We start from the raw sequence: 144,179 nt of genomic DNA, 5'->3' as shown, positions 1-144,179 counted from the left end.
GACTGAACCACAGCAACGCGTGGCGGTGTACAGTTAGTTAGAAAATAAATTTATATTAAAATAATTTAAAAAAATACCTACTTAGTACAGATATTATATAAAACCGACCAACAATTATACACATATTGCCTCAGTTATATATAACATAAAATTTTAAAATGGGGTCCTCAGCACGGGTCATTGCCAAATCATATTTTTTTAAATGATTCTAATGAATTGATAAAAATATTTAAAGTAACTTTTAGTTAATTTATCTTAAGATTGAACAGTTTTTTTCGCTTTGATTCTATCGGAAAGGACATTGTAAATATGTGTACCCTTATGGCCTATGCCACTTTTAAGCCATTTCAAGCAAGTTTTCAATTTTGTTCTGGTGATCTTGGGTTTATACTTTTTTTTTTTTTTATAGTGAATACCTCACAAGAGTCCCAACTGCTCCCGTCTGGAGCCAGTGAGACTATGGCATCCCCAATTGGGGGATGTTGTGAGGCTGAAGGTAAGTGGGGAAGGGAAAGAGGAAGGTGGGGAAGTACCTGGCTATTCAGATCTAGTCACTAAACACGGCTAAAGCCATTTGGAGCAACGTTTCAATTCTGAGTGGTGGTCTTACACCAGGGCGATACTGGTAGTATCTTCCACTCTGGAACGTGCCGCAAATATACTATATATTATTTTAATTAATTAATTGTGAAATAACACAAATTAATCAAATAAAATTTATTTGCGCACGCCGGGTTCGAACCCGCGACCTTCGGAATGGCAGTCCAATGCGTTACAACTGGACTATGCCGGCCGTCATACTGACTTTATCTAGCACTCAAGAACGTGCCGTAAGTAATAATAATAATATTTGGATGATTTTGTGCAAAATCACCTCAAAGGCCCTGTACAAATATATAATACATGTATACAATAATTATTACTAACTATAATATGGAGGTAATATACAATACAATACTTGTCTTGTAGGTCATTTGAGATTAACACTTAAGAGGAAGCTTCAAACCAAAAATGTACATATTCTTGGTATACCTTATATTGTAGGCAATAAGCATTAAAATCGCTTGACAAACGGAGTCTAGAAACGTTCGATTTCAAGCAAAAAACTGTTTTTTATTTATTTTCTAAATAATTTTATGAGAAAGCAAAAAAATTAATCAAGTGAAACTGTCACAGATAATATTAGCTATAATAATGTATTTTTTTTAAATTGTTTCCTTTATGCTTTCATACATTTCTATTGAAAAAATATTTTTTTTTGGTAGTTTACATTTATATTTTTTTATTAAGTAATCTATTTTTTTATTTGTATTCTACTCAAGCGAAGCGATAGAAAAATCTTCAATTTATCTAAAGCATAGTTTTTGGTATTCATAATGTACACCAATTCGTTATAAAGATTAATCAAAATAGTGATTTGGCATCAAGCTTCGCCTTGAGACGAGACAACACCCTAAAATAAACCCAGAATCTTAACGACATAAGAGAAGCGGCCGTGCACTAAAATATGTGTATTGGACAGACCTGCGGCTGAATTTGCCGTATCAAATCTTTAAAATAAAGTGGGAATGTTAACGACATAAGTATACTCGTGAACAAACAATATTCGACGCGCACACTCGGCGTAATGGACATACCTACGGTCGACTTTGCCCTGGCAGGCCTATAAAATCGACCTTTCCTTGGGGTTTATTTCAATTATTTCTGATGAACGCATTACTAAAATCTCAAATGTTTCTAGAGGAATACCTTGGGAATTTACGGATTCATCGTCTAGAAAAAGAAAATCTCGTGCTTACCGGTAATTTTATGGTTGAAAAACGTTTTATAAAATTTTAAGCCGTTTTAAATAATAATACCAAATACAAATAACTTGAATCCGTATGTATCCCTCTAGAAACATTTGAGATTTTAGTCATACGCTTGTCAAAAATAATTAAAATGTGAGCGTCGAGCTAACCCTCGTTATTAGAGTAATTTCATTTCTTTGTATAGTGTGATAATGTAATAATTTGATTCAACGAAGGTTCGTAATCTATGGTTATATCGAAATTAGATCGCACTGCTGCTGGATCTACATTCAGTTTGTACGTTAGTATTTAGTCCTTTCTCTAAAGCCCTTTCATTGGCTTCTTTACCGAGAGCAACAACAGGTATTTTGCAATAATGCTTATTCCATTCTCTCAGCATCTCGCCTCCATTAGTTTCCGATATCTTTTATACTATCTTTTAGTACTGACCGCCTTTGCAATGAAGTAATATAATATCTTATCATCGTATTTTAGAAAGTTCATTATTCTTAAATAATGTCTCAATAAGATATTATTTGAAACTCTTACTAAATACCATCCGTACTTGCTGTAAAATTCATGGCAATACTGCAATACCACAAATCACTTCCAATAAGATTAAAAAATTTAGGGATTGTATTAAGGAATGCAGCAACTCAAACATGGTAAAACGATGAGTAACTCATTTTACACTGACTGTGGTGTACCACAAGGTAGCACGTTAGGACTTCTTATATTTATGATTTATATTAATGACTAGCTGTACCTCGCCACTCTTTGCTGTGGCTTAGTTTGTCTGTGCAGATAAATAAAAACGATAGAGGGTGATGCTTTTACGTCCAAGAGATGGCGCTGTGTTTCCAAAAAAAAAACATGTTTGTCCAACATTAGGCTTTAAAAAAACATATTCTACTTGTTACAGGTGACATCTACATAATATAGATATACAAAAACACACACGTATTAGAATGCAACGTTGTGTCAAAATTTCAAAGCAATCGGTGTAGAACTTTCGGAGATTTAAGATTTTCAACAAATGTTCAAACGAGACAATTGTTCAATTATTACTGCGTGTGACAGTTGTTTCGCATTTTAAAGGCTTTATCCAACTGTAATGAAGCCACTAAAAGACAATAATATATCTATATTATTTATATATGCTTATAATGAAGCTTTACACAGATTGCTTTAATGTTTATTGCACGTATTAAGTTCCGTAAATTGATGGGAATTATTGATGGTTATTAATAAATTACCCTTGGGGTTTCCGTACGTAAATGTACATTATTCTTTGTTTGAATTTGTTGGTAGTTAAAGTGGGACATTTGGTGTTAAGAAATTAATGATTTGGAAGAAACAGAGATTTTTCCCTGCATAATCATTAAACTAACTATTATCTACGAAGTCCTCGGCATTGCCTCTCCTCTAAGCAGAGTTTTTCAAATATTGTTAGGTTATTCTAATGCCGGCTAGTGTCTGTTTTCTGTAAAAATAAAAATAAATGTTGTATCACTCAAGGCCCAAGGGCTCAAGGAGACGAGGAAGGGGAAAGATATGAAGTTCAGGGATGTTTCAGAGTGCTAGATACTCTCAGTATCACCCTGGTGAAGCACAACTATTCTAGAGCCACATATGTGTGTATATGATTTGAGATTTTCACGACCAAAAGTTCTATCGTGATTAATTTTTGGGTAAACTGATCAATCACCCCTAATTACGGAGGCATTTAAAATCCACAAAAACCGAATAAATATTAACAGAAACGACTAGCTTCATAGTTCTTTGTATCCGGTATTAGACGGCTACACCAAAACTAAACCCAAAAAACCATATTAAGAGGATTAAGCTTAAGACACATTACACCATACAACGCTTATTTGGGAGTGGCCTACGCAGATTATATATTGAAGTGTCACACTATAATCTTCTTCAAGATTGTGGGTCATATCAATTGGGGAATTGCCGCGGAATATCATTTCTTTGTTTGGGATCTGTCACCTTGACAGATGACAGCCGCGCGATTTTGGCGCTCCGTAAATTGATCTGACCCGGATATTATTGAGAAGCGGAAATACACACAAATTTTCCGATTTTCTGACATAAACTTTAAGAAATATAACGGTCAATGTGCCAGAGGCCTGAAGGATTAAATTCAGCAAATTTTAAATGATTCACCACTTCGAATATAAGAATCTAGAAAATTAAAACAAAAAACATCCGCCCTGCTGATTGAATCTACTTTAAGGCTGTCGGAAACGTTAGCTAAAGTAGGAGGAAGCCAATATGGGGTAATAATAACCCAAGCATTAATCACGATATTGCTTAGTGATATATATAAATATCACTAAGCAATATCGTATGTATATATAAATATATACATCTGACGGACATGCTTTTAAGAGTTTATTACGTGTTAAATTCAATTATAATTCTTATCTTCGATCTAAATACGTCCAAACGTAACAATTATAAGTATTATGTATAAATAACACTAAAAAACATGTAGTTATTTTGACAAAAAATATAACAAAACAGGTGACGAAATGAACATAATGAAATAACTTTTCATAATCCTACGAATTACAAGAACTAGAATGGTGCTGATTGATTTTAAGCGAGTAAAAATGGGCTCAATAATTTTGATGTGATTTGACCACAGACAATCAAATTAATAGACTAGCCAATCAGGGAGATCCGTGACCGTGTAACTTTCGGTGATTGCCAATAAATGAATCTCACTGTATACCGGCAACTTGCTTATGAATTACTAGTCCTTTGTATAATGGCGCGCAATTTAGGAGGCGTGTATAGGTACCGCCGCCCAAGGAACCATTTATTGAATAACCAACACCCCTGCCATAAGTCACCCCAACTGGTTGACTACATTTGGTGACTTAGCAGGGGTGCCCAAACGCAGATGCGTTTGCCCACCTAAAGCGTGTCGGGTCGAACCGGAAGAGACTGGTTGTTGAAGACCTTTTGTCTTCTCCAGCCGGTCTCTCTCGACCCATCGTATACACCACCGGGAGGGATGGATTCATACGTCCTTCACTCCTGATTCCTACCCACCCCTCATACACCAGAACTTCCGCTCTTTCCTTAAAAGACCCTCCACACAGCATCCCCAGTATGACATGGGGCCTGAAGGAAAAATAATAATTTTAGGGCGTCCTGTGTGGAGCTAATGTAAAAATACGCTGGCTGCGGTAACTTAACTTAACTTAACCACGTGTCCCAAATTGGGTAAACAAAAGTTCAGGTTTATTTCCAAAATTTAATATTTTGTATCACTATTTAGCTAAACATTTTTACAAATGTGTTATAATTTACCCATCTCATCCAGATCTTTCGCAAAAAAGTACCACGATGATCAGCGATGCAAACTTTCCCTTACCTTTTTTACGCATGGTCAGGTTATTTCAATGTGCGCTCTTCGGTGGTCAATAAACGACTGATATCATAGTTTATTCAAAGCATACTCGAACCTTCCTGGTGCCAAAAATATGGTCACGTGGTTTGCCTCCAGCTCGTCGAAATGATACTCAGATTTCATATTAGAGCAGGTCTATTATTTTGAATGTCTATTTAAAGTGTTAAGTTATAAGACGCACAATAAAAGATGACCAGAACAACTCTTACTTAGGAATGTTTGTATTGGTACGTGTACGTAAATACTTTTAAGAGCAATGTCCTTGTGAAAAGTCACTGAGAAACATTCGTCTTTAAATTTTCAGCTTTGTTAATTATTATTCTAACCACATTATTAATTCAGTATGCTTACAAAATTTTCAATAATTGTGATGTATGGTAATTAGGTTGGGTAGTTAATCGATAGATGGCGGTAGACATAAAGCCTACGCCAAGATATAGCAGATACTAGCGATAGATATTATCGGGGAGGCAAGGCATTGCAACGAATCCGGCTGATTCAAATCCCGGCGTGCGCAAGTAAATTTTATTTGATTTTTTCATTTTCAAATAATACAATTGCATATATGCGGCACGTTCCAGAGTGATGCATACTTTCAGTATCGCACTGGTTAAAGACAACAATTCACAATCTTTGCTTGAAATGACTTTAGCTGTTTGGTGACCAGATCTGAACAAACAGGTTCTTCCCCACTTATCATATACCCACTACCCTTTGCCTCGCAACATACTCTAATTGAGGATTTCATAGATATCGCATTTGTATTAGAGTTAAATTAACACACTCACAATATACCCCAATTTTAAAATGCCATAGTCTCACTGGCTCCAGACTGTTAGGAAAAGTACTCACATAAAAAAAAACAATTAATTTTCAATGTCCACTCTATGTCCGCTCTAATGCATTTTGTATCGATGGATTTCACGTAACAAGAATATGTACAGCAATCCTCAACCATTATAGCATGATTTTTTGCAGCTTTTAAAGTGTTCAAAAGAAAGTTTTAAAACGAAACTGTAATAAATTATTTAACTGGATCAAATTGAATGCCTAAAGATACATTGCCAAATTAATGTTTTCATATCTGTATCAGTCGAGGAGTACATTAATGAAAAGGATACAGGAAAACTGTAACCAAAAAAAAAAAATTATGAAATTAGAAGATTAATTAACTTAGCCTTAATACCTACATTAAGGTAAAAAAAATCAGCTCCATAGTATTTAAAAAATATATAATTTTAAATTAATCCTATTATTACAATTGTAATTTAACTTCAAATGAAACTTTAGTCATAATTAACTTGATTGATTTCATGAACTTTAATTTAACTGTAATAACTTTTTTATATTTGTTTACATATATATTTATTTTAACTTAATTTAACTTTAATTTTACTTCAGTTTAGCTATATTGTATCTTTAATTTAACATTGGCATAACTTCAATGCAACAATAGCATAAGTTTAATTTAACTTCTATTTAACTTTAATTTACTTTAATTTAACAGTAATTTAACTGTTATTTAACAAGGGTATAAAAAAGTTTTAATGTTAATTAAAGGGTAGTGAAATCAACTATTTAAGATATTTCTTTCAATGGACCATTCCTCTTATCGTGCTATGCCGTGCTAGATCATCTGTTCTGCCATGTGATATCTTGAACAAATAAGATGTAAAAGTTCACAACAAATAAAATTAACTTCCACGTTTGCATTACTTCTTTAATCCTCGCAAATTTTTGACAACTTTCTTATGCAACTTTATCCGTAGGCAGTGGAATTATCGTACATTATTACATTTGTTTGGCTGCGGACATCGGTCAGCGATACGGGAAGTGGTCGCTAACTCCTCCATCAGGATATTGTACGTAATATTTTTAATGTGTGGCGTAACTAATCGGTAGGCAATCGCCAAATAGTCACCGATCCGTCTTGATCAGCAACGGATATAATGATTATTGAGTAGACTAGATCAAAAAGTACCAAATAGCGATGAGTCGTAAATATAGTCTGCTTTGAAGTTTGAAGTATAGACCACGCACATCGGATCATTGTCCGATGTGAGATATCACGGGCATCAGTCGGTAGCAAGCGCTAGCCGGACACAGGTCACCGGCGCACAGTGGGCTGAAAATCGCCTTTCATAGACATAGAGACTGGAATTTTCAAGGGTATTTTTTTTGGCTAGAAATGGATTCTGCTGATTATTACTATGCTATAAATTTGGCTTGCAGTATAAATAAAATATTTTAAACTAGACAAAGCATACTCATATGTAAAGCATTTAAGCATTAAAATGAATCATCAACATAAAAAAGTTTTTTTTTTCAACTTTGAGGATTTAAAAAAAAAGCGCAAGTTGCGCCACAATACGAAGTATGTCAAAAAAATACAAATAAATAGTAGTATATCTGTGTGTAAGGATACAATGGCCAACCTTATGATTCCAGAGATAGCCTCATTTTTAATGTCAGTGCCATACAAATTTTTCATAAAAAATGATAACTCCTTCATTTGTACACGCAATTGCTTCATACGAAATTTTATAGCATAATGATCAGCAGAATCCATTTCTAGCCAAAAAAAAGACCCTTGAAAATTCAAGTCTCTATGTCTATGATAGGCTATTTTCAGCCCACTGTGCGTCGCGTCGTTCAATTGAATCGACTCTTAGAACCGTCGGAAAATCATGAGCTGGGACCGTGTCTCTGGCTCTTAATAAAATGAGCCTAACTAGCATGTCACTGATTATAAATGTTAGTTGTAGGTCACTAGCCATTTTTAAATCTTAGTTGTAAGTCACTAGCCATTTTTTAATCTTAATTGTGAGTATTATTTGTAAGTCACTAGCTTTTAATCTTAGTTGTAAGCCACTAGTATATATTTTTTTTCTATTTTTTTCGGGTTAAGTCCCCCATAGGAAAAACTAAACCCTTCCAAACACTTTTCCACAAATGATCATCTAGTCAATCAACATTATGCAAGTGCATTATATTAGCAAAATAAATACAAAACAATACAAAAACAACACGTCAACCCACCAGAGATCAAATAAGTAAAGTAAAAGTAAACTAGTAAACACTGCCGATTACATATGGAGTTCCACAAGGAAGCATACTAGGGCCCGTTCTTTTTACTATTTACATAAAAAAACTTTGCAGCATGAAAATAGACGGTGAAATAGTTATCTATGCTGATGACACAGTTTTACTTTTCAAATCTAAGGATTGGAATAATGTATATAACATAGCGAATTTGGGAATCTCGCAAGTGAAAACATGGCTAGACTCAAACATACTTACACTTAACATATCAAAGACAAAATTCACAACATACAGTATAAATAGCACGGGACAGCCAAAAAACATCACAAACACCATAAAAATACACGAATGTTTAAACACCAATATCTGCGATTGCCCTCCTCTAGAAAAAACAGAACAAATAAAGTATCTAGGAATCGTAATTGACCATAACCTTAGATGGATACCTCACATCAAACAAATCACAAATAAACTTCTCAAAACAATACACATTTTCCTAAACATAAGAAACATATATAAAATAAAACAATTGAAAACAATATATTTTGCACTTTGCCAATCAATAATAGAATATGGAATTATTGCTTGGGGAGGAGCAACAAAATCGGCTATCAATTACATAGAAACCGCACAGAAAACGATCTTAAAGGTAATACTAAAAAAACATAGACTGACTGATACAGACCAAATATTTGATAAAAAAAAATTTCAACATACACAAAATAACACTAACAGACCAGTTAGACAAGCGTACAAAGAAAACATAAAAACTCCGACAGTAAATTCAAGTTTTGGACAAAGACACTACCAATACCACGCTATAAAAGCTTTCAACGCTGTAAAACTTGAAATTAAAATTGAGGAAAATAAAAATAAATTCACACACAAAATTACAAAATGGATTAAAAAACAAAAAAGACAATATACCTACACGTAACACACAAAACCAATATAAACACACATCACTCACAAACACACAAGATTATTTTCAATGTATTATTTTTTAATTTTAAATATATTATTTAATTTTTAATTTTAAATGTATTATGTAGATTATATTTTTATATTATAAAATGAAGGCCTCAGCACGGGCAAGCCACCCAGTGAGGCCAACATTACTGGAAAACTTAAAATGTAAAAAATATTGTACCAAATAAATAAATGGGAAAATAATTCACCGACTCCAGATATTTTCATATCAGAGGGTTCGGCTCGGTAGAACTCCTAACATGGCCTATAAATCCTACTGATCCCTCAGCACAAATATTTCAAAAATCTTTCGTTATCCTACATGTATTCAAAATGACCGACTTTTGCATCTTTATAAATAATTTTTTTGATAGATCTAATACGCCTAAATTTTGAATGAGAGAGCTAGGTATAATGCCAGTAGCCGAAATAACGAATGGTAATATTTTTATAGTCTGAGAATGTCAAATTCTTTTTATCTCATTTAATAATAAATTTAGGTATAATTATTATTATGATTGAAATAGGGTAAATGTTTACATCAAGTTGTTAAGCGCCCTTGAGGTGAGATTCTCACAAAAACGGTGATATAGAAATTATCCAATCATTATTTTTATTATTAATACTTAATTATAAGCCATAAATATTTAAGGTATCATTTTATAAATTCAAATGAAGAATTATACAATTCATCCAGAGATGTGCAAAATGGGTACCCAAAACCATTTGAAATGCAAAATGGAAATGGGTCAAAACTTTTCCATTTGAAAATGCAAAATGCGAAATGGTTTTTAGAAAAGCATTTCAAATGCAAAATGCAAAATACCTATTTTCAAAATGCATTGAAAATGCAAAATGGTTTCTCAGGTCAAACAATCAAAATAATTATAGAATTTTTAAACAATTTTGTCATTTAATAATGGACATCAATGTAAAACAAACATATTACATGATGGTAAATCCAAAAACATTTTGTTTCATGTGACTACAGATTATGAATCCACAAAAAAATTTTCGCGGGACTAATGTTGCCAACGTAAAAACATAGAAACTGCTATCTAACATTTAATATTACAGCGTCATGGCCCCATGTTCAGTATTTGAATCAGTATTTTTTGTAATCAATTGCCAGGGCTCCTACCAGGGAGCAACTTGACAAATGTAAATTATCTCTCATAGCGAGGTTGAGGACCGACTGATATTTGGAGCTTATGAAAAAAAGATGAGTGGAGATAGTAGGAAGAATGTTGCAAAAAGCATTTAAAATGGAAAATGCATTGAGAAAAGCATTTAAAATGCAAAATGGAAAATACCCATTTTGCATTTCCATTTGAAATGGATTTATTTGAAATAAAGCACATCTCTGAATTCATCCAAAGAAATGTCACCATCTCAGTGAAGATTTTTTTTAACCTTCCTCAGGCAGGTACCCTAAGGCCCATTGTCCACGTAACCGCACAATGAAATCTGTGTCCACGAAGCGGCAACGTCACGTCAGCCGCTCGTCATGCGTTCGTAATGCGGTGCGCGCGGCAACCTGTCACTACTCGACCGACCGCATTGCAGTATTTTATCTTTGTATCAGTGGTCCAACAGTAGAGACTAAATTTTGGTACGTATGTTTAGTCATTCGGTAAAATGATTGAAATACAGAATCATCTTCTGATAACTCTCTGGCAGCAACAAACAATCTACAATTTATATGTATTTCGATGTATGGATGAATCCAGTACTTACTTCGTCTTCTAATAAAATTGTATGCTATAATCACTTCATCGTCATTACTTGACATTTTCACAACAAAAGACGTGCTTTCTCGACGCTAGTTGAAATAAAACTGAGACGTTTTGTAACGTGACTGACTATTGCATGAAGCAGCGTGGACATAACAAATTTGCAAAATACGCCTATCTTCATTTGTAGGTTACATGCATCCTACAAAAGACGATTGTGTGGACAATGGGCCTTATATTGATTATTCTGATTTGACAGCTCGTAGTGGGAATCGCGATCATATGAACTCTGGCGCGATAAAAATCTAGTATACAAAAAGGCCACCATCTCGAGCCGAAACCGGAACGTAACAAACAATATACATGTCTGAGGATTGAATCTTCCTTTCCAGGGAAGTGAGGTAAACTTTTAAAATGTCTTTTAAATCTTTTGACTGACGATTGAACCTTCGTCCCCGTGGACTAGAGTCAACCGTGCTTAATGGATTCAACTTACTGAGCCAAATCCCAATTGGATAGGACTGAATTTTATTTAATACTAACTGTAGGTACATTATTATTTATATATATACTAACTACTCTAATGTCATGCAATTTTAAAGAAATGTGTGTATGCGTGATTGCCACCAAAATTACATAGAATGCATTGTCATCGACAACGAGTCTATCTGACGAGTTTCAGGTCGATCGGATGTCAGAAAGTGAGTTAATTTCCACTTTCAGGTTTCTACTTCATTTAATACTTTCAATTTATTAACATATTTAAAAATAAAATACACTTGCTGCCTTTTAAATTGAATCGCTTCAATTTTAGATTTTATATAGAGCAGTTCATAATCATTTGATTGACTTCAAGTTTTCATTCAGACGGGATTTACACACATCTGCATATTAATAAACGAGTTTTTTATATGTTTTCGTAATGTTTATTATCTATTGGTCATGCGTAACGGTTAGGTTAAGTTAAAAAAACAAGTCAAGTCGCAAAGATTAATGTTGAACACATGTAAATTTGTTATTTTGATTTTTTTTAGCAAATCATCTATCAACTCTCTCGGCATCGGATACTAAATAGTAGAACAAAAATAAGTTACATCATACGTGTCAAATTTACTAGCTTGATGAATTAAAATTCTGACGTCCTCCGTGGTCGAGGAGTAAAGCTCTCGACTAACACAATCCGAAGGTAGCGGGTTCAAATCCCGGTGTGCGCAGGTTTTTTTTTTTATTTTTATTAAAGGTTTACAAGACAAGTTTTTATGCAAAGAATAACAAATTATTATAAGCAATACATATTAGCCTGCCACACAAATGTAAATTGAAAATATATAAAAAAATCCGCCGACGGGAATTGAACCCGCATCTTCTGATTGCCGATCAGGTGCGAGGAACCACTGAATCAACTAACCTCTTCAATAAATACTTGTATTTCATTTAACAATTATTGATTTTTTTTTCACCTGAAAACAAACAAACTTTATTTTTGAAGGAAACGTATTGTTTAATATTTAATTTCTCACTAGATGGCGTCGAGATATATTATATCTTCATTCAATGGTGAAATATTTTGACTTGTCAAATATTATTATTTGTTATTAAAGACAAACACGGGTTTTCAACTTCGGCACCGGTGCATAGTCGGGAAACAAAATAATATATGATTTCTTTTCCAAAAGTATCATAAAATCGTTGACAGCCCTGTTTTACTAAAGCCAAATTGCGATACTTGCCCAGCTATTCCAAGTAGAATTAATTTTGAAGGCAACAATAAACTCACTACTAATTACTCTATTATAATATTTTGCTAGATTATACATGTGAAAAGGTCACTTTTCTTATACATATTAACATTCTGTTCAAATAAAATGTTCTCTGTTATTATAACATTCTAGGCCTTAATAGAATTTACTTTATATTAATTACTATTCATTATCATAAACACCTCATACCTCGATTTATGTCAGGTTTTATACAAACCTAGTATTCATTCAACTATTACTACACTAGTAGATATTTCTTTTAATTATGTATTGTTTAACTGCATTTCTATTAACAACTGTATACCTGAGTAGTCACCGAACCTCGGTAGTGTGCAGTTGTGTTTACCAGTGCTCTGTGTTTGACGGCTTACTGACGGCGGCGCGGCGTACAGATAAGATTTATTTATTTTTACCTTTTCGTATTCATTATTTTTGTTTCTATTATTGGTTTGCGACGCAGTTGCGTGTATTATTTCTTAAATAGTATTTATTGTTTTTTTTTTTTTAATTTGTTGAAATGGAGGAGGATGAAAATCGACCTCCTGACCCTGAGTCCATTTCTAATATTGCAAACGTCTACGATTCTGATGATTCCCAAGCTTCTGTAACCATTCCTTCCCGAAAACGACGACCTCCGCTTTGCCTTAATGTACCTCCTAAAATTAAATCTCTTTCACAAACAAACGAATCCCCAATCTCTCATGGAAGTTATAATGATACCATTCCTATAGAAGCAAAAGCCATTGAGCTTATATATTCTATTTCATCTTCAGCTCCATTTATTGTTAATGTCCAAAGGACTGAACAGGGGAAAATAATTCATCCCCTGGATTTCGGTAAATTTATTTTTAGCTCAAAACTCAATAACCTCGGTATTATAGATGGATCAATAAAACCGGAAAGTCGATACAAACTATCCATAGAATTTAAATCCGCCACATTAGCTAATGATTTTGTTAAAAAAATAGGTTCTCTTTCAAATAATAAATTTAAATCTTTCATACCTACTTTCAATTTAACCAGAATGGGCAGAGTAAGAGGTATCCCAACCGATCTATCAGAAACAGAAATAGTAGACGCTCTTAATGACTCTCAATTAACTCCAAAAGTTTTAAAAGCACGTCGTTTGAATTTCAAGGATACTTCCACCGGCACCACTATATGGAAACCTTCCCAATCCGTTGTTATCACTTTTGAAAGTCAAACATTACCATCCCGTGTATTTATTTATTATAACGCTCTTCCCGTTGAAGTATACAGATTCCCGACGATCCAATGTTTCAACTGTTGCCGTTTTGGCCATTCAAAACCTATTTGTCGTTCTCCTCCTCGTTGCTTCCATTGCGGAGAAGATCATCCCTTCGAACAGTGTCAAAATACAACGAATAACCCTATTTGTATTAATTGTAAGGGCAACCATACTGCTGTTAGTGTGGCCTGTCCAGAGTTATCTAGACAGAGAAATATCAAATAGTCAATGGCTGCAGACAACATTTCCTACTTTCAGGCTTCTAAATTATTCTCTCCTACGAAAAAATCTTTTGCAGAGATAACGTCTAACGCTTCTATCTTTCATTTTTCTTCCCCTAAATCCCCTCTATCATCTTCCCACAAAGAAACAATTTTCAAACCAATAAAATCTAATCCAAAATTTATTCCTTCTTTCGATAAAAAACAACATAATGATCTTTTACTTTACCCGAATGGGAATAATAAATCCCAGGCTCCCAATGGGACTGCCTTAAAAAACTGTTCCACTTCCGATATCTTACCTAAAGTCATGATTGAAAATTCTTCTTTTATTCAAACTTTAATTACCCTATTAATTACGATCCTTTCAAATAACAATAAAGTACCGTCTAACGCTGCCGATTATATGAAATCTTTACTCTCTAGCCTTCCCGATGTATCCGCAACTGAGCAAAATACTTCAATGGAATAGTAGAAGTCTATTCGCCAGCAAAATTGATCTTGTACAGTTACTTGATGAACATAATATTTCAGTTGCTGCCATCTCCGAAACGTGGTTAAAACCCTCATACCAATTTAAGATTCCTGGATATCATTGTCTAAGACATGATAGACTGGATGGCAAAGGTGGCACTGCTCTTATTATACATAATTCTATCCCTTTTAAACAAATTATTTTCAACACTCTCCCCGGTAATTTTCAGATAGTAGCAGCTGTTGTATCTTATATTACATTACTATCAATATATATCCCTCCCTCTACAATTTTTGTTGAAAACGAATGGTCAACATTTATATCCCAGATTCGTCCCCCGTATATGATACTTGGGGACTTCAATGCTCATTCTCCTTCTTGGGGCAGTGAGTTAACAAACCGTTCTGGCCATAATCTATTAGAATTTATGGATACCTATAACTTATGTATTCTAAATGATGGATCTCCAACTCGTTTCACTGCCCCTCAACATCGGAAAAGTGCAGTCGATTTATCTCTTTGCTCATCTTCGGTGATTCCCATATGTTCTTGGAACATTCTTAAAGATCCACTTTCCAGTGACCATTTTCCTATAATAATTACCTTCCACCATCTATCTTCCACGCATTCCTTTTCGATAAACAATAGTTTTAAATTTAAAACGAAAGACGCGAATTGGAGAAATTTTTCTTCAGAATTAGACTCCATTGTTCAAGAATCTAAGTCTTCCCTTGTCAACACTAGTTTACAATGTGAATTATTTCCTAACATGATAATAAAAACTGCAGAAAAAACACTTAAAAAACGTAATGTAAACATTAAGATAAAACATTCCACCCCATGGTGGGATGAAGAATGCACTAGTGTCGTTAAATCCAGAAGAGAAGCAATTTCCATTTTCCGTAAATGTATGTCTTTCGAAAATTACCTTTCTGTGAAACGCGCCCAGGCAGAAGCGAAACGCGTTTTGAAAAACAAAAAGCGGTCTGGATGGCGAAAATTCTGTGAACGCTTGTCTCCTGAATCTCCCCAGTCATCCGTATGGTCCAACTTAAAAAAATTCGGTTCATCATATACTCCCCAGCGTTCCAAACATATTCCAGAAGAAATTATTATAGGTTTTGCTGATAAGATAGCTCCTCCGTCAGTTGCCAGATGTGAGGAAATGCCTTCCTTTATTTCTTATCCATCTCACTCTAGCTGGCTGGACTATTCTTTCTCAGTAAGTGAATTAAATCGAGTAATCAATTCCCTTCCAGACTGTTCTCCTGGCCCTGATGGAATCTTATATAGTTTCATTAAAGCATTCTCAGATATGTCGGTAGAATATTTTCTATCCCTAATTAATTACATGTTCGAAACAGGATTTATACCGGAAGTCTGGAAAGTTCAAAAAATCCTTCCGATTTTAAAACCAGGCAAAAATCCATCTGAAATCTCATCCTATCGTCCTATTACTCTTTCGTCATGTTTAATGAAAGTAGCAGAACACTTGATAAAGAACAGATTGGAATGGTTTGTTGAAAATAACAGAATTATCTCTCCTAATCAATATGGCTTCCGGAAAAAGAAATCAACCATGGATAATTTAAGTATGTTAACAACAGACATCCGTATATCTCAGTCCCTTAATTCTTGCACTCTGGCCACATTTCTTGATCTTTCGTCAGCTTACGACAATGTATTAATTAACATTCTGAAAAAAAAAGTAATTAAAATAAAAATTCCTTTAAAACTAGTTCAATTTATTATTAATTTACTAACAGACAGATCCATTATTATCCACTTTTCCTCAAAAACGATAAAACGCAAACTATGGAAGGGGTTACCTCAGGGGTCCGTAATCAGTCCATTATTATTTAATATATATATAAGTGATTTAGACAATGTAATTCCTTCATCTATCAAGCGACTTTATTTTGCTGATGATTTCCTTATATATTTATCACACAAAAATCTATCGCGCGCTGCGAAGGAATTGAATTTGGCTTTACATAATATTAAAGTTTGGTTGTTGACTAATGGGATGAATTTAGCTACGTCTAAAACCAAAGTAGTGGCTTTTACGCGCAAAAGAAAAATACCCCCCTTTTCTGTCTGCTTTGATAATGTCCCTCTTCAAATCGTTAAGCAAATTAAATTTCTTGGACTACTTTTGGATCATAAACTTTCCTGGCTCCCGCATATTCAGAACATTTCGGCTAAGTGTGAAAAGGGGCTAAATATTATGCGAGCTGTTTCCAGAGTGTGGTGGGGATCTCATCCTACTACTCTTAATTTAATGTATGGTGCTCTAGTGCGAAGCCATTTGGATTATGGAACATTTATTTTCGATCCTCTTCCTAAATATTTGGACAAAAAACTTGAAAGAATTCAGTCGAAAGCGCTCAGAATAATTATTGGAGCGATTAAATCTTCTCCAATTAATTCTCTCCAGGTAGAATGTGTTGATCCCCCCTTAATTCTGATGAGACAATTCCTGGCTGATAAATATATTTTTAAATCTTTTTCTGTATCGCGTCACCCTATAGAACAAAGCCTTGATTATTTGTTCAATAACTTAAATAACGAAAAAAGATCGACAGATGAAAATCGACTTCCTCTCCTTCTAAAGAGTTTTCTTTCATTCAAATCTCTGTCCTCTTCCCTCCAAAATCTACAAAAAGATCCTATCCTTCCTATTTTCACTATCCCATTTGATTCTATCAATTATATCCCCAACGTTATAACTTCAGACTTCCGAACTGATATTTTAACCTCATCTAATCAAAATGTTGAGGAAAAATTTAAAAACATTACATCTTCTAAGTTTCCAGAATTTTCACTCATTTACACAGATGGTTCTAAGTTTGATAACAAAGATTGTGGAGCTGCGGTACACATTCCCGAATTCGATTTAGATTTGTCTTATAAATTGCCTAAAGAAATTTCTATATTTACTGCAGAATGCTTCGCAATTGAACAAGCTTTGAGTCAAATCCAGCTTTTCAATATTCGACGAGCATTGTGATGAAAGGCTTAAATCACAGTGGAAAACAGACAAACCATAGCTTCCACTTCGCGGTTTAAAAATATACAAATTATTTATGAAAACCGTCATTCTAGCGACATCTGTTGATTTACAAATTGATTCAGTTTGTTTGCAGTAGGCATCTGTAAGAGTTGGAATTATATCGAGGTTCTAGGACGAAAGCAGAGAGGTCGTAAAATCGTCTAGGACGACTAGGATTCCCCTTGTCTAGGCCTAAAAATAAACATTGAATTTTGTCAACCAATAGATCTAAACAAAAAGCTATAAAATTTTGAGTAACCAATCAGTGAACGGAAAGGCGTGTGTCTACGGAAGACAAAGAAATGAACTTTGGACCCGGCGATAAAAAAGATAAGTAATGGCTTCTTCATTCCCACAAAAATTAGAGGCGAACGCATGATAGTGTAAACAATCGACGTTCAAGGGAAAAAATCCTGGGAATGTTTACAATAACTGAGACATTTATGAGATAGCGAACCATTGAAATCGAAGGCTTTGGGACCTTTACATGTTGTAAAGCATGTAATGGACCTGTTTGGGGTAAAAGAACGTAAAGAATTTTTTTATATAAATTAAAATACGTTCAGAGAATAGGGAGAAACGAACAGACTATGGACATCTTCGGGACATCCTAGAAGCTTTACTATAGAAACCTACGTCGGTAATAGGTGTTAACCACGTAATAATTGAAAAGGGGCGCGTTGGGTTTCAACGAATCAGACCATTCCCAAAATCAATTAAATAATTTTTCGCCAATCACGGAGACTAAGGGCGGTCTAAAGACACGAAACACTCTAGGTTGATTTACTGTTGAGCTAACCTTGGGATCCGGTCTCACGATGCGTGTAAAGGCACTTGGAATTCGACGATAAATTTGCATTCTAAGGCAGAAACGAAGCGATACCCAACCATCGATAACGAAAAAGGGGGGTGACGGTTTGGTGGGAGAAGAGGGGGTTTTTAGAACGTTTTGGTCCAGAAGACATATTACGAGTTGATCCTCGTAGAGAGAATTGTTTACGTTCGCTGAACTTCTGAGTGCTCTTTCAAGTGGCCACAGTGAACACAAATTTTAACTTAAGATAGGACGTTTGGCCGAAATTGCCTAATTATATTAACACGGGGGAGATGCAAGTTGGGTAATTAAGAAAAGACATAAAAGTTAATGGGTCACGAAGTCTTTGATTAACGATCAAAATTTTACGACCTTTTTTGCGCGTAAACAAAGTTACGAGGATAATATATTGAAATTCCTAGATGAAGCGAGAAAAGAGTATATGGGTTGGGCTAAAACAAGACGCAAAAAACTGTAAAAACAGGGATGTACTGGGCGTAGATCACCGAAAAGAAAGGACCAGGAATCGAAAAGAAACCCGAAAGGTAGTTTAGCTCATGATGGAAGAGGTTTCAACGACTCGGGTAGTGGACAGCGATGGGTTACGAAAGATTACCAGAAGATATGCGGCGGATATCACGAAAAGAGTCAAAACAGGTAGGCGAAATTACGAAAACGTGTCGAATCAAATTTTGGAACGAATGCCTACGTATGTCATCACCGAGAGGAAGGTATATGTGTCCTGGGATCACCCACGGATCGTGTAGACACCAATCAAATGCTAGACGGCAGCACACAAGGAAGGATACTGTATTGCGCAAGCGCTGGACATAATAGGTGAAAAGCTTCCGTTAGTTGGGATAATTTATAGATTATATTATCCATATCAATAGCGAATTTCTCGGAAAGATTTCAAAAACAACGATATAGAAATGAGCTACACCTAGTCTAAAGGCCGGAAATCAACCAATATTACGGACACAACACGTGTACGAGGAAAAATAATCTAATAATTTTACGCAATAATCTACATCGCCGTATATCATTTACGGGGGGGCGCTCGGAGGTCAGGACACCGAGTGCGGGCCTGCACCCGCCTCGACAGGTTGTTAGGTGTCTACCTCAAATGGGAAGGCGGGAACCAAAAACCCTGAAACGGGATTATGCAATTCTAAACTTAACAGGAAGTGAAACCTCGAATTCATAAAGGCGAAAGTCGCACAAATTTTAAGTCGATTTATTCGAAAAAACATTATTAAATAGCGTTGTTTGGAGGAAATCGGGGCTTTTTTCGTTTTAACTTGGTTGGAGTCGGTCTTCGAGAACTTTAAGTCGCGACAGTTTTGTGTGCTATCTTTAAACTAAACTGATAGAGTTTTAAATATAGTGAAGTTGTGGTTTTAATATTAATTGAAATAATTGAAGTGTTTTAAAATTTAATTAGATTCAACCAAAAAAAAGGGTAAACTCATAATTAGACGATACTAAATTCACGGGTTGGAGTCTCTTGGTTTAGACTAATAATGAAACGATGAAACTCGACTGCAGTAATGTTTAATAATAACGCGTGTGCCATTAGAGGAGGAAAAAATAGAGAACCATAATAATTATCAAATGACCAGACGAAAACGGCTAAGTCAGAGTTCCAAATTTATTGTGAAATTGAAGAGACAGTGTTTTCCTTGCGAGCAAGGGAAGGATTTTAACGGTTTACACGATATAAGAATTTAGTGAAAAAATCGAAGTGAACGTGGCAAATAATATATGAAAGGTTCTAGGGAGGGGGAGGGGGTCGGTGACCCTCCATAGGAGATCAGCGCTGCACAAATTATCGATAGTTTGCAATAAAACACGGCTGAAGTTACTCCCGTGTTTTACACGCTCATACTCAAAGGGGTAACGAAAGACTAGCTAATAACCTTCGAGAGTTGCTTACGGGAAATAAAAACAGGGTAGATCTCGGCAAATACTTACTTAGATACTCTGGGATAGTCGATAGGGAGGGACATCTAGACTAGGTACAGTGGAGGCCAACAAATACCTATGCATGTCAACTATCAATTTACAGTTAGAAAAGGAAGAGACCTCCTATTGAAAGAAAAAACGCTTAAACATTCTGAAATCTAGTATCCGGTAATTTATGTGCTATCCACGGGGCGGCGTATGGAAGTAGGGATTTTAGCTAGAAAAATTAGATTCAATATGGTTATAGTTTCTACTGGCGAGTAGACGGGTGACATAGAAAATCGGTTTCGAATTTAATACGAACCCTTAATAGTTTAGGGGCTTTTACCCATTCCTACCTCATGAGTTCCTGGACGTGGATTAATGTACATGTCGTCGATATCCCGACTGGACTGGTAATATAACGACTTTGGGTAAGTGATCTTGCATGAATATATATTTCCAGAACGTTAAAATTGCGACAAAGATGGGGCTGCAACCAGCAGCTCGGACAGAGCTGCGATACTGATAAAATAGTATCACATTTAGAACTGTCTGCTTGCTTCTAACAGCTGTGTTTAGCACGAGGCCAATGACCTACTTATTTGTAAGCAGTTAGTGGCGACACACGACCCAAAAGGAAGCAAAGGGACCCCCATAAATCACTTGACGTCCGTGTCTGACGACAAAAGTCGTACACTCTACCGAGTTGGCAGCCGCGCAGAGGCACCTCAAATCAACATGGAAGCGACTAGCTGCAACCAACTCATGCTCAAAACAAATAAAAAATAAAATTAATAATATTTGTATAACCTTATATGTTCACTAACAAATTCCTAAATACCTTTGGCCTCGGCTTAGAACTCACCGTTGGAGTATGTTGTCCGTAAGCTGTCTTGGGAAAGCACACAACTTCCTCGGCTCAGAAGATTTTCTACTTTCCTCATCACGCGATTTCGGGGCGTCAACGTTGTATGGAGAATCACGAAGAGTTCGAAAGGTCATCCCTTTTCGCGGAGCCGGGTCGGGTGAGAGGACACGAGAGGCAGTATGAAAATTAATGTCGAGTTGGAATGTTTGGGCCTTGGTTCGCTGCGAAGGCGTTTAATTGAACGGGCTCCAAGTCTTTCAAAATCGCGTGGAAGGGACGTCGGCGTGATGAACGAGGGTTCAAAATCGGAGGACGAACACATACTAAAGCGGGGTTTACCCGGAGGTTGATGCAACTCGACTGGAAATCCCTCGAGATCCTTTGCAGCAGCCTTCGTGAGGTGGATAGTAGGTCTGGCGGCTAGTGGACGTTGAAAGCCCCACCAGAACAAACCTACTTGAAACATGCACGCGTTTAGCATCATGACAAGGGACGCAATGAAATCCCCCTTTTACAGTCAGTAACGTAGTCCGTCGGAGGAAGCGGGGCGGGGTGATTTGGGATATTCCAACAGGTGCATTACCTCTCCCTCTGACGTGAGCGGTCCGGAGGTGTCAAGGCGACTATAAGAAGAAGTTAGACCAGACCTCGGGGAAAGCCAGACACGTATTGGTTCTTGGGGTTGTGCATTTGGAAGAATAGCGACCATTTCATTTGGGGCAGTGAGGTGCCGACCCAGTTTGCAAAAAAAACCCTTTTCTCGTCATTCAATCCGTTCCCATCTCCTTTTCTCTCTCGTTTCCACTTCCATTCGCAACACCCAAAGTTTACTAACCACAGCTAAATCCACCTATCTAGTTTCAGTACACCATTACAGAGGTCGACGAGGGAGTCCCAGTACTTATGCGGAAACAACACCCCATTCAACGAAGGGTTTAACAGCACGTACACAAAGGGGGGGGGGGGTACGGTCCTATGTCACAATCTAGAATTTATAAACACGGGGACATTAGGTAAGGGCGGGGATACAAGGAAATTGTAGAGATACGATAGAAACTACTAGGTCAATTAGCAATAGGGTCCAGTATTCGAAAGTTAGGTGAGACACGTACTCGTTTCTTGTAGTGCTCGCTGAGGGTCGATGGACGTTTTCCCCACACTTTGGCTAAAAAGAACCGGGAGTTACCATGGAAAGGAGACATTAAATACCTACCACCCCATAACGGTGGGCTTCGAATTAACAAATCACACAACGTGAAGTTAAGGGATTTATTGTAGATCAACCCCAAAGCGAAGGCCTTATTTTACTGTGTGCAATATCACAGGGGCGGGGGATATTCAGAGTTAGCTAGACTCAGCACGATATCATTTTGCAAAAGCGAACTGAACGCTGGGGAGAAAGAGGTATAAAAACCTCATTCAAGCGAGTTAGGACAATTAGGAGGTCGAGTCAACACAAGCACACACACGAAAATGTAATGGAAAAAATTATAAACGTGATAGTATAAGAGAGGGCGGAAAAACTTAGGGAAATTACTGGCAGAATTTTCAACTGTAGTGCAATTATTTATGATAGAAGGAGGGTGTCAATATCAATGAAAATCATACTAAAGAGAGGTGAGAGTGTTGGAAACAATGGAAACTACTCGTTATCAATTTAAGATGAAGCGGACATATAAGGAAAACGATTAGGAATGAAAATCTCGCATTAAAATAGACATTTTAGAAACAGTGCAGCAACTGGACGAAATGAAAATTCAGAGATATTGAGCTGCTACAAAGGTCCTAAGAACATGATAATTGAGTACCATAGGAAGGCAGTAAAACTAAACATATAGCGATAGATTAAATTCAGGAAACGTAGGCATTTTACATGATTATCAGGGTAGATAGATATTAGAGTTACACAAGACTGCAGAAGAAGTGACATGAGATAAAAGGTTGACAGTCTCATGTGTATTTTAGAGGATAAACAATCGAAATTCGAACATGATTTTTGTTTACGTTAAAGTGATAATCCATTAGAAAAGCGATTAAGTTTAACGTAGGGCTTATGATATGTTTATATAAAGCAAAAGATATTAAAATTAATAGGTTTGAAATTAAATGAAATTTACGAGTGTAGTACCAAAAGTTGAAACGTAAACAGATGTCAATGCGTATGTTTTATGTGATATTTTGTATGACAAAGATAGAGAATGGGGCGGAGATCGAGTAAGATAATAAAAGTGACGGATATCCCAGAGTCAAATTAGGTTTATCTCCCATAGAAGTGTGGAAAATTATATATTAATTAATAATAAATGAAGTATGAAATTTTCCTGGAGAGAACACACTTTGGAAAAAGTGGAGAAAAGATAAAGGAAAGGGTAGAGAACGGGTATAAGGAATGATCCAAGTGGAAAAAAGCGATACAATTCTAAGTTATCCGTAAAATTAATAAATACGGCTTGGAATATAATTAGTTATGGAGTTATGAGAAGTGACATAAGAATAAAGAAGAAATTTGTGTAGAAAAACGTCTGAATAAAGAAAATTCAAGAAGAAAAAGGGAAAACTCAAGTCTGCGACATAAATAGAGAAAGTACTGGTGAAAATGGAAAAGCTCACATAGGTGACAATAAAATTAAGTAGAATTTAGACAAATTGAAATTCAAAACTGCATAGTAAAGATTTCGACATGGATTTAAGCATTTTTCGCACGAGATGCATAAAATTGAGATCTATATATATGTTACTGAGGACGGACCTATCGCAAATTGAGAAAAAAAAGGAACACAAAATCATGATATTTTAACTACATTTTGTATGAACCATGGAACAAAGGAAGCTGGGGCAAAGAACGCAGGCTTACCCGATTCGGACCCTATCGAGTTAGAGTCGTAAGATAAAAACTAACCGCCGCCCAGAGCCGGACAACAGAAGATCGTATGTAGGCACAATTGAAATTAGGGGCAGGTGTGTTCGGATTTACGAGTTGATAAAAGATAGAATTGATTATCAAAGGAAATTCAGATACGTCTTTTGGAACCTGAGAGGGGTATAAAATACGGTGCACACCAGTTTTGGGACAGTCAGTCGAGGTTTTTTGAAGAGGTGAATACGCCGCAGTACTACGTTTCTTGGTAAACATTAACAGTGAAAAATCTCTAAGTGTTAAAATTTAAATAAGTCCCTGGACTTAGAGAATTTCGGGAAAAGTGCAAGTACTAAAATCAGTGAAATTTTAATAAGTCAGTTTAATTTAATCAAACAGTGTTAATAAATAGATATAGTTTAAACTCAGTGCTTAAAAGTGTAAAGTGAAAAGTGCAACAAAGTTATTAGTGAATTATTTAAATTCTAAAATAATTATTTCATTCAAAGATTCTATTGAGAGTTTTATCGTTAATCTAGAGTGAATGTGTTCGCGAATTAATATTTAAAAATAGATTATAATTTAACATCAATTTTGTTTAAAAATATTAATAGTAAATACTTAATTCTTAGTTTAAAAGAAACACAAAAACAAAAAGGAAAGAATAATAAACGCTCAAACCTTTGTTCTAAAAGTAACAGTTCAAAAAAAAATTAATTGTGGATAGGTTAAAATATTGGTGAAACCAGTGCAATTTAGAAGAAAGTTTTAACAGATATTTAATTTATTCAGAATCGAAATAATTAAAAGTTTGCGCAATTCGGAATGAATTTTCTTATAAATTTATATAAAAAAAATTAAAAAGGAGTGAAAATAACAAAAATAGTTCGACCTAAATAATTTATAGTTTTCCGGCACATCTATATCACAAATATTAAATATCAGCTAATTTATATGAATCAAGCAAGAAATAAAATATTTAATAGGAATAAATAGTCGAAAAGATTTATTTTGAAATTAGTTGAAAAATACAGTTAATTAGGTAGGATTTCTTCGACAAGATTTGTTGTGTACATCCCAACCGGAAAAATCTTGAAGGGGGTGAGTTTTCCTTTTATAAATAATTTTCAGGCCCAAGGAGTGAGGAGGTACAGCTGATTATGGTATATCAATTAAATTATTAAAACAACAAAACAAAGAACTACACATTAATATATGTATATTATGTATTTATCTATAAAATTATAAAATAATTTATTGTATATAAAGAATATATATATGAGTAATGTATTTATATATATGTATTTTATTTATTAATCGAAGCATCGAAATGGTAGCGATCTTAAATACCTACCTGAAGACATATCTATTTTATTGAAAAAGAAAATATGTATTTATTAATATTCAAGACTATGTAGAATCATCTATTTTATATTTATTTATTAATATATGTACTCTTATTTAACATATTTTGACAATCGAGATATGTGTGCTTATATATATATATATATATTTATTCTTCACTTAACCTCTGGTAAATTTACTAAATTCGGAAAATGAAATAAATAGTTTAACTTCAAAAAGGAATTAAAAATATTTTAATTAACTATGCACAATAAAAGGTAACATAACTGATTTACGAGGAGAAGTAGAGATATTCCTTAAATAAACAATCTCACATCTGGGTTAGTGTGTCAAAGAAGGTGTTTATATTATTCGATTTGTTTATAAATATAGCGTACACTGGAGAATTGGGTCAGTTACATGGTTTGAGATCGACCTTGGCCGCAACTAGATAATTACCAGGATGTCATTGTACAATGTGCAGCGATTTTGCGTATTCACAAATACCTATCATTCACAAACGACAGTTGGAAATCACGGGTTAGCAAGATTTATATCGCATAATTACATGAAACATTTAAATACCATTGATTAGATAGTCGCATAGATTTTTATTAGTTACCTGAAACAGCTGGAAGCTGCGTGCTTACAAATACTTATCATTCACAATCGACAATTGAAAAATCACGGGTTAGTAAGATTTATATCGAATAATTATACGAAACATTTGAATATTATTGATTGGGTGCTCATACAGACCCCCATCAGTTGCCTGAGACAGTTGAGAGTCGTGTACCCTCTTATGTGGCAATCAATTATATGAAACAGTTGAAAAATCACGGGATAGGATGAACTAAATCTAATGTTGAATCCTGGGGAAAGAAAATAACAGTTCATCAAATAGGAGGCAGTGGTCGCTCCTATAACAAGACCATTAACCAAACAAAATAGAGATGACGATTCTCTTAAATAAAAACGTCAAAACCAAACAAAAAGCCTGGAGTTCGATAGCTCTCCAAAACAAACTATCAATAAGATCTTATTTTACTAGTATTTATTAGTATCACCTTATTATTATGTATTTATTCGGTTACCAAACCTAGAGCTTCGCAGAGTTCTTGGCACGAGATCCGAGCTTGGGATGCGAGGCAAGTAGCCTTGTATTGCAAGTTATAAGCCTTTCCCAAAACGTATGTATACATATATTTATTCGTATGTACTGTTTACTGGAGAATGCGGACCTGCATACAGCTTGCATTTTAGGTCTTCTGGACCACTCTCGCATTTTCTCTTAAACGTGGAATGAGGATTCACGACCCGTAAGTCCACACCAACCGTGAGTATATGATTGTATATAGGACAAAACCGGTTCGCCCTAAGTAAATTGTAGTCCAAGGAGGGGTCGGAATTTGGGGGTTTCGGGACTCGAGGGAAGACTTGAAGGCAGTGCATGATGACGATGGAAGGTTCTTTGGGACGCGGTAACTTAGGTACCAATCAATGAACCGTGTCAAAAGATTGTGCGAATTTCTCGTTGACTCTCGATCATCTCGTTTATTTGCAGGAGGATAGGAGCCAAATTATGCCAGCAAATGGGCTATTCCGAGTTCGTCAAATATGCAATTAACTAATTACATTAACCTACTAAATCAATCTTTACATGTACCTAATAGTAGCAGAATCAAAAAGGAGTGGCGCCAAACAGACACAAGAGTTTACCAAAATCAAATTTACTAACAATTAACCATTTGAGTTATATTAAATTACCTGTCCAAATAAACATGTATAATATCTTTTATCAGCGTTTAACTACGATTTTGTTAGGGCGCAGGGAATCAGAATAGTTACAATAGGAAAGCTAGCTCATTCAGAGAAATCATTTAAGTCTAGGTTTGCAATGGAAAGACCAATTCAATTTTGAAACTCAACGCCTTGATCAGAACTAAGAGGGTTACCACAAAATGAAAGTAATTAAAATCCTTTATCATAAATCAAAAAATTACACAACGTTTAATGGAATTTAATTACAATATAAATACGAAAATATTTGCGTTCAAGTTCGTAAATAACGTATTAATTAGTTAAGTACATATGTCTATACAGATGTATAGTACAAGAGAGCTTTAAGTAGCTTTCTGTAGATATTAAAGAAATTAAGGGTCCAATTTTCATGGAGGCTTATGTGTTGTAGGGGAGAAATTTTCCATCCCTGCGAACACATATGCAAAGCCTTAAAAAAAAAAATTAAATATCGGTCATAGCCAAGAGAGAAGAAAATTTTATATTGTTTTAAACAAATAAAAGAATGGCGAAAAGATTGAGAATATTACAGCCTTACTGTGCACTGACTCACTAAGCGCAGTGTTGAAAATTTCCTCAAATATCCATAAACCAGAAGACTATATTATTTATAATATCAGAAACACCCTTAAATCTTTAAATGAATTAAATTTCGAGACAATATTGGTTTGGGTCCCTGGCCATTTGGGAATTGAGGGTAACGAGAAAGCCGATTCTCTAGCTAAACTTGGAACAATTTCTGGCTCTAATCCTTTAGATTTTAGAATTCCTATCTCTGACGTCATTCCAATTCTCAAATCCAACATGATTCGCTCCTGGGAAGAAAATTGGACTTATACGAAAACCTGAACTGGTGCTTTTTATGCTGGAATACAAAATCATATACCAAGTAAACCTTGGTTCCACGGCAAGAAAAAATCCAAAAGATTTATTTCCTGTATCTCGAGAATGAGAATTGGTCATTGCTCCATTGCATCCCATTTGTTTAAAATCCGGGTCCTAGATAGTCCACTCTGCCAGTGCGGCATGGAAAATGAGACTCTTGATCATGTTTTCTTTAATTGTAAAAATCATTCATCTTTCAAAGGCGTTTATCGTTTACTTATAAAAATCACCCACCAATCTCCCCTTAGAATTCCTTATTTACTTTCTCTCAACAATTCTCGCATTTTCTCAGTTCTATACAAGTTCATAGACTTGAATGACTTCAATATTTGAGATTTCCTATTCCCGTATAGATTTCCCATAAAATTATAACCATCTCCCCTAACTTTAACGGCACATAGCACTCTTTTTAGGGTGAATTGCCTAATACAAAAAAAAAACTGTATACCTTGCAACAATATTTTTGTGTACACATTACTTGTTCTGTAATCACTCTACTGTATCACTCTATTGTAAAAGCCATTTTATGGCGTTTAAATAAATAAAATAAAAAAATAATTACAGCTATTCATATAAAAAAATTGGAATGAAATATCACTCTTTATTTGATTATCGTCATGGTTCAATCATTGACTAAATACAAAATCAATGGTTGCAATTTGCAATGCTCGAAGAAACTCGAAGCGAATGGTTGCTGACTACACAGTCAACCGCGCAACTTCATAATTGATAGAATTTACTATGAAAGAGTCACCTACTTGTGCCTGTGATTATATTATTTAATTTGAATTTAAATTTAATTCTGATGGTTAAGTCAATTACTTAGTGAAATACAACCTCATATTTAAATTATTTATGTAATCTCTTCTGTCCATTGTCAATCTGTAAGATACGCAGAGATGTGCAAAATGGGTACCCAAAACCATTTGAAATGCAAAATGGAAATGGGTCAAAACTTTTCCATTTGAAAATGCAAAATGCGAAATGGTTTTTAGAAAAGCATTTCAAATGCAAAATGCAAAATACCTATTTTCAAAATGCATTGAAAATGCAAAATGGTTTTTTCAAGTCAAACAATTAAAATAATTTTAGAATTTTTAAACAGTTTTGTCATATAATAATGGACATCAATGTAGAACAAACATATTACATGATGGTAAATCAAAAAATGCCACGACTACGGATTATGAACCACAAAAAATTTGCGCGGGATAAATGTTGCCAACGTAAAAACATAGAAACAGCTATCTAACATTTAATATTACGGCGTCATGGCCCCATGTTCAGTATTTGAATCGGTATTTTTTGTAATGGTATCACTCAATTGCCAGGGCTTCTACCAGGGAGCAACTTGACAAATGTAAATTATCTCTCATAGCGAGGTTGAGGACCGACTGAGATTTGGGGCTTATGAAAAAAAGATGAGTGGAAATAGTACGAAGAATGTTGCAAAAAAACATTTAAAATGGAAAATGCATTGAGAAAAGCATTTAAAATTCAAAATGCAAAATGGTTTTTAGAAAAGCATTTAAAATGCAAAATGGAAAATACCCATTTTGCATTTTGCATTTCCATTTGAAATGGATTTATTTGAAATAAAGTACATCTCTGAAGATACGGAAGTCAAATATAATCTCATATTTAAATGTCTCCTGTCCATTGTCAATATGTATGATACGGAAGTCAAATACAATCTCATATTTAAATCTCTCCTGTCCATTGTCAATCTGTGGGATACGGAAGTCAAATACAATCTCATATTTAAATCTATCCTGTTCATTGTCAATCTGTATGATAAGGAAGGCAAATACAACCACATATTTAAATTATTTATGTAATTTCTCCTCTCAATTGTCAATCTGTAAGATACGGAAGGCAAATAAAACCTCATATTTGAATTATTTATGTAATTTCTCCTCTAAATTGTCAATCTGTATGATACGGAAGTCAAATACAATCTCATATTTAAATCTCTCCTGTCCATTATCAATCTGTATGATACGGAAGTCAAATACAATCTCATATTTAAATCTCTCCTGTCCATTGTCAATCTCTATGATACGAAAGTCAAATACAATCTCATATTTAAATCTCTTCTGTCCATTGTCAATCTGTATGATACGAAAGTCAAATACAATCTCATATTTAAATCTCTCCTGTCCATTGTCAATATGTATGATACGGAAGTCAAATATAATCTCATATTTTAAACTCTCCTGTCCATTGTCAATCTGTATGATACGAAAGTCAAATATAATCTCATATTTAAATCTATCCTGTCCATTATCAATCTTTTCCTAAAAGTCTTACCTTAGAAGAAAAAAGACGGACGTCAGTGTTACACCGACATACGTATGTCATTTTTCGTCTCCTAGCCATCATTCTTCGTTGATAGTGCATATATTTCATCATTAATTTCGTGAAAACGCCATTTAAATAGTGAAAATTGCATCCCCCAGTCGTGTAGTGAAAATATAACATTAATGGTGATTGTATAAGGTGTACACCTATAAACTGTAGTTATGTGTAATGTTCAAGAAACATCATCCCCAGGTAAAGACTTTCTTTCCTCTCTCTACGAATTTCTTGTGATAGTAACTTCTTTTTTCATTCATATACAGTCCATTTTAAATGCTATTCGGGCATCAAACAATTGTGTTTGCGGGATTCCATTTTGTTCCTTAGCCCACTGTGCTACAGACGTCACCTCTGATCTTATGTAAGACTTCTTGGGTGTGGCAAATTGTACATTCTCCCTTCACTTAACAAATACCATTCGTGCGGAAGAAACTTTTTAAAAGCTCGGTACCTGCTGTGAGATCTATTATCAAAGGTAATATAAATTTAGCTTTTTTATATAAATTTTATTCAATAAGCGTACCAAAGTCCTGCTTTGACTCAACCGTTTGGCATTTCGTCTGTTCCGGTCAAAGATGGTGGCCCTGTTGGATACTGCCTTTTTATCTCATCAGAGTTCGCATTTTATTTTGGAAGACGGGTTTGCGTACGGCCGACCCGGGAACCATTTAATGTATAGCCAAAAACCTATGCCATAGATTACCCCAAGTCCTTTGCTACGTTTGGTGACTTAGCAGTGGTTCGCGGGTTCTTGGAGTGAGGTTTTTTTGGGTATTGCCGGAGGTGCGTTTGCCCACCTGCTGGATGGTGGGTCGGATTAGGAGACTGGTTTATGGAGACTTCATGACCTCTCCATCCGGACTCTCTTGACTCATCGCCTTGCACGGCAGTAGAAGGGATACGTTCCTCACTCCTGGACACATTGACTCCCAGATTCTTACCGACGCCTCATACCTTTTTCCTTCCAAGAACTTCATCTCCTTCTTTTCCATGTTTTCAGGCACATATATAAGCCATAGCATTCCAATGCTATCAATAGAGTTAAGCATTATATAAAAAAATATATATATTTAATAAAATACGGTGTGGAAACGCTCACTAACAGCAATTTAAAAAAAAGAATTAATTTTAAAAAAGTATATATGTAATTTCTCCTGTTCATTGTCAATCTGAAAGATATGGAAGTCAAATACAACCTCATATTTAAAATTATGTATGTAATTTCTCCTAACAATTGTCAATCTGCAAGATACGGAAGTCAAATACAACCTCATATTTAAATTATTTATGTAATTCGTCCTGTCCATCGTCAACCTGCAAGATACGGAAGTCAAATACAATCTCATTTAAATTATGTAATTTCTCCGGTCCATTGTCAATCTTTAAGATACGGAAGGCAAATACAACCACATATTTAAATTATTTATGTGATTTCTCCTTTCAATTGTCAATCTGTAAGATACGGAAGGCAAATACAACCTCATATTTAAATTATTTATGTAATTTCTCCTCTCAATTGTCAATCTGTGAGATACGGAAGGCAAATACAACCTCGTATTTAAATTATTTATGTAATTTCTCCTCTCAATTGTCAATCTGTAAGATACGGAAGGCAAATACAACCACATATTTAAATCTACTAGAAATTGTTCTAAAATCGGTGTTACCCGGTGTTGCCAGAGTGATAAAAAAATTGTTCCATTTTATTAAATTTTTAGATTTTGCTAACAAACAATCCTTATGCTGCGTATAAACAGGCGAAAACATGCGCGAACCGAACCACGAATTCAGGGAAGGAACGAAGCAACCGAACACAACGAGAAACGCGCTTGCTGCGTCCCTTTCCTATTATTGACTCTATATATTATTGGCTATTTAATAATATAAATCTTCCATTGAATCAATTACGAAATATAAATAACCTGAATTTTATCGCTATTATGGAGGGCTGTTAATAAATGTTAATTTCAATCACTTTCTCCTCTCTGCCTACATCTAACAAGACGAGCTTCATTAGTTTCGTCCAGAAGTGAAGCGTGCGACGAAAGAGCTAGAATGGTATGAACAAATATCAAGCAATAGTTGAACACAAATAGAAACGTCCGAATATATGTTCGCTCCATAAATTTTAAACTTAACATCCCTTTTATTTCAAATATTAAATATAATAGAGGTAAAACGAACGATTAAACCTTTTTATTAAAATTAAACTAAAATAATGTACTACGGAATTGTATATCTTAAAAAGGCCTACAGAAAAGTCCGCCACGCTATATGTCTATCTCCTAAAGCTGCGTTTACACCAAAGTCTTCCACTAAGTTTTCCACAAGTTGCGGCAATTTGTTGCTTTTTCTACAAAATACAGCAACTTTTTCTGTCTTCCACTTGTGGAGAGACAAATCTTCCACTAAATTTTGGTTTCCCGCGGAGTGTCGGTAAAGATCAAAGAAAGTTGACAACTAAAAGTGGAAGATTTGTCGCTGAGCGCTTTGCGCTAGCAACTTGTGGGAAACTAGTGGAGAACTGTTCCCCCTCCACGCAAACTTACAAACTTCAATAACAAACAGTGAAATGATTGATTTTGAGATTTTAAACAAATTACCGAGACTTGTGTACGAATCACCAGTAGCCAAAAAACGTAATGTAACTACTAGCTTTTCTTGGACAGGTAATGCTTTCATGTAGTTTGTGTCACGTTTCTTGATTTTATGTCCGATCATTGAAATCAAATACTCAAAGTCACTACTGGTCATTCTTAGAAAGTTTTTGACACTTCCGTTGCACCTCAGCTCACCACTCAACGGATCGACGTCATCTCCTCGGAGATAATGCCTAATTCTTGACACTACTGCCTTTCGCGCCAATTCTTTGGCAACAAGTTTTCCATTTGTTGTTCTAAATTTGAGAAGAGCAACTTTTAGTTGAAAACAATGTTTTGTCAACTTTTAGTTGTCAACTTTGGTATAAACGCGGCTTAAGGATAACCCCAGCAACTCCGGTTACACGTCAGCTAGTTCTAAAATAATATCGCTATGCGCGTCTGTCTGTTTGTCCGCTTAGTTATTCTAAACTACGCAACGGATTTTGATAGGGTTTTCACTATCATTTAGAGAATTTCTTCCGGAATGTTTATATATATATATACATGTAATACATGCATATTATATTTATAGAATGAAGAAAATAGTCTCCGAGTAATGCCATATACATGTCAACTTCTGGCAGTTCTGTGAACAACTAGTTTATTTTATTTATTTGCTAGTGCGAATGTGTGTTGTTGGTTATGTGTACTGTTTGGACGTTATTATTGAAACTGTTGCAGGTTATTACGTAAATGATACCAAAATTACTTGCTCCAACTTTATTGCTCTAATTCGTCTTTAATTATTATAATTATTATTGTATCCGGTCCAAGTAATTACACGACTTACATTTATATAAAAGAAATGATTTAATGGTATAAGGCCATTGATGTATTATACAGGGTTTTCGAATAAGAGGTGTTATTTTGAATAGCCCGCTATTTCGGTAGATTTTACTTTTGAAGCTATCATTTTTAGACATTTGACAAGTAGAAACTACGCCATTAATAAAAATGGAACGATACACGCTTCAACAACGCATTGAAATTATTAAAATTCACTTGAGTGAATCAAATGCAAATCATCTTGAGTGATGAGGCCCATTTCCACCTCGGTGGCTTCGTCAACAAGCAAAATTGTCGCATCTGGGGCTCAGAAAACCCAAGAGTTATTGTTGAAACTCTCTATCCTCAACGTGTGACTGTTTGGTGCAGTTTATGGTCCGGCGGAGTCATTGGACCTTACTTTTTCGAAAATGAGGCTGGAGCAACAGTTACGGTGAATGGATTGCGCTATCGAGAGATGATTAATGATTTTTTATGGCTGGAATTGGATGGTATTGATCTAGACAACGTTTATTTTCAACAAGACGGCGCTACGTGCCACACAAGCAACGAAACCATTGATCTTTTACGATTGAATATCAAAATAACACCTCTTATTGGAAAACCCCACATTAGTCAATGTACACGGCTAATTATGACGTAGCGGTGGCCCTTCAAAGAGGCTATGAAATTTTTTAAACGTTTTTTTTAACATCGCACAATTAGAGACCCAGCCATCTAGAACCAGTGTATGGCACCCCCAATCGGGGTTTGTTGTTAGGCTGAAGGTAATGGAAGGAGTAAGTAACTGGCTATTCAGATCTGGTCATCAAACACGGCCAAAACCATTTAGTTGTTCCAACAACTAAATATTCATCCTATACTTTGCAGAAAAGTCAATAGATGTCGCACATGAAAATTATAATAGGATATATTTATCAAAGACACTATCTACACTGCATCATACATGAAAATAACAGACAGTAAAAACGGTGAGAAAATTAAGATAATTTTGAAAGTTCTTATTCGAAGTATGATACAGACAGGAAATAGGGTCCCATTAGCTTACTTGGTAGAGCCTGTGCCCCGGCAAGGCGAAGGTCCTGGGTTCAGGTCCTAGATGCGACCGTATCTTTTTCTGATTTTTTGTTTAAAATTTACGTTAATTCGTTCAAAAATCGCTAAGATTGTCATCAAAACGGAATAAAATTTACTTGCGCAAGACATAATTTAAACCCGCGACCTCCGGATTTGCAGCCAAGGATCATAATTACTCAACCACGGAGGGCGTCGGACACTGTTAGTTAACCTACAATGTCTTTCTGTATGAATGTCTTGTAGTTATGTTGCGTTGTTGTTTGGCAGAAGTGTGGCACAACACAGTGATACTAAACCAGCGTTTTTGTTTTTGTTTTTTACATTAACCTCACACTAATAATTCCTTTCAGGGCCTTATTCTTCTTCTTCTTTAGGGATGCTGCACGGGGGGTCTTTTTAAGAAGAGGAAGTTCTGGGAAGGAAAAATTATGAGGAGTATGTATTAATCTAGGGATTTGTGTATCCAGAAGTGACGTTTAAATATATCCGTCCCGCTGCAACACCAGTTGTAGAGGTCAAAGGGTGGAGAAGCAGTAGCCTTAAAATTAGTTTGAAATCAAATTTGAAAATTAAAATTAAAAATAGTGGACAGGATAGACCTCTCTGGGAATTCTCGCATAGATTTTGCTCTGCAGGTGAAGTGATAATTAAATACAGTCATCTATGCATTAAGCAGCTGGATTCATCCGAATTATATTGTTTGACAAAAGAGGGCACCACTATTCCTGTTTGGTCGATTTAAGACTAAAAGATTAAATATTTTTGTCACAATAATGTGACAGTACTTTAGAATTACAATGTGTTGATTCTTTATTATTCTAAATTCTACTCTCTTAAGAGCTGGTCGTGACAGATTATATGTCCATGGTGCGAATGCAAGTGAATTTGGAGATTGAGGAATCGCTGCCAAACTCAATGCGAGTGATATATTCGGTGAGTCTTCTGTTTTTATGTATTTGGTGGCTGGATTATAATTTGTTACGTGGCCTGCTGAGTGATTTTTTGTAATCAACCCATTTTTTTATAGGGAATTAATTATTCCCTGATGGTCTGTGTGGCTTACAAGCCAGAGCATCACCAAAGGGTCTCCCCAAACAAGCCTCTCACGATCTGCCACGCAACGCGGGTTGTGGGCAGGGGCATCCTGAACACATCTTCCCTGAGGAACCCAGGCACCCCTGCTAAATCATAAAACGTAGCCAACCGCTCTAGGTGACCTATAGCAGAGGTGTTGGTTATCAAATAAATTATTCCCGCAGAGGCGGTGCCTAAACCCGCCTCCCGAATACATCCTTACTACTACAGGGTTTTCCAATAAGAGGTGTTATTTTGAATAGCCCGCTATTTCGGTAGATGTTACTTTTGAAGCTGTCATTTTTTGACATTTGACAAGTAGAAACTACGCCATTAATAAAAATGGAACGATACACGCTTTAACAACGCATTGAAATTATTAAAATTCACTTGAGTGAATCAAATGCAAATCATCTTGAGTGATGAGGCCCATTTGCACCTCAGTGGCCTCGTCAACAAGCAAAATTGTCCCATCTGGGGCTCAGAAAACCCAAGAGTTATTGTTAAAAAGCCTTTTTATCCTCAACGTGTGACTGTTTGGTGCAGTTTATGGTCCGGCGGAGTCATTGGACATTACGTTTTCGAAAATGATGCTGGAGCAACAGTTACGGTGAATGGATTGCGCTATCGAGAAATGATTAATGATTGTTTATTTCCGGAATTGGATGGTATTGATCTGGACAACGTTTACTTTCAACAAGACGGCGCTACGTGCCACACAAGCAACGAAACCATTGATCTTTTACGATTGAATATCAAAATAACACCTCTTATTGGAAAACCCTGTACTATATACTCTCAGTGTCGCCCTGGTGGAATAAAACAATTAAGTATTTATACGTTGCTTGAAATGGCTTTTGATTTGAATATACACGTATTTCCCAGCCTTCACATTTCCCATATCCTTCCCCCAATGCCTTTAGCCTCGTAAATTATCCCAATTAATGGGGTTGCCAAAGTCCCACTTGCTCCTGAGTTGGGATTCCATAGAAATCCACCAATATCACAAAATTAGAATTGGGTGCATGTGTTAATTACTTCCGACTGTGATGTCCTCGCTAAACGTCACTGAAAACAACATTCGTGTTACTTATAGTTATTAGAAAGGTTACGCTAGGTTAAGTCAGGTTACATTAGGTTACGTTGAGGTTGAAGTGAATTTCACAGCTTCGATGACCCCCCCCCGGTCAATAGAAGATTTTCTTGACTTGTTCGTGGAAAGGTTGAGATCCCCTGCCGTGATGGATGGAAGGTAAAATAAGTAAGTTTGTAAGGTAGTTGACTTTCGGACCAATCCAGATTCCATGTCCGGTTTTATCGACCGCTTTCTTTCTGCCCCGCGGCGCGGTCCCAACCTATGAATGACTGCCCGGGGTCGAAATATTTTACCTGGTGACTGAGAACTAATCAATTAACCATCACGCAGTTTATCCGCAGGGTTAGACAGATAGGATACACAACTATACATTTATATCCGTACACTACAACCTAAACTATTCGAACCTAACCTAACCTAACCTACCCTAACCAAACCTAACCTAACCTAACCCTAACCTAGCCTTACCAACTAAGCATCATGCCGTTTCCCAGCAGGGTTAGGTTAAGAAATTATATATAATATTAATTTGCAAAAGAATGGGTAAATTTACCTTTTTTTTGTTACCTACACTACTTAGAGGAAAATTATACCCCAGGGAGATTAAATAATCTATGACGACGCTGCCTTAGATGGTCGCCAGGATAAACTGCCTCGAAACACGCACGGGTTTGTTAAGATAATTTTCTTTCTAAACTCGTGTTCAATTAAAAGCGCGCGTCCCCCAATCGTGTACGGGTTGATAATTACCATGCGCATTGATTGAGCGCTTGAGCGCCAAAATCCGTGTTTTTTAAGGTAATTTTGTTTGTGATTTTGAAGTGTATTTTTATTGTGATATGTGAAATAAATAAAACTACATTCAAATACGTATACATTGTGTAAGGTAATCAACATAATTAGGTACAAATTAAAATACAATAATGCATTGAAATAAAATGATTTTTTTTTCAGGAGGTTCATTATAATGAATATTTGTTTTTTTTACGGAAAAAATGTCCAGTTTTATTTGTATATTCCATTAACAACACGGTATTAGAAAGAGTAACAGAAAGTCCCGAGTCATAATTCAGAGCCACTATATTGCCTACACACTCTATAACTCTCTTCCATGTATTAAAACAGCAATAATTATACAAAATTTCAAATAAGAGATTGAATGAATATTTTTAAAAACATAAAAACTAAAATACGTAATTCGTGTCGTGTTTTACTTTGTTTTGTTTCTCTCGCACTCTCTCTTTTTTTATCCCCTGTATTTGTAATCGAGCATAATCTATTTTTACCAACGTATTTGTTGGTAAGTAACTTATTTTAAATTCCTACATTTGCTCTGTGCTTATGTGTATATCCCTGTCTGTTTCCTTTTTGTTTCTTCCTGTTTGTTCTACTTAACCGCGTTTTTCTATTTGTGTACTGTTTCGTATGTGAAACTAAAAATTATGATATCATAATGCCAATGTAAAATTGTACCTATTAACTCCCACCTATGTATTTTAAGTTCCTCTCGTCCTACAATGAGTTTTTTAACTCATCTGGAATGCTCTATCAAGAAATAAAAATATTAAAAAAAAAACAAAAAATTAGAGATCGTGGTATCATTTTAGATACAAAAAACTAAACTTTGCTAGTCACATCCACCAAAAAAAATTCCCCGATGACGTAGAATGTTGTAATTTGCCGCAACTTTTAAGGCGAAGCTTAATGCCAAATCATTATTTTGATTAATCTTTATAACGAATTGGTGTACATTATGAATACCAAAAAATATGCTTTAGATAAATTGAAGATTTTCCTATCATTTTGCTTGAGTAGAATACAAATAAAAAATAAATTACTCAATAAAAAATATAAATGTAAGCAACTAAAAAATATATTTTATCAACAGAAATGTATGAACGCGTAAAGGAACAATTTTTTTTAAATACAGTACTATAGCTAAGATTATCCGTGACAGTTTCACTTGATCAACTTTTTTGCTTTCTTACAAAATTATTTAGAAAATAAATAAAAACCAGTTTTTTGCTTGAAATCGAACGTTTCTAGACTCCGTTTGTCGAGCGATTTTAATGCCTATTACCTACAATCTTTGATTATATAAATGTCCCTACAATATAAGGTATACCAAGAATATACGCATTTTTGGCTTGTAGCTTCCTCTTAAAATGCTGAAGAATAATGTATCCATATATGTCAGTGCTCCGCAACCGGTGTGCCGTGGCACACTGGTGTGCCGTGAGCCGGACACAGGTGTGCCGCGGTGAAATTCAATGAATTTGACATTTTACAATATATCATTAAGTATTTAATACACAATGACAAAATATTTTTCATAATATTGTCTATTTTTCATTGTCTGCCGATACTGTTAAAAGACCTATTCACAATATATTAGAAACACTGATTAGAAAACTGTTATTGGCTGAAAAATTTGCGCTTCAGGTCAACGAAACAAAGCACAAATATTAAAAATAAAGCACAGTTGATAGCTACTGTACGTTTCGTTGACGAGGACTTTATTAAAGAACATTATTTATTTTGTAAGGAGGTTCCACAGCGAACTACCGGTGAAGAATTTTTTCCGTAGTAACCGATGATTTCTTCAAAATATATCATATTAAATGGAGCGATTGCATTGCTGTTTGCACGGATGGCGCTGCGGCAATGACGGGTTGTAAAAAGGGTTTGGTCTCTTGTGTAAAATTAAAAAAAATCCAACGTTACAATTTACACACTGCTGCATACATAGAGAAGTATTGATGGTCAAAAATTTACCGGAGGAACTTTTGAACACGATGAATGAATGCATTAAAATCGCAAACATAATTAAATAAAGAGCCCTAAACTCGCGAATCTTAATATTGAATATTCGAAATCCTTTTGCAACCAATGCAATAAATTCTACGGAAGCACTGCCTTTGCAAATTCAAGAGGAATTTACAGATTTAAATAATGACATGACATTAAAATTTCACTTCTCCGAAGATCCATTAGATGTTTTCTGGATTTACGTTAAAAAAGAATATCCTCGCATTTCCATCAAAGCATTCTTAATACTACTTTCATTTTCAACGACATATTTATCTGAGCAAAGTTTTTCAACGCTTGTATTAATTAAAAATGATAAGCGGTCATGCTTAAAAGGTCTTGACCAAGAACTTCGGGTTGCGCTGTCAAAAATCGAGCCGAATATAAAACTTTTGTGTTCATTGAAACAAGCGCAGGTTAATTTAACACTTAATCGCTCATTAATTAATTATTATTTTATAATAATTATTAAGATTTCGTAAAAATAAATATGTTTTAGTTATATGTATGTATGTATACTTTTCAAATAAAAAACAAGAAATTATTGTAAAATTTGTGTACCAATTTAATACCTATATATTTTCGGAAAAATTCGGTGTGTCGTAGGTGAGAAAAGGTTGCGGAGCACTGATATATGTCACTGTAACTCGCACATACTTATCAACTGTTTACCATATTTTTACATTTGCTTACCTAGTAATACATAATCATTTTGATGCTATAGGTATATAATTTCAATAACTTTTGATACATATATAATTTTTTTCTTTTCTCCTTTAAATTCTTTACTTTTTACTATGTCTTATATTCTATACTATTTTTAAATATTCTATTATATTGGAATATTTTGATATATTCTTTCAAATTATTTTTATATTTTTCATATAGTATCTTAAGCTATATACTCTTTATTTTCTTTTAAATTGTATACTTTTTATCCTTATTTTAATTTCATATTTGATTTTTTTTTTGTACTATATATTTAATTAACCACCACAACACGGGCATGTGCCTAGTTTGGTGGTTTTAACACTCCTAAAAACTGTAAAAACCATAGACATATGAATATTATTAGACCTGCCCTAAGTGATAAAAGCGTATTATTCCCCACTCCCCATACCGGTTCCATTGGAGCCGGCTGGGCTCGCGTATATCCTCCCGTGAATCTAGAAAATGTGACGTCATCATTCTTGTGCGAACTAGCATCGAGCTATGGTCGAGCTTCATCGGTTCATTTTACGAAATAACTCGGCATAATGGTGGCTTGTGCTATGAAAACTTGTAAAAATAGATGTGAAAAAAAGAATAAACCCAATTGTCGTATTACATTCTATATGTAAGCATTATTTTACTTTATTTTAAGCTTATTCACATCGTATAATATGGATCAGTTTTAGAAACATATACTATCACATCGAGATACATCTGGACGCGAAACACAAAGCCGTTTGCATAAGATTCAGGGATGTGCCTTCGCCTTTTGCACTTTGATAAAATACATAATCGTATCATTTAGAACGTCTATTTTTTCATCTGTTATTTCTTGCTGGAACTTCGTCGTATTAATAAAGGATAATAAACCAATCATTTTTAAATTTATTCCACTTTAATGGCGTTATTACTAAACGAGTTTTGAATTTTACACAACACTGTTTTAAACAACACTAAGGACGGGTTGTTTCGGAGAATTTGAACAATTCATCAAATTTCAACGTTCATTTTCAAGTTCTGCGAAAGATTTTTTCAAGTTCTGTTTTTATTTCAGTTTTGTCAAGCAACTACTTTGACGGCCGGCATAGTCCAGTGGTAACGCATTGGACTGCCATTCCGAAGGTCGCGGGTTCGAACCCGGCGTGCGCAAATAAATTTTATTTGATTAATTTGTGTTATTTCACAATTAATTAATTAAAATTAATATATAGTATATTTGCGGCACGTTCCAGAGTGGAAGATACTACCAGTATCGCCCTGGTGTAAGACCACCATTCAGAATTGAAACGTTGCTCCAAATGGCTTTAGCCGTGTTTAGTGACTAGATCTGAATAGCCAGGTACTTCCCCACCTTCCTCTTTCCCTTCCCCACTTACCTTCAGCCTCACAACATCCCCCAATTGGGGATGCCATAGTCTCACTGGCTCCAGACGGGAGCAGTTGGGACTCTTGTGAGGTATTCACTATAAAAAAAAAATAAAAAAAACTAGCCTATAATGATATCATAACAGAACTTGAATAGGACTTTCACAGAACCCATAAATGAACGTTGAAATTTGATGAATTGTTCAAATTCTCCGAAACAACCCGTCCTTAGTGTAGGATAAATGGTTGGTTATCAATTGTGAAAAATTGGTATGTTTGGAAGTAAAATGTAGATTCAGTGAGCATGTTTGAAATGAAAAATATATGTGTCATTTAGCTGTCCGGTGATATTTTTTATCTATTAAAATTAAAAATATTATATTTTTCTATCGCACGTCGCCACCGATCATATATTATTATCTTTGGATCATACTATCACACTTCGCAACGGACCAAGGTACGCGCGTTGTTTCGTATGTACGGTACTGCTGGAACGGAAGGAGTGCATATCACGTAATGTGCTAGGTTATACCGAGTGGCGCACGGTGGGCTGAAAATCACCTTTCATAGACATAGAGACTTGAATTTTCAAGGGTATATTTTTTGGCTAGAATTGGATTCTGCTGATCATTACTGTGCTATAAAATTTCGTATGAAGCAATTGCGTGTACAAATGAAGGAGTTTTTTAGACTGTTTTGGTTTATAGTGTCAATAAAATATTGTAAACTAGACAAAGCATACTCATGTGTAAAGCATTAAAATGAATCATCAACATAAAAAAAGTTTTTTTTCAACTTTGAGGATTTAAAACAAAAAAATCGCAAGTTGCGCCACAATACGAAGTAGGTATGTCAAAAAAATACAAATAAATATTAGTATATAATAAAAACACATAAATTTGTTTTTGACCACTATACTTTTATTTTCACTCTACCGGTTTCGGAAGATCCCTTCCTTCGTCAGGAGAATATTTAAAACTGATCTACTACACAAAATATTGACATATAAATACAAAAATGTTAAGTGTTTGAGGGAGGGGTGGACAAAGTGGCAGGGGTAATTACGGGAATTCCAGGAAGAACAGAGCGGTTAACTGGAAATATGTCTAGAATAGGACTATAAGACAGATTAATTTGGTTATTTATTATACTGGAGTTATTATTGAGGGATTTTCTGATTTCAAGTGCTTCTAAATTATCTAATTTTTTGCCTTTATAGCATAGTAATAGCAGAATCCATTTCTAGCCAAAAAAAAGACCCTTGAAAATTCAAGTCTCTATGTCTATGAAAGGCGATTTTCAGCCCACTGTGTGGCGATGTGTGATAGAAAAACATGTTTTTTGTTTTTAATTGAAAAAGTGTCATCGGACGGCAAAATGATGTCCAAATTTTTACTCCAAATACTCGATAGGAATCGCTGGTAAAAGCTGTGTGTATATAATTTCATTTGTTTTTTTAGTTGTTTTCCTTTTCTATTATCTTCTTAAAGGTGAAATGTTATATATTTTCTTAAAGATTTCCCAAAAAAGAGAACTTGAAGACAATGTGGCGGCTTTCATGAGGTAAAAGTGAGCAGACAAGTGTTCGTAACCTTCGTATCTGCTCAGAACATTTCAAAGAGACAGATTTTATAATAAACAAACATGGCACACGTGTGCTACGTGTAGGTGCGATCCCATCGGTCTCTTTGTCACCTGTTACAGAAAGAATTATCGTTAGTATATAAATTCATTAATGATATATTATCTTCCACTTTAGAACGTGCCGCAAACATCCTTTAAATTATGTTTAATTAGTAAATTGTGAAATAACTGAAATTAAGCAAATTTTATTTGCACGCTGGGTTTCGAACCCGAAACCTCCCGCTTGCTAGTTGAGACCGTTACCCCTCGACTACGGAGACCTTCGTATCTGTGATTTTTCGGCGTGTAATTATTCTCAAGGTCACGGGCGTCATCACAGTCAACAGATTAATACCTTCTTTCTATGTTGGTTCATCTTTTAAATATATTTTTATTCAGCTGTTATTATTTATCTAGCATCGATAATATAACTCCTGTACATGTTGTTTTCTCTTAAACTGTGCTGTTATTTTTGTACATTATTTAAACCCCTGTATGTTGTTTATTGAATGCTGTTCTCACAAATATACTTTAATTCTTAACCCTTTTGTCTTAATAATAATTTCGACGGTTCCAGTGACAACAGGAAAATCGACAGTTTCTAGTGATCCATAGAGTGGTTTATTTATGGATCCATCCCTACAAAATGCCTACAAACGTCAATAGATAACAGCGTGGCGTGACTGTTCATAAACTAATATTTTATAACAGCGTGATTGGATGGTGATTGGTTTATTTATGATAACAGCAGATAGTTGATTTATGATAACAGCAGAGATGGAGAGATTAAGTAACTGGGTTAGTCATTTTGTCAAAAGTTTCCGAAAGTTAGCAGGACTGAAAACTTTAATACGATCATATTATTATTTGGTAAGACATTATTATTTAATTAACAGGTATTTATTATTTTAAAATAGAAATATGTTGTTATCTGCCGGATATTGGAACAGAAAAGAGTTGTTCGCAAAATAATTGATTAATCTTGTTGAATTCCGCTGCATGCCGTACGCAAACAAATTATTTATATTTTAAATGCATATTTACAGAATAAAAAATTCCAATAACAAAGATACATTATACAAATACACAATCATAATCGCCTAATTAGCGATTTAAATTTGTTAATACTCAGGTGGAAAATGTCGGTGACAGACGCTAGTGAGTTTAGAAGGACTATCATTCTTCCAAAGACATTGCTAATGGTAAGACATCTCGGAAGAATGAATGGTTTGTGTCAAGTTGTGTGAAGTTATCAGGGACGTAAAATAAAATTTTATTCAAAATTTCTGGATTGTTATTAGAGGTGAGGCGTATTTATCGTACCCAGTAAAAGTACCGGGTATTTCCATGCGATACTTTGTACTTGTGACAGATCTCCAAAATACCTGGTTCCAAAATACTCATGAGTATTTTATACCGGGACTAAATATTTTTAATAGGTACTTTTACCTGGTATTTTTGATAGGTATTTTTGATGAGTATTTTTAGTAGGTATTTTTTATGGGTATTTTTAGTAGGCATTTTTGGTAGGTATTTTTTATGGGTCTTTTTCACGCGTATTTTTGATGGGTATTTTTAGTAGGTATTTTTGATAAGCATTCTCAAAGCCCTGCTGCATATCGTTTCAATATGAATGTGAAATGTTAAGTGTGGGTCAAAGGTTATTCCCAGATCTTTCGATTCAGAAATATGTTTAAGGCGATGCACTAGGAATCAAAATCTCCTACTTACGAACCCATTTTCGGTTATGATTTTATTGCATAATGTGGCAAATTAAGTTATTTATAAAATTATCTGAAAAAAAAATAATATTTATGCCTGAACATCCACAAAATAAAATAAAAGGCACTTTTTGGCCATGTTTTTTTCAAAACAGGCAGATGCTACGCGTGAATTTAAACCTTATCGCTATCTACGTAAGGGCTGTTATTGATAGCGGCTCGATTTAAAATACTACACGACGTAGTGCATCGCCTTAAGATAACATTGGGACAACATATAGTTGAAATAAATCACAATGTTTGCTCTAGTATAGGTAGCACATTATGGCGCATTTTTTAAAGTTAAAACCTAATTTATTAATTTGACTCCATACCACGATAGCATTTATGTTTCTCAGCATAAACAGCAATTGGTTTCTGTATTACTACTACAGATGGTAATAGATGCAGTTCCATTTTTTTTCTCATAGTTAGGTTAGGTTAGGTTGGGAAATACACTCAAATGATTAAAATAACCCAAACTGAACCCTAAAAACCTATTTTGTGCTCGTTTACTTAAACCTCCGACCTAAACAGTTATCTCTATTCGATATTTAAGTTGAAATCAAGTGCAATCATGCAAGATCAAAGGCTCTTGCATGCAGCGAAATTCGACAAGTTTACCAATAATTGTAATAGATTTGACGTTGTCGTGGGTGTAGTTGCAATTTTTTGCAGTTTCTCAATTAATCTGTTGGGGTAAATAGCTACAGATTATGGAAATCACTCTTCGTTCCAACTTAATTACTACAAGAAACAACTATTTTCACCGGCGGAGATAGGAAAACATCCGTTAAAGTTCAATTTTATTCAATCAACGTTCAAAATTTTCCTTGTCAGACAAACTTGTGCCAACATTTCGGATGTTTTTGTATGGAGTGACGTTTGCGAAAGGTTTCGTTTCAATCAAAATACCCACAAATAATTTAAATAACCCAAACTAAGGACCTAATAACCTATTTTACGAATGTTCCCTGATGTGAATAATTTTTTCTAGTTGTACCTAGTAATTAAGTTAAAACGAAATGTAATTTCCACAATCTATGCATATTCAACCGTTCTCCTTACACTCCTTTGTTCATTCGCTCTACATGCCCAAACCATCTAACGACCCTTTCTTAATGTTACCTGTTACCCTTGGTGACCGGATAACTCGTCAAAATGACAATTCAACACACATATAAAAAATGTTATAAAGTTATGAAAAGTGATGAAACAAAAACTAGGTTAAATTGTTACATAGGTAACTATTTAACCTAGTTTTTTTGTTTCATCACTTTTAATGACTTTATATCACCTTTTAAAGGTGTTTTGAATTGTCATTTTGAGGAGTTATCATGGAACCATTACCCTTATGCATTGTTTCAAAACCTCCACATTTCTCGCACAATCATAGGTACATGGTTTTATCACAAATACACCTCAAGGATCTCATTTCTGCAGCATTTAGTCTATTTACTTTCATCCTTCCCTTGCCAGTTCCATGCCTCACTGCCATACATCAGGGTAAGTACCAGCACTCCATTGTTGACTGCTAGCTTCGCTTCTTTAGGGCCCGTTCCCACTTCCGTTTTCAAATCGGAGGCGGGTCCCGTTTTAAAAACGGATGCCCTAGTGGCTGTAGTGGATGTATGGAGCTGTTCACACTTGTCCGACACGATTTGAAAACGGATCCGACATTTTTTGTCGGATGGCTCGCCTACGCAGCGCGTCCGTTTTCAAATCGTGTCGGCACACGCTCGCTCATAGTGTTGTATGGAGCTGTTCACACTTGTCGTCCAGTCGTTCCGGCAGAGTCCCCGCCAAACCCCGACCCCTCCCCGCCCGCTCCCTGTCGCAAGGAAGCAGGCACGCAGCGTGCTTGTATTTGGTTATTTTGTTAAGTAAATAAATCAAAACTACAATAATGGATAAGGAAATAAATCCCGAAAATTTAATACCACTGGTCGAAGAAAGAGTATGGTAATATTTTATCTTTAACTAAATAAAAACAAAACACTTGGTGTATACAACTTTTGTACATGAAAATTTTTATTTTTATTTTTTTAAGTTTACTTTTTTTAAATTTTAAAGCTTTAATGAGATGCACGGAAGAGCGTATTAGTTAAATAAACACATAATAAAAAATATTTGAGTGTTTATTGTTTTCTTACTTTAAAATATCGATAGCCTTTCTTCAGGACAAATGCACTTTCTCAATTTTGTATTTTGATATGTTAAGCTCTCTGAAACCCATTCCAGTAGATGGATAAAGGAAGTGATAGACATTCTCTTAAGCCATTAAGCGCCCTTGAGGTGATTTTTCATGGTGAAAACGGCGCTATATAAATAATCCAATCATTATTATTCTAAAATAATTAAAGAACTTTAGTTCATCACTTCTCAACTCACCAATTAACACTTGGAAAATTCCTACAGAAAATCATTCGGCTATGATTGGGTGTACCCAAAATTTTCTTTTCACTTTTTTCCTTCTATTTAATAAGTACCACATGACAACAACAGCTTCATCGTCGTCCATTGCGCACCATTACTGAATAATGAGCAAATAACATGTTTTTGTTGAATCGACAATTATTTTTTTTCGTAGAGTATGGTCTGTTTTTAAAACGGATCCGTTTTTAAAACGGTAGTGTGAACAGGGCCATTGGCCGTCCGTTTTTAAAACGGGACCCGCCTCCGATTTGAAAACGGAAGTGGGAACGGGCCCTTAGACAACCTATTGTTAGTGCCGACCATGTTTTCTTTCCATCTCTCGTCAAGATACTTCCCAAATACACAAACTCATCCACCTGCTTCAAGTAATCATCATTCACAACTATATTGCACACTGTTTCCGTACTCTCTTTCAAACACCATAACATTAGACTTATTACATTCATCATTAATTCATTTTTCATATATTCTTGGTTCATCCTAGACACGAGAGACAGTTGTTGTAGATCTGCCATACTGTTAGAAATCAGCATACAACAGACACCATACCTTCAAATTACTCATTTTCGCACCCGATCCACTTCTGTCATTCCAAGTTATGTTGTCCATCATAAGTTTTGTTAACTTTCAGCAATCCTATATTGGATCTGTGAATGTTGATCAGAGATGGATGCATCAGAGCTAAGAGCTGTGGACAAAAAGGTTGGCGCACTACCTGGAGGGGGGATTGGACCACCTCTTGAAGAAACCTTGAAGCAGCTCACCTTGGCTTGCAAGGGCAAGCAGACTGAGGTAGTAGCTGGAGGGGGGATTGAATCACCTCTTGAAGAAACCTTAAAGCAGATCACCTTGGCTTGCAGAGACATGCAGATTGAGGTGATAAAATCTCTGGCCAATATTCAATCTGAGATTGTGGGGACCATGAGGGAGTGGAGTTACACGGATGAAGACGGACACAATGCGGTGTACTATGCAATCCGCTCTGATAATGTGGAACTCCTCGAGACGCTCATAACATTCCTCACACTCCTCATCAGCTCAGAGTTCCCTGATTTATTGGATCAGCTCCTCTCCGTGTCCCTAGACGAATTGCTACTGAAAAATGTCCCCATAAAGGAAGATATGCTACTGTTCGTCCAATATAAAGTAATTAAATTGCGTTTCTACTCTAGAGACAGTGAACTCTCTACTACTCCGGGTGAAGATCTCATCCAACCAAGGATTCAATTACTTAAAGAATATATTTCAACTCTTACGGAAGAATATTCCAATAAGAATGTAGACGGTAGGTTTATTTGCATTGCCAAGTCCATTGCGCAGTACATGCACGTTTTAAAACAACAATTAAAGTCTACATATTCTGCAGTGCCTTGGGAGGAAATTGAGTTTTGTTTGGTGTGTTTCATATCTGCTCACACAGAGATAAAAGAAATTAACTCGTTTTATTTGACTGTAGTGAGAAAGGGTCCATTGCTAGAAAGATTGAATGTCTTTTCTCAGGCTTTGGAGGAAATCAACAGCCCAACAATCCAACAACTGAAAACAGGCAAACAACCAAGAGCCCAACAACCTAGCCGTGAAGAGGTTGCTGCAGGCATCGTCAGCAAATACTCCCAATTCCAAGGTTTGTACACTGATTACAAGGCTGTACGAGATATCTATTCTCTGGATATCATGCAGACCTCCATTAATGCGGCCTTGCCGGTAGACCCTGCATCAAGAGAAGGGCAGCTGACCATCAAGAGGACTCTGCAGGTGCTGGGAGAGCACCTAAAGAACAGCCGAGACAGTCCCAATCTGTCCACAGCCATAAGTGACCTTCTACTGTCGTTGGCGCCAAAACAAACCGGAAACATTCTTAAAAAGTTGCGCAACTCATTATCGCACGTCAACTTTATCCAAGATGATAAAAAATTGATAAAAGATTCTAAATTATACTCAAATATTCTGAACGATATGAAAAAGATAGCCACAGTAATGAGCGACATTAATGACTTCAATAAAATGAATGTTTTTAAGCAGTTAATTTCAGACAAATTCATAAACCTTGAATATTTCGAAAAAATATTGCATAATTTGAATCAGTTCACATACATTTCATTCCTTAAATGTCATGAATATACTGCAATAAAAGAGCACGAGATTATTGAAGACCTCATTAAAGAAATCAGGGGACTTGTATCAAACATTACTTCGTTTGAAGATGAAACATTGACTGAAATAAACAAATCGATAATAAAAAACAAAAATTTACAGGAAGAATTTCTTAAATTTATCAAGGGCCTTTTTTTCTTGAATTCTCGTATCCAACCTATAACATGCACTAGGAGAAAGGCCAAGTATTTGAATTTGTATAAGCTGAAATACTTTCCTAAAAACTTCACAATCTACCCTTCAGAAGAAACATATTTGGAATGGTTCTTGAAATTACAAACATTATCCAACAGCTTCTATGAAAGCGTGTCATTGAGAATCCTCCCTGAAAATGCAAACAAAATAGTATATTTACTTTCTAAAATCAGGTTTCTAATTATTAATGAAAAACATACTATCAACTGGATTGACGAATACAAAACGCAGTTGTCATCAGCTGAAAAGGCACAAACTAAAAAATATGTATTGGGAGAAAGCATAGCCCAACATCTACATGAACTCGGAGATGCTATAGGAACCGGCAGATCACATCACGCATCTCGCGATCTACTTCCATTAGTCCAAAAGAATAAGCACAACAAATTGATGATCGAAGCTCTCATGCTAGACACCATGTCTCTGTTGGAAAAAAGGACTGAGTGTCTCTCTAATAATTGGCTTTATCTCGATGACAACATGCCTCTGTTGATTGGAAGGATGTTGAGGAACTACCTGGCTCACGGCAACCCGTTGGTTGACAACATTCTATCCAGTGACTCTTTTTCTGCCGTGATCTTGAATACTATGATACTGACAGAACCCGACACGGAAGAAATACTCATTTCAAACAAAATGGGCAAAATATTAACACCCAATAAAGAACAATTAGAAAAGAAACTTTACAGGAACTTAAACATTGTAAACAAACAAGAAGCGATGTGCAATGCTTTGGTTGAAGGAAACTTTGAGGGTTTGCAAACATGTCTCCGAGAAGGAGCGGACTTATATTCCAGAAGTTTAATTGATTGTTCTACTACATTACACACTGCTGCAAAGGGAACCAGGGTTGAAATGGTTCAAATGTTGATTGCAAACAAGATAAGTCCGGATTCGAGGGATACAAATGGCCAGACCCCTTTGCACATAGCAGCAGCTTTTGGAAGAAATACCATTGTGAAATATCTTGTGGAAGATATAAGTGTTTCAATTGATCAAGTCGATACTGCTGGGAAGACACCTCTGCACGTTGCAACTCTGCATGGTCACAAGGATACTGTAGAAACACTATTATCTCTCGGAGCAAACGCCAGTATTAAAGATGGTAAGAGGTTTTCTTCTTTACATTATGCAATAATAAACAATTTTATTGAATTGGTGAAAGTTCTGTTTGACACTAATACTGCAGCAAAGATTGATGACAGAGATTTTACTCTCCGTATGGCTGCTGAACATGGGCATGTAGAGATTGTGCTGTTTCTACTGGAAAAGGGAGCTGATGTCAATGCCAAGGATTCTCTAGGCGAACGTCCCTTGCACTTGGCAATGATGTATGGTCATAAGGAGGTTGTTACAAGTCTTATAAAGCATGGAGCATACATTAACTTGCGAAGTAATATGGGATCAACTCCTTTGCATTTGGCTATAGAATATGAACACGAAGATATAGTGGACATTCTTCTGAAGAAAGGAGCCTTCGTTAACATAGTCCCCAAAAATATTTACTACCCTCCCTTGCGTACTGCTATCAGAATAGGCCACAAAGGAATAGTAGAGATAATTTTAAAAAATAACGCTGATGTTAACGCTTTGGATCAAGACGGAGTGACTCCACTGATTTCTGCAGCGTGGAAGGGAAACTACGATATTGTTAAACTTCTAATAGAAGCTGGAGCGCATTTGGAGTGTGAAAATGCATCTGGTATGTCTGCATTACACATCAGTGCTATGTGGGGCCATAAGGATATTGTTAGATTGTTGATTGAACAAGGTGCTGTCATTGATGTAAGAAATGCAGAACAGGAGACACCATTACACCTGGCTGCCCATAAGGGTCAGCAGCATATTGTAGATTTCCTGTTGGCTGCAGGAGCTAATGTCTGCTCTCTTAACAATAGAGGATGGACTCCTCTGTACTATAGTGCTTTTGAAGGTCATGTGGCGGTTTCGGAGTCTTTATTAAAAAATCATTCCATAGTTAATACCAAGGATGAAATGAATGCCACACCATTGCACTGGGCCACCTACAAACCCTACAATGAGAAAACTGTTGAGCTCTTACTAAAGTGGGAAGTTAATGTTGAAGAGGTTGGTATAGAGAACACCACAGCCTTACATTTAGCATCCATGGTTGGAAATACCAGCATTGTTAAAGCATTGATTGATGGAAAAGCTGATGTCCACGCTGTTAACGCGTACGGTGACTCCGCCTTACATCTTGCAGTAATAGGAAACCACAAAGCAATTGTTATTCTACTATTAGATAATGGTGCTGATATAAATGCATTGAATTTTAAGCAAAATTCTGCATTATGTTCCGTAGCCCACATTGACAATACAGAACTATTGGATATATTGCTAGTTAAGGGAGCCAATGTTAAGGCAGAAGGAGAGAAACTGCTGGATCTAGCAATCAAAGGAGGACAAACACATATAGTCGAAGCGTTGCTTAAATGCAAAGAACTAGACATTTTCACTCAAAACGAAGGAGGTTCCCTTTTGAAGGCAGCGGCCGCCTTAGGCTACTGGCAGATAGGCCGAGCTCTGATAAACAAGGGGGTAAAGGTTGACTCAATTATTGATCCAGTCAACGAAACAGCTTTGTTATTGGCTGTGCGTGGCGGTCACAAAGAGTATGTTGACCTCCTGTTGAAACATGGAGCCGATGTTAATCTAACACCTGATGGATTTCGTTCACCGCTGCACGTTGCGGCTACCCTGGACCATCCTGATATTGTGGAATCTTTACTTCTTAATAAAGCCAAACATGATATACTAGATAAAGAGGACTGTACACCCATAGAGCTTGCTATTGTTTACAACCAATTAAATAATTTAAAGTGTTTCTTTCACCATTGCGATGTGCAAATAAATACTAAGAACCGTTTCGATATGTCATTTTTGCACATTGCCGCCAGCGAAGGAAATCTCGAAATCGTGAAATTCTTGGTAGATCAAGGAGCAGATCTGAACGCTAGAGATTGTATTGGTTTAAAAGCCATCCACGTCGCAGCCAAATTTAGTGAAATATCCTCTAAGAGGGATTTCGAACTGGTAGAGTTTTTCCTCGAGCGTGGGATGAGTGTAGGCGATGTCAGTGTACCGGGTGCCACACTGTTACACTTGGCTGCAACCGGGGGAAACATAACACTGACTAAATACCTGATAGATAAACACGCTGATGTGAATGCAGTCGACAAAGAGGGCAAACAACCTATTCACTGTGCAGCTGGGATGGGGCACAAGGAACTTGTCATTGCTTTGCTCAGTAACGGTTCAATGTATGACGCTAAGAATGGTGATGGTAGAACACCGTTAGATTTGACTAGCGATGCTGACATCAAAGAACTGTTAGGATCTGTGGACGATCTATTTAGGGCTGTTAATGAGAATGCTGTTTCTAAAGCAGAAAAGCTAATCAAAGAAATTGGAAAACCGATAGAAGCAAAGAGCGCAGATAGTTGCTCAGTCCTGCATTTGGCCTCTGGAAAAGGCTTTCAGGAGATATGCGACCTTTTATTGCTGAACGGAGCTAATCCTCATACTGTTGGAAGCGATGGAAAAACTTCTCTCCATTTTGCATCTGAATTCTCTCATCCGGAAATCGTTGTATCTTTATTACAAAATGGCGCAAAATACAATACCGAGTGCAAGAATGGAAAAACGCCTGTTGGTTTAGCAACACAGGAAAATACAATTTGTTTACTGAATCTTGTAGAGGAGTCTTTCGAAAAAGCTAAAAAATGTGACACAAAAGTAATCGTAGACATTGCCGAAATTAGGAATATTGGCATCATTAAAGCTGTGCTCAAGTCTCAGAATACACAAGGAAGCACTCTCGTGGATGTTGCTATTCAAAATAACTTTCCTGAAGTACACAAATTATGTGAGATATTGCAAGATGGGCTTTTCCTCAATCTGACGAGGGTAGAAGATTTTGTGAAAGTCGAAAACTTTACACAAGCTTTGTCTATTTTGCAGAAACTGTCAAACGAAAGAGAACATTTGTTGGGAATGGATGACCCTGGAACTCTTCTTATTAAAGAACAGATAGCCCAGATATTCTCTTATCAATCAAAAATTTTCGACGCTTTAACAATATATGAAGAAATTTATGGAAAAAGAAGAGTTACTCTTGGTCAAAATAACTGGCTTTCGCTTTTGACGAGAACGCAGATTGCTAGGGCGTTAGCGGAACTAGGACGGAAGCAAGAGGCTTTGGAAGTGTTCCAGGAAGTTATTGCTCAACAAGAGGAAGATCCGGGCAGGGACCATACCAATTTATTGCATACCAAAATGTTTTTAGGACAATGTCTGGAAGATCTGGAAAATTCTAATGAAGCTTTAAAAATATATTATGAAGTTCATGAAAAATTACAGTTATCGGATATCACTCATCTATCTTTGGATGTGCAAAGTAACATAGCCTCTGTACTCAGAAAACAAGGGAAGCTCGAGGATGCTTTAAACATTTTCAAAAAGGTTCATGAGGACGGTAAAAGCTATTTAGGAATAAATCACAGCAAAACTCTGCGAGCTCTAGGTAACGTGGCGCATGTTCTTAGGACACAAGGTAAAACTGCCGAGGCCCTGGAAGTCTACCAGGAAGTCTTTGCAATTCAGAAAAATATCTTAAGTCCCAACCATATTGATATTCTGCGTACATGCACAGAAATTGTGAATATTTACATACAGCAAAAAAGAACATATGACGCTCTAAGGTTTTACGAGGAAGAATTGGAACACCGGAATTGCCAAATCAATGACTCAGGTACGAGAGCATTGGATTCATACTTTAAAGAGTTAAGAGAATATATGGAGAATGGCGGACTTTCATCTGTCTATAAATTCACCTATCAAAGCATTTGTGAAATGGATATAATTAAAGCCACTAGCGAGGGTGACATTATCCTGGTGGAGAGTTTGATTCTCAGTGGATCGGACGTGAATACAGCAGACGCAGGTGGAAGAACACCGTTGCATTATGCTGCAAGTAGAGGACACACAGATATTGTTAAGTTGCTGTTGAAAAGTGGAGCTGATGCTACCACCACTTGCATCGAAGGAAACACGGCATTGCACAGTGCCACCCTCCGAGGTTGTCTGGACAGCGTTCAAACGTTATTGCAGACTGTGAAGACAGTTAAATCTAAAGCTTACAATGATTTCATCAATGCTAAAACCGTTGTGAGCGGTACCTCCGCTTTGCACGTGGCTGCCAAGAAAGGCTTCATAGATATAGTGAAATGTTTGCTAGAGCATGGCGCCATTCACAACAGCCCGGATAGGAGCAACGGGCACACAGCGCTCCAATGTTCAGGCAGTCAGGCCGTAACATCCATACTGGAGTTGGCCCAGGAGATGTTTGGTTGTGCCGAGAGCGGAGAGATACCGCAGGTAACAATGGAGAAAAGCGAATACTTGCTGAACGTCATGGCCTCTAGAGATATGCAACGCAGGACACCTGTTCAAGTGGCTCAATTCTACCATCCCCCTGACCACAAAGTGGTTTCCTACCTTGTCTACCTCGAGGGCCGACAACAAGCCAACATACAAGATTAAATGCTTCTCACCATTTGCCCCACCAATAGTTGTCTATTATGCTTTTTAGAAAACCTCCAACGCTGGAGCAATTTGTTTATGCTCACTCCTCACTGTACCTTTATGGGAACAAATTTGGGCATATTTTAGTGTTATGGTTTGAATTTGTGGTTTAAGACAATACTAAAAAAATATAACCAGTCGAACGATGGCTACCCATATTTAGGTCGCCCTTGAGTCATAGCTTCCCAAAATTAGGTTTACAAATTTTTCGACTTTATTTCAACGTATTAAATTTCCGCAAACAGCTCAATTATAAAACCTACGGGATATATATATACACGGGATAGACAGTAAAATGTAGATGGATTCATTGGCTTTAAGCCACATATGTTTCCATATTAACACACTTTCGGTGGGAAGGGTAGTTCATCTTTTCTGCTGGTCCTACTTGAATGGCTGGAAAGGCATTACTGTCTGATATATCAGTCTCTTTGTAAGGGTTCCAACTATATATATACAGGTTGTATCGGCACGTACCCGACAAACTTTAACCAGCTTTTCCTTAGCATATTTGGAGTAAAAAATGTTATGGGCACTTTGCTGTCCGGTAACATTTTTTTTCAATTAAAAACAAAAAATTATAAAAAAATCCACACTCCGTCACTGTCATTGGCATTGTTTCTCGTGTTCAACAGCTGTTATTAGCAAGTGTGTCAAAAAGCGTCTTCGCTCTTTCATACACACTAAATAATAATAGTTAAAAATGAGACGAATGGTGCCATGCCATTTCATTGTGATCGTAAAAGCGCGCTAATGTAGGTACGTACGTATATTATTCAACGAAACTCGAATAAAATATTGAGAGATGGGTTTTCAAACTTTAACAAAGGATTAAACAGTGGTGACATGTGGTGAAAATATAATGATAATTTTTTTATTAAAAAAAAATGTTACCGGACAGCAAAGTGCCCATAACATTTTTTACTCCAAATGTGCTAAGGAATAGCTGGTTAAAGTTTGTCGGGTACGTGCTGATACACCCTGTATATATATATTTTATTTATTTTTTTAAATGTGAACCAAGTCTTCCCCATCTTCAACTTCTTGTATTTATCTTCTGTTTGAAGAATATTTTATCAAAAGGAAATTATATTAAACCCGTGTAACGGATAATATATCGTTACTCCAATCGCACTGGAGAAAATGAAAATAATTTTTTTTACAATGTAATAAAATACATGCGTTTTTTACAATGTAACAAAATACATACATTTTTTACACATTATAAAATAGTTACATGATACATTTTTCATCAAAATGAAAATTCAACACATCTTTAAAAGTCAAGTGATGAAACAAAAACTAGGTTTAATAGTTACCTATGTAACCTATTTAACCTAGTTTTTGTTTCATCACTTTTTAAAGGTGTGTTTAGTTGTCATTTTGATGAAATATCATGGAACCCTTTCTGGAGTCGTTTTAGTGTTGCCAACAAGTGGACCTTGCCAGGCTAAAATTATTTACGTGAGCAGTTCCTACACATTCAATAATAATTCAAATTAATTAACAATGAGTCTGACTTTGTAAGCCCCTAGTAATAAGTCAAGTCTCTTAGTTAAAAGTCTAAGTAATAGGTTATATTATAAATTAAGTTGTAAAGCGCCATTGAGGTGATTTTCCTGCAAAAACGGCGCTTTAGAAATTAACCAAATATTATAAGGTTTTGAAATGAACTGATAAATTTATTTGCTTTACATAGTTCTTTTGGAATGTATTGTTTTATTCACAGGTTTCTGTTGCATTTCTCATTTTTTGCATTTGTTACTTGAAAAAAAATATATGTACATATATGCTTCTAATTTGTAAATTTGAATAGTATTTCTGTTGGGAAGGTGGAAGTGTTTTGTTTTTGAAGCAGTTAATATTGTTTAGTCTAAATGAAACAAAACATTTTATACATATGTACATATTTTCATATCATTATTTTGTTAACCACTTAATGCTTTTGAACGAGCGGTGTTCGCGGACGGTGCGTGTATCGTAATGTGAAAACCCAAACACTGCTCGCGTGTTTTGACTTGTTTACGTTATACAAGATAAACAAACGAACTGCGCTCGCCACTCGCCCTAGAGGTTTGCGCAAATCTTTTCTTCTGTTTCAATTTATTGAAAACTTCACAAAAATATTTTATAAGTATTAATATTTCAATAATTACTGATTCATTGCATTTTTTACGACTTTTACTATTATTTATATATTTACATTGATTACAATTTTCGTATTGCATTTTTTACGTCTTTTTTATTATTATATAGTACTATAGTTGTTATTATTCTATTTTTTTATTATTATGGTTAGTTTTTTAAAATTTTTTATTATAGTTAGTCTTGTTTTATTTTTTTGAATATGGTTAAGTTTTTTTACATTTTTTATCACTTAATAATAAATAATAATAATAATAATAATTGGATGACTTGTATAGCGCCGTTTTTGTGCAAAATCACCTCAAGGGCGCTGAAAATAAAACTTAGAATAAAACTTCTGTTTTGTTTTTTTTTGAACTGGTCAATTTTAAATTATGTTAACTCTTTAAATAAAAAATAAAATAACCTGATGTTTTTAGTTTTATTTTTGTTAAAAAAAACGAGTATTAAGTGGTTAAATAATATATTCCAATTATGTTAATTTATTATAATTTTGAAAATAAAACTGGATAATTATCACAAAATAAACAAATCTTGTTATTGCGGCACGCACATTGTACCTACACTTACTTTTATAATATATATTGATTACACAAAGTTAATACAAGAAATGATAAAATGATAAGGGATAATTAAAAAATAAAATTAGAGTTATGACAAAAATAGGGCATAAAAACAATAAAGCAAACAATAATAGACATAAATCATTAAGAGCGTTGTTTTCGCGGACGAAATTTCGACTCCCGCAAAAATAATTATTGTCCTGTGTCCCTCTCTAACGGAGCGTGCAGCGGGGAACGGAGAGGGAGTACTTGGTTTTTAGTACGGCTGACGTTGCAAGCGATCAAAAAAAGTTAGATAATATGAGATTAAATAAAAAAGAAATTAAGTTCAATGCTTGAATATTTGCACGAAGTCGGTGAAATGTCCCTTTCGTTTAGTTCATTCCATTAGCAGACACAGCATACAAGGGCTTCCGACCTATTCTTTAATAGTATTGGTATATGCGCATGTACACGTTAGGCACTGACAATATCACGTATTGAAGGCCAGTAAAAGAGAAATGCTTTTTTTCTTTTGTGCGTGAATATATTTGCATCAAAACGGGGAATCACCCTTTTGTTTAGTTCATTTAAATTAGCAGATACGTGTATTATTGTAGGAGATACGGAAATTGTACACGTGCATTGTACATGTAGCAGCTGGCCACAGACGAAATTATAATAATAGTAATAATAATAATAATAATAAATAATAAATAATAATAAATTAATTAATAATAGGTGTATAAGTTTATAAATTAGATAAGTACATAGAATTAACAGCAGTAAATAATATATGAACAGTAAGTAATATAATTGTAGAGAATAGAAATATACACTTACTTAAAATTTGTGTAAGTGCACCGGTAAAGGCCTTACCGTTACTGTTGACATAATCTTTTATTTTTTAATTTTTACATTACCTTTGAAATTTTTTTGTGAATCACATTTTTTTTTATTTTATCTGGAAGAAAGTTATAAAGTCGTGTCGCTGTGTATATAATTCCGAACACGCACTGACTTTATCACTGGGATTTTGGTCGAGATTATTTTTAAGTGTTGTGTAAGAAGAATATTATGTGAACAACAAAATTAAGTAATACAACTATAAATAAAAATAACCATAAAAATAGCAGCACAATAATAAAACAATAACAGCAAGAATAATAGCATCAAGCATATTTTATTAAAAATGTTCAATGAATCGGTATAATTATTTCCGTCCATTCTAGGCAGTGAGGAATACATTTATGGTAGTTAGTCCCAGATTTTTTATACTGAAAAAAATCCTATTTTATAATCTACACAATACATGTGCACAAGGTGAAAAATAAAAAAAAGTCGGACAGGTAGTAGTTGCATAGTAAGAACAGACTCTAATATAAATAAGCAAATAAATAATTACATAAATATCAGAAAATTATCACACAATCAAAGAGGACCATCGTATGTGTTTAAAAGAAATTGCATTTTCGAAGACACAAACTGTTCAAGCAAAATAATACAAGTTTCTTTAAAATATCTTTAAAACATCACGAAATTAAAGTGGATATTAATCACAGGTAGATAATAATACAATTATAATTAGGACGTATTTCACTACCAATCTCTCAATAAGTTGTCAACAAGCTGTATAGTAGTGAAGTACCCTAATACCCCGTCAGATAGACTAATTATTACAAAATGTATACTGTGTAGAATCTAACAAAACTAACACTAATATCTAAACAAAACTATGACTTTAGCTGTTTCTCGGAATATGAACATCTTTCGCGAAGTGGCATCTTCCGATGATATCTTGGATCGACCAATTCTGGCAAAATACATTCCATATAAAATGTCTCCAGTGGCTTATCCATTTTATTACGGACACCACAGAAAAGGACCTTTCTGGTGCGGAAGCCAATAATGCATGCTGCACCAGAATGCGAATTATAGTTGGTTTTGTACGATCGCTTTGCCCATGAACCATCTGCAACCACGGTGATTTGTGGCACACCGTCATCATCGACTTCATCGTTCTCCACAGCTAATCGGTTTTCTTCCTTTCCTGCTTCAATCATTTTTTCGAGTGCCAAATTTTCCAAGTGTCCCCCCAACTGAATCAGATGTTTAAAGAATAAGGAGGACGACATACAAGGCATATTTATAGTGCTGCATATTTCCCGTAATTGGGAATAACCGTTGCCAGTACATACGATACCTTCAACCATCGCATTATTGATAGGCATACCGCCAACTTGCTTAGGCATGTCAGATTTTATAATTTCTATTTTTCCACAAGGCTTACATAAAAAATGAAATTCGCTGTATAATCCATTCCTGATTTCCCTTTGAAAACAAAAATGTGAAAAATTGCAATCAAATGGAGAATGATCAATTTTGGACAAAGAGTCAAATAAAAATTCGATGTTGACAATTCTTCTGCCAACTAAATTCGATGTAACGATGTGGTTCGGATCATCTTCTTCCTCAACCTCTAACTCAAAAGAGTCACTGGAATCGGATGAACAGTTGAATTCAATGTCGGGTGATACGTCTGACATTTTCTGCGACGATATTTCGGGTTCAATCACATCGGTACTAAAAGAAAAAAAATCACGCATCAAACCGTGAAAACAAAAGACCGCATATTATACTGTCAAGGTATGATCAATATGTGTAGTGATTATACTTACAAATTCGACAAAATAGTACAAGCAATTATAGGCAAAAATGGAGGACGGTTTTTATTCTTAAATTTAATCACTTTTAATTAAAGATCGTCGGTGTAATATTGAATTGTACCAATGTGTAAAAACACTGTCATCAAAACTAAAAGCTGAACGGCAATAAAATGAAACTCTCACTACTAACCAAAAGATGGTATCTTGATGTTATTGTGTACATTCTCGAGAGTTTGTTCTTGTGAAAATAAAATTATTTGCTTACCGTTTGCTCAAAATCCCACAATTCACATCGATGTTAGCATCGAAAAAATCCTTGTTGGCAAATTTAGCCTGACAATCTTCAACATCATTTACGGAACTGAAAACAACAAAAAAACATTAAATTTTTACCGTAAAAAATAAATACTTATAATAAATATTGATTTAAATATTGCATTTAATTTTCACCTGTTCCGAGTTCTTTCTGTCTTTTTGACATTGCACTTCCTCTTTTTCCGGTGCATACTGGGTGGCTTACCATGTATCCACTTTCGACCTAAAACACAAATAACATTTTATAAAAATCAATAACGTAAGTACCCTAATTCATAACCTAATTATCATTGTTAAAAATGCTCAAATAATGATTACTTACCCATGTTGAATGAAATAAATTATTTGGGGATGCTTCGGTTAAAAACTGTGGAGTTTAAAAATAATATTATTCGTAAACAAAGTAACGAATTCGTCAATTATATGTCCGCGCGGGCTGACTGCGAATGTCACATATACATACACTAGCAATAATAATAAAAAATGAAGGACGATTGACGTAGGTATGTATACATGTATTTGTTAGGCAGGCGATCTCTCCGGAGCCCCTGCCCCCCGGCCCGTGCTTCACCTACTCTAGCCAGCCCGACTCAAGAAAGTGCGAATGAGACAATAACAAAAAAGCTAGTTAAATATACGTTGAATTTGTGACCACCAAACTCGGCTTTTGAAGCAAATAAAACTTTTTTCAGTGAAGATTCAAATTTTATTGTATAGTTCATTATATGCCTGAGACGGGATATGTGAGATTTTTTCAAAAATATCTTCCATTTGGTCACAAAAAATTGCCAAAGATGCCTCGTAAAATCATGTAAAATCGTCATCTTCTGGGGCCTATATTCTATAATTTAAGGCAAAAATCGAAAATCTGATCCATATGCGTACTTTATATATACCATGTCTTTTAACTAAAAAAAGTTTACTCTAGTATTTTAGCCGTAAATCCAAATTAAAATTTTGTATGAAACAGGCACCGCAGCCGTTCCTCTTAAGGGGGTATTTCACTATGTCGGGCTAAATATCTGACTAGCTATCCGTTGGCTGGCTTTAAAGATCAGAATAACTTCGTTATTCAACGGCGACCGTTTCACCATTGTTTCGAGCTTCCGGATAGATAACACTCGAAATAGTCTGGCAACATCGCAAAATGTTTGCAGTTACTCCATCTACTGCCACGGCTGTCATGCGTCACAGTCCGCACACCGCGAAGTGTGCATTTTTTTGGTTATGTTATGTTGATTATCAGGTCATTTTAGATAGATTCGTGTAGAATTAATACATTGTTTCTTATTTTGAACACAATCAAATAATTCAGGATGGATCATACAAGCATTCAAATTCATTCAACAAAATTCGACTCACTTCTCAGCTGTCAAACTCGGAATGTTTTGACGCCATCTTTGATTCGAGGAATAGCGCCTAACGTGAAGTTCGAGCACTGATTAGTCAAATCGAACTTTAACCCGAGCGTTAGCGTTATTCAGATATAGTGAAAACGAAAAAATGACTAATCCGCGGATTAGTGCTTAGTCAGAACATAATCAGAGATAGTGAAATACCCCCTTAGACTTACACCAAAAAATTCAAGGTCCTGACTTGAGTTAACAAGTTGATTAGTGAAGGGTTGATTGAGGAAAAGCAAATCATTATTTCTGAGTCTTTGGGAAGGGATATTGAAAGGGATGAGTTGCAACAAATAAGGTAAGACAATCATGTGTGGTGTGTCCTTTACGTCAGGTTAAATTAATCAATATTTCTTTGAAACATTGATTACTTTAAACAATTTTTGTGCAAATCCATTCAAAATATGCGCCATATCTGTTAACACCAAAAATCGTTTTAAAATCACAACCACAGATGGCGGTACCCGACCTAGAGTGATAGCCGGTAGCCTGCGCACGCTCAATCAAGTCAATTTGAAACTGACGGTTTGTGCGGACGGCGCTTGAAGTATTTGTCACTGTTTTAACTTCGGTGAAGCCAAATAGTGCTGATTGGCTGAAAAATGTATTGCAGTTTTGTCCAATCACTAATGAAAATATCCTGAAAAACTCAGCAGTGAAACTGACACTGAATAAACCGATTTTATGGAAACAAATTGCGAATTAATGTTGATTTATGGAAAAATGGGGTAATTTTTTAAATACAGGGTTTTCCAATAAGAGATGTTATTTTGATATTCAATCGTAAAAGATCAATGGTTTCGTTGCTTGTGTGGCACGTAGCGCCGTCTTGTTGAAAGTAAACGTTGTCCAGATCAATACCATCCAATTCCGGCCATAAAAATCATTAATCATCTCTCGATAGCGCAATCCATTCACCGTAACTGTTGCTCCAGCCTCATTTTCGAAAAAGTAAGGTCCAATGACTCCGCCGGACCATAAACCATACCAAACAGTCACACGTTGAGGATAAAGAGGCTTTTCAACAATAACTCTTGGGTTTTCCGAGCCCCAGATGCGACAATTTTGCTTCTTGACGAAGCACCGAGGTGGAAATGGGCCTCATCACTCAAGATGATTTGCATTTGATTCACTCAAGTGAATTTTAATAATTTCAATGCGTTGTTGAAGCGTGTATCGTTCCATTATTATTAATGGCGTAGTTTCTACTTGTCAAATGTCAAGAAATGACAGCTTCAAAAGTAACATCTACCGAAATAGCGGGCTATTCAAAATAACACCTCTTATTGGAAAACCCTGTACATTTATTTGAATTACACTTTTGTTTTCGGTAATAAATGAATGCAAATCTTGGAAGTAGAAATTAACCCGCTTTCCAACATACGATGGAGATGAAATCGGCAGATAGACTCTTTGTCGATGACAATGCATTCTATCAACTTTTGGTGTCAACCACGTACACACACATGGACATAAACCATTGATGTATTATACTAGATTAGCCCTGTAAATTCATTTTTAAAATAACGCCACGTAGCGTACGTCACAAATATGGAGATGAACTTAACAACCCAACTCTGTTTAAACTCCTTGTACAAGCGTTCAAACTCGTAAGCGAAACCACGGAGAATTTGTTGTCAGAGGTGTTGCGCCCCTGAGGTGATATCTCACAAAAGCGGCGCAATACAAATTGTCCAATATTATTATTATTATTAATATGGACATAATTCAAATTTAAATATTTGGAACTCGGTTATTTTTGTGATTGAAAAAATGAACTTGCCCAGCATAGTTGAGAAGCAAAATAGACCAACAAAAGGTAAAACGCAATGCACAGTGCCCATTTCGCATTGCGACATAATGCGTGGGCCTTTTCATAAATGTGCATGTGAACCAAACCAAAATTGTGTTGGGGTTATTTTTAAATGAATATGCCGTGTCTAGTCTAATTTAGTCTATGACATAAACGCATTTCTCTGAAATCAGACGATATTACAGCAGTTGTATCGGACAGGGTGAGACACACAAGTACTGTAAAACAGGACTAGAGGTCCAGATCCGCGGACGCGGAAGATGTCGCTCCTTTCGTCACGTGTGAAGGGAGAACGGGTAGCCTCTGTTGCCGCGGTAGAGCTGGTCCAATTTGCTCTTTCCGTTTGTGTTACCGGGTCAGGTCCAAAAATTGGTAGAGTAGTCCGTTGTCCAGGGTGAGGCGAGGGTCAGAAGAGAAAGAAGGCGAGTAGAGGCAGAAGTCGGAGAACAGAGAGAGACATGAAGAGTTTGCGATGGCATTGACTGGTGATCTGCTTTGGAGGGTGTTAGTGGCCCTTATATAGACCTGTTAGTGGTTGAACGCTACCACTGCCACTGTCTCGGGCACGATTCCTGGAATTTAACGCGCCCAAACAGGATGACTGCTTATGACCGGTTCGCTTTCTCTTTGCAACCTCTCTGTCTGCTTCCCTCTCCGACGTTTTATTTATTTGCAAATAACACATGTTACAATATAGTTTTAAACCTTCAGGCCAATTTGTTCACTTTTGGGAACAACTCATATGATCTCACAGAAATAGTTGTGTCTTCCTTAGTTGTAGTTAGAAATATGATCTAAACGGTTTTAGAAAGAGAAAACACCACGCTTTGTATACAAATCTAGAAGTTAACCAAAAACAATTATAATATACATGTAGCGATCGATGCTCCTAGAAGGTTCCAGAAAGATGACCGATATAAAATGCATGGGCCGCAAATTCTCTAAAAGGTTTGCGAAGCAAAATTAATTGCGGAATGAAATACAAATGTACCTACTGCCTACGAGCGCCTACCTATGTACTTACCCGCACTCGGCGGCGCCCGGCCCAATGTACCTACGCCCAGCAGGTACATCGAGTCGTCTAGACATTACGTGCATCCGCCAGAAGGTTCTAGGCATAATTCCAGCGCCGCCGAAACGTCTAGATCCCCAAAAGTGGTGACCCTGACGTGATGTGTTACCCCGACTACTCCTTTTATATCGGTCGTCTTTCTGAAACCTTCTAGGAGCGTCGATCTCTACATACACATTTATGAAACCAAAAGTAACAACCGTAATTTGAAAAAAACTTACGTGACTTATGAATTTTTTTTTAATTATTTTTATATGAAACGACAAAAAGGTGTATTGTTTTTTTTACGTTTTTAATTCATTTGTCTAATAGAATAAGCATATTTTTATATATTTTTCGTTATCAGTAATTTAATATTGCAAAGCGGAAATACTTCAACCGTCTGGCTGAGGCCTGAAGAGATAGTCACGTTAACCTAGTTTTATATATTATATGCTACTGTGAAACGGGACTAGCGGGAGCTAGTTCCCGAGACGAGAGTTTTATCTTGTGTGACTCGTCAAACGGTAATTATCAAGTCAAGCGCAGTACGTCCGACACATCAGTTAATACACTAAATAAATTTCGGTCCTACACAAACGGCATCTGGCAAGGTCGGTAGCACAGTTAATTCCTGTCCCTATGAAGGAAGGTTCAAAGCTCAGCGAAACCAAAAACATATATGTATATCTTCAAGAAGAGTAGTGAGTGTGCGAGCTAACATGCTTGCCAGAAGTTTCAACAAGTGTAGTCCTCCGGTGAAGAAGCAACTTTTCCAAACATACTGTATGAGCTTCTACAGTAGCGAGCTATGGACGACATACACACAAGGCGTCATGAACACACTCCGAGTACAGTACAACCACGCATATAACCTCCCCTGGCGATGCAGTGCCTCACAGATGTTCACCGAAGGAAGGGAGCATGGGTTCGCTGCTTTAATGCGCCACAGAATAGCCGGGACGAGTCAGCGCTACCAGAGATCGGACAACACTCTTGTCCAGTCCGTTGCCCAGTGGCAGGAAGCGCCTCTACACCAGAGATGGAGAATTTCACTCAAGCCACCATAGAGTCCTAATGTGTTCATCAATTTATTCATTTTTTATTTATTTCGATATTGATTTTTTTATGTATTAACTTAAATGTAAACTTTTATGGCAGGCAGAGCATTGCACACACCGCTCTGTCCAGCTGAAATAAACATTATTATTATTATTTTAAGATATTTAATAAAAAAAAACTTTGTTTTTTACGGTTTGATTTTTTCCTTTACGTTTATTGTACTCAAAACTAATTTAATAAATTGATTAAAATACATACATAAAATGTGTTGTCTATTAAATTAAATATAAATTTACTAGACTTTTAATGAGTATGTGGTCACTACAGTCAAATGAAATGTTTAACAGCCTATATATCAGAACTCACTTGTTCACACTGTTTTTTTTACACTAGACATTTCACTGGCCTGTCTCGGGCCTAGGAGTCGAATGGTCTGATGTAAATTGGCGACATTTGTTTTATTATTATTATTTGTTAATCCAATTTAATTCATTATCTCTTCCGCGACTAACTGGTGACAACTTTGCACAATAAAATTAAATATTGAACTTCTTCAGTTCGATTCATTATTAGATCCAAAATTAAATTTAAAAGATTCCCCACTAAAATCCAACACTTTATTACCAATAGCAGCATTGTTTGGATTGATGGCAGCGTTGTTTGGATTGATGGCAGCGTTGTTTGGATTGATGGCAGCGTTGAATGGATTGACGGCAGCGTTGTTTGAATTGACGGCAGCGTTGTTTGGATTGATGGCAGAGTTATCATTGAGACCGCTGGAGGTGGCGGGGGTTGAAGGCGCTCCGGAGATGGACATCTCCTCCATGGCCGGAGTGAAATTGAAGCGAAAAGTATTATCGCTCGACGTCAGGATGGCAGACTTTCTGAGAAACGTAGATTTGCCACTAGTTGATGCGCCGTTAGAAAACGATATATTATTGTTTACTGAAAGGTTAAAATAATACATATTTAGTTTGGTCAATTAATGTTACAGTAATTACAGCACAATTTATTAAGCCCCAAGCGAACTAGACAACTGCTCAATATGAATATAAACTCACTGAGATAGCTAGCGAGATTATTTATTTATTTATACGCCCATTGGGCTTTTACATACATAGTTCATAAAAAAATAATATTCTGAAGATTGTAAGTTCACAATAGTAAAAATATATAACCATATCCATTTGACATATTATAACAGCAAGTAAATAGTAAATGCATACAATAATTATTTGTAGGTATAAACCTGTTGTACAAAAATAAGAATATGCCTACTCCTAAGTTATACAAACTTAAATTAGTGAAAAGGAAATGTAAATGGTAGGTAATGGCAGCAGTAACATGATACGATACGACACATAGTGTATGAGGCCTTTGAATTAGAAAGTTAACGAAATAATTATTGGAGGTATTGTTAAAAAAATATAGAGTGTTTGACAGGTTGACGTGGCTTGTTAAATCAAGGGCGTTCGGTCTGCCATTTTACATACATTCTTTACATAGTTTATTGTAAGAAAGGTTTTAGGTGGTACGCCTGCTTTTTGAATGTATAAGAGCGAGATGACAGATCGACGTATAAAAGATAATGGATGCATCTGCTCGCTCTCTTTTCCCAACCGACAAAAATATTAAATATTAAAAAATATTAAAAATATTAACAGGACACTGTCACCTCGTACACACATGACACATGCAGCTGTTGGGGTAGAAAGCAAACACTGACAGCTGCGCCAAATATATAATAGTTATAATACCTCCAACTTCTACAATAGCGCCATTGAGGTTGTGGGGCTTAGTTTTCTTTCATACTTTAAATGGACTTTAAGCATGATTATGCTGTGATACATCACCGTCTAAAGCGGCCAGAGTTGCCGTCCAATACAAGTAAATACGTGCATTATTTTATTGGAGTTTGACTTATTATTAACACATTCTTTGCGGGAAACGAGAAAACTCATCATACGCCTTTTTACAGTAAGACACGGGAGACGAGTTTACTCGTTTTGTTAAACAAAGCGGTAAGGAGCGGGAAACTTGTAAACAAGGGGTTCTAAATGGGTGCGGGGTCATGTGTTTTCTATTGTCGGCGGTACCCGATCTATCTACCTGTCAATACAATGAGTTTGAAACACAAAAAAAAAAATCATTGTCGCGTATGTCCTGCTCACAAACTACAAATATGTGCAAGTTTTGCAATGTGCCCCTGCATAAAGGAAAGTGTTTCGAACGCTATCACACATTCAAGCACTATTAGGTTATAGTTTTTTTTTATATGTATTTTTGTATGAATAAATTTCGATATGTTATTTCGATTGTGAAATACTGTTTTTTCTATGATTCCCAAGAAAGTAGAAAGTTTTTGTTCATAAAAAAAAGGAATTACACATACATTGCTAAGTAAATAAATAGAGACATCCTTTTGAAGTAAAACACTGAAAGTTTCATCGAAAAATATCAAATAGATCATAAGATATGAATATTTAGCGGAAAGTCTAATTTTGGCGATAAAATTTTAAAAAACACCCGCGCTTCGCCCCCAATTTGGTGGTAAAATTCCCGACCATTAGTGTTAATATTCTAGGGTATTTGATTGAACTATGTCTGGTCATCTTGATGGGAAGAACGATGGAGAGTTGAATACCATGTTGGAACCAGGAGACATGTACAAACACACAGTGACAACCTTGGGGAACTTTATCAAAGAGACTGGGCTACTGTCAGAGGAAAAAGGTGACACATAAGGGTGCGTATAAACAGGACAAAATATTCGCGGTTCGGGTCGTGGAAATTTTATCCTGTTTATCCGTAGCATAATGGGCCTATGGCCTAAACCAAATCTCATCGTGGTAAATATCCAGATACGCTGGACATCCTTAATATGCACAAATTGTTTTAAAAACACCTAGACTTACTTTAAAAACAATGCGATGCATAATTTTCAGTCTACCGCGAAGCAAAAATAATGCATTTAAATAGTTATTTTGTTAAAATTAATCAACAAAAAATTTAACATCTTTTACCCACGCAATGCTTTTTTTGACTAATTAAAATAGGTTTTAGGAGAGTTTTTTTGTTCTTTTTTAATTAAACTTAAAACGGGTTCTTAAGTTCTTAGTCTGGGTTAAATAAAAAAAGAATAAAAAAACTTACCTAAAAACCTATTTTCATATCATGTCACATCAGTAATGAACATTCAAGATGGCCGCCAAGCAGTGGCTTTTGGGTGTACACTCGAGTGCTAATATTATAAAAAATGGCATTTTTGATGTTATTGTAGCTGAAAATGATTTTTATTTTTTTGGCTGTGCGCCGCACGGATTTCATGGAAATCTTCACACAAAAAATCGATTATTCAAGCCGCCAAGTGAACATAACGAATTTGTCAAATTTAATTTGAACGAAATAGCTATGTAAGTGCATTATTTTGCTTCTCATTGTTATTGAACTGATACAAAGTGTTTTAAAAATATTTTTTGCATTTTCAAGTACGCCCAGCGAATCTGTATATTTACCAACGTTATTTGTCTCAATTGAATTTGTAATGAAGCCATCAACACCAAAATTATACATGACTTTTACCTTTTTTGGCTTTCTTTTCCTCTGCAAGCATCTTAGCCCTGTAGTCGCCGAAGTGGGACCTCATCAGCTGTCTCTTTCTAACAGCCGGTTGATTGTTACTCTTCAATACATTCAAGATTTTTACCGACTCCTCCCCTGGAACAAGAAACCAACCATTACATAATGTTAGAGATACCTTTGCACACGTGTATCTCCTGCAGACGCCGGCGCGACACTAAGCTCAACACTGCACCTCGCCCCCCACTCCCTTACCTCCAGCTACTGTGATGACGGGATTTACATGGCAACAATAACATTAAATAATCTGCATTTAAAAACTTCTCGGGTATGACATACCCCATCACACCCACGCTGGGTTAATGAAATTTTGACTTACATTACAAAACAATAAATAGTTGGATAGTATTTAATTCATTTAATATTTAAACACAAAAAGATTTGGTTGAATCAAGGAATTGAACCCAGGACATCAGCCTTGCCGGGGCCAAGTTCCTTTAATTAATTAGCTATCCGATCATTCAATCGATTATGTTACACCATGACTAAGGATGGGTTGTTTCGGAGAATTTGAACAATTCATCAAATTTTAACGTTCATTTTCGGGTTCTGTGAAAGTCCTATTCAAGTTCTGTTACTATATCATTAAAGGCTAGTTGCTTGACAAAACTGAAATAAAAACAGAACTTGAAAAAATCTTTCACAGAACTTGAAAATTAACTTTGAAATTTGAAGAATTGTTCATATTCTCCGAAACAACCCGTCCTTAGTGACATTTTTTAAATGAACAGTAAATATAAATAAATGTTCAGTGATTGTTCAAAGTTATTCCATACAAATAGTTATAAAAAAATAAAAACTGAAGATGGTACACCTTTACTTATTTTGATTTAAAAATCACAGAATACTCTGAATAATTGACAAATCACTTCCAATTTTGAAAAAGACAGTTTAAGGCGATGCACTACGTCGTGTAATATTTTGAATTGAGCCGCTATCAATAACACACCTTACGTAGATGGCGATAAGGCTTAAATTCCCGCTTAACACCATCCACCTTTTTTAATTTATGCCATAAAAAACATGGCCAAAAATTGCCTTTTATTTTATTTTGTGGATGTTCAGGTACAAATATGTTTTTCGATCATTTTATAAATAACTTAATTTGCCACATTATACAATAAAACCATAACCGAAAATGGGTTCGTAAGTAGGAGATTTTGAACTTTAAACAGTTTTCATGGCCTATTACATTATTTTTTGCTGAGCTTATAAAAAGACTTATCTAAAAAATACTCGATTATTTCAAAGGCCAAGATGTATTCTACTCGCAGTATTTAATTAAAGCATCTGAAACATTTCTAGGCGACCAAATTTTCAAACCAATAACACGTGATTTTGCATTACTACGTAGTGCATCGCCTTAAATAGTTTTCTGTTAAAAATATTATAATATATAGGTAGGTAGGTAGGTAGATACTTTATCACTTGTCTGAATTCTTCACAGAATCAGTTCCAATTTTGAAAATGATCCGAGTTCCAGAGTTCATTGAACCAGAGTTACGCAGGAGACACACACACACTCTTTGAGGCCCCCACCTATGCATCATGTGGACACAACAGCTATGGGAGGACCATATCCTTCTGATGGCGGACCAGAGTTTACGAGGCAGTTAGAGCCCAGGCTGTCTCACAGTGGGGCCAGGAATGAGATGGGCACATCGCTTGGAAGCTTCTGTATTGATTTCCGGCACCAAAGCTGTGACCAATTTTTTTTTCCTTTTTTTTGTGAATTGCACCAGAGTCCCAACTGAATGACATCCCCAATCAGGATATGTTAGGACGTTGAAGTGAGTGGGAAGACGAAGGAGAAGAGAAATAGGAAGGTTGGGAATTATCTGGCTATTTGGATAAAGTCAACAAATACAGAAAATTTAATTTCAAGCAATGTTTAAATTTTTTTAACAGGGCGGTAGTGGGACTTAACCTAACTTAACCCAACATCCTTTCTCTCCTTTTACATTTCCCCATTTAGCCAATCCCATACGCTCTATCTATTGGGTTAGGTTAGGTTAGGTCGAGAGGAATGCACAATGCTCTTGTGACATGTCGAAATGTTTGCAGGGTAAATATTCCCCTAACCGCACTTTTTATGGTCACAGATTATGGAAATTATATTTTAACTTAATTTTTTTTAAGTGAAACCGCACAAAGTTCCAAATGCTCCCAACCGTCTGGAGCCAGTGAGACTATGGCATCCCCAATTGGGGTATTTGAGTCTATTGGAGTCTGAAGGTACTGGGGAGGGGAAGGAGATGGGAAGAGGAAGGTGGGGAAGTACCAGGCTATTCAGAGCTGGTCGTAGCCATTGCTATGTTTCAATTGTGAATTGTGGTCTTACACCAGGGCGACACTGAGAGTATCTTCCACTTTGATTATTACTTCAATTACTACAAAAAATAACGATTTACGTCTGAATAGATAGGCATTGTAATTCCATTCCATTTTTATTAAATCGAATTTTACCTTATAGAACGATCCCTTTGCCGCCATTGGGACATTTTTGATTATTTTTCTCTTATTCCGCTTCACTCTTAATACGCAATATTTCACTTTCAAATAAATGGATTTAGCTTAATTAATTCAAAACATGATTTATTATGTCGGGGAATCGGAAAAATATGCACTTTTAATTTTAATTTCGTTTATTAAGTCACTTACGCGATATGTCAATTAGTATGCAGGCGACTATGTTCATATCAAGAGTTGGATTATATTCATAGTATCGTATTAGAATTAAATCACAAACCAGTCTATACAAACCTAGCGTAGCCCACAAACTACTTGAAAACTGGGATATAACTCTAAAGGGGACGCGAGCAGGCGTTATTAAAGGTTCCCCAACATTTATAGTAACTTTTAGTAATATAATATAACTAAATTCAAGTATTAATTCAAAGTAAACATTCCATATTTACCGTGAAGCGGAATTCGTAACCTTTACCCATTTTTGTATGGAGTGACACTTGCCAAAGTTTTGTTTTAATAGCATATTGCATATAAATTACTCAATTAATCCCAAACTAAGAACCTAATAACCTATTTTGTTCATGTAAATAGTTGTTTCTTGTAGTAATTGATGAAACAAAGAGTACTTTCCATAATCTGTGTCTAAAAATGCGGCAGTTAGGGAAATAATTTGCCAAAATTTTAAAAAACAAAGTTTAATTACCTAGTTTAGGGTTAATGTTTTTATTTTCCAAGGTAGTCTCTAATTGTTGTATGCACCAGCAAACTTCGACATCGAATTTTCTGTCATTTTCCGAAGTCGATCCAGCTGTAGAACTTTCGGCAGATGATGACGGCTGTGAGTCGATGTTCTGCACCTTTTGTGGAAAACTCTTTATTTTTCCGTTCCTGTTATGCAACCTCGCTTTAGGGGGCATTTTAATTAACAGATATTTTATGTGACCCTTTTTCTTTAATCTCGTCGATTGTTATATTTTTATTACGGCCTAATACCATAAATTAATCACTCACCCTAAATAAATGCCTAATATTTTGACAGCTAGAAACATGTGTTCGCCATAGACACTACATAATAGCATAAATAAACCACTCTCCATAATAGCATAGCTTGCATCATAAATAATCGATTGCAAAATACACAATAGACATCATATTATGCTTTAAAAAATGTCAAAATGTGCAGTAACGATTGTAAAATATTTGCCTATACTTCACAATAAAAATAGAAAAATGTCAAACGTGCATGTTTATTTGAAAAGCTAAAAATTTAAACTACTCTTTATTTGTAACCGAGGATCTTAACCGCTTCAAGAAGTCATCAGATGCAGTTTTCTTTCGGTTTCCATTTATATTGTAATGCGGCGTTGCTAGATAGAATTGAACAGTTGAATTGAACATTGTGTTTCTAGTTTCTATTTATATCGCGCGTTCTATGTTATAAGGCGTGCCTTTACTTCACCATGATGGGGCTGACAGATTACGCTATAAGTTCAAAGCGTTTTATGTAACTCCCTATTGCTCGCGATACAATTCTATCCGGACCTGTCACATCTAAAAATATGATGTGTTATAAGTGTTGGCATTGCGACGATATACGATATTATCTGTTAGCCAGGCGATATTTTAAAATTATGCGACCCTCTCCTACAGCAGGAGAGGGGGTCAGAACAATTTACGGAGCGCCGTAATTAGCCAACTGTCATCTGTCAAAGTGACAGATCCCGTACAAAGAAATGATTTTCAGCGGCAGTTCCCCAATTGAACTGACCCCCTCTTCCGGGGAAGAGTAAAGCCTAGTGTGTCACCCCAACATTTTATGTAGCGTAATGTGTCTAAAATCTAAAAAGCCCTGGAAAAAGGTATTCTAGAGCAATTTGAAGCCGCGGGGTGAGGCCGAAGATGTTTGAAAAAAGACAAAACCTTCTTAAATTTTGAATGACATATCCTTTTCCTTGTCTCATGAAATACCCTAAAAAATCATAAACTGTTATAGCTGCATTAACAACACACAAAATTGATTAAGATTATAGTTCATTGTGCACTACTTAGCATACAAATCATTTCAAAAGTTTGTCATACAAGATGGATTTTCAATAAATGAAGTACTTATCTACCAAAATGTGCCATACGAATGTACCAAAAGCAGCAAAAGAAGCAAAAAACGATTAAATCGATTAACCACTCGATTCTTTTGATGTTTCGATCATGTAAATGTTTCGATCCTGCCCATCACTAGTGTGAGCGCGCCATATTATGAAGCTCACGCAAGGTAAATACTGAAACCTCTTAACAAAAATTTCTCTTAACATATAGTCTATGGTGGGAAAAAAAGATTAATCAGGCTAGGAAACATTTGACAGTAAATAATAAAGTATAACCTTTTTGTTTTTCATTTATTCAAATTTCTTGTTACTTTTATGAAGAAACTAAATATTTTAAGTGATTTTGAGTTTCCACTGACAAAATTTCCTCTTGAAAATGAACTGTAAAAGTTTTTTTTGAATGCACTGTCAGATGAACTTTGCCCTCAAGAAAAATTTCGATATTTTTCTGCTTCAAGGACGTTTTTTTTTTTTAAAATAGTTTTTTGGGGTAAAGAATGAATGGCTGAGTGCAATTATATTGTCTATGGTCGCACCTTTTTTTAAATGGCCTCACTTCCCCGTAGGCTATATCGAGAGTGGTTTATTTATGGCTATATCTGTGGTTAACCCTTTCACACCTGCATTATTGTGGAAAATATGTAATTCTTGATTATAATTTGGGAAACATATACTCCGATGATGTAGATATATTTAGCTCAACAATTTTTCATTATAAGTTCGCTTTTATACAGTTTATATCTTCAAATAGAACTGATTCATTTGGTGAAACGTAATCCGTTATAAACCAAAGAGAGCTAAAACTCTGGATGTGCAAAATAGTAGTTGGTTGATGTCTGATAAATTAAAAATATTTCTTTATATTTTTCTTGTTTATGTGAATATATTGTAAAAAATATACAAATATAATTGTTAATTCTACGACAATGTAACGAAGTACAAATAAACATGAAAAGTATTTATTACATCGTATGATATTTATTATTTGCACTTAGGTATTACATTTCTGCATTATTTTATCTGTATTTTATTTGTATAAGCCCTACGGGCGCGTTCAATAAATAAATAATTTAAAAATACCTAAGAAAATTAAATGGTACATATATTTTTTTTTATATATAATTTAGAAAATACTTTTCTAAATCGCTACATTTGCAGTAAAAAAAATTTAATTAAGTTAATTTTAAGTAGAGTACAAACTTTTTTCATACCAAAACAACTCACCGAAATTGAGTGGTTTATTTATGTAGCGCCCCTGAGGTGATATCTCACAAAAGCGGCTCTATACAAATTATCCAATAAATAATGGACCGTTCCAGCACTTCTTCGATGGTGATGACTGACATTTTTTATTTGTACTGTACTGAAATTTCACTAACCGGAGAATCTTAATATTTATATACCTACTAGTGGACCCGGGCAGATGTTGTTCTGCAACAGATCGCTAAAAAATGTGTTATTGTATGTATTTTTGTAAAACAATCTGAAAAAAAAATATTTTTGATCTCGACAACAGCGCCACATATAGGTTCCAAAATTATCTTATGTATCAAGCTGGAACCAACCATACACATTCAGAAAATTTCATTGAAATAGGTTGGGCGGTTTCGGAGATTAGCGTGTACGAACACAGTGACACATGATTTTTAAATATTGAGATATTATATATATATCACACGCGACAGATAAAAACTACATTTAAAAAAACAAACAGCGCCATCTGTAAAACGTAAAAGGAACATGCGCTATTGTTTCTCTATCTGCACAAATAGACTGACCCACAGCAACCCGTGGCGGGGTACAGCTAGTATAATATAAAATTTCTCAAACAAAATTGTTCGTACAAAAGTCGTGCACCTAATCAGATTTCTAAATAAAAAATAATAAAAATTTCTATAGATATATAACAATTTATAATAAAAGTAATGCAATATTTTGCAAGATTATCATCAAACTTAATTTGAATGCGAGCGATTCCTGCCCGAAACTATGTTATGAACTAAAATAAACCGTGTCACAAGGGGATTTAATGGAATATCTGCGTGAGAGAAAGACACGCGAAGAATGTACCCAAGAGATGTACCAATGGGACATCTCAGATTATCCCCAAATGCGCACTAGGAAATGCATCAAAGGACTGACTATTTGCACGCTGGTCGGATAATTACTAAAGCTTCAAGACTCGTCGCTTGAAAATGATTTGGATTAAATATCTCGTGGAGAGTATCCCCACTGTCCCCAGGTGAAGAACCGCCACTGGATCTCGGGAACGATAGTGTAAACTGTCGACGACTTCAATTTTATTTCAAACTAGCTGTACCCCGCCACGCATTGTTGTGGCTCAGTCTGTCTGTGCAGATAGAGAAACAAGAGTGCATGTTCCTTTTACGTCCAACAGATGGTGCTGTTTTTTCCTGTCATCTATATAATGAATTAACTAAACTATGTAAGCTCGGTATCGATGGAAAACTTTTAGACTGGTTCGCAAGCTATCTAACTGATAGAGTTCTACTAGTAAAAATCAATTCATTCCTTTCCAACCAATTTATAGCTACAAGTGGTGTACCGCAGGGGTCTCATTTAGGCCCAATATTGTTTTTACTGTTTATAAACGATATTGTTAATATATTTGATAACGATATAAATGTGTTACTTTTTGCAGACGATTTAAAAATATTTAAAAAAGTAAAAACCGTTGAAGATTGTATCAGTCTACAAAAAAACTTAAACAGGTTAATTAATTGGTGCACTCTAAATAAACTATATCTCAATATAAATAAGTGATATTCACTAAGATTTTACAAAATAAGTCAACCAATTATTTATTCATATTATAGTCGAAGAAATTAATGACCTGGGCATCATTTTCGACTCTAAATTAAACTTTATATCTCACATAAACTCAATTAACAATAAGGGAATGAAAATGCTTGGATTCATTCTTCGAAACTCCAGAGGCTTCAGAAATATTTCAACCTTGAAAATTTTGTATACATCTTTAGTTCGAAGTCAAGTCGAATATAACTCCTCGATCTGGTCCCCACATTATAAAATACATTCAGATTCAATAGAAAAATTCAACACAAATTCCTAAGACACATTAACTTTAAACTCGGTATTCCCATTGAAAGTATAAACTTTTTTTTATTTTTTTTATAGTGAATACCTCACAAGAGTCCCAACTGCTCCCGTCTGGACCCAGTGAGACTATGGCATCCCCAATTGGGGGATGTTGTGAGGCTGAAGGTAAGTGGGGAAGGGAGAGAGGAAGGTGGGGAAGTACCTGGCTATTCAGATCTAGTCACTAAACACGGCTAAAGCCATTTGGAGCAACGTTTCAATTCTGAATGGTGGTCTTACACCAGGGCGATACTGGTAGTATCTTCCACTCTGGAACGTGCCGCAAATATACTATATATTATTTTAATTAATTAATTGTGAAATAACACAAATTAATCAAATAAAATTTATTTGCGCACGCCGGGTTCGAACCCGCGACCTTCGGAATGGCAGTCCAATGCGTTACCACTGGACTATGCCGGCCGTCAATATAATTACTTAATGAAAAAATTAAATTTATTAAAACTCTCAGATCGAAGAATTATATCCGACTTAATATTTATGTTCAAAATTGTAAATGGTAGTGTAGACAACCTTGATTTAATTAACCTCATTGAATTTCATGTACCCATAAGAGCTACTCGTTCTAAAACCCTCTTTAATTGTAACAATTCTAAGACTGAAGATTTCAAACACTCGCTTGTACCTAGATTACATGAAATTAGTAATAGGTACGCAGATGTAGCGGATCTGTTTAACTGCACAGAAGCTAGGTACAAAAAGGCTTTAATATCATATCTTTTAAATCATGACCAATAAAATGTAAGTCTACTCATACTTACGTAAAAAGTCAAATAAATTTGTATTTAAAATGAACTGCCTGGGGCAACTGAGGAAACTTGAGTCAATAAAAATAGTCAATAAGGTGAACCAACAGCTTGATTGGCACTTACCTACTTTCAACCAAAACCTGAATATAAATGCATACATTTTAGCTATTGTAATATATTATATCATGTACCTATCTATACTATCATATATTTCAATCAATACTAATGTAACCTAGTCTACCTATAAGTTTTGCATGTACTTGTCTCTCTAACTTTTTATATCCATCTAGAGTTTCTGTTAATTGTATATTTTCTGATGTCACTGTTTTATAATTTACTGTATATGGTATATTTTATACTGTTGATATTAAAATAAATAAATAATTCAGGTATATAAAAACACTTGTATTTGAATGCAACGTTGTGCCAAAATTTAAAAGCAATCGGTGAAAAATTTTCGGAGATTTAAGATTTTGAACAAATGAACATTTACATGTTTTATATATATATATATAGAAGATTTGTATTGATCACTCTTCTTGGGTTTACCTGATCAGCGTTTTACATAACTTTTTTACGTGCCTATCTGCCCGAAGTCAGTGGGACGTAGACATAGTTGGGAAGTACCTGGCAATTCAGATCTGGTCACAAAACATGGCTTATGCCATTTCAAACATTTTTACATATTCTGAATGGTGATCTGGATACTGAGGGTGTATAAAGTTAACATACAATGCAAAAGCGAATATGCCCCCCTGGTTCTAAGGTCACATTTAAAATTATTAGTCACTAGTAAATTATTTATTTAAATCACTAATGACGAGACATACGCTAATATAATATTTATAAAGTGACTCGTGGTGACTTTCACATCATTATAATATTGCTGTTCACTTCAATGACAAAGTGATTGTCTTCTCTTTGACCTCAGTGAATCAATTCACGTATTTATTGAATGCATTTAGAAATGAGATCCCTCAGGCGTATGTGTGTAAAGCCGTGTTTGATAGTGTTATGAATTTTTTGTGCATAACAGACTGTGTATCCATTTACAATACATGTAACATAAACTACACATTATAAAAAGAAAGGAAGAAACATAAAACCCACATTATAATGGGTAATTTAAGGCTTTTACATGCCCCTTGAATCCTTCAAGGCTGCTGTTAAATATGTCAACAGTCTTAGAAACACTATTTAATAGCGCCATACCTCGTGTCATGACAAGCCGGTAAGTCCATTCTGCTATGTGGGATACATAGCAGATCATGGTGCCGTCCCTGTCTGTAGTTGTTTGGTACAAATAACTTATAGCATTCCAGAAGGTATGGGCTATCGATTAAAATATTAATAACTTTGTACGCCATTACTGCAAGGGCCTCAACAAACTGTAGCCTCCAAAGAAGTAAGGCTAGCAGTCCATAATTGAGTGCTGATACCAACCCTTATGAGTGTGGCAGTGAGTCATAGAACTGGCAGAGAAAGGATGAAAGTAGACTGAACTGTAGAAATGAGATCCCTGTTTTATTTTTTATGTGAATACCGCACAAGAGTCCCTACTGTTCCCAATTATCCGGAGCCAGTAAGACTATAGCATCCCCAATTGGGGTATGTTGTAAGGCTGAAGGTAGTAGAGAAAGGAAGGAAATGGGGAAGAATCTGGCTATTCAAATCTAGTCACCAAACACAGCTAAAGCCATCTCAAGCAATGCTTCAATTCTGAATGGTGGACTGCGTAATGGTAGTACAGTGCGATACTGACATATATCTTCCACTCTGAAACGTGTCACAAATACACTATATTATTTTTATTAAATTAATTGTGAAAAAACAAAAATGAATTGAATTAAATTTACTTGCGCATGCCGGGATTTGAACCCGCAATCTCCGGATTGCTAGTCGAGAGCCTTACCCCTCGACCACATATGTAAGGCAAAACCATGTTGGTCCGTTTGACAAATGTGGAGATCTGGAAAGAAACCAACTGAACAAGATTACGAAAGGGATGCTTAGATGGTTAAGCCATGTGGAATAGAGTGCCAAGAAAATTAATAATGCTGAAGTGAATGGTAGAATAAATCAGGAACACCCGAGGAAGACATTGCATAACCAAATACTTGAGTAGAGTCAGGCTATTAGAAGAGTATGTATGAGATGATACATTAAGGCGATGCACTACGTCGTGTAATATTTTAAATGGAGCCGCTATCAATAACAGCCCTTACATAGATGGCGATAAGGTTTAAATTCCCGCTTAACACCATCCTGTTTTGATTTATGCAAGAAAAAAACATGGCCAAAAAGTGCCTTTTATTTTATTTTGTGGATGTTAAGGCATAAATATTTAATTTTTTTCGATCATTTTATAAATAACTTAATTTGCCACATTGTACAATAAAATCATAACCGAAAATGGGTTCGTAAGTAGGATATTTTGAACTTTAAAGCAGTTTTCATAGGCCTTATACATTATTTTTTTCTGGGCTTATAAAGACTTATCTAAAAAATACTCGATTATTTCAAAGGCCAAGATGTATTCTACTCGCAGTATTTAATTAAAGCATCTGAAACATTTCTAGGTGACCAAATTTTCAAACCAAAAAGACATGATTTTGCATTACTTCGTAGTGCATCGCCTTAATGTGAATAGTTAACTCCGGACAGGCCGCACCAAACGTGAACCACTCCCAACTAGCAAAAAAATAATTAAGCTGCCAAACTTGCAAAATAAAGTGTAAAAATCAACAGACGGTTGATTTGTGAGCATTCTTAGTACTAATTTTCTTTAGTCATTATTCTGCTTACTAATAATGCAACAGATGTCTCTATTGTCACTACGACTTATCAATAGAGCATTGAGTGGTAACTTCCTGTTTTACCATTTGGAACAATTTCCTGTTTTTTGATATAGAATCAAATTTTATCTCTTCTAATTTAAAACTCAATGAACAACAGCTTGTGACCAAGTCGTCCCTTTCTATATTATTATATTGGAAATGATTGGAATAATAAAAGTGATTGACCTGTTATAACTGTGCCCATTATTTAACAGTGTATTAGGGCCTTCACATCCATGTATGTTTTATTCTCAAAAATACAAAATATTCATACGCGTTACTCGTCACACCTAAAATGTGTAATTCCTTCAACAAAAACAGCATTTGCCCAGCGACAATTTTCCTATATTGCTCCCAAAATATTCAATTCACTTAATATAGATACCAGAAAATCGGAAATTGAACATCTTTATATAAAAAATATTCAGAATTGGCTATTGGTAAATGGAAGGAACTATTGCAATGAATGTCTCGTGTCATTAAATTAAATTAACTGCTCTTTTATTCCATTATATGTATTCATATGATTCTTTATCTTTTTTTCTCTCTCTTATTTCTGTATATCCTAACATCTTAACGTTGTAATCTAAAGAAATATGGCTACCATAATACGGGCATGTGCCTAGTATGGTGGCTGTAGAAAACAAAAACTGTAATCATTTAAATTTATATGAATAAAGAAACACCAAAAAAATTCTGTATGTAACATGAATTTTATGTAGAAACTTCACTGGTTAATGCAAACATGTAATTATTTATATAAAATTGTAAAACTGTTTGTTTCCTAATAAACTAAAATTTTTAAAAAAAATTCAATATTTATTAAGGTGATTTATTTGAGTTGTTATGCCAAGTTACACTTCCTCCTTCTTTGGCCAACGTCAACAGATGGACACTATAACGCTGTCTGAAACGTCGGCTAAAGAAGGAGGCATAATACCCCAAAAATAATCACGATAATACTGTGAAAATCATAGGTAGTAGGTACTTAATTAAAATAAAAGACAAATTTTACACATTATTTTATTTTAAGATTGTACCACTAATTATTATACATATTAATAAAAATAGTTTGTACAAATAAACTATCATATTGTAGCCAATAATGGATAAAGTACATTGGTTAGAGAATGTGGACATAAATAAAAACGCAAAGAAAAGGTGAATAAAAACCCTAGAAGTGATACCTATCAATGCTAGAAATCTCAGACAGGCCGATAAAATTAACAATTTTGATACTTCAAAATTTTTGATCGATTTCAGCAAAAGTAAGGGAAAATTGGGCTTACTTACATGCCCATAACACACTTCTATCCATTTATGTATATATTTAGTGCATCATAACATTCTATATTCAGCAGTTATTTTACTGACTGAGAGAGAAATCCTGTGAGAGTGGGTCAATTCTGTCAAGATGGTAGTTGTGTTTGATAGTACCTTTTTATTCCACCAGAGCGCATGAGCGTTGCCACTGTTGCGAACTGTCAAGTCGGAGTAATCAACATTAGGCGAAGGCTACTGTTCACAGAATTACTTGTTTATATAAGTAATCATTATAATATATCTGTAGTTAGAATTGACACATTGAAAAATATTTACAATTTGAATGGAAGAGAAAAACAAATGAGCTACTAGATAATTTTTAAAAATAATAATAATTCAGAACTTTTTTTCTAACCACAGAAATATTTTGAAAATAAAGCATTTTAATGCTTGCGAAATTAAAGCATTTTTCATAATCTATTAATTTTAAAAATATATTTCTAAGTCAGTGAAAAAATAATGCAAGTTGCCCATTAATTATGAAATAATTCAAAAGAATTGACATTTTTTTGTGCGTATTCTTTAAGGAAATATAAATATTGGAAAAAAATAAGATTAATAAAAATTTGAAGACATTTTTAATTTAAAACATTTGAGCCAAGTAAAAGTTACTAAAACATTAGAGAAATTTTATATTACACGAAGAAATTTTTTGACATTATGTAAACAGTAAACACAATGGGCCTTACCTAAAATAAATATGTTTTAAATTTTACACAATTACTTAATTAACACTTTTACATTAATGTTTGTTAATCAGTTATGTAAAATTTAAAACATTTTAGTTGGTACCTACCTATGTGAAAATCCCTTTATTAAATCACAAAATATGAACATTTTTTTCCAATATTACAAACATTAAGAAAAGAAAATACACATAGTATTTTAGTGATATATCTGCAGTCCTACCATTTAACGAGGTTGTCTTCAAATATTTTTATTTCAATGAAAATGTATCATATTTAAAGAGTTAATAATGACAATAAAATTAGTTTTTCAATATTTCCAAAAATGATGAAGTTATGAGCTTTCAAAGTAAACTTGGGTAAAACTTAAGCAATGGTGTCTTGAGAGGTACAATTCATAATTCAAATGTCAGTGCTGCTGTACCGCCGCGTAAGTACCGCAAAGTCACAGGCTTTTCGGTCAGCAGCAAATATCAACATTTGACGGCTTATATTTGCGGTATTTTCAAAAAATTCTTAAAGTTCTGTCAAAAAATTTTATATTACTTGTAAAAAATGTGAAATTTCATTTCAGGAGACTATCTCTAATTCCACAAACACAAAATTCCCCCTATAATAATTATATGATTTTAATTCTAAAACCTAGAGTTTGATCATGCTGACTTTTAAATATACATACAGTAAAACAGTACATTTACATCTCAATGTCTTTTTAAATAAGGTCCACTAGATAACGATCAACATTACATGACGCAAACTTGCAGTAATTGAGTGTACGATCAGAAAAAATTCAATATATTTTAGAGATGCACCAGGATTCAAACCTGCAACCATCCGATTCAACGATATAATTAGGCCGTAAAGTGCGTTAAATGCGAATGGGTGAAAATAAATGAGATCTGGGCCCACCCCCAATACTATTGCGTTAAAGTATTGACCGTGTTAAAGTTCCCCTGTGAGGGTGTCAACAACAGAAATCATTAAACAGTTTGACGTACCAAATATACCAAAATTCTATGCCAAAAATATTCTGGTTCAACATCTCAAAAAGGCAAACACCTAAAACCAGAGCAAAACAAATAGACAAGCTAAGGCCCAGTTGTTTTGCAGAAATTCACGTGTGGCAAAGTCATCAAATGGCAATTCAGCATCATTTTGTTTTTTGAAACTTGAAAGTTCTCATTAACTGCCGTTTCAAGCTTTGGACAAATTGTGATCAGCAAAAGAGAACAACTATCATGTTTATTTATTTCATTTAACCTTCCAGTGGGCGCGCTGTCGTAAAATTTACGACAGACGCGCCTTATCGCTTCTCCCACTCTTACCACTTAGTCGTCAGCATCGAGCTTCGAGCTATGGCTAGAATCAAATCAAATGTCAAACATTTACCGCAAGATATAAATGTTTTTCTCAAAGTGAATTACGGTCGGGAAGTTTAACCGAAAACAGAAGCTTTCCAAAACGCGGTGTTTGTCGGTTATGTGCACTGGATAAGAAAAGATCCTCAGCATCAATGAAGTGTTGCCATTGCCAGTCCTTTACATGCAAGAACCATTCTTCAGTTGAGGTGGTTTGTAACAATTAAAGGATGAGAATATTGATTCTGACTAAATAGGTCGATAAAATATTTTGTTTTGAAATATTAACATGTTTAGAGTGTTGCTTCGTTTTTTTTTTAAGAAAGTCAAATAATTACTGCCTATTATCATTTTTCATATTCTTAAAAAAATTCCCTAACATTTGTGTAAGAAAACAACACTTACATGGAGAAAACTCGATGACGTAAAATTTACGACAAGCGCCCGCTCAAGGGAAATTTCTCAACGCGCCCACTGGAAGGTTAAACGCCCATAGGGCTTTTACATACAGTACAATTATGTTTTTTAAATACAATAACAATAAAGAGTTTACATAATATATGAGAATATACAGATTACATAAAATATAAGATTTAACAATGTTGTTAAGCTTTTCAGTTTATTACAATTTGATAGAAAGGTGAAACGCTCCTAGAATCGGATATTAACTGGGACTGTTTAAATGTCAAAAAAAAAATGGCTGAACGGCCATTTGATGACAATGTTACATTTGAATTTCTACGAAAAAACTGGGCATAAATATATCTAAGTGTAATACTACTTTTGGATAAAGAAGCTATGAATTTTTAGCTTTAAAGTCATACATGTAACAAACTCTCACTCACTATCAAACAAATTAAATTTAAAAAATAATTACTTTAAGTCCACCAAATTTCGGAATTATTAGAAAAAGAACAAACTAGTATTTTGTCATAGAAGTTACTGGAAAGACTCTGCACTAACCATGAAGTTGAATCATAGAAGTCGCTGAAAAGATTTTACCCTACCCATGAAGTTGAATCATAGAAGTTACTGAAAAGACTCTACCCTACCCATGAAGTTGAATCATAGAAGTTACTGAAAATACTACCCTAACCATGAAGTTGAATCATAGAAGTCGTTGAATATCTATCCAAAACCTAGTTCTCCTCAACACAGGTCTCTTAGTGAGGGACTAAGAAAAAATTCTGTATCTCTTCTTATATTTATATTTCACATACATTCCCAAAATGTTAAAATGATATATATGTAGTAATTAAAAAAAATAGTAATACATATGTACACTACTGAGTAAGTTACATGGTTAAAATAAAATATCTGTTCATCCAGAGTTATACTGTTTTGAAAGCGCTATTAAATTAACTCATCGACACGGTAGTGGGTATAATATTTCCCCAGAATTTGAGGTAAAAATGTTTACAATCAGACAAGATTCAAGTGAGTTGTTACTATAATTGTGTACAAAAATATGCTAAAATGCGCACCATCTCCAGCTGAATTTCGACAACCGTCGAAAAGGTGTCTCGTTCGCTAGAACGCAATCGGAATATTTCTTTTTTAAAACTTTCAAAACAGTATTACTCCCAACGGACGGACATTTACATTACAGTAACTTATGTTCTGCTTAAAAATGCCTATCCAGTGTAAAATATGTCATTTCAATCGAGGGGTGTGCCCAAACTTCCCAGTCCACTTTAATCGCTATCTTCATCCTGCATTTGTCTTGCCACAAGCATGGCTTCTTCTTCCTCCTCGTAACCAGGAGCGTACGATCGCACTATTACTATGATGATATAGAGATGGGCCATAAAAAATAGGAGACTCTCGAACCACAGTTGCAAGAAAGTATTCTTTCCGCGAAACTCGAGAGCGTGTGCCGAAAACAACCACGCGGCTTGTGTCGCAAGCCAAATGCAACAGAGAAAAATACCGCGTGTCCGTTTGATATTGAAGTCCGATATGCACAACGGAAGAAGCGACAGATACCAAACAAAGTACTGCGAAGTCAACACCGAATTGTACGCGACCATTAATGTAACTTCTAAGAATAACGCAAAGTTTAAAGTCTTCTGACGACCGTACCGAATGCCAATGTGAGTGATAAGCAGGATTAGTGGCACGGTTCTATGCCAGTAATGCGCATCGTCGTCCGTTAAGTACTGAAGGTAGAAATACACGGAAAAGTTGTGCCGCGTGTCTTTTCTGAACATGTGGTAAAGATAGCTTTCAAAGATGAACTCGTACCCGTACGCACGGTAAAAAACTGCCGTCAAGAAACCTAACGACAAGATGCAGCCTGCAACTAGATTCATCTGTTTCCAGTTCGGTATGAGCTGAATCAAATCGGAAAATAATTTTGTGTTTTGGAAGATTTTGAAGTCAGATATCGCAAAGAACATCGGCACGCTGAATATGATAGGATATAAACGGAAGTGAATTGCGAGTCCTAAAAATATTCCAGAGAGGAAGTATTTCTTTGTTCCTCGCACCAGTTCTGTTTCGTGGAAAATCAAAGACATGATTACTAAAAACGACGCTATCGTATCGGCGTTTCCACGTGTCGCTATTACTATGGCTAGCGGATTGTAAAGCCAGCCGAGAGCGCATAGAGACGCGGTCCTACGAACAGCGATCATGTCTAAAGGCTTACCTTCTGCTAGGAGAATCTTATTCTCGATCACCAGTTTTTTTATGGCTACCCCGACGAGAATATCGACGAGGGAAAACAAGATTTTGCCGAAGTTTTGATTCAACAAGACGTTTGGCACCATCATCATGGCGAGCAGTGGTGAATACCGATATGTGTGTCGTTTGTATGGAGACTCATCGTTGACAATGTGCCGTGCCGCGTCCGTGAAAACACGGTAGTCCACATCCGTGTAGGGAATGGAAGACACCTGATCGTGAAACTGTCCGTACAGAATCAGAAACAGTCGGATGATCGTGGCAATCACCAGATGTGTGCCGAACGGCAAATTGACAAATCTTTTAGAAGCCCGCATCTTGCGAGTATATAAAATACTACAATTCAATCGATAATAATGTGATATATATCTTAGCTATATAAACTTTCTAAACTAACAACTTTTATTTTAAAAATTCAATACCTATTTTTGGCTAAAAAATCACTATTTTACAATAACAATGTATAAAACAAACGCTAATTCTAATCACACTGAAAACCCACTCGAAATCTTTTAAAAGAAACCCTGTCCTGTAAGGGGTTAATTAAAAAAAACTCTACTACATCAAACTCCGCCTAAACATCCTCACTCTTTATTATTATCAGTCAAATAAATACGTTCTCTATGTCTATTCTAAATTATTTTCAAAGACAAACAAGTATTTTCGATTTCTTTTTCAAAGACAAACAAGTCTATTTGATTCCTTTTTCAAAGACTTCAACACTTTTTCATTCTATTTTCAAAGTCTTGTCTTCATCTGTTTAGCGGCTTGCATCATGCAATTCTTCAATTGTTGAAATTCCGCAAGACAATCGTCTTTACTGACTTTGGCTTCTTTGATTACGACGCATTTCGCATAAACGGATGCGGTCTCTCCGCATTTACCCAACAATTGGGGGTACATACCTAACCTCAATTTGGCCCTCTTGGTGGAATCCATTTGGAACTACAAATATAATTTTAACATAAATTTTTTTTTAAATATTTTATTTAATTAAAATATTATATTTATTCAAATTAGTTTTTTCGTTTTTAGAGTTGGTGGCTCTGAATAATCCAAGGGGATCTGTTCCCTGAAGAAAATATCATATATCGGTCGAGAAAAAAATACTGTTAAACCAATACCAGTCATAAGCAAGCAAGTAGTGCGAGGATATCTGTATATAACTCCCAATTCTCTGTGAGTGGGACGTCTTGCTTTTAGCGGTCCATCTTGCTGAAATTTCTTCATTATTCCAATGAAAAAAAACAGTAATTTAACACTTGAATCAGCCGTATCATCAAAAAGTTATTACAATATCCTTAAATTAATATTATTAACTTTCTAATTGTTGTTTTTCACATGGGCAACACTGGGTGTTATAAATATTGCTTGTGCTTCTCCAAATGTTCTATTTTCAATTCTTTCAAAATTAGCTACCAACTTAAATGTCTGTATGGTTGATAACAATAATGATAGAATCAGGAATTCTTATTGCGATGACACACTAATAAAGTATTTCGAGTAACTCGATAAATTTGGATTTATAACTTTGCACTATTGATGTTTTTCGTGCTATGAATGTGGATCTATATTTCAGATTTTTTTTAAATGGAATTCTTATTGTGATGACGCACTGTTATTGTTTTTCAAGGTGCTCGATGAGTCTGGATCTCTCTTCTTGGGTTCCAGGCTGATTCCGCCGCAAACGAATGAGTCTTTCTGCCACTTGACACAGCACAGCCGCATTTCTTCCAGAACTTCCTGACACTTAGACTCCTGGAAGTGATTCTCTGGAAACAAAGGAATAATCAATATAGAAGCATTAAAAAATACGACGAGAAAAGATACAGGGAAGTCGAGTCTAGTGAGTTGCAGCTCAATAGAAATAATTACACAAATGGATAGGTATTACAAAATTTAAAAAATAACTTATATCATTGATCTATTCCAAATTCCTGTAATATTCAAAAATCTGTTTCTGAAAAAATAAGAAAATACAGATTTAGGAAATGAGATTAAAAGAATTTGGCATTCTCAGACTATAAAAATATTACCATTTGTTATTTCAGCTACTGCATTATACCTAGCTCTCTCATTCAAAATTTAGACTTATTGGATCTGTCAAAGAATTTATATTTAAAAATGCAAAAATCAATCATTTTTTACTTTGTGTTACTCTTACGTTTTACTAATATTGCTTCTTATTTTGTTTTTTTTTTTTTTAATTTAGTTTTCTTTTTTTTTAAATAATTTCTTAATATTTTCTCATTATACTTGTAATCACAATTTTACAACTGTGTATTTTGTACCTACTTTACAATGGATTACATCTATTTACTGTCAGTATCTCCTGTATAATACAGATATTCTCCTATGTACACTGCATCATGTATCACTTTTATGTAAAAGCCTTTTTAGGCGTATATATAAATAAATTTTAAATACATGTAGGATTACGAAACATTTTTTAAATATTTATATTGAAGGATCAGTAGGATTTATCGGTCCAGTTAGGAATTCTACCGAGCCGAATCCTCTGATATAAATATCTGGAGTCGGTGAATTATTTTCCCATTTGATCTCTGGTGAGTTGACGTTTGTTCTTTATTGTTTTGTATTTATTATGCTTGTATAGTGCACTTGCATAATGTGGATTGACTAGATCAGAGGTTCCCAAAGTGGTCTATATGGACCCCCAGGGGTCGATATCGGCATGCTGGGGGTCTATGTCAGCGAGAAAAAAATTTGGGGTCCACGAGATTCAAATGGGGGTACATAAGGGCGGACCCCCATTTACCTCAAGTCAACATTTAGGAGTTCCGTAAATGACACAATAGACCTAACACAAATACATATAAAAGACTGAGAAATTACTTATTTGATATTTGTATTTATATATTTCGTAAAGTTGTTAATTGAAGTCTAATTGAATATAACTCAGTAGTTTGGTCTCCATCTTATAAAATTCACATTAACAACATTGAGTGAATACAAAAAAATTTCTACGTTTTATAAATTTTAAATTAAATATCCCTGTCGAAGACTTAAAATACAATTTCTTATTAAATACTCTAAAAATACATACATTAGAAGATAGACGTAAAATAAACGATTTAACGTTCTTATTCAAAATACTTAACTCTAAATTCGACTGTTGTGAACTCCTGCAACTTATAAACATACATACACCCACAGTAACAACACGACAAAATACAATATTCTACAGCAGCACACATAAGCGTAACTACATTGCCCACTCTCCGATACAACGACTTCACACCATGGGAAATCATTACTTGGGTGAGGTTGACATATTCAATACCAACTTGGCAAGTTTTGTGGATCATTTAAAACATTTATTTCAGCAATACTCCTAAACACATCATGTAAACCAACAAATAGCTGTAATTTTCTGTTTTTGTTTCTTGTGTTTGTATGACTTGTTGCATAGCTTTTATCAAATGTAATTTTATTCTTATTTTTTATGTTTGAAAGTATTTGTCAAATTAAAATTATACTACCAACCATGTAAAAGCCCTCTGGGCGTTAAATAAATAAAAAAATAAAAAAAAAAAATAAAAAAAAAAAATAAATAAAAAAAAAAAAATATATATATATAAATAGAGGCTACGTTCCTTTTCTCGACAGAATAAATATATTCAAGCAAAACATTGCACATTGGAAGCCGCGAATTTTCCTAGTTCCCCAACTTGTTTTTGAAAAACGTCCAGGGTAATAATGACGTTCAACATTTAAATGCATTTCACACAGACTTCAAAACTAAGTTTGAGGACATTTTGACCATGGAAATGCAACGTTGAAGAATCGGATATCATGTGACAAAAAGAACTGACCGGAATAAGCACTGACAAAGAACTTAAGGGGCAATTCTGTAGGGCTAGCTACAGAAAGAAATTCCCGTTGCTTATCCTGCTTCATTTTCATTTGGTGTAATACCTCACAAGGGTGCCCCTGTCTGCACAATGTAAAGACAGAGCAATTATACCGCCACCCGGTAGTTGGGCAGGCAAGGGAAGGGAATATTTTACTAAAAAAATAAATGATTATCACATGTGACGTTAATAGTTTTAGGAATATTAGGCAGGCAGGGGGTCTAGGGAAAAAAAATATTTGGCAAGTGGTCTACGGGGCAAAAAAGTTTGGGAACCTCTGGACTAGATGATCATTTGTGGAAAAGTGTGTGGAAGGGTTTAGTTTTTCCTGTAGGGAAGATTTAACCCGGACATACAGTCGAAAAATAAATGACTACATAACAACTCCAGTCATAACTACAACTTGGTTTTACATGACCTTAATCCAGTCACCAGTCTTTCAATCTCGCAAGGAAGCACCTACAGATCGGTTAATAGTCGAGTAGACTAAGAGAGAGTAAGACATCGGGTTCTCACCCGGGCATCATGGGTTAAATCCTCTGCTAATAAGTCCTCCATAATTGCAAAAGCAGAATTTTTCAATTATGCTGATGGTAGTGGAGGTTTTCAGTAATCGTTATTCGTAAACCTAGAATGCATGACTTTCTTTTATTTAAATATACATATGAATCCTATAATTTCTATACCCGCTTTATCCGATTTTTTGACAAAATGATCTGAGTATGACATCTTGTTCACATTTTTGCGAGCAACAAGAGGAGCCTAAAATTGAGTTTCAAAACCCTTCTTATCACGACCAAAAACCATGTTAAAACTGCGAGTAAGAAACCAAATCCGCTATATCATACAGAAAGTTACTATCAAAATCCGCTATATCGGATTCAACGAATCACAAGCAGTTATTTTGCCAAAATACAATATGGCCGCCGCTCTGACGCCACGCTCGTGCGTCAAAATGATCTACTCGTGAGTTTCTAAACCCGCCATGTCGGCTCAGTTGACTTTCAAAATCACGAAGTGAGTATCAAAATCCGCTATATCCATTTTATTTATCGAAATTACTTAATTATTGCTAGACATATATAGAAAAATAAATGCTTTTCGAAATTTTATTACTCCAATTCATTATATAAAAAATTTTTATGCATTTACTTATGTACGCTAGAGATGTGACAGTTTTTTGCGGTTTTCTCCAAATCAATGAAAGTTGATATAGCGGGTATAGAAATTACACGACTCATATCTCTTTGTATGTTTCATTCTTGGTTAGAGTCCAAGTCATTGTGATGATTAAATGAAAACACATTGATGATTGAGTAAGTGTTATCATTTGAGAAGAATAAACAAGAATATTCACATCCCTCCATAGTAACTCTAATGCAGCTCTGCTATGACAGCATCAATTCATTTTTCCAACAATTACAAAGTGTAATTCCTAATTTACTAGCTAACCATCACACTGGTTCTCCAGATGGGTAGGCAGAGAGAATGGACTATTATACTTTGGCACAATGCACTCTTTGCTTCATTCACATTCATTATTATTATTTATTTATTTATTTTGTAAGAAACAAACAGCTTTTATATAATATATGAGATAAATATACAAGTTAACTGAAGTCAAGCCACAGAAGTTTCTTATGTTAAAGTGCATTAGAAATGAAGTTTTAGTATCTTAAAATTAATTTGGTGTTAAAGGAAGGGGAGAGGAAGAGGAAAATAAGAAGAGGATAGGAGATGCTGCCGATACATTCCATACTCTCATATTAATAATCGATCGTACGCATTACTTCATATCGATATTTCTTTAGGTTATTACCAAAAATGTCATCTAATACCACTATATCATCTAATTATATCATCTAATACCACTGGCGGTTACAATGAGGCAGGGGAGGTTGTGCCTCTCCTTAAAAAAGAGAGAAAAAATGGGAAAAGATACACGTATCACTGCAATTGCAGTGCTTTGTACCATGCATTGGCACGATTCTTCAACACTTCAATTGCAGGGTTCCGGCCCCTAGGCGTTAAAATATCAAGTAATATTAAACCCATTGAATAGAGAATAACAGTGGAGGTGCCCTAATAATACAGAGAGAAAATCCATGTATTCATATATGCAAAATATTGTATAACTTGAACAGGGAGGCGCGAAAACAAATTAATAAGTAATTAATTTGTTTTCTCTCTCTTTATTATTAGGGCACTCCCCCTGTTATTCTCTATTCAATGGGCTTAATACTACATGATATTTCAACCCCTAAGGGCAGGAGCCCTGCAATTGCAGTGTTGAAGAATCGTGCTTAACATGGTACGAAGCACATTTAATAGCCTTCCAGATCACATTAAATCGTCCAATTCCTTGTGTACATTTAAAAAGAATGTTAAATTATTTCTGCCATCCGAGGATTTCCAACATATTCTTTTATCTTTGTCCTTTTGAATTGTGGCATAATATTTTGAATATGTTAATTTTTTTTATAATGTAAATTTTTTTTTCTCTCTTTCTTTCTTCTCTGTTTTTAAAAATAATAGTTTGTTACATTTTTATTGCAATTTAATATCATGGTAACCCTACGTGTTTACAACATTATACTGTAATGAATAGGCTGATAGGTACCATGCAGGTATCCAATTCTTAGAAACGTCAATGTAACAATATTGTTATCTTAATATTTGTATTATTTTTTTTTACTATTTGTACTATTTTAAATCTCTTATAATCTTTGTACTATTTTTTTTAATATTTTGTAAAATTATTAACCTCAACACAGCCTTGTCCTAGTGAGGTTAAAAATTCTAACTTAAAAAAAAAGATACAATGTAAAGAAACAATAAATACATAAAATTATGGTATTGGCTTTATCAAAAAAATCTTTTTATTTAAATTTCTGGCAGGCCCCTACGGATTAATGCGAAAAGGGTAAATTGTGCGGGGCTTAATGCCTATATACAATGCACACACCTCTGTCTCTCTTACACTTATCTGACATTGTATATTGCCATCCTGATCGAATTTGATAATGATGATGAAACAGATTTAAATCGTGAAACATGCCCACATTGCATTTCTTATGTTCTTCTTTATTCTATGCTCAAAGTTATAGAACTTAAATATAACACACTAGCTGACGTGTGCCCAGCGTTGCTGGGGGTTATCCTTAGGAGATAAACATATACCTTCGCAGAATTTTCTGTGGGCCATTTTAAGATATACGATTCCGAAGTAAATTACTTGAATATATATCATAAGGTTTAGCCAGCGTTAGCAATACAAGTGCCATCAGACTTTTCTCTACTTTCTGTAAATCTAAAATGCGTGTATTATATACCGGAAGAAATTCTCTAAATGATAGTGAAAACCCTATCAAAATCCGTTGCGTAGTTTAGAAAAACTAAGCGCACAAACAGACAGACGCTGAGAGTGACTTTATTTTATATTATTTAGAGATTGGTAAACTTGTCCAAAGCTCAACACTGAAATTATTTCTTTTATCAAACCAAAATTTTTAACATACATATTACATTAGAATATGTATTGGTTTTGTTATATATATTGTGCATTACTGATTACACAAATTGATAAAAATACCTCCTACTTTGTATAAATCATGGGTGGCCAACCTTTTCAGCAGCCAGGCCAGATTTTAGAAATGAAATTTCCTACCGGGCCGTACTAGAGGTACTAACTCATCTTGATACTTGGAACAACTGGTACAAGAAAATTTATAAAAAAATAATTCCCCACATTTTTTTTCATGTCCTCTGGTGCATTTGCTTTGCGGATATTCCATATTTCGGTTAGAGGAACACTCTTCTCAGCGTCTTGCGGCTGGCGAATATTGCATACCCTGGACGCAAAAGACGTCCAAGACTTGAAAGACTCCCAGAACTCGCAAGAAGCGCAATATTCCATTCAATGTAGCTGCGCGTTCAACACGCTCTTGTGTCATGTTCAGGGTTGATCAAAGCAAAACAAACTCTAAACAGACTACGCAATAATTACAATAGCGTATTATCCAAGGTTGATATTTTCAATTGCGAACTTACCAAATACAAGAGTTCCATAAAAGAGTATTTCTCTGATGGTTTGTGAATAATGTTTATGTCTCTATTATGATTTGATTTATATCTACAACCTCTCTCCATGGCTATAAATGTATTGTTTTGTATAAATTTTTTAATTCATATTCCTTTCTCACAAATTTAAATAACTTATTCCATATTATGCTGTCTCAGTTAAAGTCACAGGGAGGAAATCTATAATTGGTTTTATTTTACTATATAATACTTATGTACAAACTGATTAAAATTATTCAAAGAAAAAAAAATAAAAATACTCGCAAGACGCGCAATACTGAGAGTTGAATAGTTTTTACTGAGATACTTCCATATACGAAATATGATGAGAAGAACTACGAACGTTGGAATGTTTTTGGTGGTTTTATGTACATTAAAAGAAAAAAATGTGTGCGTATGCTCCGCGAGTCACAAGCAGACACACAGCGGGCCGCGGGTTGGCCACCCTTGGCATAAATGATAATTGTTATGCGTGTCAAAAGTAAGTATCAAGTTTAACATTGAATATTTTATTTATTCATGTTATATCTCACAAGAATTCTATCTGTCCATAGCCGATCGAACATGGCATCCTGTGTACAAATGTCCAGGGGATAAAGTGCACTAACTTTGGGAGGTGATTAAATATGCTGGTAGAAATAAAAAAAATAAATAACTTTTTCGAAATCATTGTTTTTTTTTTTTCACATTAAAAAATATTTTTCCATACAAAAAATTCAAATTTTTAACCTGAAAACTAACTACCTTAAAATGGTGGAATTTCGTAATAAGGTATTTACATTTTTTTACTTGTAGTAAGTACCATGTAGAATCACCTCCCTAAGTTAATGCACTTTACCCCCAAACACCTTGCATATATATTTTTGTTTCAACTGCTCTCAACCGTCGAAGACCCAGCGGGACTATGGCATACCAAATTATAGGAAATATTGGCTGAGGGTAGTAGGGAGGGGAAGAAGAGAAAGGTTGGGATGTAAATCGTTATTCAGGTCTGGTCAGTCAGCATATCTTAATCCATTTCAAGCAATATTTCGATTCTTAATGGGAAAGGGAGCAAATGCAGAGTAATTCTTCAATTTTTCAAGAGACATGAAATAAACTTCTTATACACGGTGTCCAAAAACTAGTGGCACAAGCAGGAAACTAGTGAACCTAAAAACATTTTTTTTCCGATCTAAGCATTTCAATATACTTTTTTTTAACTATCTCTGGGTCTATGCTTAAACGCATTCCAAGACCTGTAGGAGCCGGCAGGAATATTCAATACATAAAAAAACATTTTGATGGTATTGTCAACATACCATACTTGATAAAGTGACATTTCGATTATTGTGTTCAACAAACCCAGTGCAAAATAAATTTATAAGGTTGACGCTGCAATTGCAGTGATGCAGACAGTAACCCCCTAGTGACTGATTTTTTTAAAATTTGTCCTAGAAAAACAAACTTCTGACTCGATTTACTCGAAAACGAAAGCTCAAACCTAAAAAATTTTGACCACAAAATCAGCTACAAATAGAATAGGGTGTAAATTCACCAGTTTCCCGCTGGCACCACTTTTTTCCGTTCGCCATGTACATATACACTGAAGAGATAAACTGAGTTTCAAGCAATGTTGCATTCTGAACTTTAATAAACTAACTAATCACGCCGGTTATCTGCAGGGATAGGCAGATAGGATGGAACGCTACAACTGGCACACTCTTTGCTTCATTCACATTCATGTATCGCACATGCTCTTCTGTTATTCCGACTCTTTGCATTCCTCGGGAATCCCCGACTTTTTCTACCACTCTCCTTACAATCCTTTCATCCTCATTAGGCTTACATCAGCCTCGCATAATTTGCGAATCTCATTTAGTCTACTTTAATCCTTCCTCTGCCTAACCTAACCTAACCCAACTCAAGTGTTCGATTATCTTGATTGTGTCACTGATTTCTTCTACCATTCACTTACGTGTCACATATTCTCCTTAAACTCCTTTCAGTGCATTACGTTTACCAAAATTGCATTTTTTCCATTTCTCCGTGTTTGTAACACGGTCATAGATGGTTTTACCACAGAAGCGCCTACTTTCATGTATCACTGCCGTACATCAGGGTTGGTGGATCTTCCAGAATGCGACTTTTACATATTGCTCAATAAAATTTAGCCTTCAGGCCCGTTCCCACAGTTCATATTTTCAAAGTTAGTGTAGTTTCCCACATTTGCAGATTCAACCCTACAATAAAACAATTCATTGGCCTGGTATTTTTATAAAGATATTGTCTTGTTTGTGTATCATTTATGATTTAAGAATTCGTGACATTTTACTTCAAGCGGCGGCAGCTTTCAAATAGAGCTGTTCGCTCTCTATTTTATGATGACCCTAGTTAAACCATTATGCCTAAAAATATTTTCCAATATCTTTCCCACCCCTGTCCCATAGTAATAAAAACCCCAAATAAAGTTTCATCTCCCTTAAAATAATTCCTTTAAAATATTTGTATTGTTTAAGTCACGTTTGTATCATTTAGGATAGTTAAGTGCATTATTTTTTTATGTTTAAGAATGTTGTTTTCCGACGAGCGAGTGGAACATCTTTATTTTTGTAATATGTCCTTCAAGAATTTAGTTTGAATACAGATACCTCCCAGAAAAAGGACAGTATTCATATAACTGGTAGGTACAGGCGTACCTACGCAGGAGCTAGTGTTAATATAACTGGTAGGTACATGCGTACCTACGCAGTCAGTCGTGAGATAATCACTAGGTTTATGTAAACCTAGGGAAAACTGAAGAATAAAAGGAAACTAGACCTTTATTTCTATCAGTTTAAGTTTGAGCAGAGGAAAATAAGATCCTCTGCAATTATATTGTGAATTAATAAATTTATATGTCAAGAAGAAGAAGTGTTTTCCTGCATTCCATCTGACGGCGTGTTCTCGTACCACGATAGCAGAAACAGTTGGTATCACCACTCTATTGTGGACTGCTAGCCTTGCTTAACCACACACAAATTATACAATGGTATATTTTATTTAATCATATTTATTTTCAATCAAAATTTTCACTAAACTATTAGCACATTTATATATATGCACTTATATTAAATATTATTTATAACTATTTATACAAAATAATTATTATTTATACAATATTCATATTTATTTATTTTATATATTCAACTCGATGACCAGAAGAGGTAAGTCCGAAAGTCAAAAACATTTTTGAAAAACGGCCATTGTGATTTTTTTTTGTAAATAACTTCTTTTTTCATCAGCGAACTTATCAAAAAAATTTGATTTTTCTATTCCATTGCAACCAGTAACCTAGTGTCGACCAACATGTTGTTAAATAAGCCACTTGTGTACCTAACAAATAATAAATAAATAAATAAAAATTCAAACAATATTTTTTACTGTTACAAAGCTCACAAGATAAAAGGTTAAGTTATTTCCCACGGAATTGACTGCTCTAAACTACAGAGCTATCGGGACAATAGTGTATACATATTTAATAATTATAATAAGTGTACATCGGATCATAATATGCACTATCAAAATGGAGAAATATGCACTATTGATGCCAAAATATATGCCTAAAGTTTAGAACAACAACAGGAAATTTTAGAGGAAATAAAAGAACATTTTTGACAAAAAAATTCCAGTTGAGAAAAGATGAGAATATCGACCATTTCTAATTCGAATGGCACATATTTTGGCATCACTGACTGAAAAAGGCTCAAATATGCACTAACAACCAAAAAAGGCTTAAATATGCACTAATGACCAAATATGGAAATGCATATAATCTGATGTCTATTAATAAGCAATATTGTTTTAAACACGATGAGTGTTCTTTATATAGTATAGTAGAAAAGATGTTTTTTTAAATATACATATAATATGGCAAATTTTTGATAATATATAACACAATAAAGTACGGTATTCGTATGTTACACAAAGATATTCTTATAAAAAAGAGCCAACTTTGTGTTATCAACAGTCACACAGTAGAAAACATGTACTTTTTTTTACATTTTTACCGATTGAGATGTACCGGTCCAACAAACATAAAAAAAAAAAAAAAGTAAAAAAAAAATGTTGATCCTTTCAAAACACTAATAATTAAAAATGAAATATTTTTCGCCAGTGCATTTTTAAACCTAGTAAAATTAACGCCTTTATAATACGAGAGACCATTCAGAAAATTTTCCAAAAATAAAAAGTAAAAAATTCTAAATGTTAAAAAAACACCATTCCAATTGATAACAATTTTTTTTTAATGTTAGTGGCCCAAGATGGCAGATCTTTTTGTTAAATTCTGGAAAGAACGTTTGAACGCTTCAATGCCAGGTATGAACCGCAGTTCATTCCACACTGGAACTAATCCATAATAGATTAATTCATATTCAACCCCTCGGGCATTTTTGTGTACTTAACGGCACAAACCGAGATGAACTAGTCATTCTATGAATTTAAACAATGTGAGAAAGAGAGAACACCACGCTTTGTATTTTCATCTAAAGTTTGCCTTGGACGCTTCCAAAAAATTTGAAATAATTCTACGAAACAACATAAAATATGTCAAGGCTTGCAAATTTTTTTAAGTGTAAGTGATGACATCTTTCATAATACCTTTTCTGTTTTTTTTTTGACACAATAAAAACTATCGATAAGCGATTTTAAAAACTTTATCTACATTTATATTTAAAATATTAATATTTTTAATTGCACATGTCAATTTGTAATGTTAAAATCTGAAAGAGTTTTTCATCTGCTTTCAAAACATTTATTTTTTTTTTGTTTTTGGGATACATTCAAAAACAGCGAATCTATTTTTAAATTAATGTCTTCTGAGAATATTTATAAATAAATACAAAATATCCAGATACATACCAATTTTAGAAAATGTAAACATCAGCAATTGATTGAATCTTGAGGAAACTATAGTTGTTAATTACAAATTTACTTTGCAAAATTCAAAAGCAAAAATATCCAAAAATTCAACTAAAAATTATTATATGTAATTTTAAATATGTGACATTCAACATAACGCAATCTTCACCTAATTACAATATAGGAAGGCCACAAGCTAATGTAGCATCTACCACCAGCGAATAGAGTTTAATATTACGTGCAAACATTTCACGACAATATTCCATATTCAGATGCCATATTCAGAGGCATTCTCTAAAGATTGACTGAATTTATTGCACATATTGAGGGCCTTTAACAGGACTAATATTTGAATATAAAAATGCTATTCCCTGTTTCTTTCCAGCTCTAGTATTTACACAGAATATGTTAACCCCTTGGGTCCTTTTGACACAGAACACCGACAGAAGCAGAATATTCTTGTGTACTTCACGGACACAGACTCACAAAAGTCGTTCCATCTCTTTTTGTATTACTCTTGAGATACATGATTTAAGCAGTGTTCGAAATTGGCAACACTACACTTTGTATTTACATTTAAAAGTTGGCCATAGACACTTCCAAATAATTTAAGTATATTCAAAAAAAGTCATCGACCGCCATTGCTTTAATGTTGCGAAAGACTTGTCAAAGTTTGTGAATTTTTTATTAATTATTTTTATATTAAGCGAAGTGACAGTAAACGTTATGATACTGTTACGTAATTAAATATGTTTTTGAGTTTCGTATAAAATGGTATTTTTACAATTTACAAAACTAAACAAAAAATTGTTAGAAGTCAGTATACATCAAAACGTCCTTTCGACTCTCAGGCTCCAGAAATTGATTATATGTGCAAAAAAAAGTAATTCGAGATTTGTTTGATAAATTTCGCCCAAAGTAAGATAAAATTTACCTTACCTCGGGCACACAAGACAGCCTAATAGTTCTATCTTTTTTGTCTCTTCAGTGCGTCCAAAGCTATCCAAAACATTTGACTAAATATAAAATTAAAAATGAGCAAGATAAAATTGCTTGTTGCCGAACAGTCTTCGCCATCAATAATCTCACAGGGCAAGGTGTTGCATGTCAAGATTGCCGTAATGTGTAAAACAAATTCACAAAACAAAACAACGATAACTTGCATGAACTTGAAAAAAAAAATCATAGATATTTGATTGTAAAAAAATTATAATAAGCTATTATTTTGAAAAAAGTTAATTATTATTATCCCGAAAAAGAAGCCATTGGTTTCGAAACATGTAGATTGTTTTTACAATCCCAAGCCCCAGACAAAACAATGGAATTTAGTAAGGGTGGGTTGTTTCATGGAATTTGAAAAATTCATCAAATTTCAAAGTTGATTTGAAAATTCTGTGAAGGTTCTATTATTTTATCAACCTTCACACAACTTGAAATATGACAAATTGTTCAAATTCTGTGAAACAACCCGTCCTAACTCTATTTTTTTTCAAACAGTTTTTACTCAAAGTAAGGGTCAACTGACCTCACTTCGGGCACGGGAAAATGTCCAGCACATACACACTTCTATCAGATTTTCTCTACAGTAGTTAAATTTTATGCATTTCATTTTAAATTAATAATAAAAGCAACAATGATTATTAATTTGAGAGACGGAGAATCAAATTTCGACAGATAAAGAAAATGATAATAATATTTTTGTTGTTTACGCAACGATATATATTTGTTTTGAATGGAGCAAACATTAAATAACAGCTTTGTTACAGTGGACTGACCTTTCAAAATTCAAATATAACAATGTGATCAAGAATTTTGTTAATTAACCCCATAGGACAAAGAAGACACCAAAATACAATGTGGGTGTGTTTCACAATCGAAAAATCTGTGGATTCTCCGGCTTAACCTCTCTGGCTAATCTGATAATATAATATAATAATCTAATGATGAGATATACGATTTTGAATGTGTTAGTCAAGGAGAAAACAACACGCTTTATATTCAAATCTAAAAAAAAATTGAAAGGAAGAAAAAATGAGGTGGCATTAACGTTTATAATACATTTGTATAATGAAATGTGTATTTAAATTTTTACAAAATGTCTAAAAAAAAAAAATTATGTTTATTTCTAATAATAAAATTCGAAAGCGTATTCCATTACCTTTCAAAAACAGCTTTTAGTTTTTGGATACATTCAGAAATATTACATTTATTTGAATTTTATTGCAAAGGGGAAATAATCTGACAGAATGTGCCAGAGGCCTATGCCGAACTGTGTTTCACTATCATTTTGAAAATCAAATGGGATAGCAATATATGACGTCAGACAAGGTAAGAGTGACCTAACGTATACTAAATGGGCTGGAACCAAAAGGTATTAAGTCAGTGGTGAAATATATTCTCATCCAAACCTGTATGGAAGGCATTTCTAGTGTTATTCATTATTCCATGGTTTTCCCCATGTTTTACAGAAATCCAAACGCAGCAATATAATCAAATGGTTAATATTTTTATATTTAAAAAGGGTCCCCAAAAGAACCGTTTAACTCTTGAACAAATTATGTTCCATGCAACAAACACATTATTTATCTTATTTTTTTTTACAGAGCCGAGAAATACTAATTTCGGTAGGGACTCTGACTGCAACTCCAATCCAAAGAACTCAAAATTTTTAACTTCGAATTTAAATGTCATGTTCAAAATTGATAGTGTCAGCTTGGAGAATTGAGACAGTCGATAAATTATTTTAATTGGAACTAATTTGTCGAGAATTCAGACTATCTGTGATTTTTCACAGGTCTGCGTTAGTAAGCACATAAAATAAGGTTTGTAAATCCGTGGTTAAGTTACAATCATTTTGAACTAATTATAAAAGATGTAACTAATAATTGGAATGTTAGTGATATAAATAAATGTGCTGTGATCTATTCTCTCCATATATAACAATAATAATAACAATAAATTGAAAGAGTTGGTGAAATATTATTAGCAATAAAGAAATATTTTTATTTAGGCATCATAGAAATCAACTCGCCAAGTGATGTTTTCAATTGGGCTAAATAAATTTTAATTGACAATGAACAAATAGTTGGTTTTTTCGCCGTAACCAGATTCACGTGCCGCCATTTAGGAGTAATTTAAAAACAATGTAAATCACAGAAGAAAATTTATGAAAAGACTTTATATGCATAACATATTTAGCAAAATAAAACGGATATTTAATTTTTTTTTTTTTTTAAACCTACAAATGCGAGATAAACGATGAAATGTAGGTGAATTCGTTGGCTTTAAAACACAATAAGACGTTTATATGTTTATTTAAACCGCCATCGCTTAAATACGCCATCGCTTGAGCATCACGATATTCACCGTAAATGTTTAAAGTAAGAATGGATTGTTTAATTTAGTTTGATGAAGAGTGAAGTGCGTACTGTTACAACCAATTGTAAGAAACATTTGTTTAAATGCAAACCAATTACAACTATATCGCTTTGCAAAAATGGCATACCCCAAGGCTCAGAAAAATGTCCACATTAATTTTAAATCAACTATCATCATGATTTCTATCTTATTTATTTCTGCAACCATTTTTAACTTGTTTAATACCGTGCATTTAATATTAAAATTAAGAAAATTTCTTGCAATAGCCGTGAATTTATTTTACAGTCCATCAAAAACAATAAAAAATCATGCATACAAATATATTTTTGCACTGCGGCAGGAATCAAAACCAAGCCTTCGGAAAAAAAAAGCACACTTATCAATGGTCCTAGCACTAGCGACCAAAGTCAAGTAAAAGTTTTGATCAATATTAAATGATTCAATGGAAGAATTAAGCTGTACATCGAAAAAATCTAAAATGAATGTGTGAGAAATGTGCAGATTGGTAAAAAATACAAGGATGATGGAAGCGTAATGAGCAAAATTTCGAAAAGGATTCATAGATGGTATGGGCATGTAAAACAAATGAACAGAGAAAGGATGAAGGAGAGTATATGACGCGAATTTAAATGGTAGCAGATGTCAAGGAGACCCGAGGAAGACAAGGCACGTTCAAGTGAACCAAATGCTTGAGTCGGACCATGTCAAGAGCAGAGGCGGTTCCTTGGTACGTGCATTTGTGCATTGCACTGCTTGTCTTCAATCTCCACATAACAAATTACAACGACATCTGTGCCCCAGTGATCGATGTAAGAAATTCGTAATTCCCGTCAGGTCATTATTTGAGCTATCTTCTAGTAAAAAAATCCCGCGCAAAAGCAAGCGGTCGTGCATATCCAGATATGCACAAAACCAACTTTTACCATACTACTAAAACAGCGTCGGGCAGTATCGAGACAGCCCGAAGTAGCCGAAACGGTGACATGAGCGAGACAGATTACACTCTTAACGTCAAATTACGTGTTAGAGCAGTGCAGATACATAACCCATCCGTGCATTATCGAAGTGCTTTGACGGCGAGTGAATTTTGCATCACTTTGATCATGCGTAATCCAATGCGTTTGGAATGGATTCGCTTAGAAATACTAATGTTCAATGTTAACGCAACAACATTAACACATTGGAACTCGTTCGCGGTGAAATCAAACGGTTTCGCTATATTTTCAACGATGAATTGAGTGTCCTTTATTTTCAACAAAATTTTGTATTATTTAATCAGTTATTTTACAAATATAACTTAAAAGATAGAATGAATTTCAGTAGGTGTTCCCATTCATTAATTTGCTCCACCTAAATTACAGACTAGGTACATGTTAAAAGTGAAATGCACTGCTGGTAATTACAGTCACGGGCCGCGTCTGGTCAAGAGTCAGAATAACAGAAGAGTATGTAAGAGACGATGCATGAATATGAAAAAAGCAAAGAGTGTGTGCCAAGACAGAGTTGTGTGGCAGTTCATCCCCTGCGGAGACACGGCAAGATGGTTAATTTGTCAGTTAGTCCATGTCATAGAAACCGATAGAAAAATATAATTATGTTGGGGGTGACATTTAAATTGAATCATAATATATTTCACAATACTTTTACACGGAAATAAAATGAAAAACATTTTAATTTGATATTTCTTGATTATTTACAAAACTATGCGAAAACACATTTTTTTTATACAGTGTACATGTTTTTACAATTAATTAATAATATGTATTTATATTGTTTTAAAAGAAACACATGCAAAATACGCCAGAGATTTGCATTATTTTTACAACTTTTATAAATATTGCACAGTAGCATAGCTATATTCAAATTTTAAGCAATCACTTGCAGATTTAACACTTAAGATTATGTGTATTGGTGCATATGTAAAGTTTTTAGCGAAAAAGGGACAACAATATGCTGTATGTACAGGATTATCGAATATGAATATTCGCAAAGTTTTACATTGTTTTTTTTGTTGTTAATTACGTTATATTAAGTTTTTTAATTTTCACTGGAATTTTATTTTCTGAATTCATACGACAGGTTTGAAACATTCTGTATGCAAGCAATGCATTGATTTGTGTCAACTCTGGCTGCGATATCTATTATAGAAATAATATAGTACTGTCAACTTCAACAATAATTAATCTATTATTATTGTTGCAGATTGAACAATATTTGTAATACATTATCTATGTTAAAATTTTTAAAATAAGAACACAGGGAATATTTTTATCACTCGTAAACAAAAGAACATTAATAATAATTTAAAAGTTTTCAAAATGGCCGTTGTTCATTCTTATCATGTCTTCAGAACAAGATTTTTTTTGCTATAAACAAATCCACTCGTGGCTTTCGAGTTTTACAATGATGATGATTATATTATATTATTCATTATATATGTAATTATTTCTTTATTATTTATCAGACAAGTTTGCCTTGCCATTGCCACAGTTCTGACAGTTGTAATAAGCTTGCCCTGTGAAAAGCAACAGCTATTGTTCCATCGAATCGTCTGGCGATGACACGATAACTTTACTAGCGGCTGAACTAGCTTCCAACTTGGGATCACTCTCTTCAAATTTCACTTCCTTTTTACTGCCGCTTCCACTGTTGCTATCCGACGAGAAGTTCTCCAAGTTAGGCTTAGGCGGAATGGGTCCCGGCCCTTTGCTAGTTAAAGGGTTTGTAATCTCGTCGTTTTTGATTGTATTTTCAGAGTTTTTTAGGTTAGCTTGATTTTGGGCGTCGTTAGTCAACGGATTCCGGTCATCGTTTGATTGTTCCATCTGCTTGAGAGGGTCAGAGCTCATCGGGCTTGTCGGGGAAGGTCGTTGAACTGTTGCCCCTACAAGATGCTGCGGGTTTCCCGTGTTTACGAGCCTCGCCCGATCGCTCCTGCGCCATAACGTGACTTCCTGCTGCTTGAAGTAGCGCCTATCTTCCGTGTCCATTAGAACGAGGTTAAGGTAGTAACGCACGGAAAACTTGTTGTTTATATCTCGCATAGTCGGTGTTAGATCGTATCCCGCGAGGAATACGCGGATCGGTATGCTTTCCCCGCGAACCGGAGCCCCGTCCATGATTTCATACTTGGCGACAGTCTCGTTTTCTGTGAATGTGTTGGGACTGGATCCTGTGGTCTCCCGCTTGATGATGGATATCTCCATATGTTTGATTTTGATGCGGACAAGGAGGAAGTATATCTTCCCGACGATGACATCCTTCAGATGGTACTTGGATTTGTTGTACTCGAACTCGATGTGCAAGCAGTCCTCAATGCCTACCTCCATTTTGATGGAGTTGTGCACGTCAGGGTAGCTGCATAATGTGTGGACAGCAATATCGACTTCCTTGACAACGTCAGTTAGTCTTCTTATGACAGTTGCCCGGACGAAATATCGCAGTCTGACATTCGATCCGGTATAAACTTCGTACGGTTTTTCGACATTGGCGAAGTCGAAGGCGTATGACGTGTGTTGTAAAAGGTCCCCGGGGCGCGCAAGCTCCTTGACGAGAGATATGAATTCATAATGGTTCCCTCTGTCGTAGAACAGCTCGATTTGACCTATCAACTCTACTTTGATTCCCTGGTGTTCCAACTTCGTTCCAGGTCTCCGTACCGTCACATTAACTCTTCCCGAGACCGTTTCTCCGTCGTAGAACAGTAATTGTTTCTCCTTCTTGCCGTCATCGGAATTTTTCACTTCGACAACTTTGCGTCTGTCGGCGTCGTCGAAAACGATCTCTATATCCGCCGTCTGCCCGAAACCAAAAAAACTCATGTTTGCGGAGAAGGAATGGACCGATGTGACACTAAACGAGTGGCGGACTGTTGGCGATCAAGAGTGGGCAGGATTAATCGCGCAAAACATCAGGAGAGAGCTTTACGCCCGCTACGGGCCAAGAGGAAGTTCGACAACTCACAAAGATGGCGACTGACTAGTGTCAGATGTTATGTGATCGGCCGGTGAGAAAAAAAGATTAAGTGAAAATGGCGAACTGACCTGACAGACACTTCTGGATCTTGCAGGCATTCGCCTTGCAGGGGTCCTTCATAAACAGCAGGTTTTTTGGGACAAATTTCACTGGGAAAATGCACTTTTACGAAGAAATCTTATAAGATTCCGGCTCAGGCATGCAAACAGAAGGCAGTCCGTGGAAATTCTCTTAACCGAAAAACTCACAGCGGGAATCAGTTCCTACCCAAAACAACAACACCTCGCAGTCCCGCCACGATGACTTTACAAGTGTTACAATTTAGAACTACGATTGTCAGCATACATAAAATTGTGTTTTATTTTAGACTTTTTTTACCAAATGAACACCGGTTGATGTTTCTATCACCGGCAAAGTTATATGGGTAGAACCCAAAAATATCACTGGGTTAGTTTTTTAAACAGGAAAAAGGGTTTGATAGCACAATGGTTGAGTATCCTCTCGACAAACGGAAGGTTCTGAGTTCGATCCTCGATCGCACTCAAATTTTTTTTTTTGCATTTTTTTGTAATTTTTATTATTTTAAAATAAATTTTATTATTTCAATACCTACCTCATCACATCAAAATGAAGGCGTTTTTTCTTTCAATGTTTCTGGCTTTCACCCTGGGTGTTACCAATTTTGAAGAGATGCAATGTTGAGCGGATGGGAGGCAAGTTTTAAATAAGGCTTGATAGAAAATTAAACATTAAAAATATGGTAATTATTTTTTCAAGTTCATTTGTTCAAAATTACCCCAAGCAAAGTTCGATTAGTTAAAATCCTTCAAATTGTCTGTGGTAAAAACAAGAAACAAGATCGAACCAAAAACGAAGAAGACTTGAATATTTTAGTAGCGAGGGCAGCGGGCTGCAGGTTTTGAAGTGGAAATTTGATCAATTTTTATCAGTTTAAAAATGTTGGATTTATCCAGAACTTCCATGGGGATCGCCGCCGGACTGGCGGGCACACTGTTCCTAGGATATTGCATATATTTCGACCAAAAGAGACGCAAGGATCCGGACTTTAAGAAGAAGCTCCGCGAGCGTGAGTATTCACATTCATAATCAATTTATGGAACTATTACGCATTGACCGCCCATGAAATCACACAAAAACCATTAAAAACATACAACACAACAACTTGTCCAATATATAAATTACACCTTATTGATTTAGTAGTATTTAGGAAATAAATATTTTTGACGTTTGGTTCAGGCCTTATAGGGTGAAATCGGGTCAAGGCCTTGTTGAATAAGGGTTTATTGGCATCCAAACCATCCCTTATTATTTGCCACAACATAAAATTATTACATAAAGCTCGCAATTTCTTTTACGTTCATGCAACACGATTCGCACCATTGCTTTTACAACACGAAGAGAAAGGTCACATTCCATTTTAAAAATTCATTATGACAAAGGTGTACATAAATTTGTTAATTTTATTTGCTCGAATAAATTAATTAAACTTAATTTTTTCTTCAATACATCGCATACTGATGAACATATTTTTTAGGTTAGAATTTTAATTGTTATATTAAGAGTAAAAGCATTGAATTGTAAAGCTTGAAAACGCAGGGAGTGAATTGGTGAATACTATTTTTTCCTATTCTCTTTTTACTTTTATTAAAACACAAACATTCCATTGTAACAAATAATTTGACAATATTTTAATCTCTCCTACTAGTCACCATAATTAAAGTGAGTAGTGAGGTCTTAGCTAGAAGAGGATTGAACCCGTGACACCGGGGTAGAAAACCATAGCTTTGGACCACTCAACCAACTAACAAATACTCCATTTGTACCTCCAGGATAATCCCATTTCTTGAAAGTGGTAAAGCCGGCTGCACATGGGTGACTTTTATATACGTAACAGTTTTGTCACTATCACAATTTGCATAAGCCTCAACAAAATGAGTCACATGCAGTCGTCCAGGGTGGTGAAATTTTAAGTGAAGTAAAGATTTGTTGGGAAGGTTGAAGATGTGTTCAGTGTTGAAAGGAAACCATGTAATTTATTACAGCAAGGATTATTTAAGTTATTTTGATTAGAGCGTTAAAACGTAGCACGTAGTAGACTGAAGGTACTCAGTAGCTGACTGAGTACCTTCCCGCTGTCGCTTATGTAAGGTGCCAATACGATTCAAGTTGCACCTAAGAACTTTCCCGAACATTCTAGTTGCTATGGCTACAAACATTGCCACCCGTAACGCTGAGCAACGGCCGATATTTCCAGTATGTTCCATGACGGCCTAGGTATCTTAGCGCTTGGCACTGTGTACTAAGTAGTACTTGACACCGTCAGACTCGAGTAGTGGCGTACCACTACAGATTTAGTATTTTTTTCAAATGCTTTCAAATTTTTCAAATTCTAAGATTCGTGAGACTAAATTAAGATTTTCTTTAATCGGCGATAGAAAAAATGTAATTATGATTTGATTTAAGATTTTCATGGCTCAAAATATTACGTTGATTTATTTTTAGATTATTGTGCTGTGTTTCCTCTTTAGCCAACGTTTCGGACAGCTTTAGAGTGTCCATCATCCATCAGCGCCCTTGAGGTGATTTTTCACAAAAACGGCGCTCTACAAATTATCCAATTATTATTATTATTATTATTATCATCAGGGAATGGATTGTAGTGAAGTGTATGTTTATGTATGCAGAAGTGATACCGTGTTGCAAGCATTAATCCTCTTGATGTGGTTTTCTGCATTTAGTTTTGGCTTAGCCGTCTAATAATACTAGATACCAAGAACTATTAAGCTTAGCTCCGTCCTCCCTATTAATATTTATGGGGTTTTGTGGATTTCAATTGCCTCCGTAATTACGCGCTCGATGCGCTTAGACCTTCCCAGCACCCTAGGCACAAATCCAAAGTAATTGCCCGTTCCAATTAAGTGTTCGGCAATTGCCGATTTCTCCAGATGGCCGAGTTTGCACGCTCGAAAATGTTCTGAGATTCATTAGTAAAACGTTTCATCATTTTAAGAGAAAGCAAGTCTATTGTATATGATGACATATTTCATAAATCAAGTCTGTTAGCTATTCGGAGCGAAAGCAGTGTAAACACAGACTCTAATGTCCGAGCCACGTATTTGAAGCCAGGATAGCAATCCACTATGCCGGCGTTCTATCATGGCAAGATCCTGGCTTACTATCCTGGCTTGGCACATGCTAGAGCGGTTTACATGATTCTAAAATAATTCAGTTAAAAATATAAATTACGTTTAAATTCTCAAAATAAACCATATTTTGAAAATGATGACACTTAAATTCAAAGCAAAATTCTAGAGTTCATTGAAACGGAGATACAGACAGAAACAGATACACATAAAACACATCTGAAATTAGTACGACTTTTTCTTCAACACGCTTTTAAAAGTGCATTCCAACAGGCGGGGACAAGTTATCACTTTTTTATGCAACGTAATGTGTATTTAAGGAATCGTAGTAATCAATAGGTCATTCTTTGCCTCCCACTTCAAACGATGTTATTCCGTGTCTTGCAGGCGTGCTGTGGGCGTGACGACATATTTCATGGTTGCAATATTCACTCTGGACGTGATCAAATAACTAGTAAACCTTTACAAGAGAAACAAACATCCCGAGGTTACGAATAACCCGAGGATATTATTTGAATTTTTCCTACTACCTTTATTATAGTGGGAAAATCTGGCTTCTGCCCTGATGGAGAACTTGGATAGTAATAGCCCACTCTTATATTAACCGTTCAATTCGAGTAGTGGATACTCTCACCCCAGTGAATGACTATCATTCAGAATCGAAAAGTTGCTTAAAATGGCTTCTCAGCAGATCGCAATAGCCAGCTGCTTCCCAAACTTCGTCTACTCATCTCCTTCCACTCGTCACTCCCTCAGTTTCACAACATACCTCAATTGGGGATGCCATAGTCCCTCTGGCTCCGAGCAGTTGAGATTCGTAAAAGATATTGTTTTTGTGATATCCTTAATATATCCGGGTGAAGTAGATTAATAAGTTCAGCTCCAATTTATAATATATATTTATAACTGAACATTTTATACCATGTTGACTTCATACACGACATCCACCCAACCTTTCACTCATAACAATATGATGTACAACCCGAAGAACACGGAATTGATTGCGTTCCACCACGGAAAAAGTCAAGATACAAGTAAGATGCTCCCCGTATACCTTAACGAGGCAAAAATAAATACATGTTCGAACGTCAAATACTTGGGGCACATTATTAATCAAGATCTATCGGACGATGGCGATATCGAACGTCAAAGGAGAAGCCTAAGCATAGTGTCTAACACGATTGCCTGTAGATTTTTCAAATGCAGCAATACCGTTAAAAAAATACTGTTCAACGCATTCTGTACTGGCCTGTATACGTGTGAGACATGGTGTCACTACCGAACTTGCTCGATGGAACGACTCCGAATTCAATATAATGACGTCTGTATAATCATATTTGGATACCGAAGATACAGCAGCGCATCGACAATGTTCACGGAACTAGGACTGAATGGATTTGCCGGCCTGATGAGACACCGGGTCACTGGAGCCAGGATGCGGCTAATGGACTCCGCCAATACGTTGGTGACCGCAGCCTACCAGCACCAAGCGCCACTCCTGAGTGAGCGCTGGGCCCAAGCTCACTCAAGACCACGCCCTGCATAGTTGTTAATTACTTTGTTGTTAATTTATTCTCTGTCATATATTTTTTCAATTTCACATACCTACTGTACAAAAAATATGTATACATAAATGGGACGTGTGGGATTGCACTAACTTACCCACATCCTGGAATAAAAATTATTATTATTATTATAACGCGAGAATAGCAATTACGCCAAATTTCAATTCTCGCTCACACGCATTTGCGGTCCTGTTCGCGACTTATCTCTCTCATTCTCAGGCTTCCATACACTACAGTTAATATTTTTAAATAAGTTCTATATTTTGAGTTCTCAAAACGTTTGCTAATTGATTTCGATATTGGTTTGTAGGTCGCAAGCTAGCCCGCCAGTCCACGGGTTCGGGGCGCCACGACCCCTCGGCGCTGCCCAACCCCAAGGACCACCAGGCCGTCCAGGAGTACTTCCTGCAGCAGATCCAGCTGGGCGAGGAGCTGCTGGTCTCCGGAAACCTGGATGAGGGCATTGAACACTTCGGGCGGGCAATCGCTTTCTGCGGACAGCCCAACAAGCTGCTGGAGGTGAGATGTTGTTCTCGATGGAGTTTTTAAACCAACCCTGAGCAGGCCTCGTGTGACAATAACTTTTATAATACCTTTGTCTAATTAAATATGTTTTTTAGTTTGATGTAAAATGGTAAATTAAAGTTCACATGATAAAAAAACTTCAGTAAGCGACTTTAAAAACTTTGTTTGCATCCAAAATATTAATATTTTTAATGATTGCATGCGTCGATTTGTGATACTAAAATCTCAAAGAGTCTCACCTACTTTCAAAGACAGTACTTTAATTAAAATAGTTAAAAAAAAAACAGCAAATCTACTTGAAATTTTTTATTTTTATTTTTTTATTATCAATATAAAGTTTTTTTACAGGTTTTTTTTTTCGAAGTCTGTCTCACTAGGATAAACCTGTGTCGAGACAGACGTATTTGATACATGAATTGAGTCGTGTAATTTCTATACCCGCTATATCAACTTTCATTGAATAGCAAGGGGGAATATTTGGTGACGTTATACTATTTTGTTGAGGATCGAGGGGTTAAAAGAAGTGGTTGAATCAAAGCAATCTGAAGAAAATATTGTGATAGACAAGTGTCAAGTGGATTATCCTTCTTATTTAGATATTAGCTTCTTCCTAGAAATTAAATATTATCTATGGGATTGTTTTGATACAGAGGAAGATCTCCGATGCGTTGGAATGATCAAGTATCACAGGTGGTTGGTAGCAAAGGCGGTCCCTGCCATAATGCATTTGTGCAATGCACTGCAGCACATTAGTGTGCCAAATATCCCTCGTGAATATCATTTAAACCTTTTTATAGTGTCCGTGCAAGCCTCCTACGCATGCGTAAAAGTGTTGTGCATATTTTGAAATGCCGAAGATGTGATGTCACACAATGTGTTCTCACTGTGGGCATGCTCTCAAGCGGCTGAAACCGTGAAATGATGGAGACAGATTACTTTCATAACTGCAATTCATTTGTTGGAGCAGTGAAGACACATGGATCCCGCATGCATACGCGGCGCTTGACATTGACTTGACATCGTTGACAACACGTTATGTGATGCCAAACGTTGATTTGAAACTACTTAACAATGCTTAGTTATTATTGCACTACAGGATCAGGATTCAAACTTCTACATAATGTATTCAGTATAGACACTGCGCCTGGTTTTCGCAGTTTTGATCTGTAAAAAAAAATGTTTAAAAATTTCTGGCATTCAAAATCTTGCGATAAAATTGTTTTTGACAAATAATTACCCGCCAAAACCATTGTTGAATATAGTACAAGTTTGTAAGGTTAAGACAAAAACAGTGAATAGGGTACTTAAGAAATAACTTTATTCATTCAAAAGCATCATGGCTTTGTTTATGTGATCGTTAATTTTCCAAGTACAATTTTCGGAGTCAATGTATCTTGGAATGAATTGTTCATTTTACTAAAAAAATGCAAGTTCCAAATATGCAGCTTCCTTAATCATTTAATTTACCTGTATGTTACCATTTTTTAAGTGAAATCCATCAGTGAGACGTTGTTTGTTTGTTTGTCCAGGTCCTGCAGCAGTCCATGCCGGCACCCGTGTTCCGCCTTTTGGTTCAGAGACTTCCGCTCATCATGCAGAACTGTGCGCCCCTGAGGGCGGCTTCCATGCAAGACGACGATCTCGAATAAACAGTAAGATGAATTCAACGTTAACTCAACACAGGAGACCCTGACGAATATCATTTCCCTCGGGGACTACGTTATCTTTGGGATGCTGTGCGGGGGATTTTTTAAAGTAAAGGAATGGAGACATTATCTCCCAGATGCAAGCAGAAGTATTATTGATAAATGATGTTGGTGACATACCTTGTGCGTGCGGTGCAATACATACTAATTTTGGCCCATCTGCCTTATTTCTATTGTCTTTGAAAACATAATTAACTAACTAACTAACCATCACGCCGTTTTACCGCAGGGGTAGGCAGAGGGGACGGACCGCCAAACTACTCGGTGTTGACACACACTCCTTGCCTCATTCACATTCATACATCGTCTCATACATACTCTTCTATTGTTCTGACTCTTGACATGGCCCGACTCAAGTATCTGATTCACTTGGTCGTGCCATGTCTTCCTCGGGCGTCCCCGACTTTTGCTACCATTTACATTGTATATTCTTCGCTCATTCGCTCTATATTCCCAAACGATCTAAGCGTCCCTTTCTTGATCTAACTCATTACGCTTACATCAGCCTTGCACTCTTTGCGGATCTCCACATTTCTCACACGATCAAACATAGAGAAGAATAGAACTTGAACCCAAGAGGAAAGAAGTTTGATTCGCCTCTAACCTTGGTCTGTGTAAAGAATTTTTCTAAGCCAATAAAAATTGATTGCACGGTGATTGTTTCATGTTATATCTCTGTTCACTTGCAGATTTCTGTGTTGGGAACTCTTTGAAAAAGTAAAAGGTTTTTTACAATAATTGCGTTTATTTACGCACAATAAATAAGTCTGGATTTAGCTACACTGTTCACTACCCAAGGGTTGGTAATTCTCTGTTTCTAGAAGCTTGAAGTCTGACAATGATACCCCACAGGCAATTGCTACACTCTAGCGACATCTGTCGGACTCTGGAGTAAGCTTTCTGACTAGTGCCATCTATCGCTTGAATACAAAACTTTTTACCATACATCACATTTCATGTAAAACTAATGAATCTATTTTTATTTTTTCAGACCACCAAATTACCAGTGGAGCAGTTAGAAAATCCAAAATCAAAATGCCTCTGTTGTTCAAAAATAAGTCCTACTCCCTTCACTCACCTACTAATCTATCCCTTGCCCTTTTATACAATACATACAATAGAGTAATTTGTTAAAAATGTAACAAAGTTATTTTAAAACAAAAACAGTAATCATGCTAGAAATTGTTTCAAACTCCAAATCAAATTTTTATGAAATTATCAAGTGTTGATTTTTTTGCTTAGCCAATTTTAAACATATTAACAAATCAATTGTTTTGTATTTGATTTTTTGTACGTTTTTTTCAAGCGTTACTCATGTAATTATCACAAAAAATAATATTGTTTTTTTTTTTCTCATTTTTTTTTTTTTTTTTTTTTAATCATTTCTTTGAATGCGAGGATGAATAAAAGATAGTTTTTAGTTCTAGTCGTAATGAAAATTATATGGATAATTTTACAGAGTAGAAAATTGTGTATTAAAAAAATTTCAAATATTACCAAATTGTTAAAAATGTTATTTTTTAAATGAAATTTGGCAATTTTAATTTTTATCACTATTTGTGTCGTCATATTTTTGATTGTTTGCGACACCTGAAATTGGACGAAATCACAGGCCTCTCAGTATCGCCGCTGTGTTCAAATTCAGAATTAAAACTTTGCTTGAATTTACTTATGTGACCAGATCTGAATAGCCAGGTACTTCTCAACCTTCCTCTTATCCATCGTATTATACAGTTCTGGCAGAGCTCGGGTAAAACCAAAAATTACTAAATAGTGGTGTTAAAACAATGTTACTCATTTATAATATTTTTCATCACAAACTGTTTTGCTTTCTATGAAAATATTTTATTGTATTTTATTTTTCACATGTTTCTTTTCAAAAGAGTCCTAATATTTTTAGCCGCCAATGCAAAATGATTCTTGCGTTAAATAAATTGGTTCACGTTAAATCAAAATCTCGTAGCTAGACTATATATCGCAACTAGAGTTGCTTGCATAAAGCATGATTAAAAATGTTATTCGACTTCTTAAAAGAAAATTCCAGTGAAATTGAATAGGCAATTTTTAAGCAAGACAAAAAGCTGTGGGAAGCGTGTATATATATATGCACCAATACATGCAATCCTTGGTTATGTTGTTTGCTTGAATTCTAATTGCGCGACTTATAACTCAAAACACCTTGTTTTTTAAATAAATCTATTTGAATTTAATTTTTGTTTTCGTGAATGAATGCAAATCTTGGAAGTTGATATTAATCCACTTCCCGACATCCGATCGAGCTGAAACTCGTCAGATAAACTAGTTGTCGATGACAGTGCATTCTATCAACTTTTGGTGGCATTCACGCACATACACGAAATTCTGGAAATGTGGACGAACAAAATAAACGAAAATAAAAAAAAACTTTGGTTAATTTTTTTAACTTTTCGTTTTAATCTAGTTACGGAGTTTTGAAAAGTTTTAATGTGAAAATTTTAGTTTTTTTTCTAGTTTAAATTATCAGAATATCATGTGAAGAGCAATAGATAAGCTTATATTGTGTAGTGAAATATGCCTTATTTTGCAAAATTTTCTGCAAAAATTTTCCCAAAATGCATGTATTCTATTTTGGTTTATCGCTTACTCCTAAATTAAGTCGTTTTTTATTTAAATTTTGATGTTGTCACATGTTCCTTACTATGTAAAATGTAGACTATATACATTATTGTTAAAGAAATCTGTAAAGTTTCTCCGAGTGTGCATCTTTTTACGTATTTAAATACGGTTGCATTGTTGAAAGAATTACGAAAAACACATAAAAATTACAATTCAAAATCTGATATGGAATTTGTACAAAAATATTACAACACCAGGTAAACAATACAGTAATGTATCTTATTATTTGCATGAAAAATAAGATTCCCAAACTTTCGTCTTCCCATCTCCTTTCTCTCTGCACTCACATTTTCCAAATTGGGGTTGATGTAGTCCCACTGGCATCGCGCAGTTGGGACTCTTGTGTGATCACACAAAAAAAAAATTGGAGAAGTTTTAAAACAGTTAAGTTGCGTAATATCTCGAATTATTTTATTTTCACTTTTTACTCTCCATATATTGAGTATTATTATTGTTTTTGAACTTTTCGATAAGCATATTAAAAACACAATCTTGGCAAGATAATTTTGTTACATAATGTTCTCTAAATTAATTCTGGCAACTATTCAATTTGGAAAGTTGTCAGGTTGTTGAAATTTTTTCGTCTTAACTTTTACCCCTTTGGGCATTTTGTAAATTAAATTAATGTGGGTGTTAGGAAAAGTGTGCAAAATGTTATTTTTGAAAAGTTGGAACGTTGGCAACACGGGTTTGAGAGATTTCTTCCGTTTGCTGAGGCAGTGTTTCGACATTTGGAGGGAAAATAATATATGGATTAAAAAAGTTGTATGTAAAAATTGTTGTAATTGTGTGTTATTTTCATAACATAACAAAATTGTTCATTTTGAGTGTAAATTACATCAAAATATTAGTTTTATTGTTTGTGTAGTTGTTGTGTTTATATTAAATGGTTCATTTTTGGTCATTTGCATTAAAATTGTTCATTTTGTGTAATGTACATTAAAATTGTTCATTTTATGTAATTTACATTAAAATTGTTCATTTTATGTAATTTACATTAAAATGATTCGTTTTACATCAAAATTTTGGTTTTATTGTTTGTGTAGTTGTTGTGTTTATATTAAATGGTTCATTTTTGGTCATTTGCATTAAAATTGTTCATTTTATGTAATTTACATTAAAATGATTAGTTTTGTGTAACTTACATTAAAATTGTTCACTTTGTGTAATTTACATTAAAATTGTTCACTTTGTGTAATTTACGTTAAAATGGTTTGTTTTCTTTAATTTATAATAAAATGGTTCTCTTTTATGTAATTTACGTTAAAGTGGTTCATTTTGTGTAATTTACATTAAAATGGTTAATTTTGTGTAATTTACATTAAAATGGTTAATTTTGTGTTATTTACATTTAAATGGTTCATTTTGTGTAATTTACATTAAAATGGTTAATTTTGTGTTATTTACATTTAAATGGTTCATTTTGTGTAATTTACATTAAAATGGTTAATTTTGTGTAATTTAAATTAAAATGGTTAATTTACATTTAAATGGTTAATATCCCTTGCTGGGACAAAAAAGCAAAATAATAAAAAATGGTGTTTTATAATTCTTCATATTTTTCCATCCAAATGTGGATATTAAGTATTTGGTTGAAATCTCAGAATAAGGCACTTTGTATGGAATAAATTGTTTGTGAAAATCGTCATAGGGAAATTAAAAGTTGTGTGGCATTTATTTTATGATGAAAACTGTTGAAAGATGATAAAAATGTTATGTAATATTATTGAAATTGATTTATCACGAAAACTGCATTTTTGATTTTTTGTAATTCCTAATTTTTTTTTAAAGAAATACAAACGACATTCTCGGGTTACAAATAACCTGGAAAATACTACTACCATCATTATAGTGAGACAATGTTACCTTGTGAAGGTGATGGAGGAGGAGCTAGGCAGAAGATTGAATCCGTGGGAACCTGAGGCTTTGGACCACCCGGCTTCTACTGTATTAAAACAATTGTGACTTTTTTAAGAAAGAATGCTAACTGAAGTCCCCAGTGCTGCCCGAGCTTTACGCACAGTTTAATGAAAGCAGGTGTAGTCGGTGACCTTCCTCTTGTTTTGAAGGACAAGTGTGCAAAATATCATCAATCTTGGAATAAAACTATATATTTGTATAAAAATCAAATCCACACGGCCTGTCCACGCGGCCACCCGCCATAGACACTCTTCTATATGTAAATAGATTGCATCCCCAGTTTGTAGGAATGTTGGGTCAAGTGTACAAAATTTCATCAATCTCAGAATAAAACTGTAGATTTGTACCAAAATTAAATCCACACGGCCTGTCCTCCATATCCAGTTTGTAGGAATGTTGAAAAGTGGGCAGGGAAAGAAGATGGGAACGAGGAAGGTTGGGAAAGTCGCTAAACATAGCTGAAGCCGTTCCAAGCAATGTTGCCATTGTGAATAGTGATCTTTTAACGGGGCGATACTGAAAGGTGGAGCTAATATCCTGCCTCCATGGTGGAATGAAGCGCAAATTCATTTAAATATACAGCTTGACATACTTATCTTTACAGCTTCACATGTAGATTTTGTGGACTGGCCTCTCGACCCGCCACAGTGGGAGGGATATATTCCTAATCCCTAGATTCCTACCCAACCCTCATACTTTTTAACTTCCCAGAACTTGCTTTCCTTATAAAAGGTCCCCCACACACGATCCCAAAAGATGAAATATTTATATATTTATTAACGGAATCGTCCAAATTACAAAATAATAACACAAATACAGGAGTAGACAAAGGTACATGAAAGCAAAGACATATGGCAGATATAATATAAGAAAATAAAGTGACAAGTCGAATCAAGTCAAGACTACGCCGTGGGTCAGGACCACAGGACACTTATAATATTCCGTCACTTGTTTAGCGACTGGCAAAAATCATTCAGACTTATCCCAAAAAAGTTAAGGTTTTGACTTGAGTTGACCAGTCTACACATTCTGGACAATGGTGAATAATATCTATAATTTGTCGAATGATGGTTGAGGAAGAGCAGTTCATTATTTCTGAGTCTTTTGAGGGGATATTGAAGGAAATGAGTTGCAGTAGAGTAGGTGAATCAATAATACCATTTATAATTTTGAAGAAGCAAATGAGGTCATTTCTTTTCCGACGGACTTCCAAAGGAGAGAGGTTTAGAGTTAGTTCAATTTCATCATATGAGTATTTGCCTTTTTCTAAACCTAGCCTCCTAGCAATCCCTCTTAAGAACTGATGTTGAACAGATTCAATGCGTCGAATGTGGACAGCATAAAAAGGAGACCAGATAACACAATCATATTCAAGATGGGGGCGAACCAAGGAGCAGTAAAGAGTTCTAAGGGTATTTACGCTTTTGAAGTCCGAAGTGATTCTAGTGATATATATATTCTACATATGCCCTGAAGGAAATTATTTTCCTCCCCACCTCCTGTGTGGGGTAAATATAAAAAAAAAATCAAAGCAAAAGACTGCTGCCCGTGAAGAACTTAGTGGAACTCCATTCGCATCAACCAAAGATAATAAAAACAAATGGAGATATAACGGCATGCTTAGTGCCGACTATAGACGAACTACAAAAAACCAAATTGCACATTAACTAACCTGTTAACTAAATATAACTAAACTGTTTTCATTGTTTTATTGTAACTACACTTTCGTCGAGTGGACTACGCAATAAAACACTAGAAATAAATCAAAAATATTTAATTAAGACAGGAACTTGTTACATGGCACAAAAGTAAGGTTTATAATGAACAAATTAATATCAGTCTACACAGTGACCACACATGTCAACATTATATGGACCACAAATAGCCTTTCTACATCTGGTGCAACGGTGTTTGGTCATCCTTGGATGGACACAGGTAGCTAATTTTACGCACGTTTGACGTAGATGGAACTAGAGCTTCTATTGTAGAATATTCGCCAACATTAACAATAAATATATGAATGTACGTACTGTCATATAACAGATTTTAGGCGCAAAGATCCTACAGTTGCCAACTTGAGTAGCGGGAATTATCAGGTTAGTTGCTGGGTCAAACGTAACGCGCAAAAGATCCGCTACAGTTCCCCCCACCCCCGGCGACCGAGCTCCTCGTTCCTCCTTCTTACGCGCCGACCTCTGACCTAGCTGGACGTGTGTTCGTTTCGGCGCCCGCGTTCCAATTCGCACCGCTCGGTCGAGAAGCCAAATGTACGACAATGTCGCGCTTTGAACATCGACAGGCTGGCACCGTTTGTTTGAAACACGGCGCACAGTCCTGCAATCAACAGGATACCCCGACAACACCATGCTGTGAGTCTCTTACATTTCCTATTACCCTTGAATGTGTCCGCTAATAACCTAAATTCGTCCACGCTGCCTGTCGGTCTAGAGAGCTGTTAATTATTTCCCAGAGAGAGATTAGGGAACCCTTTGATGATAATTCTAGTTAGGATGTAACAACCTGTATTCTATTGTCATTCACCCATGTAATGTCCATTTTGCCGCTCAAATACAATGTTGATTTATAAAAACCTAACCTCTTTCATTTGGGGATAGCGGTTGTATGAGAGTGTTTTGTGTAGACGGTGGGATATGGATTCTTGAGCCTCGCGCTGACCCCGAACCCTGACTATGAGAGAGACGTCTCATGCCCCCGCATCTGAGCTGGCCGAGGGAAAGTCAGGGCCCCCCCCAGGTCCGACGCGCGACACTGGCGACCAACTTAGGGCAGAATTTTTTTTAAACATATCCTTCCCGACTGCACAAAATTGCCTTTACGATTGCCCCCAATTTGAAAACATGTACTATGCAATTTTGTTGCCAAGCGCATTTTCGCCGCGAGAACTTTTGTTTGTTGTCAAGCGCATTTTGCCGCGAAAAAATAACGGTAGGAATCCTCTCGAACGAATAAAAGAGACGCACGAAATTCCCGCCAAAACGCTGTGATAACGAAAGTTTGAACATAATGTTTCTTCAATAACATAGATTCTGTGTTCTTTGTTTAAACAAAACAAACCCACTGTTTTAATTTCGGCATAAATTGCACCGTAATAATAACAGTCAGGATTTAGAACTGTGAAGCCAATTTTTACACCGGAAGTGATTTTTTTTTAAAAAAAAAAGCACAATACACCCAACGGCCCATCGAAGCTGATTTCTAAAAAGTATATCAGCTACAACCTGTAAAACACAAATAATTCTTTATCCCGATTAATTATATAGGTACGGTGTTTGTCCATTTTCTTGTTTTTTTTCAGCATTTGACTGTTATAAAAGTGATTTTAAGTGAATTGTTTCAAATTAACTTCAGAAGTGCAGTGTTTTTTTTGCAAAGAAGTGCTTTCTCGACGCAATAATAAGAACGTGTGTTCAATCTCACGATTTAGTGCCAGTAAATGAAGCAAATATAAAATCTTTCCATCAAAAGTGTTTTTTCGCTTCTAAAGTGCTGTTTTTTTGTGCCTTTTTCGTGCCTTTCCTCGAGTGCAGTGAATATAAGTGCGAATAGTGCCCACAAAATTAAATAATGCAAATCCTAAAGTGTCCCCCTGGCCAAATTTTCTTCAAAAAGACTTAGAAAAATTTCGGAGTTTTTTTTTCCTTTTTTAAACCATTTTTTAACAATGAATTCCAATCAAATGGCTACATCTTTGGACATGGGTGTCATTCCCAATGTACACAACTTATCCAAAGTGCACCTACAAGCCGTCTTAAAAGACAGAGGAATATCACCACTAAACAAATCAAAGTCAGCATTGAAAGCATACGCTTTGTTATTCAACAAGAAGTTCATCAGGAAAATAAACCTATCCGTTGCAAGTGAAGACAAGGCACCCAATACCCCAGTTTTGGAAATCCCCGTTTCTAACAAAGAAACCAGGACACATGTTACAGTAAAACAAGACAATGCACCCATCACGGCACAAGAAAAAACATACGATCTCACTCCTTGGAGGATCAAATATAACGGTGTTTCTGATGTACTGGATTTCATTGACCAAATCGAAGAAACGGCCTCAATTAAAAATGTTCCATTTGACGTACTGCAGAAAAACTTTATAGAACTAATATCTCCAGAATTAATCCCGTGGCACCAAATACAAAAATCAAAATGCAAGGACTGGAATAAACTCAGATCAGCCCTGATCACTAGCTTCGGCAAATCAGAGGCCCAACACAGAATTAAATTATCGTTACTATCCATTAAACAATTAGTAAACGAAACTGTGGCAACATTCATAGAGAGGGCCGAATCCATCAACATCAAACTTTCCCACCCTGTCTCGAAAGCCGAATTACTACCAGTTATAACTGATGGCCTCCTACAAAGATATGAAAACATTATCACCTCACAGAAAATTGTGTCGTTGGCCCATTTAAACGAAGTTTGCCTCATTTTGGAATCCCACCAAGACAGGAAAAACAACAAAACCACCACGGACAATATCACTGTACCAAGCCGTCCTTCTGGATTAAAACCAGAATTTGACAACAAAAAAGTTTGCTCCTTTTGCAAAAAAGTAGGTCACCTAGCTACCGCTTGTTTCAAGCAGGCCAAATTTCTGGAAGCTAAAGAACCCAGAACCTTAAAGAGACATCGCTCCAGGGATCGTTCTCCTCCACGCGACGAACTGCGTGAAATTTTCAAAAAATCAAGAAATAACATGGAAAGGTTGCAAGACCCTCACTTTGTTAAACCTCAAGTGGATTTCTCTAAACCCCCACCGAATTTTCATGCAAGAAAACCAAAAAACTAAATAATAACCTCTCAGGTATTCATTCTGTACCAAGGTCTAAGGAATGGACTGATTGGTTATCACACATTAAATATTTTAACCAGACCTTAAATGTTTCTTCGGTTTGTTGCAAACAAGCTAAAGATGGAAGACCTTATGCCCTTTTCTCCGTTAACAATGTCCCCTTCTCTGGACTACTAGATAGTGGTGCATCTGTTAGTTGCCTTGGCAACAATGCCCACCTGCCTTTTGTTAACAACGGTTTTAAAGTTTTTTCCAAACCTACACTCGTGACAACTGCGGACAATGCTCCCCAGACAGTCATCGGTACTCTGCAATTACCAATTAAATGTAACAATAACACAGTTACAATTAACTTTCTAATAGTACCCTCTATATCCCAGAATTTCATCCTTGGCGTTGACTTCTGGAAGGCTTTTAACGTTGCTCCACAAGTATTTAATACTCTTGGCCAAAAACCTCCGGTCGCTCAAATTGGTGAGATTCGCACTATAATTCCTCACGAAAACCTAAGCACTGACCAGGCTCTCCAATTAAAGGAAATGATCAACAAATTTGAATCAATATCTTTCGAAAAATGCGGACTGGGTTTAACTAATTTGGTAAAACACCACATCAAAACCAACGGCCCACCAATCAAGCAACGCTACTACAATTTAGCCCCCCAAAAATTGAAACTTTTAGAAAATGAACTTGATGAAATGTTGAAAATGGGAGTAGTAGTTCCCAGCAGAAGTGCTTGGACCAACCCAACCCTTTTGGTTTCAAAAAAAGACGGCTCTGCACGCTTTTGCCTCGACAGTAGACGATTGAACTCTTGCACTGAAGCCGACGCGTACCCACTGCCTTTCGTTCACGCAACTTTAGACAAATTACGCAATGCCAAATTCATTTCTTCCATTGATCTAAGCAAAGCTTTCTGGCAAATACCTTTAGATGCGGAATCCTGCGAAAAAACTGCTTTTGTTGTACCTGGTAGGGGAATGTTCCACTTTAAAAGGCTACCTTTTGGTCTAAAAAATAGCCCCGCCGAACTACAGAGGCTGATGGACAAACTATTCGGCCCTGAAGTTGACAACAACCTATTCTGCTACCTTGATGATCTCATCATCGTTAGTGACACCTTCGAAAAACACCTGTTAATGCTGGAAAAAGTTTTTCAACAACTTAAATTTGCTGGTTTAACCATCAATTTAAAGAAGTCTGAATTTTGTAAGTCTCGCCTGCGTTATTTGGGATTCATTGTCGACGAAAAAGGTCTGAGAACAGATCCTACTAAGGTGGAAGCAATGGCAAATTTCCCCCGACCCAAAAACGCGAAAGAAGTCAAAGGTTTCCTTGGACTTACAGGTTACTATAGGAGATTCATTAAAGACTTTTCCACTATTTCGGCCCCATTAAACAAAATTACTGGTATCCGTAAAGGTATCAGCAACTTTCGTTGGTCTACTGAAGCCGAAGAAGCTTTTACGACTTTAAAAAATGCTCTTCAAACAGCCCCTGTCCTGAATTGTCCTAATTTTGAACTACCTTTTACCCTCCACACGGATGCTTCTAACGTAGGGATCGGTGGAGTCCTAACTCAGGAATTCCCCGATGGCGAACACCCGGTAGCCTATTTTTCCCGCACCTTGAATAAACACGAGAAAAATTACGGAATCACCGAAAAAGAGTTACTGGCAGTATTGGATTCTGTTCACCATTTTCGCGGTTACATAGACGGTAGCAAATTTACTGTAGTCACAGACCATAGTAGTTTGAAATGGTTGATCTCTCTAAGTAATCCCTCCGGCAGACTCGCTCGCTGGGCTTCTCGCTTGTCCCAATACACTTTCGATGTCATCCACCGTAAAGGTGCGGACAATATTGTCCCAGATGCCCTGTCAAGAATTGAACTTGCCACATTAAACATCGATACAATTGCCTCTACCCCATCCACAAAAGATGAATGGTATCTCAAAATCTATGAAGGATGCAAAAACAATCAACAAAAGTTTCCCAATTTTATTATAAAAGAAGGACAACTATATCGCAATTGTAAGGCCCCACTGTCCATCCTTGAAGATTACTCTTGGAAACTCGTTGTGCCCCTCGAAAAGAGAAAACAAGTAATCATCAACAATCATAGTGCCCCCGACTCTATACACCCAGGAACCTTCAAGACGTATAAAAAGATTTCCTTGAAGTATTACTGGCCTGGTCTTTTCAAGCAAGTTCGCAACTACATCTCCAAATGTGAAACATGTAAAGCTTACAAACATAGTACGGCACCCCCTGCCGGCCTAATGGGAAAACCCAAACGTGCTGATAGACCCCTCCAATCGTTATCTATGGACCTCGTCGGACCTTTTCCCAGGAGTTATTCTGGACACATGCATATACTCAGCATTGTGGATATCTTTACCAAATTTTGTTGGATCTTCCCCTTAAAAAGAGCCAACGCCGCCGCCATTGTCAAACTTGTGGAAAAACACATTTTCATACCCTACGGAACACCCAAAACCGTAATAGTTGACAACGGAAAACAGTTTATAGCACAAGAATTTAAAGATTTCCTTGCTAAATACGGGATTAAAGATATTTATTATAATACCTTGTACACTCCCCAAAATAACACTGTCGAAAGGTATAACCAGACTATTAACACAGCTCTGGCCATTTTGGTTAACAAAGACCAACGTAATTGGTGTAAGAATTTAGATAAAATTCAAGCTGCCATGAATAACACTGTTAACCTATCCACTGGTTACACCCCCTTCTTTTTAAAACACGGTATGGAACAGGTGGTACATGGTTCATTGCACTGGAACACGAATTTCCCCACGTCAACCACCTCCACAAGCAATCCTGCCGTTGATTACGCTCATCGTTTGGAAGAACTTACTGCCATTTATAGTGAAGTTACTGATGCCCTATTGCTGGCCCACCAAAAAAGTGCGGACAGATATAACCTACGTAGGAAACACATCACTTTTAATGTAGGCGATGTTGTCTGGAGAAGGAATAACACCCTCTCTCAAGGAGCCCTGTACTTCTCTGCCAAGCTGGCACCCCGTTTTGTCAAGGCCAAGGTTGTAAGAAAAATATCGGACTTAGTTTACTACCTGTCCGACTCCTCTGGCAAACATACTGGTAATTACCATATTAAGGACATTGTAAAGTCTGGAAGTGAGGAGACAGTTGAAACTGCCCCACCACCCCAGCAACTTTAAACTAACCCATTGTGTATTATCACAAACTATTGTAAGCTTATGAAGTCTTACCATAATTAGGCGTGTAAAGTGTCAACTACATGTCAACCTATTCGTCAAAAACGAGTTTAACCTACCTTTGTAAATAAATGTATATTAACATATTATGACCATGAAATATTATTCCTGTAATAACGTTCTTTCCCTCACGACAATCGTTTTCTCCCTTTTTACGTTTTATTTTCTCACCTGTTCTGAAACTGATCATTTTAGAATAGAGACACGTTTTCGAGTTACAATCGCCGGGAAGTCGCGAACCCGCTTTTGCTTCTCAACTTCTACACTATGCAATGTTTATGTCATGTCACCCCATTTTCGTTTCATTTTGTTCCCTTCGTCGTGTTAGAAAGAACCACCCCACTTTTGTTTTTGTTCCTTGTAAAATAACGATTGGTAATCACTCATAAGAGTGCCATCCAAAAGAGTTCGGATTTTGTAAATTCCAAAGTGTTAAATACCGACCCTTTTTTAAAAAAAAAAGAAAACCTGTCAAGTACAGCCATTAATTCTTTCTTGTCCAATTCAACGTTACCTTGAGTATGTAAAACCCTATAGTGGTCTCAAAGGCAAGAACCAAGTAGCAATTAATCACATAATTGTCTTCTTTGTATGTATATAATTTTTTTTCATTTTTTTTCAATTTTTTCCTTTCAAAAATTGATGGCGTCCTACCCAAGCTCACATTTACCAAAAATCGGATTTTGACACATCCATTTTGGGAAATTGTATTTATAAAAGAAAACCAAATGTCGGTCCTATAAAACCACATACCATAACTGGATTCGCTTCAACTAAAAGTATGTAAAACCCATTAAGGTCTTTTATTGTATGACGAGATCTCGATTTCTTTTCTCTACTGTTACGTCACGTATGTCTCGTACCTCACGTTTCAACCCTACGGGACAGGTTAGTAAAACCTTACGGTTATCCTGATCTTCGAACGCAAATAATTATATCACAACGTAAATCAACAGGACCTTGTTCGATCATCGTTGCATAATATAAACACCCAACCTTTGTCTCACCATTTAACCAAGTGTTTGCAACCCAATTGCACGCTACAATGAACAGTATGTAAAGCCATTATGGGCCTGTTCTCACCCATCGCACGATGTAAGTAGAAATACCTCCTACCATCATCTTGCACCTTGTAACAAATGAAGTAACATTGAAATTGTTTATCTTCTCTATTGTTCCATCGTACGCCTCTCCAGGCTACGGAGTTAGTCAATCTAACAAATCTTTGCAAACAGTATCAAATGATACTGCTAGCTTTTGTTGAATTATATTTAAATGTAAAATTTGTCACGCGATAGGAGAAATCCTTAAAAAATCCACCACTACACGAGAAGTTCGTTACAATTACTTAATACTTATAACCATGTGTTATAATTTGGTCGTGTGACATTAACTTGCCATGAGTACCGCCTTTGTGTATAATTTGGTCGTGTGACATTAATTTGCCATGAGTACCGCCTTTGTGTATAATTTGGTCGTGTGACATTAACTTGCCATGAGTACCGCCTTTGTGTATAATTTGGTCGTGTGACATTAATTTGCCATGAGTACCGCCCTTGTGTATAATCTGGTCGTGTGTCATTAACATGTCATGAGAACCGCTTTTGTGTATAATTGTGTACAACCCTGTACACGAGACGTGGAGACGTAATAATAATACTTACCGCGATTCGTGTGAACGACATAATATCGACATCGTCATCTCCTTTAAGGAACTGTTTTTACACTCTTTGACTTCTGTCTATAATTGAGTTGTACCTTGCATATACTGCATACTCGTACACTATACGTGAAGACGTTACAATACTCACCATGAATCGTGCGAACGAAATAATATCAAACCTTTATATGTGAACTACGTAAGTATTTCACAGAAACCTCTTTGTTCAACGCCAATGCCCGTGGACTTCCTGTTTTTGCTGCTTTCCAAAAAGAAAAGAAGCCCAGGAATATCTACTATCCCAAAAGGACTAGTTTTCAGCTTCACTGTCAATTATGGGGCATAGTGCCGCAGGAGTTAATCGATGGGCACAAAACCACTAAACTCGTCGTCTGGGAAACAAATAAAAAGAATCCCAGGTTTGTGAAATTGGAACTAGGGTCTGTCTTTTCTCACAATCATGTAGAAGTTTAAAACGACCCCTAATCTTTTGCCAAATACACGCAAAAGATTAGCCTCTTTAGTACAATGTGTATTCAAATACTGTTTAAAATTAATCCACTTTATTAAAATGTAAAGAGTCAGGAAATCTGCTGGTTGAATATGTTTCACTCTCACATAGAGGTTGAATTGGAAATTAGTCCAGTCTCTAGCAAATTTCGTAACTCAATTCCCGTCCTTTTTCCTCCCACTCCCTACCCCCATGCCCTCAGGCATATGTATGAAGTGGAAAATCTGTTGTCGACCATATTTCGCCCTCACTTCGAGTTCGAATCGGTAATTGTTCCGGTCACCAACAGGCTTCCTACCTCACCTTTCACGTATGTTGTCATTTTTTTTCTCTCCTCAACGAAACACATTCATGAATTTTGAATATGTATGATACGCACTTGGCGTATCGTCTGTCTTTTCTGACAACCTTTATTCATGAATTAGTTTCCCTGCTGTTGCCGTGACTCGTTCACGAATTTTTTCGTCTTGTTCTTTGAAATCCTACGAAAATGTTACCACCTGTATGTTAACATAGGCCAAAGAAGGCCGGTTGTTTTTTCAACCAAGACAGTTTGTCATTCGGCAAACGCCAAGTCATCCTAATAAAGGATAATGTTTATGTAATCAAAACTAGTTAGGAACCTCTCTCTACCTCTCTCTCACACTCTTCGTCACTCTCCGGACCGGCAGTTAAACCTCGTCTGTTTATTTTTTCTGGACACATTTTGTTTCTCTCCAAACTTTTCTTCATTGGTCCCTAGGCAGGTAAACTTCAAGAAATTTGCTTTAATAATAATTCCCCCCGGATTTAAAAAGAAGCCCAGGCGGATGCCATCTCCAGCAGCCAAGCTGAGCCTCACCTCCTAGCAGCCTGCGCTGTGGTTACAAAGGCCCCTCGACTACTACTCGCTACACACTTGTTCCATCTTGTTCCATCTTGTTCCTGAAAGCACAGACAATACCACTCATATGTATGACGTTTGTCACACCACTGCAAGCCGAGTTGTCCCACTATACTTTATGACACTCTGAACTACCTTTCGGACACGCTAGTCCCGGAGTTCAAATTTCTTGCCCTCAATGCCAATGCCAGTTATACCGTCTCTTGCTCTGTCATGCAGTGACACATACCAGGTCATGGGTGAAACATAATTACCCTTTGCCCCTCCAGTAAACACAAACTGCGCATCTCTAAAAAGTTATCCTGAGCTACATTATGCTCCGATAACCAACACATACGATCCGTGCCCACCATAATAGCACATAGGACTCGTACTGGCATAACTACGGAACCTGGACTACTCTCTCCAATGACCACTGTAACCATAGCCGCAGCCCCGCAAACCACAGCCCCACTTCGCAAACATCAACGCCCACAACGAAGCAAAGTGTTCTTTCCAAGGCCTAAGTGTACTCCTGAGTGTTATCTCAATGGGTCAGATTACAGTGATAATGTAATCTTTTAGAGTCAGTGAAATCTCGTTTCCTTCGCAACTCTTCGAAACCAAAAAACCAACGCAACGCAAACTTAGCTTCCAGACCAATGAAACCCTAGAATCACACCTTAACATTCCGTCTTTTGTTTTTTTTCAATTGTATAATGTTGTCTATTGTTTTTTCAATTGCATAACCATGCCCTTTTGTCTTTCAATTGTATAATTTTGTCTTTTGTCTTTCAATTGCATAACCATGTCTTTTGTTTTCTAATTGCATAATTTTACTTGTTGTTTCCACACCTGCTCTCTCCCCAAAATTATTTGCTCCAAACATGCTATGTACCCTTCCTCATTTCTCCCCACAAATATTGTTACCTAGCCTATGGCATAAGCTCAGGGCCGCCGACAGCTAATCTGGGCCCCAAGTCTAGTAGACTATACCGGGCCCCCTCCCCACAACTTACCGGGGGGGGGGGGGGTGAGATAACAATTAATAAGTTCATGCTTACCTGCTACTGCTATGAATACTACTTCATTACCTTTTCTTTTACCATTATACCAATCATTCGAATTTAGCATAATTATTCAATGGAAATGTTTAAAAAGTTATGGTGAATACTCAAAATAAAATACTTGTGTTTCTTGTTTGTGTGTATTTACATATTCTTCGTTAATCAAGATATCTTGAGGCTAAATTAAATTATTATATTTGAAAGACAGAAAACAGGTAACAAAAATAAATAATCAATTTTCAAAACCAATGGAAAATAAATAAGGAGTACCGCAGTGATCGATACTTGGACCCCTATTGTTCATACTCTATAAGTCTATATTAATGACATGGTGAAAATATTTTCAAAATGCAAAGTACGACTATTTGCCGATGATACACTTATATACTTAATTGGAGATAACTATAAAGAACTAATAAATATTTTAAATAATGAACTAGATGATGTATCAAGATGGCTAAAAATAAATAAGCTTAAATTCAAAACAAAATGTATGGTGATTGGAAATAAGAAGACATTCAGTGAAAGCAAAATTAAAATTGATGGTGAAATTATTGAAAATGTTACTGAAATCAAATACTTAGGAGTTATATTAGATTCCAAACTAAACTTCAATAGACATGCCGAATATACCCAAAAGAAAATTGGCAAAAAGATATCTTTTTTGGGAAGAATCCGGCCTAAAATTTCCAGAAAAATCGCCATCACCATTTACAATTCAATAGGCCACTTGCATGGATTTCATAACGACTTGGAAAAAATCGTGTGGATAGATCTATTTACTAAGATTACGAAAATGTTAGTAAAATTTTGTAGAAATGTACATTTATTTTTATTTTTAAATAAATAAATCCATTATTTGGGCTCGTGTCGTCACTACATGAAAATGTCCCATCTACTGAAAATGTTCCTATTAATTTTGTAAAATTCCACACTGATTTAATTTTTTTATATGGCATCACTTTGATTTCAGGCGAATTTTTGAATTCGTTCACTAGATTTATTGTTCGATCTCTGCGAACTTTTCATTTGGTTTGAATTTTTGATAGATGTGAAGAGAACCCCGTACAATTTAGATGTCGGTACGTGTTTTAGAGGTATAATGGTTATAGTGCTGATTTTATCAAAATCAAATTTTATAATATTCTTATTATTATTATAATTTACCCTAGAAAGTTTCCATTTCTAGGGTCACCAACTAAATTTGAGTCTCCTCTTAAAGGCAGCCCTCTTTCGCCCAGAAATAAAATTACATGCAGAATCCTTTTTAAAATAGCCCGCCAGCGGGCAACTTCTTTTTCAATAGCTTCTGTGAGGTGAGTTTTTACATTTGGTTTGTTCTTAACCGCTTCTGTGCCAAGAGCGAGTTAACTCGCATTCTTGGCCTGCTGTGCACAGCTACACTTCTACCTACTGGCATTTAAAAGGTTTTAAGTAAGCTATTTTCTAAGTTTCGCCACTGAATGTAGCATGATTTGTGATTTGCACTTTTTTCGTGGGGGTTCAGTTTGTCATGAACCCTCTTCCGAGAGTATTTATCTCCACTATATCCCTCAGGGCATGCCAATACAGATCTCATTGCCAATGGCAACTTACTAAATAAACGGCATGGAAAACAATACAAAGCATTTTTAATTTCACTCCAAGCCAACCAATCTCTTTTTACTTGTTCCCCATTCTTTAATGTGCAATATAAAGCTGAGGGAGGGAAATAGTTCCCATCAAAGTCAGTAGGAAAACAGATTGGGAGTTTAAAAAATGTGCCATTGAGAATAGCTTCATTCACATCTTGTATTTGAAAATTCAAATTTTCGTTTACGCCAATATCATACAATAGAGGCGAAGGCTTGTCGTTGTCAGGGTTTTGTGAGATATTCAGTTCAAATTCATCTACATCAGATTTATCAATAATTAAATTTTCATGGCAAGAAGATGGGAGAGTTTCGTCTGAAACACAACTGAGTATGTTATCAGGCTCCAGCTGGGCGTTAGAATTTGTAAACGATTGGCTTGTGCTAGAACTAGAACAGGAAGAACTTTTAATAAAAAAACTATCACATGTTTTCTGACCTTTTCTTGACAACGTTTCTCGTTTCTCCATCTCCTTTCTTTTCAAGGCCCCTGACTTGTGCTGATAGCGATAGCTCATTATTAGTGTTATATGAATGAGTCGCTTCGTTCTTCACTTAAAACTTCACAATGACACAACGCCACAACGATCACTTTACTTCAAACAGTTCAAACGAAACACTACTTAACCTGACTAAACCATAAAACCATACCAAACTCAGCGCGCAGCGATTCCGCTATGACTGTCGCCGACGGATTGCCGACGCGACGGTCTGCCGATCGGGTCGGTAGGGCCCGGGGGTGAGTATGAGCGGGGGCGCGGCGGGCGGCTGCACCTCCCCTCCCACAGCGGGCCGGCCGGCATGGCGTGCTTGTAGCTTGAGCTGTGAGTGGCACGCTCTGAGAGCGTGTTCACACACATGCGTGGGATGACGTAATTTAGCATATCGCTCGCCATATATTCCAATTTGGAATGTACGGCGAACGTTATGCCGAAATACGCTATCCCTCGCATATTATAGCTGTGTGCTGTGTGTGAACACGCTCTGACAGTTGGGCCTACGGAGCGTGCGGGCCTGGGCGCCCGGCTCACGTCCGTTCCTAGTGTCATTGGCATTTTTTAGTAAAATATCCGGGCCCTGTCCCGGGCCCCCCTTAGGCCCGGGCCCCAAGTTTCGGACTTGGCTAACGTGCCCTCTCGGCGGCCCTGCATAAGCTAGTCATTATGTTTTAGCTAGGCATCTCTCTGGCCATCCAAGTCTCTCAAACTAAGGGCAACTCTTGTTTTGTCAAAAAAACCCCAAGGGAGGCACATAGAGGATCTTTTAACCCTGATGCTCCATTACCACGTCGCCTTTTTTACGAGCGCGGGGGGAGGTGTCATATAACAGATTTTAGGCGCAAAGATCCTACAGTTGCCAACTTGAGTAGCGGGAATTATCAGGTTAGTTGCTGGGTCAAACGTAACGCGCAAAAGATCCGCTACAGTTCCCCCCACCCCCGGCGACCGAGCTCCTCGTTCCTCCTTCTTACGCGCCGACCTCTGACCTAGCTGGACGTGTGTTCGTTTCGGCGCCCGCGTTCCAATTCGCACCGCTCGGTCGAGAAGCCAAATGTACGACAATGTCGCGCTTTGAACATCGACAGGCTGGCACCGTTTGTTTGAAACACGGCGCACAGTCCTGCAATCAACAGGATACCCCGACAACACCATGCTGTGAGTCTCTTACATTTCCTATTACCCTTGAATGTGTCCGCTAATAACCTAAATTCGTCCACGCTGCCTGTCGGTCTAGAGAGCTGTTAATTATTTCCCAGAGAGAGATTAGGGAACCCTTTGATGATAATTCTAGTTAGGATGTAACAACCTGTATTCTATTGTCATTCACCCATGTAATGTCCATTTTGCCGCTCAAATACAATGTTGATTTATAAAAACCTAACCTCTTTCATTTGGGGATAGCGGTTGTATGAGAGTGTTTTGTGTAGACGGTGGGATATGGATTCTTGAGCCTCGCGCTGACCCCGAACCCTGACTATGAGAGAGACGTCTCATGCCCCCGCATCTGAGCTGGCCGAGGGAAAGTCAGGGCCCCCCCCAGGTCCGACGCGCGACAGTACCTTAAAAATAAAAATTGTTGTTACAACTAAACTTTCGTCCAGCGGACGACGCAATGGTCACAAGGCACGTCCTAGTATGCGTGTGGCCGCAATCGCGTCACGTGCTGCACTGTTTACTCAAATTAGGAAGGTAATGAAAGAGCGATTAGTTATCTAGGGTTAATTACCAGTACTTTCAATTTTTTTTGTATTTGAGACACAAACAGAACATTTAAAGTGCATTCTTGTGGGTAGTATAAAAAATTTACTTACAAATATAAATGTCGTCAATTTTGATTTGATAGTTAAAATAATTTTCAATGTTTGCATTTTTCAGAGCCCACCAGATCGAAATCTGACGGGGTACGCGTGACATCATACGCCGGTTAACGGTAAGGTCAATCCCACTGGGCTCTGTATGAAAACAAATAAACCCATTTTAAATATTTAGCAAGATTACTAAAAGAACATTAATTCTTTTGAAATAATTTGTAAACCGCAGTAAGGTCCCGTGTGCGAGTATACGCAGCACAACTTGGCACAAAATTTTCCACATTCTTAATGCACGCGGCCGTCCAACCAGAGAAGTAGCGGTTTAAGTGCCATCAGAACCCGCCAACCAATCACAAGAGTGTCTCAAGGTTTTAATCTTTTTTAAATGAAAATTTATGAATTCTATGTGTAAATCTTTAGATAGTAAAAAATAAAGTCGCTACCTTGTCTGTCTGTTTGTGCGCTTAGTTCTTCTAAACTATGCAACGGATATTGATAGGGTATTCATTATCATTTAGAGAATTTCTTCCGGAAGTTTTTTATATATAATACATGCATATTATATTTATAGAAAGTAAGGAAAAGTCGATGTTTTGTAATTAAGTCGTAAAAAAATATTTTCGCGCCCTTACATAGCTAACTTCGGACAGTGGTCGGCAAAGTGCGGCTCTTTGGCTCCTTGAGTGCGGCTCTGGCACAAATATCCACGGGCAGCAGGTTTCACGAGTTTAGGAGCATAGCGACCTTAATATTTGTTAAAAATCCTCTTAAAGCGATGCACTACGTTGTGTAATATTTTAAATTGAGCCGCTATCAATAACAACCCTTATGTAGATGGCGATAAGGTTTAAATTCCCGCTTAACACCATCCGCCTGTTTTGATTTATGCAAGAAATAAACACGGCCAAAAAGTGCCTTTTATTTTATTTTGTGGATGTTCAGGCACAAATATTTAAATGTTTTTCGATCATTTTATAAATAACTTAATTTGCCACATTATACAATAAAATCATAACCGAAAATGGGTTCGTAAGTAGGAGATTTTGAACTTTAAAGCAGTTTTCATAGGCCTTATACATTATTTTTTTCTGCGCTTATAAAAAGACTTATCTAAAAAAACTCGATTACTTCAAAGGCCAAGATGTATTCTACTCGCAGTATTTAATTAAAGCATCTGAAACATTTCTAGGCGACCAAATTTTCAAACCAAAAACACATGATTTTGCATTACTACGTATGGCATCGCCTTAATGCTACGATAACCGAGTTGAAATTTTACACACATTAGTAACTTTGAAATAGAGGATTGCAACAATAACATTTGGCTGTCATCAGTTGTTTTGTTTTGCTCCATCTAAAATTAATTTTTTACCATTCTTTTTTGTTTTCTGGCAAAAAAAAAGTGTAGTGTGTTGTGCCTTGAGGTTTCTTCTCCCTCCTGATCTTCCAGGAGTCACTTTTCGCTGCTGATTTCCAGATATTTATAAACTTTTTTTTTTTCTGTCATTTTTCATACTATTATTGTAGTTGTTTACTGTTGTGAATAATGGAGGAAGATTTCCCTCCTGGACCCCCTACAAAGCCCCCAGATCCCTCTCCAGACCCCCCAGACGGGGAAAATGTAGAAATTTCTGACAGTGATTCTGTCATCTTGACTTCTACCAAAAAAAGGAAATTTACTCCTTCTTCCCCAATAAAACTTGACTCGCCTTCGACTTCACTGTCCCCACCAGCACTTTCTCAACTTCCTCCAACAAACTTTTATTCTCCTCATTCCCGTGGCCCATTCATAGCATACGCCCAAAAAACTGAGCAAGGAAAAACCATCCACCCTCTTGAATTTGGCAAATTCCTATCAAATAGCAAGAATCTTTCAATCAAACCTGGAGGTGTAAAAGCCGAGGGTCGCTTCCGAATCTCCGTCGAATTCCTCTCAGGGCCAGCTGCCAACAGTTTCATCAAAAATATCTTCATTTCATCTAATTCAAAGTTCAAGGCATATATCCCTACTTTCAATGTCACTCGCATGGGCCTGGTCAGAGGTATCTCGACCGATCTGTCCATCGAAGAAATTCTGTCTTCACTTTCAACCCCCCAACACATTGGCAATCCCATAAAAGCCAGGAGGCTAAATTACAAGGACTCCTCTGAGGGTATAATTACCTGGAAGCCCTCCCAATCTGTTGTTATCACCTTTGAAGGTCAATCTCTTCCCTCCCATATATATTTATTCTTCAACTCATTACCAGTTGAAATGTATACATATCCCACCACTCAATGTTTCAATTGCTGCCGTTTTGGTCATACCAAAGCTGCATGCAGATCTCAACCCAGATGTTTTAAATGTGGAGAAAACCACGCAGCTGACCAATGTCCTTCTTCCTCCTCACCTAAATGTTTTAACTGCTCAGGCTCACATACAGCTATCAACACATCTTGCCCAGAACAATCTCGCCAAAAAAATATTAAAATTTCTATGGCCTCTCAGAACTTGTCTTTTCTGCAGGCTTCTAAATTATTCCCGCCTGTCAAAAAATCATTTGCTGAGGCTTTATCCAGCAACTCCTCATCCAACCCTCTTCCCTCCACTACAACAACTTCTTCTCGTTCAACTAAATTCACATACAAAAACGCTATCTCTAAACCGGCTCCTGGATACGATCAGCAACAACACAACTCACTGCTCTTAAATCCCAATGGTTCACCTCTTTCAAATGCCACAAATGGGTGTGCAAATAATTATAATCCGTCCTCAATGAACTCTCTTAAACTTTCTGAAAAACTCTCCCAAGACAATTCTTCATTTATCCAAACTCTTATTATTCTTCTAATTGACCTTATTTCTTCTCAAACTAATCTACCGTCCAACGCTGCTACTATTATTTCCACATTAAAATCATTTATTCAAAATGGCTCTTCAGGATGTCAGAATACTTCAGTGGAATAGCCGAAGTGCTATTTCTAACAAATCTGATCTCCTTAACCTATTAAATTCCAACTTTATTTCTTTGGCTGCTATCTCGGAGACTTGGTTTACTCCATCCACCCACTTTAATGTGGGAGGGTATTCCTGTCTCCGCGACGATCGCCCGGAAGGTTCGGGCGGCGGTGCTGCCCTTTTTATTAAAAAATCCATATCATTTTCCCCAATAAATAATATCAAACCCCCCAATGCTGACTTCCAAATGGTTGCAGCTAAAATAAAGGACACATCCTTTATTTCAGTCTATCTTCCCCCAACAGCCCACTTCAATAAACAAACTTGGTTGCAAATTGTAAGTCAACTAAGCCCTCCTTTCTTTATATTAGGCGATTTTAATGCCCATTCCCCCGTCTGGGGTTCTGCTTTCTCCGACCGAGATGGTCGAAGTGTGATGGATTTCCTAGATCAATCCAACCTTTTCCTTTTGAATGACGGATCTCCTACTAGGATCTCACGCCCCAGCACAAACCCCAGTGCAGTGGATCTCTCGATATGTTCTACTAGTCTGGCTTCTCTCTCCTCGTGGGTGGTGTCCCCCGACCCTTGCTCCAGTGATCATTTCCCGATCATCATTACTTATCAAACTTCTTTCCAATCGGACAAGTCTCATATTTCGACAAAGATTAAAACGAAACACACCAAATGGGATGAATTTAACTCTCATATGGACAAGTTCCTACTAAATTCACCCGCCACCGATATATTTTCCGTCAAAGATGATTATAATAACTTCAAATCAATGCTCATAACTGCAATAAATAAATCAAATCCTCCCCCTAAAACTAAATCTCTCAAAAAACTCCCTCCAACTCCCTGGTGGGATGAGGAATGTTCCAAAGTAGTAAGAATTCGGAAAGCTAAATCTCTTTCCTATCGTTACAATATGACTATGGAGAACTATCTTATATACAAAAACGCTGAATCCAATGCCAAAAGGGTATTGAGGTCAAAAAAAAGATCCGGGTGGTACAACTTTTGCAGTTCAGTATCTCCGAACACTCCAATTTCGGAAGTTTGGTCTATGATCCGAAGATTTCGATCCTCCTTCAGTTCACCATCTCCTCGAGCGTCCCATTCTAAATGGATAGATGAATTCTTGGACAAAATTGCCCCCCCTTCTGTTCCTAACTTAGATGAAATAACGCCCATTTATAATACTCCCATGTCTAATCATTGGCTAGACTCTCCATTCACCTTAATTGAGCTAAAAAATGGTTTATCAACAGTCAAGGACTCATCTCCAGGCAGAGATGGTATACCTTACAGCATAATCAAAAATAGTAATGATAATGTTCTAAACCACTTCTTAAGCATCTTAAATAAAATCTTCCAGACTGGTATAATGCCTGATGACTGGAGTTCTCAAATAATCATCCCTATTTTAAAAACAAACAAATCTCCAAATTTTGGATCCAACTACAGGCCAATCGCTCTTTCATCCACCCTCAGTAAACTTTATGAAAAATTAATTAAAAACCGATTAGAATTTTTTGTCGAGAGTAAACAGCTTCTCTCTCCATCTCAATTTGGGTTTAGGAAAAAAAAATCCACTCAGGATAACCTTGCCATCATCAGCACTGATATTAATTTATCAATTTCCAAACAGGAAGTTTGTCTTGCCGTCTTTATAGATATAGAAGGCGCCTTTGACAATGTTTCCATCCCAATCCTGAAAAAAAAACTTCTAGGCCTTGGCCTTCCCCCCATGTTTGTCCAATCAATTATTAATCTATTTCTAGATAGAAAAATTTTCATTGAACTTCCAGATATTTCTCCTCAAAGTAGGTCTATTTGGAAGGGTTTACCACAAGGCGATGTATTGTCCCCCTTACTGTATAATATATACACATATGATATGCATGCCACTATTCCCCCACAAATAAAAATTATCGAGTTCGCAGATGACATAGCTTTCTTCTTATCATCCAAAATCATCCCTCTTGCCGTCAAATATCTTAACGAAGCCATGAATGCCCTTTGCACATGGCTCACGTTACATGGTCTTGAACTTTCAATCCAAAAGACTCAGTGTGTCACCTTCTCAAACCGCCATAAAAACCCCCCCGTTCAAATTTTATTTAAAAATTCTCCAATCTCCAACGCTTCTGAAGTAAAATTTTTGGGAGTAACATTTGATAGGAAACTTAAATGGTCTTCCCATATTAATAATTTAGTTACTAAATGCGAAAAAAATTTAAATATCATCAGATCATTATCTGGCGTTTGGTGGGGAGCTCACCCTACTTGCATTAAGTTGCTTTACAATGCACTTATTCGAAGCCATCTCGACTATGCCTGCCCACTTTTTAGTACTGCCTCAAAAAATGTACTTAATAAATTAGACAAAATTCAATCTAAATCTTTGCGAATAATAACTGGAGCGATGCAATCGTCACCCATCAATTCCCTTCAAGTAGAATGTTCTGATCCTCCTCTTTATTTAAGGCGTCAACTATTTGCTGACAAATTTGTTCTTAAATGTTTAAATTCTAAATGTCATCAGGTTATCCCCAGCGTCTCGTTGTTCATTGACTCAAACCATTCATCTACAATCAGAGCTTCAACTAAACCTATTCCTGACATCTGTAAAAATTTTAAGTCTCTCTCAGAGCTCCACATCATCCAAAATGATCTACTTCCCTTATACAAACTAAAATATAGTCACGTCACCCTATCCCCAACAATATTAGAAGGGATCGGAATCTTTAAAAGTCATTCCAATCTCCCGGCCCGAACTGTCAATAATATGTTCAATGACATTATTTTATCTAAATGGCCCAACTTTTCTCTTTTATTTACTGATGGATCCAAATCTCCCGACTCTCCTAACTGTGGTATAGGTATTAACGTTTACCACAATAATTCTAATGATAGAATATTTCATTCAATTTCAAATCAATTTTCAATATTTTCAGCTGAGTGCATTGCAATAATAGAATCTCTCAAATATATAATCAAAAATAATTTTGAACATTCCCTCGTTCTCTCTGACTCTCTCAGTTCCCTCCAAAAACTTAAATCCAGTCCTCTTCTTCATCCTGATGATCATTTTGTATGCCTTATTCGAGTGATGATAGCATCCATTCAAAGCTCTGGTAAATCTGTAACTCTGATTTGGATTCCTGGACATGTTGGTATCATGGGTAATGATATTGCGGATGCCTTGGCAAAACAAGGAGCGTCCAACCCTGTTGTTACCCTCGTAAACCACATTCCCTTATCTGACATTTTTTCCATCATCAAAGAAAGATCCCGCAATGTTTGGTCAGAGTATTGGCACATTGCTAGTCAATCCAAGGGAGCCTGCTATGCCTCAATACAAAGGACTATACCATCAAAACCGTGGTTTCAGCAATTCCCTCATTTTTCCAAAAAAGAAATTTCTTCACTCATTCGAATGAGGATCGGTCATTGTTCCGTTCCTTCCCATCTTTTTAAAATTCACGTCCTTGACTCCCCAGATTGTACATTCTGTGGTCTAGAAGTGGGAACTTTAGATCACATATTTTTTGGTTGTCCCTCTCTAAACAAATATCCTCTCTTCTATCAAGCCTTAACTAAAATTGCCTCCCCTCCATTCAACATTTCATCTCTTTTAAGTCTGAACTCGACTCCAATTTTCATTATAATTTTGAAATTTGCCTATTTAAATAAAATTAATATTTAAATTCACCTTTCAATACACCTTTCTCAATAATTTTAAATGATGGCCAAGAACACCCTTGAAGGGTGAAAGCCAGAAATAATGGAAAAAAAAAAAAAAACTTTGAAATACAATTGCAGAATTTAAAAAACAAGAACATATGGAGCTCTAAATTTCAACGTCTTTGTATTGATTTGGAAATATTGGAGTAGAACAAATGTGATCTTTGTTCACTACACAAGTGGTCTGCTTTGAAAGACCTGGAGAAGGAAAACATGATCATTTTCAACATCTGGAATAGTATTCCTGAACCTGAGATCAACTGAAAAAACTCGCGTTTGCTGTTCTTTCCCTTTTTGGTTCTACATATTCATGCAAACAATTTTATTCAAGCATGAACTTTATCTAGAGTAAACTGAGAAGTCGTCTTATTGATGAGAACCTGGAATCATGCCTAAAATTAAAAACAACAATATACAAACCTGACTTACTGAAACTTTCCAAGGAGATGCAAGGACATTTTCGCATTGAGTGTTTGTCAGTTATTGTCATGATTTAAATTTATGGATACCTTACTTTCATATTATTGTTTATCAACGATTAAATCTTTATTAAGTGTGAAATAAAGTTTTATTCAGTGTACCCGTAATTAAACGAAGGTCTAAAATTATAATAAACGTTTACTAAATTAAAAGCAGATTTTGCTTTCAGAACTTTTTTTAATCATTGTAATGTACAAATTCGGCTCTTTGGCCAATAAGTTTGCGACCACTGCCTTAGGAGATACGTCAAAATAATCTACTAAGGAATTGTATAGCTTAAAGAGACCTCATAACCTCCAAACTTTACCTCAAATCGTTCATAAGTCCCCGAGCAACAATGGGTACACGTCAGCTAATATATAATAAAAAATTTATATTCAGAATCAGCATTTGTTGGTCTATCTGAATGTATATTTTTATATTCAGAATCAGCTTTGTTGGTCTATCTGAATGTATATTTTAATATTCAGAATCAGCATTTGTTGGTCTATCTGAATGTATATTTGTATATTCAGAATCAGCATTTGTTGGTCTATCTGAATGTATATTTTTTATTCAAGTTCCTTATTGGGAATGCCATAGTCCCACTGGCTTTGGACAGTTGGGACTCGGGATTTGGGGACTTTGGGAATTGGTATTGAAAGTTTTTATTTCATCCCAAATATTGTAGCAAATTAAACACATTGGGCGCTAAATGTAGTGAATTAACAGTGTAGTTAAATGTAGAGCATGGGATCTCTTTCAAAGGATTGTGATACTTAAAGTACATGTCTGATAAAAGTTAAAACTACGTTAATTATCTCTTGACGTTCAGACTCCTTCGGCAAACTCTGGCTAGTGTTGAGATTGCTTTAGTAGGGAAGTTCCCCTGTGTCGATTGAATAATAACCCACACGTTACAATATTGAGGGAAAGTTGTACGACAATAACAAAATTAGGGTAGGGAAAGAAGGATATAATATATTAAAATTCAGCAGAATTTATACCAATGAAATAAATCATTTTTCCCACAAAATACATAACCTTTATTATTATCTATTAACAACATTTTCAATTATACATTTTTACACCATTTAACACCATTATTCATTATTCAGTTCATTTTAAAAATATTATTCGGTAACAAAATTATTATGCTCAGTATTGGCTGTTATTCCGCTACGCATAAAATACATAAAACATTAAATAGATAAATATTGCAAATTTTTTCACGAAAAATTTCAAAATTTTTTAAAAAAATTGAAAAACA

General features: G+C 35.6%; 8 protein-coding genes across 8 annotated transcripts; 2 read left to right on the top strand and 6 right to left on the bottom strand.

Annotated features, from left to right (window-relative positions):
- The first annotated feature begins 52,174 nt into the window (after positions 1–52,174).
- On the top strand, positions 52,175–56,359 carry LOC149409616 (uncharacterized). The gene has a single exon (XM_089649533.1). The coding sequence runs from the start codon at positions 52,317–52,319 to the stop codon at positions 55,881–55,883; it is 3,567 nt and encodes a 1,188-aa protein (XP_089505659.1). The 5' UTR covers positions 52,175–52,316; the 3' UTR covers positions 55,884–56,359.
- A 1,026-nt stretch (positions 56,360–57,385) lies between these two features.
- On the bottom strand, positions 57,386–62,018 carry LOC149409615 (uncharacterized). The gene is made up of 6 exons (XM_089649460.1): positions 61,916–62,018; positions 61,729–61,816; positions 61,544–61,639; positions 61,060–61,195; positions 60,499–60,711; positions 57,386–57,400 (listed from the first exon to the last, which is right to left on the bottom strand). The coding sequence occupies exons 1-6, from the start codon at positions 61,917–61,919 to the stop codon at positions 57,386–57,388; spliced, it is 552 nt and encodes a 183-aa protein (XP_089505586.1). The 5' UTR covers positions 61,920–62,018.
- Positions 62,019–66,812: 4,794 nt separating this feature from the next.
- On the bottom strand, positions 66,813–74,082 carry LOC149409614 (uncharacterized). The gene is made up of 3 exons (XM_089649547.1): positions 73,734–74,082; positions 70,505–70,639; positions 66,813–67,867 (listed from the first exon to the last, which is right to left on the bottom strand). The coding sequence occupies exons 1-3, from the start codon at positions 73,945–73,947 to the stop codon at positions 67,476–67,478; spliced, it is 741 nt and encodes a 246-aa protein (XP_089505673.1). The 5' UTR covers positions 73,948–74,082; the 3' UTR covers positions 66,813–67,475.
- Positions 74,083–82,901: 8,819 nt separating this feature from the next.
- Positions 82,902–88,235, bottom strand: PIG-M (Phosphatidylinositol glycan anchor biosynthesis class M). Its single transcript, XM_089649578.1, has one exon. The coding sequence runs from the start codon at positions 88,226–88,228 to the stop codon at positions 86,921–86,923; it is 1,308 nt and encodes a 435-aa protein (XP_089505704.1). The 5' UTR covers positions 88,229–88,235; the 3' UTR covers positions 82,902–86,920.
- Positions 88,236–88,637: 402 nt separating this feature from the next.
- Positions 88,638–88,876, bottom strand: LOC149409612 (NADH dehydrogenase [ubiquinone] 1 alpha subcomplex assembly factor 8). The gene has a single exon (XM_089649581.1). The coding sequence runs from the start codon at positions 88,848–88,850 to the stop codon at positions 88,650–88,652; it is 201 nt and encodes a 66-aa protein (XP_089505707.1). The 5' UTR covers positions 88,851–88,876; the 3' UTR covers positions 88,638–88,649.
- A 46-nt stretch (positions 88,877–88,922) lies between these two features.
- Positions 88,923–108,355, bottom strand: LOC149409610 (cx9C motif-containing protein 4). Its single transcript, XM_089649580.1, has 2 exons — positions 108,169–108,355; positions 88,923–89,683 (listed from the first exon to the last, which is right to left on the bottom strand). The coding sequence occupies exons 1-2, from the start codon at positions 108,218–108,220 to the stop codon at positions 89,511–89,513; spliced, it is 225 nt and encodes a 74-aa protein (XP_089505706.1). The 5' UTR covers positions 108,221–108,355; the 3' UTR covers positions 88,923–89,510.
- Positions 98,890–108,142, bottom strand: Vps26 (vacuolar protein sorting 26). Its single transcript, XM_089649579.1, has one exon. It carries the CDS (start codon positions 107,944–107,946, stop codon positions 106,657–106,659), a length of 1,290 nt encoding a protein of 429 aa, XP_089505705.1. The 5' UTR covers positions 107,947–108,142; the 3' UTR covers positions 98,890–106,656.
- A 629-nt stretch (positions 108,356–108,984) lies between the features above and the next one.
- On the top strand, positions 108,985–119,464 carry LOC149409609 (mitochondrial import receptor subunit TOM20 homolog). Its single transcript, XM_089649662.1, has 4 exons — positions 108,985–109,187; positions 113,140–113,348; positions 114,884–115,006; positions 116,052–119,464. The coding sequence occupies exons 1-3, from the start codon at positions 109,058–109,060 to the stop codon at positions 115,001–115,003; spliced, it is 459 nt and encodes a 152-aa protein (XP_089505788.1). The 5' UTR covers positions 108,985–109,057; the 3' UTR covers positions 115,004–115,006; positions 116,052–119,464.
- The last annotated feature ends 24,715 nt before the right edge of the window (positions 119,465–144,179 follow it).

This window comes from Hesperophylax consimilis, chromosome 30, assembly GCF_061612785.1.
Source record: "Hesperophylax consimilis isolate HC1 chromosome 30, BYU_Hcon_1.0, whole genome shotgun sequence".
Taxonomy (NCBI): domain Eukaryota; kingdom Metazoa; phylum Arthropoda; class Insecta; order Trichoptera; family Limnephilidae; genus Hesperophylax; species Hesperophylax consimilis.
This window is presented reverse-complemented; position numbering and strand designations above follow the sequence as displayed.

Coding starts and splice junctions, on each gene's coding strand:
- LOC149409612 (XM_089649581.1), bottom strand. CDS start 88,850: ATGGATTCCACCAAGAGGGCCAAATTGAGGTTAGGTATGTACCCCCAA.
- LOC149409610 (XM_089649580.1), bottom strand. CDS start 108,220: ATGAAGGACCCCTGCAAGGCGAATGCCTGCAAGATCCAGAAGTGTCTG. Junction 89,684..108,168: donor GATCCAGAAGTGTCTGTCAG/GTCAGTTCGCCA, acceptor CTTTGTTTCCAG/AGAATCACTTCCAGGAGTCT.
- LOC149409614 (XM_089649547.1), bottom strand. CDS start 73,947: ATGCCCCCTAAAGCGAGGTTGCATAACAGGAACGGAAAAATAAAGAGT. Junction 70,640..73,733: donor AAACATTAACCCTAAACTAG/GTAATTAAACTT, acceptor TTCTTGTTCCAG/GGGAGGAGTCGGTAAAAATC. Junction 67,868..70,504: donor GGAAAAGAAAGCCAAAAAAG/GTAAAAGTCATG, acceptor TTAACCTTTCAG/TAAACAATAATATATCGTTT.
- PIG-M (XM_089649578.1), bottom strand. CDS start 88,228: ATGCGGGCTTCTAAAAGATTTGTCAATTTGCCGTTCGGCACACATCTG.
- Vps26 (XM_089649579.1), bottom strand. CDS start 107,946: ATGAGTTTTTTTGGTTTCGGGCAGACGGCGGATATAGAGATCGTTTTC.
- LOC149409609 (XM_089649662.1), top strand. CDS start 109,058: ATGTTGGATTTATCCAGAACTTCCATGGGGATCGCCGCCGGACTGGCG. Junction 109,188..113,139: donor TAAGAAGAAGCTCCGCGAGC/GTGAGTATTCAC, acceptor ATTGGTTTGTAG/GTCGCAAGCTAGCCCGCCAG. Junction 113,349..114,883: donor AGCCCAACAAGCTGCTGGAG/GTGAGATGTTGT, acceptor TTGTTTGTCCAG/GTCCTGCAGCAGTCCATGCC.
- LOC149409616 (XM_089649533.1), top strand. CDS start 52,317: ATGAATGCCACACCATTGCACTGGGCCACCTACAAACCCTACAATGAG.
- LOC149409615 (XM_089649460.1), bottom strand. Junction 61,640..61,728: donor ACAGAAAGAACTCGGAACAG/GTGAAAATTAAA, acceptor TGTTGTTTTCAG/TTCCGTAAATGATGTTGAAG. Junction 61,196..61,543: donor TGTGGGATTTTGAGCAAACG/GTAAGCAAATAA, acceptor TTTTTCTTTTAG/TACCGATGTGATTGAACCCG.